This window comes from Cervus canadensis, chromosome 14, assembly GCF_019320065.1.
Source record: "Cervus canadensis isolate Bull #8, Minnesota chromosome 14, ASM1932006v1, whole genome shotgun sequence".
Lineage (NCBI taxonomy): Eukaryota > Metazoa > Chordata > Mammalia > Artiodactyla > Cervidae > Cervus > Cervus canadensis.
In genome coordinates this window covers 26,584,105-26,728,283 of record NC_057399.1, presented here as the reverse complement: position 1 = coordinate 26,728,283, position 144,179 = coordinate 26,584,105, and the positions used below count along the sequence as shown (strand labels likewise).

The 144,179-nt window shown below is 38.4% G+C and overlaps 2 protein-coding genes across 5 annotated transcripts in view; both read right to left on the bottom strand.

The window, feature by feature from the left end:
* The window catches only part of APBA1 (amyloid beta precursor protein binding family A member 1), a 230,763-nt gene extending 175,272 nt beyond the window's left edge, over positions 1-55,491 (bottom strand). For 2 of the 4 annotated variants that reach the window (XM_043486836.1, XM_043486841.1), the window contains exon 1: positions 55,249-55,490. The gene's annotated coding sequence lies outside the window, so the exon portion shown is untranslated. Of the gene's footprint in view, positions 1-55,248 lie in introns of all 4 variants that reach the window. The other 2 variants (XM_043486837.1, XM_043486840.1) reach the window with 2 other exon arrangements.
* A 24,653-nt stretch (positions 55,492-80,144) lies between these two features.
* PTAR1 (protein prenyltransferase alpha subunit repeat containing 1) lies at positions 80,145-129,256 on the bottom strand. Its single transcript, XM_043486698.1, has 7 exons — positions 129,080-129,256; positions 121,549-121,718; positions 110,175-110,241; positions 102,539-102,643; positions 100,506-100,719; positions 92,049-92,353; positions 80,145-89,657 (listed from the first exon to the last, which is right to left on the bottom strand). The coding sequence occupies exons 1-7, from the start codon at positions 129,163-129,165 to the stop codon at positions 89,315-89,317; spliced, it is 1,290 nt and encodes a 429-aa protein (XP_043342633.1). The 5' UTR covers positions 129,166-129,256; the 3' UTR covers positions 80,145-89,314.
* Between the last annotated feature and the right edge of the window lie 14,923 nt (positions 129,257-144,179).

Here is a 144,179-nt window from a genome sequence, read left to right as displayed (position 1 = left end):
CATCACACTGCAGTGCTCTTTGGTAGTGCTAGAATCAAACAGTCTCTGCAGACAGGCAGTTCTCTTATCTCAGACTCATAAACAAAACTACTTTCCCATAGACACTCTCCTACATTTTCCAAACTCCCTCTAATCCCAGCTGATGCTCAGGCACCACAGTAAGCCCTAAATCCAAGTGTTTTTAGCCAGATAACTACCAAGCCACGTGACATGTGACACAAACTTGCACACACACATACTATGCTTAGAGAGAAACATTTACATAGCCTATGTTGGCAGAGAAAAGCAGCCATTCATTCATCCAAAACATACATTTATTAAGCACCAACTATGAGTAAAGCATACAATTCATTCATTCACTCTTTTCTTTGCGATTAAAAAAACATATAATTGCTGTTGCTTAGTCACTAAGTCGTGTCCAGCTCTTTTGTGACCCCATGGACTGTAGCCCACCAGGTTCCTCTGTCCATGGGCTTTCCCATACAAGAATACTTGAGTGGGTTGCCATTTCCTTCTCCAGGGAATCTTCCCAATCCAGGGATCAAATCTGCATCTCCTGCATTGGCAGGTGGATTCCTTACCACTGAGCCACCAGGGAAGCCCTGAAATATAGTTAACATTCCATAAATGAAATCTCTTAAAAATGCACAGTTCAATGGTTTTTAGTACATTCAGAAGGTTGTGTAACCATCACCACTATCTAATTTCAGCAATTTTTCATCGCCTTCCAAAAAAACCATATATTCATTAGCAATCATTCTCATTTTTCTCTCCCTACCTCAGCCCCTGACGCAAGTTAATCTAATTTCTGTCTATGATTCATTCATTCATTCATTGCTATTTGTGAAATTTTATTTATTTTTAATTGAAGCATAGTTGCTTTACAGTATTGTGCTGGTCATTTGTTACTATTTTTGAGCACTTTCTCAGTACTTGGTGCTGTTTTAGGCACAGGGGGACAGACTGGTGAATAAACAGGCCACAAGTTTCCTCTAAATGGAGCTTTTCTTTTAGTGACTACATGCATTTCACCAAATTAAAAGCAATATATATTAGTGAGAAGGAAATACAGGCAGGAAAATAGTATATTCTCAGTCTGATAAAAAAGAGAACCCAAAAACACATATACACACATGCATACCATGAAAATACGCAAAAACAGATTCAAACATTTTTTTCTATCAATGACCTTTTTGAGAAAACTGATGTGTAGAAATTTCCCCTTCTTTCTTCCTCCTGGTCCTCTGAGAGGAAGAATCAAACTGCAAGAATCAAACTAAACAGCTCAAGAGTAAGAAGCAGGAGGTGAAGCACATTCTGAGCCACGGTCAGATTGGACAGTTGGCTCCAGAACACCCAGAGGTCTTTCCTCATCTTGTGTTCATGTGGCCTATACCACAAACCACCAACTAAACCCCAAAACTGGCTTAAGACCTTAAAACCTTCTGATAAAGGTAAGATTATCATCCTAAATAGCAGGTTCCAACCTTAATTTCTGAGCCCAACCCAGGCAATGAGATGCTTTTAAAGGCAGGACACAATGAAACAATTTCACTTTTAATTTTTGAGGAGTGTGTTTAGGTTCTAGAAGTTCACTATAATAGGATTTGTAGGATTTGACTTCCTGGATGTGAAAAGTCCTGATCAGTTCATATTTCACAAAGTTTTGCTGAAGCTCAGACAATCACTGTTCCAAACTGAACAATCCCCGCCATTTCTATGAAAAACTTGCTGTTATCCCTGAGAGATTTCCTACCAACCAGTACATGTATATTGTCGTATCTTTCTTCATAAACACTTCCCAATTGTGAAAACTCAAACATAGATCTATACTTAGGAGTAAGTGAAGAAAGAGAATTAGTGATTAAACTGAGTCTGTGAAGCAGTTTCTTTATTTGGATCTAGTAAGACCATAAAGCCAAAGTGTCCTGTGTAACTTGAATACCTTGCAATTTATTATCCAAATAAGATACTTCTGAGAGTGAAAGTGGACACCTTTAATAAGCTGAGACAGCAGACATAAGTCTGGACAATGGCAGACAAATGGGGGGACATGTCACCCTGTTTATGGGCACCCTGGAGCCTAGAACCTGGAAGGGGAGATCCGATACTCTATATTACATAGCAGAAAATGCTAATTACTATGAATATATAATCTCATGATTGCTCTTTAATGCTTCTTGGACAGGCTCAAGTCATCCTGAATACCAATACTTTGAAAACAAGTCTTGTAACCTTGCACAAGGAGTTCATAATGAGGACAGGTCCAGAATAAACAAGTGATGAGTTTAATTCAGTCAGAAGGTTATAGGTCGACACTCATGTGAGTGTGTATTCACACGAGTACAAACACGTGTACACATGTGGATAAGTGGACAGGCACGGCAAGAAAGAAAGAAGTTGGTGTAAATTTTTTCTTTTCTAAAAGAATTAATGAGAAATACTTACAATCATGACAACTCGGACATGAATAACATAAAAACAATAGCCTGCAGGATATGGGGGTACAAACAATAGGTACAACCTTTCCACAGAGCCCTTTTCTTATTTTTCTGTGAAAGCAAGGATATAACTAGTTCTTGCTAAACTGTCCATATTTCCAAAGACTTTTACCTATAGAGACACTTTCTCTGGAACATTTCTACACTTAAATAATGGTACTGGCTTCATTTACAACAAAATTGATCTCAGCAACCCCCATCCTTGAGCTAACTAAAAAAATTATAAAGCTGTAAATTCCTTATGTTTTGAGTTCTTATATAGCTATACAATCAGAACAAATTTATAACTGATAGTACAAACAAACCCACAAGGCCAATAAAATCCAAATGAATCACATTAGTTAATCTGATATGTAAAATACTGTTGAAATTAGATGTCCACACTGTGGCCTGGTTCTTTCAAGTTTGACTTCTTTTTCTATTGTATATGATGTGATAACTCAATGCACCAACCAATTTCTCCTGTTCAGGCTCCATGTGCAGCTTCCATTGTCACAAACACTGCCTCATATTGTCATCTGACCTTGCCTTAGTTGGAAGGCATCATTTGTGATCATACTCACCTCTGCCCCTTGAGCCACTATTAGAGAAAAACCATTTGATGCAAGAGCATTAGGACCACACATCACTGTGAACACTGAGATCTTGCAGCAGCATTTAGTTTCAAGGTGGTTATCCACCAAGTCTGGGACATGCTGCCATTAAATTTGTTTTTAAATTATCATCAACATGAATTTCATTACCCTTTGTAAGCTCCATGAGGTCAGGGATTTGGGTCTGCTTTCTTGACTGTGGTGTTACAGCACTTAGTAGAATGCCTAGCACAAACTATTAAGAGAAATGCAAATCAAAACAATAACAGGGTGTCACTTCACACAAGTCAGAATGACGATCATTAAAAAGGTCTACAAGTTACAAATGCTAGAAAGGATGTGAAGAAAACAGGACTCTCCTACACTGTTGGTAGGAATGTGACTTGGTACAGCCACTATGGAAAACAGTATAGAGGTTCCTTAAAAAGCTAAAAACAGAGTTGCCATATGACCCAGCAGCTCCACTCCTGGGCATGTATCCAGGCAAAACAATAATTCAGAAAGACACATGCCCATGATGTTCACAGCAGCACTATTCAGAATAGCCAAAACATGGAAACAATCTAAAAGCCCACGGACAGAGGAATGGATAAAGATGTGGTACAATATACAGTGGAATACTCCTCAGCCATAAAAAGAATAAAATAATGCCATTTGCAGCAACATGGATACAACTAGAGATCATCATACTAAGTGAAGTCAGAAAGAGAAAAATAAATACCATATGATATCACTGACATGTGGAATCTAAAATATAACACAAATGAACTTATCTTTGGAACAGAAATAGACTCACAGACATAGAGAACAGAATTGTGATTGGAAAGGAGGGTGTTGAGGGAGAGAGGAAGTGGGAGTTTGGGGTTATCAGATACAACAAATAAGGTCCTACTGTAAAGCAGAGGGAACTGTATTCAGCATCCTGTGATAAAACATGATGGAAAATAATATTCTTAAAAAGTGTTTAGATATGCACAAGTGAATCACATGGCTGTACAGTAGAAATTAACACTGCAAATCAACTATAATTCAATTTTTAAAAAATTAAAAAGACGAATACCCTAGTATATAGCTAGCACTCAATATATACTTATTCAATGAATGACTGAGTGAGTGAATGGAAAATTCTCAAAAAGAACTCATATAACCATAGGAAATATCCATGGTCCTCAGTCTCCTGGAATCCGAAGGAAGAATACAGGCAAAGGGTCCCGCCAACAGACTTCACAACTGTAAATATACACAGAAGATTTCACACATATACGTACTAGAGTTTATAGCCACACCTTGATAAAAAGCACTGGTGTGCAAGCAAATGAATTGGTCTTCCTCTAGAGTATTAGTGCATCAAAGAGAGCTCCTTGCCCTCTATTCATTAGCAGATAATTGCTTTTGATTAACAAAGCCCAGCCCTGGCAAACGGTGGTGTAGAGGAGCAGGGAGAGAAGGGGGAGAGAGGCAGGACCTAAAGTGTGCTGGATCAGGGCCCTGTAGTAGGCACTTACTATCCTTCACTTACTATAAACTTGGTAAGAACTCTACTCCTTAGGCTTTGTTATCATAGCAGTTGAACAAGGTTCACACAGCAAGTGAGTGGGAAGCTGGTTTTGAATCCAAGTCTGTCCAATTACAGTCCTTTCTCTATTTTCAGGCCATGCTGCTTCCTAAAAGAAGTGGCACATGGGAACTTCCCTGATGGTCCAGGGGTTAATTAAGACTTCACCTTCCAACACAGAGGGTGTGGGTTGGATCCCTGGTCAGGAAGCTAAGGTCCCACATGCTTTGGGGTTAAAAGCCTAAAACAGAAGCAATATTGTAACAAATTCAATTAAAAAAAATGTTCAAAATAGCCCATATTAAAGAAAAATCTTTAAAAAAAGAAATGATTCATGGCAATAATGGTGCAAGAAAGCAAGAGGTAAAAAATCTGGATGAAGGTACATGAATAGATTAAAAATAAAATGATACTGCCACAATTATTTCTAAGAAACACAGTAGATGCTCTTTAAAAGAAACCCTCACAGTCTCAACCAGAATTTAATTTGCCTCAAAAATGAGGAGTTCTGCCTTTAGTTGATTCTGTGATCATCTCCCTTGGAGTGAAAAAAGAAAAGCAGCAGCAGCATCCACATTTACCTCTAGAACCAGTGAATGGGTACATTTGTAGTTTTTACTTCAAGCTTCCTCTGACCTTCAAAGCTAAGCTTTATCATATATACTTTGAATAATACACTGTAGTACTTATCTCTAATAAAAGCACGTATTTTCCTTATGTTTCTCCAAAGTATTTTGTGTTAACTTTTGACTTATTAAATAAAGCATTAATGGGACCAAAACTGGTCAGGTTGTGCCAACCAACGGAGCATGGAAGGCAGTACTAACCAGTGATGAGACCTGTGCCTCCAGATTCAGGCTGAGTGGGTTAGAATTTTGGTGCTGTCTCTTATTGACTGACCTTGAATAAATATTTTAAATTGGTTAATCCTTAATTTCTCTATCTGTAAAATGGAGATATTACTAGTGGTTCTTTTATAAGATCTTTGTGAAGTCGTGCATGTAACATTACAACATAAAGCCATGTGTGTAACATAAGTCCTGCAAGAAGCCTTGCATGTAACATAAGAAAAGTGAAAGTCACTCAGTTGTGTCTGACTCTTTGCGACCCCATGGACTATACAGTCCATGGAATTCTCCAGGCCAGAATACTGGAGTGGATAGCCGTTCCCTTCTCCAGGGGCTTTTCCCAACCCAGGGATCAAACCCAGGTCTCCCGCATTGCAGGCAAATTCTTTATTATCTGAGCCACCAGGGAAGCCCAACATAATAACAACTAAATAAATATCAGTTATTATCATTAGATTATGCCTGGAAAATATTAGTGCTAACAAGATAGCACAGGGTAGAAACAAGTCACATCTATTTTCAGATTCCTCTGACCACAGGAGATCATCGCCTAATTGGAAGTACATCATACTGTAAACTACCCTACAATTCACCCTTTTTATATGCAATGGTAGTCCCTGAAGAACACTTAGTATCATATTTGGAAAAGAAATCACAAAATCTTTTTAATTATAATCATGAAAACTGTTGGCTGCAAACTCAGTAGTAAAAAATAGAAATGTTTTTACCAAGGTGGAAACTGCTGCAGTGATGAATTAACGCACCCACACACAAGATCAGGTACATCTTAATCCATCCCATTTCCTCTTTTATTTTTTAACTGAAAGGATTTTTATAAAAACTCTATACCATCATCCAATTACTCAAAAGGAAGTGGGGGAGGGTAGGTGGATCAGAGAGTGGAATTATAAACAGTACTCACAGTTAACTTCAAAATATCAAACGGGCTAACAAAAACCTCACAGGTAAAGAATAGTGACACTTTGGGAAGGGAAGACAGACCATTACATGCACAAGTCGTCTTTAAGGCACAGGCCTTCATAGAGATAGTGTTTCCAACATACTATTTCAACATACATGGGGAAAAGAGGTCACAAAGTAAAGTTTAAATACCATTATCTTCAAGAGGTCCTCTTTGATTTTCTCCTCCTTAAAAGCAGTGATATAGACCCAGTAGTAATTGACTGCAATTACTTAAAGCAAACAGAATTAAAGAGTATCCATGCTGAGAACCTAGTCCATTGGGTACCAAGAGTCGGACACAACTTAGCAACTAAACCACAACCACCATGCTGAGAACCTAGGTTTTGGTCATACTCCCATCAAGTATACCAACTTTGATTGCTAATTATGTGATGTTTCCATCATCTTCTGTTTCTCCTCTAAAGATATGACTTTTTTCCATCCTGTGCCACTTTGTTAGCTTTAATATTTTCTAGACATAATCTAATAACAACCACTAATATTTAGTTAGCCCTTCTTATGTGCTAGTAGGTGATATCCACTGTGGTATGGGATCGGCTTTCCATTTAAAATAGCAGTTTAACCTATAATACAAGTAAAGTGCTGCATGTGTGACAGATTATGCTAGGCATTGAAATGAACATAAAAACGAACCAGATGTCAATTCAATTCCTTCATTCAACATTTTTTTTAAATGCTCACACTTATTTCCTTCTGAGTCCTATCCTGGGGATTGGGAAAGAGAAATTATATTAAATAACAGTAATGACAGTTCAGGTCTTGGAGGGTTCATCTTCCAGTGGCTGGCTTATTTCCCGTCTGTAGAGAACCTAAAGCCAGATGGAGAAGACTTACATAGTACCAAGACAGCATAGCGCAGAAACTGACTGAGCAATTGTATTCATACTGGATAATCAGTGACAGAATCTAGTCTAGTGAGTATGTATGTATTCCACCTACATGTGGTCATTATCATCAACAAATATTTATTAACTATTCTCTATACACACAACCCCACTTTAAGAGCCAGAAATACGGTTTAATAATGAATGTACCCCAGATCATGATGCATATCTGCTCTAGGCTTAGAAAACTGCTGAGAATTGGGAGTCTGATGGAGAAGAAATAGGGATTACATCCCCCATGCCCCCCCTAAACTGTATTCACCCCTGGAGCTCAGACATGCAACTGTCAACATCAAATATCTGGAACTTGTACCTCTTTTTTTGAACTGTGGTAAAATAGACACAATATATAATTTATCATTTTAACCATTTCAGGGGTTTAGAATTCAGTAGCATTAAGTACATTCACAAGATTGTGAAACTATAGTTTCTTTTAGAGAAGAAAATAGCAACCGACTCTAGTATTCTTGCCTGGGAAACCCCATGGACAGAGGAGCCTGGCGGGCTACATCCATGGGTCACAAAAGAGTCAGACACGGGTTAGTGACTAAACAACAACAAATATTTCCTTTTCAATCCTGCTTTCTTGCCAATGAGAAGGTCAAATCTGAGTGTTTACTGACATACTTAAAACAGGCCATGTTAAAGTTCCAGCCTTTCAATGTTTTACTATAAAATCCAGGCGCGCGCACACACACACACACACACACACACACACACACACACACACACACCCCTAGGTAGACCAAAACAGGAGCAGCAACTACATTTTCTTAAATGTCAACTTTAATTGCTTGGTAATACTTGCTGGAATGCTGTGTGGGAGGTGGAATGGCAGCATGGATGCTCCATATTTGTCATCCTTGGACTAGTCATTTTAGTACAGGTTCAGAAAAATTGAACAGAGCTCAGTCTCTGACAAGCACACAGCCACAGACAATAGCTTTGTGCAGCACCCCCACCACTTCTCAACCTCCTCGATGACTGCAGATACAAGCAGCCAGCATGGCAGCAATTCTTTTCTAGGAATCACTCAGCTTCTTTTGATTCAATTTAATTTGCCCAACATTTAGTGTATTCTTGTTCTGTGTAAGAGACACTGCTCCCGATGCTACAATGAAAAGTAGGATAAATTCTAGTCCCCTAAAACTTACAAAGTGGAGGGAGGTTAAGGCAAGTACTAGGATAACTATTATGTTCGGAAAGATATGGGACTTTCCATGGAAAGAGACAAACAAAAAATGGAGGTATAAAGCAAGTCAATAACACCTGTTACATTCAGCTGAGATCGATCATGCTAAACAAAATCAGAGGGTTGTAACCTTGGGAGGATCAGTCAAAGGTGAGAGGTGGGGTGGATCCAGGTAGAAAGAGAAGTATGATCGATGGCTCAGGGCTTAGGCTGAAGCCAGATTCACTAACACAGAGAGAGGTGAGGGCTCAAGTGTCACAAGAAATTCTTAGCAAATATTTTTAGCCTTTATTTTCTTAATTTTTTAATTTATTTATATTTTAACACCAAAAACATTTTGTATTGGGGTATAGCCAATTAGCAATATTGTGACAGTTTCAGGCGAACAGTGAAGGGACTCACTCATACATATATATGTATTCTCATTCAGTCGTGTCCGACTCTTTGCGACCCTGTGGATGGTAGCCTACCAGGCTCTGGGTCCATGGGATTTTCCAGGCAAGAATACTGGAGTGGGCTGCCATTTCCTTCTCCAGGGGATCTTCCCAACCCAGGGATCGAACCCGTGTCTCCTGCACTGCAGACAGACGCTTTACCGTCTGAGCCACTAGGGAAGCCCCATATATGTGTCCATTCTGCCCCAAACCCTCCTCTTATCCAGGCCGGTATATAACATTGAACTGAGTTCCATGTGCTATACAATATATTTTTATTGGTTATCCATTTCAAATACAGCCGTGTGTACATGTACACACTGTTTTTAAAGATATATAGAGGAAAGGTACAAATATGTTGGACCCAGAAAAATCCTAAGCTGTCACCTATTAGACTTACTTGGGGGACCTCAGGTAAGTCTCCCAACTTCTCTGAATGTCATACCTACAAAGCAGGGACAATAATGTTTACCTTGATGGGCTGTGTGAAAGTTAATTGAGATGCAGTTTGTGCAGCAGCTAGCAAAGTATTCAGCACATGGCAGGTACTTAATAAACACTTCAGTTCCCTTTTATCCAGGGGACTTCTGAGGGCTGCACTGGACCACAGCACTACATGAGTCAACATTTATTGAAATAAGCACAGGATTTGTTGCTCTGAAGCAATTCAAAAGGGATTGAAGTCTTAGGTCCCACTCTCAAGGAATTCACCCAGTGGTGAAGAAAAAAATATATATCTTCAAGAGCCATCAGAAAAGAAATTACATTCATGGAAGGCAACCCATAATATGAACATTACTTTAGAAACATACTCTCTGAGTGATTACCCAATAGTCATTTGTGAAGGCTGAGAGGACCAGTGAAGCAACTGGAGAGATCTCTGTAGATTAGGGAAGGAAAATCTCTATAGATCAGGGAAGGAAAAATCTCTATAGATCAGGGAAGGAAATAGGAGACTCATAACAGGACAGTCATAAATACCACAAACATATTCACTATTTCAGTCCCTCTGTTTACTAACTGTGTGACCTTACACAAATTGCTTAACCTCTGAAGCTCTCCTCCTTCAACCATGAAAAGCAGATTGCATTGTCTCCTGTCTATCTCACATGGGTGTTGTGAGATTCAAAAATAATGTGTGGGGAGAGTCTGCCAACTGCCAAGAGCATATAAAGACAATCCATCATCATCATTATTACCATCACCTCGAAGGGCACACCAAAATCTCCCAGTTATTAAAATATAGGCCTCTCCCTGTGCTTAGATTAGGACAAACAGAAAAGCCAAGATGGAATTTTACCTGCTAGCAAAATAAAACCTGCTTTATGAGGAAGTTTGAGTCTGATGCACACTTATATCTTAAATTCTGGGTTTTAATAGATGTGTCCTGACCTAATGACATATGCTTAAGGACATAAACAGCAAATTTTCCATTCCTTGTTTGCACGGCCAACAGAATTCTCTGGTAAAAATACAAATTCTCATTCTGGCTTTCTCTGCAAAAAGTTGCCTGAAATCTCTCAAACACTGGGAAAAATAAAAAGTTTCCCAACACACTCAAGAACAGGCAATTAAATACTGAACTGGAAACAGTCTTCCCTTGATGTCTTGGTCTCAAAGCTCTGTCTGTCTTCTGGAAAACTAGGTCCCAGTGACTAGCACTGCCTCTTCCTCTCTCTCCCCGAATTAGATCTGGCAGTTAATATGGTGTCTTGCAACTTCTCCGGAGGATAGTCTAGGGTGTCTAAAAAAAGTTATTCTATAAGCCAGGGCAAAGCCTGGCATAAATGCTCGTCCCCCTTTCCCCTGCAAAGTCCTCAGGAAGGACAGGAGAGGCTGCAGGGGACATGCTAAGCTGAGGAAGTGGGTGAGATGAAGAGTCTGTCCCTAGACTGTTGGGAGGTGATATACTACCTCTTCATTCTGTGACACATCAGGGGGAACCCCACAGGTCAGAGAGTGGCCACAGGGCCCTGCCCGGGTTCTTTACACCCGCTCACTCCATGGAAAGGCCCAGGTGGGAGGGTGAAGGCCAGGCCAGTCTGGCCACACCTGTGCTCCAGAAAGGAGGAGGCAGCTGGACCAGCACAAGGCAAAGGCAGCAGAAGGAGGTGACGGTGCTGGGGGTGAGCGTGTGAGCTGGGCTTGAGTCTGAGCCCTGCCGTCTTCTAAGTGAGATGCAGGACAAGGTATATAAGATCTCCTGACCTGTAAATTGGGGATGGGTAGGACTTTTGCTAAGATCAGTGCTTGGCTTGGGGTAAGCATTCACTGACAGTTATTATCACAAACGACGTGAGCTTAACTACAGACGCTGAAACAAAAGGTGCTGACTGCCCCGTGAGCTGGTCATCTTGATGCAGGTGGGATTTTCTTCAAGTATTAACTCTGAAGGTATTACTTTGTAGAGTAATTAAGTTAAACACAGCACATCAACATGGTTCCTTGCTGTCTGGTACTTCAACACCCTAAATTCCCTTCTAAAAGTTACCATGAAGCCCTAGTTTTCTATTTGCTTGACACTGCTCCATCCAACACTGTTTCTCTCTCCTTAATTTGAGAAAATCTGTGTTCTCTTGGTTTTCTCACTCTGCAGTCCCATGGTTCTCCTGTTTCTTCTTTGTTCCTTTGCCCTTGGCCAGCTCCTTGTCCATCTGAGACAGAAGGGAGGCAATCCTCATGGGGTGGTTCTCTTTGGTTTTCCCAGAACTCTGTATCCTTCTCCTCACCTCCATCACCCATGTCCATTCTAGTATCGCCCCCATTCTTTTCTTCTACCCATGGCTCTACTTCAGAGTCAACTTCTTCCAGGGTCCATGATACATCTCAAACTCTACTTGCCAGATGGATCTTTCCCTGGCAAACCCATGGCCCCTCCACCGCCTCGTCTTGAGTTGTACCCGAGCATCCTTCTACTCAAGCAGCCTAGTAGTCCACAGTGAAAGCAGACAATCCAGAGACAAACTCTTATCCATGGAGAGACGGTACTAGCACAGAAGCTCAATGTATCATTCCTGAGTAGGCTGCTCAGGTGCAAATTCAAGTGAAAGTAAAAGTCACTCAGTCGTGTCCGACTCTGCGACCCCATGGACTACACAGTCCATGAAATTCTCCAGGCCAGAATACTGGAGTGGGTAGCCATTCCCTTCTCCAGGGCATGTGCAACTCCAGGCATCACTACTAATTAGCTAGAGGAAGTTATATATTCTGTGTCTCAGTTTCCACATCTACAAAATAGGTACCATAATAAGTCCCACAATGTAGAGTGGAATATGAATATACAGTGGAGGTGACAAATAGATTCAAGGGATTAGATCTAGTAAACAATGTGCCTGAAGAACTACGGATGAAGGTCCCTAATACTGTACAGGAGGCAATGAACAAAACCAGCCCAAAGAAAAAGAAAAGCAAGAAGGCAAAGTGGTTATCTGAGGAGGCATTACAAACACATGAAGAAAGAAGTGAAAAGAAAGAGAGAAAGGGAAAGGTACACCCAACTAAATGCAGAGTTCCAAAGAATAGCAAGGAGAGACAAGAGGGCCTTCTTCAATGAAGAAGAAGCATTTTAAAATAGAGGAAGACAACAGAAGAGGAAAGACTAGAGATCTCTTCAAGAAAATTGGAAATATCAAGGAGACATTTTTCCCAAAGATGGGCACAAAAAAGACAGAAATGGTAGAGACCTAGTAGAAACTGAAGAGATCAAGAGGAGATGGAAAGAATACACAGAAGAACTGTACAAAAAAGATCTTAATGAACCGGATAACCATGATGGTGTGATCAGTCACCCAGAGCCAGACATTATGGAGTGTGAAGTCAGGTGGGCCTTAGGAAGCACTGCTTTCAATAAAGCTAGGAGATACGATGGAATTCCAGTAGAAGGAATTCTACTCCAAATTCTACTACTCCAGTAGAATACCATTCCAAAAACAATAAAAGATGTGTGACACTCAATATGTCAGCAAATCTGGAAGACCCAGTAGTGGCCACAGGACTGGAAAAGGTCAATCTTCATCCCAGTTCCCAAGGAGCAGTACTAAAGAATCAGACAATTGCACTCATCTCCCATGCTAGTAAGGTTATGCTCAAAATCTTGCATGCTAGGCTTCAGCGTTATGTGAACCAAGAACTTCCAGATGTCTAAGCTGCATTTAGAAAAGGCAGAGGAATCAGAGATCAAATTGCCAACATTCACTGGATCATAGAGAAAGCACGGGAATTCCAGAAAAGCATCTACCTCTGTTTCATCAACTACACTAAAGCCTTTGACTGTGTGGATCATAACTGTGGAAAGCTCTTAAGGAGATGGGAATACTAGACCATCTTACCTGCCTCCTGAGAAACATGTATGCAGGTCAAGAAACAATAGTCAGAGCCCTGCATGGAACAACTTATTGGTTTAGGATTGAGAAAGGGGTACAACAGGGCTGTCCATTGTCACCCTGTCTGTCTAACTTACATGCTGAGCACATCATGAGAAATACTGATGCACTGATGACATGAGTGCATCAAACTCTGGGAGAAGGTCAGAGACAGAGTGGTTATGAGGATCAAATGAGTACTTGTAGTATCTCAAGTACTTGTATGTATCTCAAATACTTAGAAGAACACCTGGCCCCCAACACTGGGTACTGGTTATCACTACAACTATGCTTTATGAATATGATAGGAAAATAGGAGTGAGTCAGGCTTAGCACGCTTTGTAGGCAAATGTTTTGTGATCTTTAACCAGATATCTACTAGCAAATAAACTACAGCATTTGGCAGAAACAAAGCAATTAATTGGAACCCTATGTTGGCTGTGATAAGCAACAAACCATGTCCTCCTGTCCCAAATGGCAACCCAATAAACAGGATCGGTGTTGCCTAGTCCATCTGAGCCAGAGGGTTCTGAAAGATCACCTGATGCAGTGACCACCCAGCTTGAAGAGCACCCACAACACCCGGAGAGTGTGGATTCCCAGGGCCCAGACTCTGCAATTCTGTTTCAGGAGGTCTGGGACGGGTTCCAGGAATCTGGGGTATCTTCCATGTTTGGGATCTGCTGATTCACTCCATTCTCTTTCTGTCAAAGATGATGAAACTAAGGCTGAGCAGAATTAGCCCACCTCCCCCAAGATTTAGAGTCAGTAAAAGACAGACCAAGGCTCACACATGTCACAGATGTCTCCTCCAACAAACCCATCTCTAGAAAGTGAAACAAAGAAATGAATCATACACTGGGGGCTTAATCTCCAAAGGTGACTAGACATGAGTACATTTGTGTCAAGTTCATTACAAGAAGAGGGAGGTTCTGGCTAGGTTTCGTGGGTTCTTTCATTTGCATAGAGAAATGCTGTTGACAAAGGTTTCTGGCCTGTGAAATCATTCAGTACCAATAGCATTTAAGACCAGTGTGATGAAACCAAGGCCTGTTTTTATACGTCTTTATACCAAGCAGCCTTTGGGGATCTTCTTGCAATTACATGCTCTTCTGTATGTCCTATAAAAGCCTATTCGGAGCTCAGGAACTTAATTCCTGCTCAAGCTAAAGATATCTCCCTGGAGGTGTCGGTAACGATGGGGAATATGATTTTCCAACCACTCACTACGAACTCCTCTAATGTTTGCAGAGCAGCTCATGGTCAACTGTGGTTTTGGCAATCACAGCCCACAGAAACAGCATGTGTTGTCTTCGTGATTAACACAGGCAGCTACAGAATCTGCAACAATGACCTCATGACTCAAGTGTCCACACCAGTGGCACAGCCAGGGGTCATCTCCAAAGACTTAGGAGAGTCCCAAAGTGGGTCTCTAAGGGGGTCCCACTAGAAAGAGAAGAATCAGGCTTTGTTATGAAAGCACCAGTGTCTGATATGATCTTTGGCTCAAACAGCCAAGCCTTATTTGAAAAGTCAAATTAGAATTTCATGGAAGTCTCTAGGCAAGATTACTGGAGTGGGTAAGCCATTCCCTTCTCCAGGGGATCTTCCCAACTCAGGGATCAAACCCAGGTCTCCTGCATTGCAGGCAGATTCTTTATCATCTGCACCACCAGGGAAGTCCACTTGAAAAGTCTGGGAACCAGCAAGTTCAAGATAGGCTCATAGGCACGCTACCCCCAAAACCTACATTATCATTCTGCTGTTGTTTGGAAATGTGCATCTTGTGGGTGAGTGCTATACCCAGAACTGACTGGAGATGGCAACAGAATAGGTGACATGAGGGTGATGCCAGAGGTTCAAGGAGGACCTCATTCTCCTTTATTCCTACATGCTTTCTCCATTTCTCCAAAAGATTTTCTTCTTTCTTTTCCTTTTTTTAAAAACTTAGGTCAATGACTCTGTGTTACAAGGCAGAAATCCTATGGAGTGGTACTTTAGGTCTTGCACACCCTCGTCTCAGATGGGGTCTGATAAAAGAAAGTGGTGAGTAAGATTAATGGCTCAAAGGGAAGTACAACATTTGGAGTAGGAAGTGGATGGGTCACAGAAAATCATTCTCAAGTTCATGATTTTGCCAAGGGCTGACTGACTAGACCTGTTAACTGTTCTCAATTTTACCACACACAAAAGTGAGCTAGGCCATGGTGCTTGAAAAATACAGATTCTAGCTCCAAACCCCAATCACTAGAGAAAGTGATTCAGGTTTGATGTGGAGACCCAAACCTGCATTCTGACAGGCTCCATGTCCATCTGAAAGCACGTGGTTGACCCTGACACTGGAGAACATAGCCCAATCCCCTTCACAATGTGAGAAACATAACTTGTGGGCAGTTCTGTTGTTTTGGGCTTTGTGACCTTGAGTAGATCACCTTAATGCGTCTGAGTCTCCCTTCTAATAGCTCTCTCATGTGGGTATCTTGAGAATTATATAAGGTAGGTGTGAATGTAGTTTTAGGAATGTAAAGCAACATAAAATGTAAAACATAAATTATCATAATCCTTTTTTTTTTTTCATTTACTCATTTGTAACCTGTATTTAGAACATGCTGGCAAACTGCTTCTGAGGGATTGTGGATCTGAAACATAAAGTTCTGGGGGCCCAAATTAGGATACTGTATAGTCTGAGCCAGTTTCTGGTGAAAATCAAACAGCCTCTAAATTTAATAAAGAGAAGCATGAATTTATGATGAAGTGAATTTTAAAAGAGTAACCATACTGTGTAAGATCAACATAAAGATGGATGAGGTACACTTCAGATGAAAACATCCTACACACTTACAGACAAATAATGCTTATTCTCACTGTACCACACAATATTCTCAGACTGAGAAGAACCCAAATGAAAACACTGAATTTTGAAATAATTTTAATAGTTCTAATAATTTCTTTAATTCTCCTCTCTGATTAACTATTAATGAAAGTATCCACAAAATGGTATTCTTCTTTGAGAGTAGGAGGGTCCATGTTCAATTCCTGCTGCTGGCCTCTTGGAAGTTGAACAGAGCACCCCATCCCAACCTGCAGAGCTCAGGTGAGGTGACTAGCAGGTTACAGACCTGGTTTTACGCTCTTACTTAAGCCAGACCTTCCTCCTTCAGTGGAAGGTGAAACATGTTCTTAATTCTAGAAGACAATCCACCAAAGTCAAACTTCCAAGAAATTACATCAGTCTTCACAACAAAATTAAAAGGGTGTGCCCACAACTCTGTTCATGAGCGAGGGTTTTAAAACAAAGCATGATTTACAGTTTAGGACTTCATAAAGGCAGAGAAATCCAGATGTGAAATTGAGTTTACGTAGATGTCAACAATAAATATAAAATGTCTTAAATTCTTTCTCCATTGTCAGAGCAGGACATGTTTTTCCAGGTTTTTCTTTTTGTCTTTCAAAGCAAAAAGTAGGTCATGGCCAGCCTTTGTTAGAAATATATAATTGCTGACAACCAAAGCACAGCAATAGTCTGAGGAGGAGCATGGAGGTCCCTTGCCTCCACACTTGCCTCATGGAGCTTCCATTCCAGGGATCTTTGGGCTCTCTCTGTGTTTAATATAAATGCAAGCTCCTTTCCCTACCACACAGGGCTCTGTACAATCTGGCCCTGACTCTGGGCCACCTTTCTCTCTCCTAGTGCATACTGCCCACAAAGGCAAAGGCCTTCTCCCTGGCTTTAAACACCCTGGGCTTGCACTAGCTGTCCCTTCCACCTGGAATGCTTTCTCCCCTCATCTTTCCCAGGACTGCTCCTTTGTGATACTGAGCTCTCCATTTAAAGTCTGTATTTCTCACTGAGACCTTCCCTTTCCAGCCTATTTGAAGTAGCTGCCTGATCAGTCTTCATCATGAGGCCTTATTTAATTCTCTGCATAGGACTTATCTCTGGCTGATACTTCTCTTGAACATTTCTATTTTTGCTTGTTGTCTTCTTCTTCAGAGAGAATGTAATCTCCATAAGACCAGGGATCTTTTCTCAATTGACCACTGCAGTAAGCCCGGTACCTGGAACCATCCCTGGCGCAGTCAACCTACCAATATTTACTGGACATGGGAATGGGGGAAACAGGGAGGCTACATTAACTGGGCTTAGAGATATGTCACCCATAGACCAATCAGTTTAAATTGCTATCCTCTGCTGGGGCTAGTTTAGTTAAAACATAATTCAAACTTTTTGTTTACTCTTTGTAAAATTTAACATTCATCATATTATTATTAGAGAAGTGCTACTAAAGTCTGAAACATATCCCAACAATTATAAGAGGTTCTGCCTCAATGCAAGGCCATGAAGTTGAATATATAAGAGAGCAACATATGTCACTGGGCTTGAGTTCCATCACTGCATAAATTACTCTCGGAATAAATTCAGCAGCTTAATTCTTAAGCACATTATACGGGCAGTATATCCAGTGCTACCCTGATCATCTGAAAAGGTTTTATCTGAGTTATTTGGTAAGGGGATTAACTTGGATACTGGGGGAAACTCAAACATTAACTACCATTTATATATCATTCTAGGTCTAGAAAAAGCAATTTGTTAAGTACAGGTTATGTCAAATTTCCATTCAAGCCTTTAAATGAAGTTGCTATTTTTCCAGGACCAATTGGTAGATTGTAAATATTGTTCACAAGCTTATAAGGTCAGTGAAGGGCAACAGACATACCAGTGATGTGTGCGGCTATGCTGATGACAAGCTGAGCTTCAGCCATAAGCATCTACCAAAACGTGAAGAGCATCTGTGCTGGCTCAGATCTTGACCACAGAGGTCTTCCTAATGCACAGGAATAAACTATTTTTTGACAAACATACATTAGGAGCTGTTAGTACTTTAAAAGAATAATATAAAAGCCAACAGTGGTGATCCAATGAATCCAATTCAAATCCATATTTCTCTATATTAATATGTTATCATGCTTCCCATTAAGGACCAGGAGTCACAGGTTTTATGACAATGCACAAGAAAGTAAGAAGTGCTGTAAGCTACACTGGATAAATCAACATCTCCTCAAACCTGGAACAGGAAAAATGAGATGTGCTGCTCTCTATCTATCAACCGATTTCTGAGACCTTTGGCTGTTGATATACATTCTCTTTAAGACTTGGCCAAACCTCCCTGAGAGAATGGAATAGGAACATAAGCTTTCAAAGCCTAAGAAAAGAAAGAAATATTATGATTTTCTGTTCATGTCCTAAGGCACACCAATATCCATAAAAGCCAATGGCATCTCTTCTCTTATTTACTTACCTACCAATGCCAGCCATTAAGTCTGCAAAGTTTATAATCCTGAGGCCAGTGGGAGAAAAGCAGCACTTACACGGGGAAAAAAGAAAACTTGGATAATTCAGAAGTATTATTTTCAATAATGCTTCTTTTGCAGATTTCTACCTCACTAATTCTGGTTGTCAGTGCTTAAAAGTGCCTTCCAAAAAAAAAAAAAGTGCCTTCCAGTCACTATTCAAAACCCTCCACACAATGGTGCACACAGCTGATCTATTCTTTATTCTGAATAAAGCTAAAGCACTCTGAGGGCATTTCTTAAAGCACTCCAAAAGCAAGTCATTAGTAAGAATGTAAACACAAATATACTTCATCATATTTGCCACAAATATGAGCGCTTTCAACGTGACAGAATTTTTTAAATGTCTCAAAATTATGTTTTTAAACTGTGAAGGGTCCTTTTTTGTGTTGGTTTGGTTTAGGTTTTTTTGGTTATCAAATAACACTGGTTTTGGCTTCATTATAGCTCAGTGCAGTTAACAGTCACCCTAGGGTTTTTATTTTTCCTTCTCTCTCTGTCAGTCTGAAAAACAGCTCTTCCGTTAACTAGATCTCTGGGGAATATATCCTTCCTTAACTGGCCTGCATGGGAGGGCAGACGTTCTAATTTTACGGCAAATGCAGAATCTCTGTGGGTGGGATGTGCTTGTTGAGTCCATTTGAACGGGCTCCCACCCCGACTGCAGAATTCCTCTGACAGTGTGTGTGCCACCTGGGTGTCAACTCGCTGTTGTAACCCAGAGGACTTCTTTCCTCGGTGACGTAATGAGAAGCCAGTGGAAGCTGTGTTCACGCCACATGAAGCGCAGACAACAGCTACCTCAACGCTCTGGAGCCAAACTTCTTCCCGAAGAACAACGTCTCTGATTTTCTTCCATTTCCCTCAAGGGGGCTTCCCTGGTGGCTCAGCTGGTAAAGAATCTTCCTGCAGTGTGGGAGACCCGGGTTCAATTCCTGGGTTGGGAAGATCCCCTGGAAAAGGGAATGGCTATCCACTGTAGTATTCTGGCCTAGAGAATTCCATGAACTGTACAGCCCGTGGGGTGGCAAAGAGGTGGGTATGACTGAGCGGTTTCCACTTTCACTTTCACCCTCCAGGACTCTTTCTCACCCCCAAAGTAACCAAGAAAGACCCCAGAACATAGAAAGAAGCTGGGGAAACAACATGAATTAGTCTCACAATTAGAAAAAAATTAAGATCCAAATTCCTCCATTTTATGCGACCACTCACTTTAGCAAAAGCCATGACTCACTGAGGCAAAAGCATCAGTGTGGGAAAGAGATATTAGAGCATGGCAGACAGATCCTAACATGAGCCTAGTGATGTTGCCTCCTCCTGTTCACACTTTTGTGTGATCCTCTCCCCATGAATGCAAGCATGACCTGTCGACTTGCTCCTAACCAACAGAACACAGCAAGGGTGAGAGGATGTTACTCCTATGACCATGATATAGTGAGAGATTTTCTTTGCTGGCCTGATGAAGTCAGCTCCCGTGTTGAGAAGTCCGCATGGTAAAGAGCTGTAGGTGGACTCCTGTTCAAGGCTAGCAAAGGCTGGGCCCTCAGTCATACAGCCCCAAGGGCATAAATTCTACCAGTGACCTGAGTGAGCATGGAAGTGAATTCTTCCCCAGTCAAGCCTCCAGATGCAAACCTAGGCTGGTGGTCACCTTGAGTGAAGTCTTGTGAGTCTCTGAACAGAGGACTGAGCAAAGTTTGGCTCAACTCTTGACCCATGGGAACTGTGAGATAAGAAACATATGTTGTTTCAAGCTGTCAAGGTTGTGGTAATCAGTTTGGCAGAAACAGAAATCTAATTCACTGAGAGAAGAAATGAAACAAGTCCCTCTGTGCCCACCCTGAAAAGGAATTGAGGTCGTTCTAAGTCTGGGTACACAGCTGTTTGCTAACCCCCCTCCGTACAGATAATCCCAGGAAGAAACATTCAGACAGAGCTGGACAGAGCCAGCTGAGTGCTGTGTCAACCTTTCCAAAGGATGCCTATTAGCTTCTTAGATGTTCTGGGTCCCACGGTGGAAAGCTTATTAACCAGAGAGGAGCTTCTTAAGCAGACAATGAAAAATAATGGGCACAGTGACAAGTTCTAAAATCTTATTATACTATACAGGGAACTTCTAAGTAGCTTTACTTAAAATTCCTGGAAATGCACAACAATGAGACAACCGGTTTTTCTTCATCTGCTTATAGCTCAAGGTTTTGCAAATAGGTTTCCATTAAATTTCTATACCTGTGAGTTTGCATCATAGTTCTGGAATAAAAGTGAATTCTATATATAAAAAAAAGAATACCTAATGTGGCCTTCTGCTTTGAAGGTGTTTTTACAGGGACATAAAACTTCACGTGTTAATCTCTATCTATGTTAAATCTTAATTACATTTCTTAGACTTTCAATAATTTTTTATACCTTTTTTTATAGGATGGCAACTTTAAAAATTAATCACATAAGATTGCTTATATGAAACTATACAAAAGGTAACTTTAGAATATGTAGCCTGTGTAATAAGTGGAGCATAAATGCAAAAAGGACAACTAAAGTCTGAACTGAAACCAATTATAACTCTTAAATATATCCATTATATGTTCAGAATGCTAGCAGGATTTTTCTCCTTCACTTATTTTATGTCTGTGTCAAGTATCTGGTTAATAACAAGGTTATATAACATCTAGAATATTTAATTCTTAGTTGAGTTTTTACTACACATTTTAATTAGACAGCTGAGGTTAATGTTAGCCCAGTTCCTGATATCAGTCATTATACATGATATAGATTTAGATAACCTCTAAGAATAATTCTAGCACTAATAGTTCATGATTAATTTTACCTTCTGAGTCATATTTATTCAGCATATACAGGTATTAAGAAGCAAAAACAGATATAATATCATCCATATAATGATGACAACAAGTTGCATTAAATGGAGCCAGAATTTATATTTTGTGTTACTGCAGATGTTGAAGTTCCAGAAATTTCCAGAGGGACAGAGCATGGCAAACAAGAGTCCAGGTTGAGAATCTCGATTCAGTAATACTTAAGGCAAATCAAAAGTCAAGTCTGGGAGTTCAATCAGTTTAGGGAATGTAATCATCAATCACTCAACAAATATTAATTGAGCACCTGTTATATATTGGCACAGTTCTAGTGCTGGGGTTATCAAAACAAGTAAGACTGACAAGGTCCCTGCTTGCATTCCAGTTGTGGGACAAATAATAAACAAGCCGGCCAAAAACTGATCAAATATCCTACAGTGGAAAGTTAATTCAAGTGAAAATATATTAGGGAGGTCCAATTTCTTGCCAGGCAGTGCTCCACCACTAGAGATGCATCAGTGAACAAAACATAGATTTCTACCCTCATGGAGATCACACTCTACCAGGGGAGAGAAAGAAAAACACAGGTAATTTAGGCACTGTGTTAAGAGGTGATATGTGCTATGTTAAAGAGAGAGAAAGAATAGGATAAAGGTAATTGGAAGTGTGTATGTCGAGGGGCAGTGGGTCACAATTCTAACTGGGGCAATCAGAGTGGGCACCAATAAGGTGCTGGCTTCTGAGCAGACCTGAAGAGGAAATGTGCTATGAAGGAGGTGCGTGCACCCTGTCGCTTCAGTCGTATTCGACTCTTTGCGAACCTATGGACTGTGGCCTACCAGGCTCCTCTGTCCATGGGATTCTCCAGGCAAGAATACTGGAGTGGGTAGCTGTTCCCTTCTCCAGGGGATCTTCCTGACCTAGGGATTAAACCCCACATCCCTTATGTCTCCTGCATTGGCAGGCGGGTTCTTTACCATTAGCGCCACCTGAGAATCCCAGGAAAGAGGTAACACAGGGTTATGATCACGTAAATGTTATTCCCTCTGACAAGTTGCAGGATAAGAGGACTTGTTGATACACCATCTCTCAAATGATTCAAGTTTCCTCTCCATCTGCATACAATCCACCAAGGCATTTGCTACCATGTCCTTAAGAACAAGTTCAAATGCAAGTTTCTCTAACGCTAACTCACCTTTTCCATGCTGGCCTTGAAAAACAGGAGTTGAAAAATACTTCCTGGAGCTCTCCCTATCAAGGCAGCAGTAATACTGAATGCCCCGAGGCTGCAGCTCTTAATTATAACCAGGAGCTTAAGTTTAGAAGGTGACACCAGCAGCGGTTACCAGCTTCACCATATGAATTAATCATTAGTTGCATCTTTAGGTCATACTCTATAGGAGAAAATGACTCAATAAAAGTTTGTGGGCTGCTTAGTGATAAACCATTGGCCCAAGTAAATAAAATGGGTAAAGTACATTTCAATACCCTGGAGCAGCAGAGGCAGTTCTAACATGGAGAATTTCTCATGCAGAGAAGCTGTTTGTTGTGTATAACACTTTGTATCCATTTAATATAGACCTAAGAGCAAAGGTGATATAAAATATTAAGATCTTCGATGTTGACACTGTATTAAAAATTATGATTAATGAACAATAATACTGAAATGACATCTGATTAGGAAAAATGGGTAATGGGTCTAAGAATGGAGCTAAAGAAGAAGTATTTAATATAAGAAAAAGAGAGCCAAGACACATGAGATACAGAAAATTCAGGAAAATCAGTCTGACTGCATTGGCTAAAACATGTCCAAGACTGGCACATGTTTTACAAATTATCAGGTTACCATGAATCCCTTTTTGCAAAATCCACAACTGAGTAGCATTAGCAGCCTCTGAAAATTGTGTCGTTTCTTCCAAAACACAGCGCAGCTGATAAGCTATAATTTTATTGACTCAAGAGAGATGCTGCTGAAGAGCTGCGTACAAATCAGATTTTTGTACAGAGAATCATATTTCAAATGCACTAGGGGATCCAGCTTCATGGACAAAACACTCAAGTGAATACTCTGTAAAGAGAATAATAAAGCCCTTGCCCCCAGCCCTCTCTTCATTTATGTGTATGAGATTAAGCAGTTGGTTTGTGTGGGGATGCATGTGGGTATGCATGAATATGGGTTAAACAGTGTAAAGAATCTCTGGTTCAGGTCAGCAAAGGACTCTGAAGTGGTTAAAAATCACATCAAATATTTATTAAGAAAAGACTATCTTGGAGTCAGTCTGGGGCTTCCCAGGTGGTGCTAGTGGTAAAGAATCCACCTGCCAATTCAGGAGACGTAAGAGACACAGGTTGGATCCCTGCATCGGGAAGATCCCCTGGTGGAGGGCATGGCAACCCACTCCAGTATTCTTGCCTGGAGAATCCCATGGACAGAGGAGCCTGGAGGGCTACAGTCCACAGGATTGCACAGAGTCGGACATGACTGAGCATCTGAGAATACGTGCGCTAGAGTCAGTCTAAGCAAAGATATGGAAAATCTTTTATATGTCAGATGCATCCAGGCCTGTTCAGAAAGTTCACACACACAAAAAAAGATAAAACGTTTAACCTTTAATGAAGTCACAAGAGAATAATGTAGAGATTTAGCCTAGGACAGGGCTTCTCAAACATGTGAGTCCATGCTCTGTGCTAGAACTATAGATTTACAAAGGTTTTCATTTCTATAATAATCCAATCTTCTGCTCCCACCACTTGCACTAAATCATCTTATTATTTATAAACGCAAAAAAACCACCCTCTACTTTGTAGGGACAGTTTGTAATTGAAAGACATTTTTATAGTATTATTTTCATCTATTCTTAACTGAGGTCCAAAGCTCATAGAAGCTAAATGGTTCTATGCAAATTTTTCTCTTTTAAAAGGTAGTTATAATCCTGTAGTGTTAAATCTGAATGGGAAGGATCAGTATGAACTTATGATGTGTTTTATCTTTTTAAAAAAATATGCACTTCCCAACTCTGCCAATTATACTAGCCTGGAAATAATGAGCAACCCAGTAGCAATGAGTAGCCCCAGTAGACCGCAGTCTTCACCATTTCTCACTAAAAGGAACCAGTGTTCTTAGGAGAAATGGTTGAATCCTGGTATGGAGCAGGAAACGTGAGAGAGATGAATCTGGGATATGTTATCACACCAGAAGAAAGAGAGACATCAAAGACTAGTAACACTATGTCCAAAGAATACAGGCCAAACTGTAGTGAATGAAAACACAACAAATGTGTTTAAATTCATGGCACTAAAGTCAACAATGGGCTTCCCAGGTGGCACAGTGGTAAAGAATCCACCTGCTAATGCAGAAGACGCAGGAGATATGGGTTTGATCCCTGGGTTGGGAAGATCCTCTAGAGTAGGAAATAACAACCCCTTCCAGCATTCTTGCCTGGAAAATTCCATGTACAGAGGAATTTGGCAGGCTATAGTCCATGGGGTTGCGAAGAGTTGGCTATGACTGAGCACACACGCACCACACAAAATCAACAATAACAATACAAATTTCTCCTCTGGCTACCTCTGGAGGGTGCAAGCAAACCAACTCCTTACTCTGAAAACTGATAAACAAAGAAAAAGAATCAAGCAATTAGCCTGCCTTGTCAGTGTGAACTGTACTTCACAGTAACCACATAGCTGACAGGTAAAATTTCTCTTTGTAGAAGACATGCATCTATTAATGAGAAAATTATAAAATTAGAATGTCACCATTTTGTAATGCCCAATAAATTAATAGGTTTAGAAAAACCATTTATGAAATGGTCTTGCAAAAATATCAAAACTGAATCTGATGAAGCTACCAATTTATATAAAATGCAAACACCACAGAGCATGTTAAATGACATCACAGGAGATGGTCAACAAAATACAAACTCTGGGACTACTTACAGGAGAATCGACCTGTTTGTTTTTTCAACAAACAAATTATAAAGGGAAGAAAGAGAACAGAAAATGTGAATGAGAACAAGATTTATTCAGGTTTCATACCAGTCTATTGTTGCACAGTATATATACATGTAACTTTTGCACAGTATGTATATGTACAACACAGTATGTATATATGTATGTACAATGCATATATACACAGTATGTATAAGTACAGTCTATTGTTGCACAGTATGTATATGTACAACTTAAATCCATTACACACACACACATAGAAACAAAGATGTCCTACATGCATATGTAAACCAAAAATTGCTTTAAAATTACTCAAAGTTATTACAATTTTAGAATATCATATTTTTGACTGGGAAATCATAGAACATACTGTGAGCCCTCACACTTGGGAAATAAAGAAAGTTTGGAAAACTTATGACAGTTATCCTCAAATAAGGCACAGCACCCTTTAGGGGAAGTTTAGGGTGGTTGGGAGTTATATAATTTTCAAAAGTTTGCAAATTATATTAAAATATGTTTATACTTGGAAAATTGAAAAATATTTAATGTATATAATACTATTATGAAGAGTCAGCATTTATTGATTTCTTACCAAATGCCAGGTTCTATGCTGAATATTTTTTATATATTACATAACAACCATAGGAACAAGCATTATTATCTCTCTTTCTGACAAGAAAGGGAGTAATTTCCCCAATGCTATATAGGTAGTAAGTGGTGAATCCAGTACATGATTCCAGAAATTTTGTGATTTTGTTTTACCACCTCATCATTCTGCTTCAAGAAAAGCTGGATCAACTCATCTGGGATTCTAGATATATGTGGAACATATGTGGCTTTTAACCAGGATTTGATGTAGAGTATCTGATGGAAGAAAGAAAATCCTTCAGAAGCATTCTGGGAATTTCCTAGGGAACATGAGATTTTATATTGATCATATTATGGCACAGAACTTGAGATGAGGAAAGCCTAACAGATACAGAAAAATCCATTAAACCAAATGTTAGTTCTTTAAAAAGAGCAATAGAATAACAACTGATACAGCAGAAATATAAAAAGTCATAAGAAAATACTATGAACAGTTAATATGATGACAAATTGGACAACCCAGAAGAAAAATCCAAGTTTCTAGACATACAGCCTGCCAAAACTGAGTCAAGAAGAAACAGATAATTTAAGCAGACCAATCACTATAAGTCAAACTGCTAAAATCAAACCTGAGGAAAAAGTACAAAGCTGGAGGCACAGCCCTCTATAAACCAAACTTCAGACAATACTACAAAGCTATAGTAATCAAAACCGTGTGATTAAAAAAAAAAGTGTGATATTGGCACAAAAATGGACATCATATAGATCAGTGGAAAAGAATAGAGAGCCTAGAAATAAATTCAGACATCTGTAGTCAATTAATCTTTTTTTCAATCAATTAATCTTTGACAAAGGAGGACAATGGAGAAAAGATAGTCTCTTTAGCAAACAGTACTGGGAAAGCTGGACAGCCTCATGTAAATCAATGAAGCTAGGACACTCCTTCATATTATATACTAAAATAAACTCAAAATGGTTTAAAGACCTACATATAAGACATGATATCATAAAATTCCTAGAGGAGGACATAACAAAACATTCTGACATAAACAACAGCAATATTTTCTTTCATCAGTCTCCCAAGACAAAATAAATAAAAGCAAAAATAAGCAAATGGGAACTAATCAAACTTACAGTCTTTTGTACAGCAAAGGAAACCATAAACAAAATGAAAAGACAACCTACAGTCCAGGAGAAAATGTTTGCAAATGATGTGATCGACAGGGATTAATTTCCAAAACATACAAACAGTTCATACAGCTCAACAATGAAAAAATCAAACAACCCAATTAAAAAATGGGCAGAAGACCTGAATAGACATTTCTCTAAAGAATATATACAGATGCATGCGTGCTAAATTGCTTCAGTCATGTCCAACTCTGTGACCCTGTGAACTGCAGCCCACCAGGTTCCTCTGTCCACCGGATTCTCCAGGCAAGAATACTGGAGTGGGTTACTATGCCCTCCTCCAGGGTACTTTTTTGACCCAGGGATCAAACCTGTGTCTCTTACATCTCTTACATCTACCCACTGGGTAGGTTCTTTACCACTAGCACCACTTGCGAGGCCAACAGGCAAATAAAAAGAGCTCCATATCAGTAGCTATTAGAGAAATGCAAGTCAAAACTACAGTGGTGTATCACCTCACATTGATCAAAATGGCTATCAGCAATAAGTCTACAATGGAAAAAGGGAGCCTTTCTACACTGTTGGTAGGAGTGTAAACTGGTGCAGCCACTGTGGAAGACAGTAGGGAGGTTCCTTAAAAAACTAAAAATAGAGCTACCATATGATCCAGCAATACCAATCCTAGGCATATAACTAAAAAGATAAAAAAATCTTAATTCTAAAATATACATGCACCCCAATGCTCATAGCTGTATTATTTACAATAATCAAGACCAAGAATGCTCACAGAAGTACTATTTACAAATGCCCATCAACAAATGATTGGTGTAAGAAGATGTGGTTGTGTGTATATATATATATATATATATATATATATGGAAAAAGGAGAAGGGGGCAGCAGAGGATGAGATGGTTAGATAGCATCACTGACTCAATGGACATGAATCTGCGCAAACTCCAGGAGATAGTGGAGGACACAGAAGTCTGGCAAGCTGCAGCCCATGGGGGGTCACAAAAAGTTAGACACTACTTAGCAGCTCAACAACAACATGTGTGTGTGTGTGTGTTGTGTGTGTATATAAAATGGAATATTACTTGGCCATAAATGAAATATTGCCATTTGCAGCAAAAAAAAAAAAAAAGCTGAAATTCCAAGTGTTGGCAAGGAAGGATGCAAAGCAACTGGAACTTTCATCCGTTGCTGATGGGAAAATCACTATGGTATAGCCATTTTGGTAAACAGTTTGGCAGTATGATGGTTAATTTTATGTGTCAAACTGGCTAGGCCACAGTATCCAGATATTCGGTTAAATACTATTCTCAATGTTTCTGCAGAAATGTTTTTCAGATGAGATTAACACTTAAATTAGTGTTCAGTTTTTTTTTAAGTAAAGCAGATCACCCTCCATAACATGGGTGTGCCTTTTCCAACCAATCAAAGTCTTTAATAGAACAAAAACTGACCTCCCCTGAGCAAGAAAGTTTTATCAGCAGATTGCCTTTTCACTCAAACTCTTCCCCAGTTCTCCAGGCTGCTTGCCTACCCTGCAGATTTTAGATTTACTAAGACTCCACAGTCACATGAATGAAGTCTTTAAAATAAATCTGTCATTCTCTATATATACATATACTGTTGGTTCCATTTCTCTGGAGAACTCTAGTATAAGAAGTTTCTTATCAAATTACACATATACTTACATATGATCCAGCAATCCCATTCCTAAGGATTTACCCTTCTTAAAAAAACCAAATATCTACATAAAGACCTTATATGTGAGTATTCTTAATAGTTTTATTCACAATAGTAAAAAATGGGAAAAAGCCAAAATGCACATAAAGTGATAAATTGATAAACAAATTGATATGTCTAAATAATAGGACAAAAATAAGATGACAAAAAAGGAACTACTAATTTATGCAACAATACTGATTAATCCCAAATGTATTAGGTGAAAGAAGACATAAAAGATTATATACTACTAATAAAATATTCCATTTATATGACATTCTTTAAAATAGCAAAACAATAGGGACAGAAAACAGACTGTGGTTGCCAGGGGCTGAGAGGGAGGGGAGGGGATTGACTACAAAGGGGCACAAGAAAACTTTTTCAGGTGGCATAAATGTTCTGTATCTTGACTGTGGTGAAGGTTACAAAACTGCATATACTAGTTAAAACTTGTCAAACTGTATACTTTACAAATATGAATTTTATTTGTATGCATATTATATCTCAGTTTTTATAATAAGCCTAAGTCAGCTGTGCAGTAAGGATCATAAACACTGAAAGTACTTCCAAAAGTGCCTATAATATTTCCATTTTTGAGGCCCATGAGGTCTTTCTTCATCTGCCCAGACCTGATGACCTTGCCCTCCTCAATGTCAACAGCCCCCTTTACATACCACGCATGTGCCATAGAATGGTGTCTGCCTTAATGCCCACTGGGTTGAAAGAAATAGTATCTGACTCAAGCGAGCTTAAGTATATGTGAATTTACTAATGAGGACATGGACATTTTATGGAATTTGAATGCAGAAAGTACATGGAGGTTTGAGACCAGGAACTGGCACATCTCTCCTCAAGACCCAGGGTTCTCTCATATCTGTTTCTCCCCAGTCATATCTACCTCATGCTTCTTCTATCTTGTTCCAGAAACAGGAGCCAAACATTGCCATCCTGATCCTTTCTGGTCTCCTATCACTTTACATAGTTTCGCATCCAAATTCTCAGGAGAAAGAACTGAGTCGATTCATCTTGAGTTCTATTCAGCTAAGGATACAGAGCTCATATTCCAAGTTCCAATGTTTGGTGAGCAGGGGCTGGCCTAGGAGACAACTCTTGGGGAAGGGGGTCAGCTATCTGATTTGTGAGGTCCTACTTGAGCTCATGCTGACCACCATTTTTCACACCACTGTCCTTTAGTCTCTTGTTATTCCCAAGGACTCCCGTCATGCCTGGCCTCAGTGTCTCTGCATTTACTGTCTCTTTGTGTTGAAGGCTCTTCCCACAGATATTCCCAAAGGTGACTCCCTCATTTCATCAGGCCTCTCTGCTCAAATGTTCAAGTTTTCCCTGGCTGCCATATCTAATATCTAAAACAACAACCTGTATGCCAAATTCTTTGCCATTACTCTGTTTCTCTCTCCTCAGAGCACTGTTAAAATCACACACACACACACACACACACACACACACGTGAATCTATTTTTCTCCATCAGAATGTAAGCTTCACAAGAGTGAGAACTGTTATGTTCTCTGCTGTATCAATATAACTCTTGGCATCAGACACAGAGTAAACATTTTATAACTATGTTTGATAAAGTATTAATTCATTTTTACATACCCAGTTTAATTCAGTGACCACCATCATAGTCCATTTATCCCCACTGATAAGCTCCCATGGTGGGTGGGGTATTTCCTACTGTGTCTATGCCAACATTTTCTACTCTTTCAATGTTGATCTACTTCTTGTCCATCCCCCCAAAGTCTGCTGTTAGTTCTCAATAAGAGGTGCAAATCAATTCCTCTTTATCATTTCGTCACATCCTGGCAGCTTCAGTTGGGCTTTATCCATAAGACTCAAATGCTCACACTAGGGAGTTCTGTTTCCACAGGTCCAGCAGCCCTGTTCTTCTTTCCAACTTGGCCATGTCTTAGATGGGACCTCAAGAACTGAAGCTTCTTTAGACTCACCCAAAGGACTGTGCATAGTAACTTGTAAACAAAATATGCTTAGCAAGTGCTCGTAGACGGAGAGTTACTGATTGATCATTCAGTACACAATAACTAAAAATAAAAACCTTTGTTCTAGACAATTTAATAATAGTGAGCACATACTATTGTTGCACTGTAGTGGGGGCTGGAGCCAGAAGAGATGAACAATACACAGTCCTTAGACACTGCCAAGGGACAGACTGTTCAGTGCAGGAATTAAAGCATCCATATAAATAACTATTAAGGCAAGATTATAAGGCGGGTACTGAGAGCGGGGAAAAGGCTCAAAGTCAAGGAGAGTAGAGTAAAACAGATTCTGGATGTGTGATGAGGGAGGTGTCAGAAAGGACGAAGCATGTAAAAAAACCTTCGAGAATGGAGAAGAGAAATATTTAGAACTGAATTAAAAGGCAGATAAACATTACATGTGAAAAATATGGAGTTGCGGCTAAAACAGTACTCAGAGGAAAATTTATAGTTTTTAAATATAAGAATCAGGAAACAAGGAAAGCTTTTTTTTTTTTTTTTTTAAGGAAAGCTTTTTATACAAATAAACTAAGCACTCAAAAAAAGTTGGAGAAAAAAAATCCAAGAGCAAACCCAAAGTAACAAAAAGAAGGAAATATTTAAGGTAGAAATCAATAACTTAGAAAACTACAAAAACAAAATTTAAAAATTAGTAAGACCAAAAGATAGTTATTTTTAAAAGTTTGATAAGATAGACAGCTGCCAAGACTGCCAAGAAAAAAGGAGTAAAGATTCAAGTAAAACAGAATATGAAAGCAGAAATGAGAACAGACACAACTGAGGTTTAGAAATAAAAGAGTGGAGAATGTCTTAACAGAAGGAGATGAGGCAGGACACTCCAGGTGTAGGACATGATGTGAACAAAACCTGGGGGTGGGCATATTTGGGAGACGACAAGTAATCAGTCTGAGTAGAGGAAGTTGGGGATATCTGTTTATACTGTGAAATAATTCTGGCTGGAGAGTCCGGGTCCTAATGGTGAAGTCCCTTGGAAGGTGATTTTATTCTGAGTAGGGCCTGAATAGGGTTGTCAAAATGGAACTCTAGAAAAGAACAGTGGGGAAAGAATATATCTAGACTGGAAAGTGACTAGAAGTGTGTCTGGGGATGGGAGAGGTGTCAGACTGCTGCCAGAGAGTGAAGTCAGAAGTCACTGGATTGTCTATTAGGAGATGCACAGTAATCATCAAAGTTAACAGTTTCAGATGGTGATTAGACTGCAAAGGAGATATAAAGAAACTGGTTGAAGGGTTGAGTAATTGTAACTTATTTCTTTACTGTTTCCAAAGCATTTTTCACCTTATTTTTTACATAGGCAGGTAAGAAAGACTGAAACTTGTCTAAGCCACATGAGCCAAAAGAACTGAAGTCAATTTCTCTCAAGACAGAAATTCAGTCAGTTATTTGAAAACATCAGTTAAGTAAGGACTCAAAACAACGTGACTCATGTAAAAGATTTTTTTTTCATTGGGCTATCCCTGCCTGGATTTCATTCTGTATTTGGTGAGTTCACTATTTTACGAGTCCAGGTTAAGCGAAGAACATGAGAGAAAAAAACCAGATACTGGCTTGCCCAGTTTCTCTTGTAGCTTGAGAAAAGGCACATGACCTGGGCTCTGTCAACCAGGCAAACAAGCACAGAGGCAGACTCAGAGCTCCTGATACAAAAGGGGAAGAAGGGAGCTCACTTTCTCTTCAGTGGTGGCAACAGAGTTCATGGCCACTTGGCTGAGTACCTAACACACAGATAGCTTCAGTGATTGTGGGCCCAGCTACTGAGAGAAAGTTATAGTCCTGCGTGATCATTTTCTGATACACCTGGAACTAGCGTAGTGCTGTAGGTCAATTATAGTTAAAAAAAGAAAAAAAAAAACAAAAAAAAAACCAAAGAGTAAAAAAAAAAAGAAAAAGTTAAGGTCCTGGCAAAGAAGTCATGTGTCATGAAGCACTCAGAAGAGTTAGCATTTTCTCGTCAGACCAGTTCTGAGGCTTGATAGTGACGGCCGTTCAGGAAACTCAACCTTCATCCCAGCCCTGTAGGTCACCCAACAATTTTGCAAGCTATCCTGTAACTTTCCCGCTTGGTCAGCCAATCACTGTCTATTCCTGTCTTAAGAACCCTGACTGATAAACATTAATACTATACATGTCACATATTTTGCTCTAAATCCTACATGTATATATCCATTCACTAATCTTACAACCAGTTAAAGCACTTCCTCCAACATATAAACAAGCTGAAAATAGGAAACGTTTTAGTTTGATAAGCTCCTAGGCATCATCTTCTAGATTTATTAAAATTTATGATATTGTTAAGTGAAAAGAGGCAGGATACTAAATAGCATACATGCTGGATTTTTGTCACACACACAGGAAGAGATTACACCAAAATGTGAACAGTCATTGCCTTGGGCTAGCGGGATAAAGAGTGATGCTGATTTCCTTCATTTTGCTTATACACAGTTTATACATTTTCTAACTTGTGTGTGTAACTCTCAGATGATAAATGGTCACTGTAGAACACCTAGAAACACGTCTGATTTTTGTCTGCAGGTATGCCAACCATGACTTTTCTTCATTTTAAGAGCAACTGGTCTAATATTCCCACAAGGGATTTTTGAGGGAGGAACCCTCTGGCCCCACCCTACTCTTCAACCTTCATTCCCCTACACAAGAAAGGGTGCGTCCCGTGGGAGGTGGGAGAGTGGGGAGAAAGCCCTGAGCACGCCCAGCTTCAACTCTTCCTCTGTCTCACCTCTGCCTGCCCACAGTGGGGTGCACTGCCGTCTGCTCTCTGCCCTGAGTGAGGGTACCTGCTGTGGCAGGGTGGAGGGCATGACTGAGATGGGCCTCAGGCAGTGCTAGGTGGCTACAAACCTAAGGCACAGCTCTTAACTGGCTTTGTCAGTAACGGAGCTTCATTTGCCTTCTGCCTTTTGTTCTTATCTGATTCCAGTTGGGAGGGGAATCGTGGATTGTGATTAAGGGGTTCCAGGCACCCAGGGACCTGTGATGAGCACTGTTTATCTAGGCTTTTCGGTGCCCTCCATGTGCAAGTCCTGGGACACAGGGAACACAGGGTGGTGGACAGTTCCACTGAATCCCCTGTCCCTGGGGAGAAGACAGGCACTCCAGAGGCACTGCCGACCTGGCCAGCTTCTCTCCTGGTGCTTCATGGGGAAATATATCATTACTTGATATTCAGAAACCACCCTCTCCCAAATAGGACTCAAGGCCTAGCTACAGCAATACATAACCTGTGCTATCAAAATATCTGAAGCCAGGCCCTGAGGTTTCATTAGCAGCCAGACATTTTAAAGGGATTACAGCTCTTTTTGTTCAGAAAGCACTATTCAAGCCCATAAAGCTTATCCATTGATCTTAACCTTTTCCTTCACAAAGTATATGAAAAGGAAGCAAATTATAGAATCTCAAATCTGCTGTTCTACCCTGGCTATTTTATTGTTCCTCGCCTCCCTCAGATAAAACATCTAAGTTTCACAAATCATGACCCTTTAAATCAAGCCATATAAAACACACCCATCTTCCCAAGAGTTTATCAGTATTTTGCAAAGTAGCTGGATGTGGCAAGTGCTTTAAAAACCACAGAAAAGGAGCCAGCCAAATTCCAAATATTACATGTAATCTCTATCTGACAGCTTTCGGGGTAGACAATAACTTCTTTCTCAGGTTTTCTGACAATATTTTTCTCAAATTTATTCTTCAGTTATAACTCAAGGTCATGAAAGCAACAATTTAAGATATGCATGTTATTAAATAGAAAAACAAACCTCAAAACACTCAAGCTTTAAAAGTTGCTTCTTTAATGCACCAGAATGTACACTATTAACATATTATGACCCAAGCACACAAAAATACACAGAAAGGAAATAATACTATTGAATATCTAAAAATCTTTAGATAAAATGTTTCTGACAGCATTGTTTTCTAAGAAATCAGGCAAAAGGTGCCAAATGACCAATGAAGCTCATGATAAGTTTATTTTAATAACAAGAGCACACGGTTGAGTAGGGTACTGGTGCGGCTGCTCTGGAAGTAGGAACATGGGGGTGACCAAGGTAGGGCTTGAAGGCTGGGCCACACTGCTTGGACCCGAATCCTGTCCCAGTCCCCTGTGAGTCTGGGTCCGAGCTCGAAGGCACTCAGATGTCCTTATTTACAGTGTCTTGATGGGTGAAGGGCTAGTAATCTTCCAGGAAGATCAGACCACAGGTAAAAGTTGTCTGTGCTGGCTTCCCACAGTCTGGCCACAAGACCTTTGGCCTCACCATTTCTCACTAGAGTGATGCCCTTGGGTCAAGTCTAAAGGATTGTTGTTGCTCAGCCACTGTCGTGTCTGACTCTTTGTGACTGCGTGGACTGAAGGACATCAGGCTTCCCTGTCCTTCATCATCTCCCAGAGTTTGCACAAACTCATGTCCATTGAGTCGGTGATGCCATCCAACCATCTCATCTTCTGACACTCCCTTCTCCTCCTGCCCTCAATCTTTCCCAGTATCAGGGTTTTTTCCAATGAGTCAGTTCTTTGCAAAAGTATTGGAGCTTCAGTTTCAGCATCAGTCCTTTCAATGAATATTCAGGGTTGATTTCCTTTAGGATTGACCTGTTTGATCTCCTTGCTGTCCAAGGGACTCTCAAGAGTCTTCTCCAGCACCACAGTTCGAAGATGAAAACAAAGTTAGGAACAAAACTACACCAGAATCTGTGTCAGAAAACATAGATGGGTTTAACTTCACAACAAAGTTACAAGGAGCACTTGAATAAGCAGCTCTAAAATACCTAAAGCCCAGGACATAGAAGTAATCTTTCCAGTTAATCAGCAATTGATGCTATAAACTTTACTATTAGCAAGTTTACATGTAAACAGGTTTATAAACATTTACACAAACCATGCACCTATTTTAAAAACAAATCAATCAAATACTTTAACAGATTTTCAGTTGAAGAGCAACTGAAAAGCTTGGACCACTCATGCTCTGATAGAGTGCCATGGTTTTAGGACTCCAGGTGCAGTTTAGAGGAGTGAAGCTTTGAGAGAGGGCAATTCAACTAGCCTAACTCCTGGTTCTCTGCTCTAGCCCTCATTCACACTTTTTCTCCCCAAACTCAAGGCATCCCTATGGGTAAGAATCTCATTTCTAAAGCTTGATTAGCATGATCTCTAGTCTGGATCTCTTGTTAGGTTCTAGACATCCATATCCAAGCACCCACATTTTGCCCGTCCTTGCAGACCTCACAAGACACCTTACGGTCAGTGTCCTCTTGGCTCCCTGCCCACTCTCCCAATGAGTCACTTTTCATTTTTCCATCTCTTATTTCAGTAACTGGAGACCCCATCCCTCTAGAAGCACAAAACAGAACCTAGGAGCAGGCTGTGATGCCCTTGCCTCCATCCCCAGGTCCTGATGACTTTACCTGCTCACTATCTTTCCTGTCTGTCCATCTCCTAGCTCTTCTGCCAGCATTTCCCAAACCACCACCTCCCCCTTTAGAATCTGTGATGAGCTCTAATGGGAATCACCTTCCCTTTTGCAAAATGTTTACAAATGGGCTTTCCCTTGAGCTCTCTTCCCAATCTACTGTCTCAGAAAAGCACACATCTGACCATGCCTTTCCTTTATTTGGAACATTTAGACGACTTCCTATTGTCCTCAGTGTCCAGGCAGCTGTCCATTCCCCTTCCCAGGACCCTGGTGCACCCTCTCCCTTCTGCCTGGGATTACTTCCCCTACTCCACCTCAGTTACCTCTGCACATAGAGAAGCCCTTCTTGAGAGACCCCACCAGGGCTGGCTCCCTGTCACACACAAGCACTCTTACCTGTCCTTCACAGCACACATCAGGTGCAAGAACAGCAATGGCATTTCTATGGTTTGTGTAAGTACCTGTCTCCTGTGCTCAACTTTAAATTAGCTCCCTAAAGAACAGGGCTCCACTCCAATAAACCCCTGGAACCTGCACAGGGTTGGCACACTGTCTGTGCCCACCAAATATGTGTAGGATGAATGTGATGGAGAGGGAACGTGAGAAAGGAGTTAGTGCTCACATCACGGGGGTTAAGACCTCTCTTGCTGAGCATCATTCTCCAGCCTTACGGAGGTCAGTCTTTGAGGGCTGCGGAGGATCTGCAGGAACATCCAGGCTCTTCCCTTGACAGATTTCCCCAATATAACCCAAGGGCTTAAAGTGTGGGAAGGAGGGAGAGAGGTATTCTTTTTTTAAAATTTTTATTGGAGTAAAGTTGATTTACAGTGTCATGTCAGTTCCAGGTGTGTGTGTGTGTATATATATATATATATATATATTTTTTTTTTTCCCACTCATATAGACCATTACAGAGTACTAAGTAGAGTTCCCTGTGCTATACAGTAGGTCCTTATTAGTTATCTGTTTAAAATATAGTAGTTTGGATGTGTCAATTCCAGTCTCTCAATTTATCCCTCCCCCACTTACACCCTAGTAACCATAGGTTTGCTTTCTAAACCTGCAACTCTATTTCTGGGCTTCCCCGGTTGCTCAGTGGTAAAGACTCTGCCTGCAATGTAGGAGATGCAGGAGATGCGGGTTCGATCTCTGGGTCAGGAGATCCCCTAGAGGAGGTCATGGCAACCCATTCCAGTATTCTTGCCTGGAGAATCCCACGGACTGAGGAGCCTGAAGGGCTACAGTCTATATGGTCACAAAGAGTCAGACATGACTGAAGTGACTGAGCATGCATGCATAACTCTATTTCTGTTGGTATTCTTTTAATGTGATTTTTTTCCAAGACAGTGAGAGCAGGCTGGCATCCTTTAGGCATCCAGTTAATGGAATCTGTTCAATAATAAAGATTTTAACTGCAACAGCTTTAATCCAAACTGAGAAAACTTCTAAGAACTGAAAAAGCAGGAATGCTGTTTCCCACAGCCCCCTCCACCATGTATAAACAGAAAGATGAAAAAATGAGTTAAAAGGCAGTGTGGTATAGTGGTTATATATGTACATACTCTGGATCCTGGCTACCTGCTGGCTGTGTGATCTTAGGCAAGTCACTTGACCTCTCTGGGCCTCGGTGTCCTCATCTATAAAATGTATATAATAATAGCATAGTGTTGTTGTGAGAATTAAATGAATTAATGTACATCAAGTGTTTTGAGCAGTATTTTAGGTTACTTATCATATTATATGGCTTAATATATAAATGTTTTCCCTTTTATTATTACTGTTTTTTTTAAAGCTGTTTTACAGTATTCTAGTGAAAATAAATATACTTTGATTAGAATGGGGCTCAATTAATGTTTAAACCTGAGATGCTAAAAACGAAAATATGCACTGGCTTGTTCTGTTGTACATAAAACTATTTTTAATGAAAGTATTCTGAATATATAACCTTGTTGATTCAGATAAAGCAAACAAAATGTGTCAGTGGATGGCTGTTGACTTCTTAACAGAGTGTGACAAAAACACTCTTCAAATATGCATGAATAACCTGTTCAGTATCCAGTGAATTCACAAGCATATGCCTCATTTACCTTTGATATATAAAATAACAAAATCACATTCTGTTAACTGAGGTAGACAATAAAATTAATCAGAAAAGAATCAACAAAACACATCTCAGCCTTAAAGCAGAATAGTATACCTATATCTATCCTTGAGTTGTGAAGAGGATATGTTAAGATTACATCAAACAGAAAGGTATTCACAAAAACAACTGATTAAAATGTTTCTAATTAGACACACACCTATCCTTGTGATCAAGGAATTCTGTTCCTAAATACATACTTAAATAATAAGGAAAAAGGTAGAAAGATATACACAAGAATGTTCATAGCAGCATTGTTCATATAGTCAAAAAACTGAAAACTCAAATGTCCATCAACAGGCAGAGATTAACAAATCATATGTATTTATACAACTGAATACCATATAGCAATGAGAAAAATGACCACTGTTACACATAATAACAACCATGTATCTCATAGATATTATGCCAAGTAAACTAATCTGTACAAAAAAGTAGTACATAAGTGATTCTTTTTAGATGAAGTTCAAGAATCGTCAAATCTGATAAATGATGACAGAAGTCACAACAGTGTTTTCCTCTGGGGAGATGGGAACAGGTATAGACTGGGGGGAATCTATGGGGTGCTGGCAGTGTTCTACATCCTGATTTGGGGGCTGGTTACTCAGATTTATGGAAAACTCCTCAAACTGTACACTAAAGATGTATGTACTTTATGTACTTCACTGTATGTGTTTTACTCCCATTATTAAAAAAAAAATCTTCCTAATAGTTTAAATCATGACTAACTGTACACTGGTTTAAGGAAACTGACCACCATTTGAGGTCTTCACGCATTGCTGCAGAGTTGGCAGACAGCTCTTTCCACGAACACACCAAACTAAGTGTTACAGAGTGAATTGTGTGCCCCTAGCCCTTCACGTGTTGATGCTCCAACCCCCAGCGTGACTCTATTTGGAAACAGGACTGTTAAAGAGGTAATTAAAGTTAAATATGATCATAAGATTGGAGACATAATAGAACATGACTGGGGTCCTTTTAAGAAGAGGAAGTGATATCTCATGTGCCCACATGAGTAAAACCCATGTGAGGACAAGGCGACTAGGTGGCTGTCTGCAAGCTGAGGAGAAAGGCCTGCTGATACCTTGATCTTCAGCTTTCAGCCTCTAGAACTGTGAGAAACTGAATTTCTGTTGGCCAAGCTGCTCAGTCTATGGTAGTCTGTTATGACAGCCCTAGTAGACTAACACACCAAGTAAAGAGGCTTCAAGGAAAGCTCTGGGAGCTTGATGTGGGCTCTCTGGAGTTTGTGGGACCCAGGATGTTGTTGTCTGATTCTTGCTGTGAGAAATCAAGAAGGTAGTCAAAACCAGCAGGGCAAAGAGAGAGGGGGCTGTCTTTGCAGCAAAAGGCACATAAACTGCCACTGCAACAGGGCTCTGTGTTTCCTGTGGGCTCCATGGAAGCAGCCAGCTTGAGCTGGAGGAGAAGTTTTAACACTAGACTTATTTAACACCACTCCACACCTGAAAGGTCACTTTCCATTCCAATCCCAAAGAAGGGCAGCGCTAAAGAATGTTCTAACTACCAGGCAATTGCACTCATTTTCCATGCTAGTAAGGTTATGCTCAAAATCCTTCAAGGTAGGCTTCAGCAGTACTTGAATTGAGAACTTCCAGATGTACAAGCTGGGGTTAGAAAAGGCAGAGGAACCAACATTTGCTGGATCGTAAAGAAAGCAAGGGAATTCCAGAAAAGATGCTGAAGCTGAAGCTCTGATACTTGGAACACCTGATGAGAACAGCTGACTCATTGAGAAAGACCCTGATGCTGGGAAAGACTGAAGGCAAAAGGAGAAGAGGGTGGCAGAGGATGAGATGGTTGGACAGCATAACCAACTCAAGGGATAGAAACCTGGGCAAACTCTGGGAGACAGTGAGGGACAGGGAGGCCTGGCATGCTATAGTTCATGGTGTTGCAAAGAGTCACACATGACTTAGAAACTCAACAACAACAACACACCTACCAGAATGGCTGGAGCTAAATGAATGAGACCAGGTGCTGATGAGGATGGGGACTAACCACAGCTCTCATAAGCTGCTGTTGGGGGTGTAAATTGGTCCACCACTTTGTAAAACCTTTGGGCCATATCTCAAAACCTAAACATATACCTGTTCCATGACTCAGCCATTTCACTCCTACAGAACTGAGTGCCTATGTGCACCAAAATGTTCAAGAATCTTCAGTGAGACAACCTAACTGTCCAATAGAAGAACAGAGAATAAGTATATTCACACAATAGATGCATGCTCATGCTCTGTCGTGTCTGACTCTTCGTGACCCCATGGACTGTAGCCCACCAGGCTCCTTGGTCCATGCGATTTTCCAGACAAGGATACAGGAGTGGGTTGCCATGCCCTCTTCCAAGGGATCTTCCTAACCCAGGGATCGAACTGCATCTCCCATACTGCAGGAGGATTCTTTACTGCTGAGTAACTGGGGAAACCCCACACAATGGATTGTCAAACCACAACAGAAAGGAATGAACTACTGATACATACAACAACATGGATGAATCTCTAAAAAATATTGAACAAAAAAGTCAGATACAAAAGGTTACATACTCAAGGATTCCATGTGTATGAAGTTAAAAGCAAGCAAAATACTCCATGGTGATAGAGGTCTGACAGAGCAGTGGTTACCTTTGGGCTGCAGGTGATATTAACTAGAAAGGGCCATGAGGGAGCTTGGAGGAAGTGGAGGAGGGGCAGGATGTGTTCTGTATCTCATCTAGGTGCCAATTATATGGGTTTTCAGATACACAAAAATTCAACAAATTGCACACTTGAGATTTCTGTACTGTGTTCAGGTTTCACTGCAATTTTTAAAAGTCAAGAATGAGGCAGGAGTTTGGAATTTTTATTATTACACTGGACTGTATTATGTGATTAATAAACTGGTTTTGACTTTTCACCACTCAAGAGAGGGAAATCTAAAGGACCTGTGCAGGACTGTATTCCAATGGGGAAGAGAAAACAGATACGTTTTTTCAGTCCACAATTCTGCTTTAGCTTTTATTTTGAGTAGCTCTGGTTAAAGGTGGCAACTTGACCACATACATTTTTATTAAGAGAAAGAGAGAGAATAGCCACAAACAAGAGATTTTTAACACATTTCTTTGGGAGTAACTGGACTGTAGAGTCCCTGGCCAGGCATACAGGCCTGGCAAGAGATGGAGGTACAGAAGGCTCTGGAAACAGGCGATCCCTGTAACCAGACAGTTGGATCCTGGACCTCTGCTTCATGTGACACACACATATCACCAGAAGCCAGCAGTCACTTCTCAGGAAAAAGAGTGGCATATGGGGATTCCCAGGGAAGTGCTGAACTGGCTCCTTGGTTGACCACTGTAAAGAGAAGCTACTGGTCTGGTGGTGGACAATGTTGGTATCACATCCAAATACTTACCCGGTCAATAGCCAGCATCCATCACTAATTGACCAGCTTTGCCTTTCCATATAAAGAACCAGAAATACCTGAGGATGTATGTTCCCCTCCTTGCAGTCCCCTCTTAATGCCCAAGACCCTTACCCAGTGACTGACAGGTATGCAGTGCGTACCACCAAAGCCACTGACTCTGGTAGGGACAGTCCTGAGACCACATCATACCAGAGCTTCCCCACCCTCAAGCCTTTGAGATCACGCCCTTGTCTGACTGACACCCTCCCCGCCCCTGCACCCCACTTCTCATCCCGGAGCATCTCCTTAATAAAGCACTGCCTGAACATACCAACCCTCTTCTTAGTTTCTGCTCTGGGGGACCCAACCTAAGACCTTTACAAACCCTGCCAACTAATACAGACGCCTGGCCATCTCCCATGTCACAGCCCTAATATGAATGGACAATCCATGATGAACAGACATTAGCTGAAAAACCTCTGGCATGGAAGGGAGCCATCCAAATAAGACACGAGATATAAACAAGCCCACTGTAATTCCCTGAATGGAAAAAAGAAGGAGGGGGTGGTAAGAGAGGAAAAAATTTAACTCAGGAAAAGAAGAAAAAGTAAGACTCACTGTGCAGATAATATAATGAACAAAACCTTAATCATCCACCTTCATAAGTACAGTCTCTTTACTTCGTCAAGAGGAGCCTCATTCCATACAAGAAGCTGCAGACAGATGGTTAATTACACCCCTTCCACACCTTGCAGTTCTCAGGTAAGCCTGTCCCCCCGACCCTGACCCTTGTGCCTTCATCCACTGAGAACAGTTTTGAAATCAGTCTTTGCACTGCCGGTAAGTGGCATGCTGTGTCTTACCGGGAGCAGCTCAGACATAATAGCAAACAACATCCTGAGCCTCTCAGCCTCCATTCTTCCCCAGGCAGGCTTCGGATACCTCACACAACTTAAATGTAATATGCACTTCTACCACTGGCTTAACATTCTGTCTTCAAGGCTAGACAGCATCTACCAGAGCAGTACCAATTTATACCAAGCTGAAAGCACACTTAATAATTTCTTTTCCACCAGCCACGGATCTTTTCTCCAGGTTAACACATTTTGGCAGACTAAAAAAGGTAAGGGCTTATTTGAAAGCTAACCTAACTGTTCTTTTCCTTAACAAATTTTAATAAGGGGTATAGACTATTAATGATTTTGGTTTCTAGCACATTCCTTTCTTTTCACCCCTTACACACACATATACACACACATATATAGTTTCTTCATGACAGAACACAGAGTAACAGACTATTTGGAAAAATAACACACACGCATACTGTAATTTCACCATCCAGTTTCTGTCCATCTCATTTTGAGAACAAAATTCTAGATTTATATATTGCCTAATGCTTCCACTCCTGAGCCTATATACCTACTAAGAAATAAAATGGGAGTTGTGTTCAAGGCTTTGCTCTTAAAGAGACATGACTCCTTGATACGTGCTGAGAAAATACAGATGAAAAGACACAGTACATTCTATCATTCTATCTTCATTCATGCCTAATGCAGAGTTCTGACCCCTGAGTTAAATTTTGGGTAAAGCACAGCAAAAAGCCGGCTGCTGGCAGCTGAGGCTCAAAGCACTCAGCCTCCAGAGCTCCGACAGTGACAGAAAGCCTCAGGGACCAAAGCGAAATGTTTAGCCACTTCAGTTATTCTCTAATAAGCCCTTTTCATGTTGAAATGTTGGCTTTGTTTGCTTTTCTCTTCTTTCTTCCCTGACATTCTTTTCCTTTTTTGGTTAATAGTGGGGGAGGGGGGAACATGATTGCCAAAGCCCTTAAATTTAATTACAAAATGTTAACTTAACCATTCCTAAAGGTTCACTAGAGAACAGACAGAATTCCTTTTAAAGATGGAAAAATAAGATACACAGAAAAGCAACATATTTTCTTATCATATATACCATATATTCAACAAATATGTATTCAGCATATACTATATATGCATATCTCTGTGTGCAGAGTATCCATACACTATCGTTAGCTCTCCCAGTGCTAAAGAAGATGAGAAAAAGCTCAGTGGGTGGGTGTACACTGTGGAAGGACAAGAGAGGGATGGAATAAGGTAAGCACACAATGCTGCAGCCCAAAGTGAACGGCAGCTGCTCTCTAACCAGTGGGACCCAGGGCTGTGAGCATTTACACCAGAAGTCAGCGAGCTCAGTTCCAGGAAACAGGGGTCTGGCCTAGTGCCTGGGAGTTGGGAATGGTTTTACATTTTTAGATGGCTGGAAAAAAATCAAGGGAGGAATCAAAATTTTGTGACAAGTGAAAGTGATACGAAATTCAAATTTCAGCATCCAGAAATAAAGTTTTATTGGAGCACTGCCCTGCTCGCTGCCTTACACGCTGCCCACGGCATTTGTCCCACCACAGCGGAGCTGAGAAGTTGTGACAGGCGACAGAGACTGTGTGGCCCCGTGGAACCTTTTTTACTATCTGGCCCTTTGCAGAAAGAATGTGCTGACCCCTGGTTTGGAGTGGGGAGATGTCACTTCTGCCCAAGGTCATCATGAGGGGAGTGACACATCTCCCTTACTTTCCTAGAGCTCTTGAGAGCCCAGTGGCCCTGTGTGGGAAGAGAAGGGAAGGGTAGGTTTCATCATCCCTCCTTTTACTGCTGGGGAAGCTGAGGCTCAGCTCAGTCGAGAGAGACTTGATCGATGTTGGCAGCTAATGAACGGTGGCACCAACACTCCATCCATCTTGAGGCTTTCCATCACAGCAGGTAGAGACTGGAGAGATGCTGGTGCAACAGCTGCCCACACGCAGACATCCCAGGTGGGACAGCGCATCACAAACAAGGGGTCCTGCTGGGCAGTGGGGGTGGGGGGCTTTTGCTGGGCCCCAGGACAGAGGGGACAGGAGCCCTCAGGGCCTGCTCCCATCCCTGGACTCAGGGTGAGGCCCTCTTGCCCTGTCCTTTAGTCACTGCTAGAACCTCTGAGAGCCTCAAGTCCCATCTGAAACTTAAGTCTTCTCCTGATACTGTTATGAAGACTAGGTGAGGTCCGAATGAGAATCAAGTGAGTTAACTGTTTAGTGCTCAGCACAACACCTGGCACTCTGTAGCTATGATGTTAACCTGCTTTCATTTACTGGATGGGGAACCTATTGAGGTTTTTTCCTTCATTATTGCAGTAAAAATGCTTTGTAATGTTGTGTGAGTTTCTGCCATACAACAACGTGAGTCAGCTGTAAGTACACATACATCCCCTCCCTCTGAAGCCTCCCTCCCATGGCACTCTCCCATCCGCCGCCCCAGGTCTTCACAGAGCACGGAGCTGAGTTCCCTGCGCTACATGGGAGCTTCCCACTAGCTGTCTGTTTCACATGTGGTGGTGTGCACATGCCAATGCTACTCTCCCAATGTGTCCCACACTCCCCTTCCCTCCCTGCTCCCCATGTACAGAAGTCTGTTCTCTGCGTCTGCGTCTCTATTCCTGCCTATTAGGCTTTGAAAATAGGAACTGACATGTCCTTCTACTAGAAAACAGGAGAGCCATAAAGAGTGTAATCACACCTCAACACCAGACTAGATTAGACTTTCATACCACCTAAGACCATGGAAACATTCCACCTGTGGAACAAATTCTCGCTTCTTTAGGATCCCCTCCCCACCCTGCCCACCCCCGCCACACACACACATGCCAGGCTTGAGCTCAGGGGAAAAAGATTCCTGTACTTTCACGTTATTTGGAAGAGAAGTGGGTGTAAAAAGGAGTTTCACATCTAGGAAGAAATATATTAGGTTGAAATTGAGAAGGAAGTAATTGAACTGAATATCTAGCACTCCTGAGGTTTGGGGGCGGTGGCTTGGGAAAGAAGCAGGGAAGGAGGGGCAGGAAAGAACTGTGAGGAGAGATGAGCCAGACTGGGAATGCCGGCCAGTCCAGCCATGCAGTCAGGACCCAGGAGCTGAGCATGGTTCATACAGCCCAGGAAGCCACTAGATCTAAGAACCAATCCAGTTGTCTGACTCCACTTTCCACACTAACAGTTTCTTTTGGAAATAAAACATCTACTCAAAAACAAATTTCCCTTTAGTATTCTTGTGACCTCCTACACTCATACTACCCAATATACAGATGTGCTAATAATTTGAAACAAATTTAAAAAATCCTCTGATGTGAAATTATTTCATGCTATAAGGAAACAAGCACTCTTCTGATGGATGTAATATAATAAAACAGTGTTTCTTCAACCGCATGTCAGGAACCATTAGAACTGAAATAAGTTTAGTGAACTGACAATCATATAGAATAGAATGGAACAGAACAGAAAATATGCAAGGGCTTCACACATAATAAAGGACCAGTATTGCCACGTAAAATTTTTGTTTCAGTGATATGTTTGTGTGTGTGTGTGTGTGTTTATACACACTCATCTATATTGTTAGGCTATGATATAAACTATATTCTCACGAGGGGTCTTGGTTGAACAAGTTTAAAGGCACTGAAATAGAGTGTGATCCACATAGTAAGTCCAGTATAAAAATCCTAATTCATTGACTAGCTGCATAAGAGGGTAATTATTGCTAATAAGTGGAATTTCTTTCAATGATCAGCTCTTCCTCTGAATTTAAGATATGCTACCATTTACAAGAAAAAGTATTTATGCACATCTTGTCAAGTACACCTCTTCTCTAAAATAAAGCGTATCTGTCAATCAATATGGAATTGAACATGAGATACAAAATTTATCAGAAGTCGGAAATGTAAATGGTCACATTGTTCAGAACAATGGTTAATCACCTGCTCAGTGAAATGAAATCATTACTGTATTTTTCACACTAATTAATCCACTATGGAGCAGAAGAGGAGGAGGTTGGAGAGGAAACTTACTAGGCAAGGATCACCACACCTCAACAACCTCCCATGATGACACGGCATATACAAAATGAGATTCCTAATCCCCCCAAAAAATGAGATTTCAGAAAAGAGAAAGTCATCTTGTGTTTAACTCCATATAAAGTCTCCCTTACTAAGAGCCATTCTCTCAGTTACTCTCTTCTGAATGCCAAAAAGCTTATTATCTCCAAGATAACAGGAATTAAAATCAAGCAATTCATTAATGTTGGATGTGATGGCCACTGATTTTAAAGGGAAAAGCCATGTCAAAAAATTTACTTGGTAAGACTGAAGGTTTTATGAAAAGATGTAAGTTTCAGAGGTCACCTGAGAACTGTTTGGAGAAGACAGCCAGAAACAACTGCAATCAAAACTAGATAGGCATGCCTATAGAGGTCATGGGATTGAAACAGAATAGGTGAATGAATGAAGGGAGTCAAGATTTTAACACCAATTTAAGTAACTACTCCTTCACAATTGCCTGTATTGGATGACTTTACACAAATCATGCAGAAGTGCTGGGTTGTGGAGGGCATGAATATATACCTCTAGGAAGACAGCAAAAAAACTACTGTCTTTACACTGTGTGAATAGGCATACAGGGCTCAGAATTAAGGGTGGCATCACATGGAAGGACAGCATCACATGGAAATTCAAATGTACTCTATAACATACAAGTTAGATAGATGTGAATATGCCAAAAACGGTGTTTAACGATGAACAGTGTGTGAAACATTTGAATAAATGATTTTGTAAAATGTAAGTGTAGAAGAATGTCATATTTTAAAATGACTAATTTTATATAAGGTGATTTAAAATATATGCAAGTATATTAATATAGATTATTATTATTATAGTATAAACATTTACAGTAAATTAAATATAACAATAAAATATTATTTATTAAATATAAAAAATATCCTTTACCTATATCACTACAATGTGCATAATCAAGTTGATGTAGAGACTTTTTAAAAACTACCTCGCTGGAAAACAGGGGACTACCTTATAATTCAGGATACCTTATAAATGGGCATACATGGTAATGTGCATCCCAGATAACTGAGGACTGTCAACAGTTGGCTTGTGAGTAAACTTGAACAGTAGGAAGCTGCTGCAATATATCAAAACCCCTAAAATAAAATAACAGTAACTGCTATCCCACAGATCCTTACTATTAAAAATTCCCTGTGCTATCCCTGTGCCAATGTGCATAAGAAGATGTTGTTGTGCTGCCCCCATGCCCCTTTGGAGAAGGCATGGCAACCCACTCCAGTACTCTCGCCTGGAAAATCCCATGGACGGAGGAGCCTGGTGGGCTGCAGTCCGTGGGGTCACTAAGAGTCAGACACGACTGAGTGACTTCACTTTCACTTTTCAGTTTCATGCATGGGAGAAGGAAATGGCAACCCACTCCAGTGTTCTTGCCTGGAGAATCCCAGGGACGGGGGAACCTGGTGGGCTGCCGTCTATGGGGTCGCACAGAGTCGGACATGACTGAGGCAGTTTAGCAGCAGCAGCAGCAGCAGCATGCCCCTTTAGCCCACCTGTGAGGTCACGGGTGGCTCTGATGGACAGCTCCCCACACACTGATGGCTTCTTACCTCCACCCTCTCAGCCTCTCTGCTTAGCTACCAAGAGTTTTCTCTAGTGCCTACAAAGTTTGCAGCATTACAGTGCTTGGGACTTGATGCCCCCAGGATTAAATGGGGGATAAAGTCCCACCTTCCCCACTGCTTGGTAGACAATCATAAAGAATAGCGCCTCTACTGCCCACAGTGGTAATCTGCTAACTTGCCTCTTCTTACTTCCCTGTTTTCCTTCCTTCCCTGTCTCATTTTTTTCCCATTCCTCATTTGTGCTTCTTGGAATCACCTCCCAAACAGACTATTTGTACCCAAGTCTTCATCTCAGGCCATGAGTGCATAAACTACTTAGCACCAAGGGGAAATTGTGTGTCTTCTTTTAAAAACAGGTGTCTGCAGGGATCAAGGTCAAAGAGCTTTAGCCCCATTCTTTATACCTGGAAATGTCTCATCCATTCCTTGCAATGAGTATTTAATGATCACTTACTAAGGCAAAGAGTTTTTCTATGGGTTGTAGGGTTTTTCTATGCCCAGGTGAATAAAACAGAGCTCTAGTTTCAAAGACCTTAGACCTAAGAATGAGATATGAAATATGGAAGAAAAGGAACCCTATTGCTGAAAACGGTTCAGTCCAGAGAAGAAGTTTCAAGAAAGGGACCACTTCCAGCTGACTAGTATTTCAGCACTACTCAGACACAGCTACTCTCCAAGTTTTCTAACTCAAATATGTGATTCAGGACATATTCTCTTTTTAAAAACCCAGCACCGACTCACCCACAGGTCAGCTCGAACATGGTAGTGTGATACAGCCTTACAGGTGACTGATTCAATATTGAAAGGCAAAGCATCACACTGCAGGGCCCCTAAGTGACTGCTCCGTGTATCCTGTGTGACACTACACGGCCAGGTGAAGCAAGGAAACCAGCATGGTTTACTTGATTACGCCAAGCATGTTCCTGTCTCAGGCCCTTTGACATTCTCTACCTAGAAGGCCCTGCTCTTAAGTATTGGGTTGGCCAAAAAGTCTGTTTGGGTCTTACCGCCCCATCAGTCAGAAAAACTCAAATGGACTTTTCGGTCAACCAAACACTCGCATGGCTCAACTCTTCAAGCTCTGAGCTCAAGGCATTCCCTGACCACCCAGTATAAAGTAACAGCCACCCCTACACTCCACACTCTATTCCTTCCTTGCTTTCTTCTTCATAGCACTCACTGCCACCTGAAATATATGTGCTTATTTATTTTTAAATCCCTTCTTCTAAAAGGTCGGTGGTAATAGGGACCTTCTTGCCCCTGTTCTATCTTTTGTACCAATAATAGTGAGTAGCGGAGAGAAGATACTCACAGAACATTTGTTGAAGGAATGAATAAGTGATTTCAACATTAGAACCTCAAAATCACCACTCACCACAGTCAGATTTCTATAAATTTGTCTGGAATCACAAATGACCCTGTAGACCCCCTCTGAGGGTCTAAAGCATACAGAATTATTTCGTGAAAAAAAAAATTTTTGTAAAGCTTCAGTATATGTAGCAGGTATGAATCAACAAGTTTTAATGCTGTCATGAACTTGAACAGGCCATGGAACGCAACTTATTCAATGTCCATGATGTAAATAGGAAAGAAATCTTGAAATCTTAGATCTTAGATACTATACCTATCTTCACTAAAAAATTAATTTATTCATGTATTCATGCAAAAAAAATTTACTGAGCACTTACAATAGGCATGGTGTTGGGTGAAGAGCTATATTTGATTTTTCTTTTGCCATATGTTGGCATTGCAGATAGGGAAAGCTCATCTTTTCAAAAACATTTATATTTTCCTCCATTATTTACTGAAGTGAGCAATCCTTGAGAGAAAATCTTCACAGGAAATACTTCAGGTAGGGTCTTTTATTTAGCTAATTTTAAAGGCAAACATTTTTCTCTTTTCATTGAATTTATGGAAAGGAGCTACTGTATTTAACAACAGTTAATGTTATTAATTTTAATAACAAAAAATATATAAGTGGTTTTCAAACTTTAATTATATAGGACTAATTGGTTCTACCACAAATTTATGCTCTCCAAACACAGGAGGCCCTCGTAGTCAGGTGATAATCTTTTATTTACCCCTAACTAACTCACCACTACATTCCCACAACACTTGGTCCAAGTCTATTATTCTACCCATGGCTTCAACCCTGCCCAGCTCTCTCTGACTTGACTTAGAAGACCATGGCCAAATTCCTTTCTTTTCCTCTCAAACTTCCCATGCTTCTGCCTCAAAAGAGCCCTTCCCTTGAAGAGTCCTATCTTAAAGATTATTTTCCCATCAGTTTAGCCTCTCCCTTACATTTTCGATCTCTCTCTATCCTTCACTGGTTTCTTCTCCTCCACTTATAAAGTAGGTTCAGGTGTCCCTATACTAAGACATTACTTTCCCTATACCATGCCCTACCTCTGATGTAGCAAACTCTCTCTCTCCCTCCTTCATCCTACTTATTAAAAAGGAAGTCTGTCCTTGCTGCTTTACATATGCATCACCCTCCTCCATATTCAATCCCTCACAGCCTGGATGCACTTCCACCTGCCTCAGGATCATCAAGGAAAGCCAAGTCAAACCCAACAGCTCTTCCTTCCCTGCACCTCCAGCCCCTTGGGGCGTGATGGAGGAAGGGTGGTACTCCCTCACCTTCCCCAGCCTCCATGACACCACACTACTGCCACCGCATTCCTCCAACAGCCCCTTCTTTGATGCTCATAACCTCTTTTTTCTCTTTTCCCCTCCGACCCAGATGTCCTTTGAGGAGCCTACCCTTAGCCTTTGCCTCTTCTTGCTCCACTACTGGTCATTCATTCCTGAGACATAAGTGAGTGAGTGAAGTCGCTCAGTCATGCCCGACCCTGTGGACTGTAGCCCAGCAGGCTCCTCTGTCCATGGGATTCTCCAGGCAAGAATACTGGAGTGGGTTGCCAGCTCCTTCTCCAGGGGATCTTCCCGACTAGGGATCGAACCCGGGTCTCCCGCATTGCAGACAGACGTTGTAACCTCTGAGCCACCAGGGAAGCCCCCCTGAGACATTAAAACTGCTCCTAAATAAATGACTTACAAATCTCTCTTTGTTGCGTTAACCTCTCTCCAAAACCTATACCTGTACTGGAGTCCCTTCATTTGGACAAACCTGTCAGGCTCAAAATGAAACTTCTTTACAAAGAAGTTTCCTCATCCTCCTCTGAAGCTTTCTTGACAATGACCCAATCATTCTCACAGCTGAGCCTGACAATGACCTTTGATCTCCCTGGTCAGTGTTCAGATTATTCTTGTAGCCTGTCTCTTGAGTTTGCTCTCTCCCTTCACTCCCACTCTCTCATTTCCTCTGACCCTTAATTTAACAACAGAGCTTATCTTGTCTCCCTACTGCCGTTCTTTCCTCATTTCATTACATCCAACACAATTCCAGATTGTCACTGTGAAGCTCAGTTATAGTTCTGTCAACCTTCCTCCTCAAAAACCTTCCAAGGCTCCCTGGCAGTAACTGAATAAATCCACATAGAAGTTGCTCCACAACCTTGAATGACTGTCTCTATCTTATCTCTCACTTCATCTCTGGGCATCTCCTATGCTCCAGCACCTGCCATTCTTTTGTTCCCCCCAGTTTAATTGAGAAAGAATTTTAAGCACACCATTTGGAGGAGCCTGGTAGGCTACAGTCCATGGGATCGCAGAGTCGAACATGACTGAGCGACTTCACTTTCATTCTGTTCCCTGAATGGGCACACACTTCCCACCACCAGGCCTTTGCTATGCTGTTCCTCCCCCAAATATGCCCTTGCTTCCCTGCCAGCCCAAAACCCACCTACGTAAATCTCAGCTCAAAAGCTCATTCTTCCAAATCTTTCTTGATCCTTCCTTCTGAAGTCACTGTTGTATCATGTGAACTCCTATAGCTCTACAGGCATATAGCTTTTTCAGCACTTTGCCACTTTCCACCATTCTTACATGCATGACCTGTCTCTCCTTCCTGGCCATGAACTTCCTCTGGGTAGGATCTAGGTCTCCTTATTTTTCAAATCTCCAGCCGTCATAACATTTCCCAAACTCTATCCAAAGGTATACACTGCCTAAGATGTTGTAGGCAACTAACAAATATTTGTAAATTAATTATTGTAACCTAAAGGGTTAACTGTGGATTTTAGTGCTTGAAAGTCTCTCAATTTTAACAACAATTACTTTTTCTTTATAGGATGTAAGTCCAACCTCGCCCACAGTACCACAGTTTATTCCTTTTGGCCCCACTGGTCAATTTTCAGATGTCTTTTATTCCCAAATCTTCTAAAAAGCAAACTTCTTTAAGAGACCCAATAGTGGAAAAGAACAGAATTAATGCTCCTTTAAGAAAGAAAATGCATCCATGCAAAACAAATGACTTGCTTCAGGCTACAGCAAAAGGTACAACTGTTTACAGACTGAATTACAGGATTCAAGCTGTATCATTAACCTTAATAGTGCAATCTTTAGAAAGCCAGGCATTGAATTTTAAAAATTATCACAGGTTAGAAAGGAAATCACTTATTCCTGAGTCATCAATTGTGCTGTTGTATAATTATTCTTTTTCTAAACAGTTTATTTACCTTGATAATTCCTAATATTCTTAAACTTTATGGTAAGACATTTATATCTCTGGATTTTACTTGCACTATAAACTTTTCTTTAAAAAAAATAGCAAAAACCTCTCAGAATGCCTTTTACGTTCCAAAGTACTTTTCTCAGAAAGAAATTGGCAGAACTAATAAGAGAGTTAAGAACTAAGATTCCAAATTCATTTTTATAAATCTATCGTAAAACTTTGGATGCAATCCAACAACCTCACATTAAAATTTTAGAAGGCTTGACTTGAAGGACATGAGGAAATTTATTTTAATGTTCACAGCTCCAAGAAAACCTGGTCTACAGATCATCATTAATTAAGAGAAGACAAATGGGAAGACAAAAAGCATATGTGGACAGCCCTGGTTCTATTATTTTCAATGCAACCTCTGCAAAACAAAACAAAAATTTTTTAAAAGAGAAAGAAACATTTGATGCCAACATGTTGTATACCTACTTGTGTAGCTATGACTGCTATAGGCTTTTCAAGAGAACCGGGGCAGCCAGTTTGGATTCTGACAGCAATGCAGTAGAATTTAAGGTGTTATGATTCAAATATGTTCTAAGCAGGTTAATCTAGTTCCACAACATTTTAATAAAGAAGTATCAAGATATAAAGTGTAAAGATGCATCATTCTTATAAATACTGCAGGAGAAAAACAGGAGCTGGGGAGTCAAACTGCAGTGGATGCACATATGAATACAATATCTCCCTTCCTGTCTCTCTCTACCCAACCCCACATAAGTGGATCTTTATCACGCAGAGACAATTAAACAGCTATAGACCCTGGATGCAATTCCATGTCCTGGCTCCCACTGGGTGACTTATTGCCAGCCTGACATTTTCCAAATTTTCTACTTGCAGGCTACATTGGCTAGGAAAGCAGACTCACTAACCTGGGACCCCATCACTATGAACCTTGGAGGATTTCAGTTCCCCAGTAATACATGGTACCACCTAGCCATTGTGAAAGCTGGAAGAGTGGATGCCACTAGCATTAGAAATAAAGTATCCCTTTTCCTAAGGAAAACGCCCTGCTTGTGATTGCTGACCAAAGGGTGGGTGGGAGACCAGTTTCTCAATGATTTTTTTTTTCTTTTAAAATACTACCCCTTCATCTCTCATACACACCTTCAGAGTTCATTCTACAAGATCCAACATAAAGACAATATTCTTCAACCATAAGATTTCCAGTGTTTAAATGTGGACAGAGAAGGTATAGTTGACATTCAAAGTTGCGGGCACAGAGAGAAGGATGTGGCCATTAAAGACCCTTCTCCTTCAGGTCAGACAAGAGAAAAACAATAGAAATTGCAGAGTCAGGGCATCTAGGACCCTTACAGACTAGGAGCTGAGGAACCGAGAAGTGTCACAGGACGGAAGCTCCCTTCAAAACCTGAATGCCAGCAAGCCCAGGAACGGTAACCATTATACTGTTTCCCTGCCATGTGCCCAAAGCACACTTCCACATCCCCATCTCAAACGACATGTGAAAAAAAGGGGGAAACGAGGGGACACGAAGGGGAAGTGAGAACCCCTACAGCCGGCCATCCCCAGGCGGGAGCAGAACAGAGACTGTGAACAGAGTTTCAGGGAAGAAATAACACTGTCCCACAGTCAGCGGGTGACAGCAAGTCAGGGCACCCGCAGATCTCTGGGTCTGGAGAGCAGTTTGCAGTCACACGAGTACACACACACACATACACACATAGATTCACACACATGGGATTTTACAAATCCGCACCCACGCCCCTGCCTCCCTCCACACTCACACACCAAGTGCATCCTGCTCACTTCACCGTTGTCATCACCACGCTCTTTCTCCCGGAGAGTCAGCCGAGAGCTGAGGGATCCTAGCGGGGATTCCTGGAAATGTCATCCCGCAACACCTTCGGTCCGCCACCCCCATCCCTTCGACTCTACCTTTTACACACACACACAGACTCCTGCCATGACTGTCATCAGACTCACCGCTGCCCCAAAAGCACAGCATGTCAGCGCGCACAGGACACCAGGCGTCCGTATCCTCAACGCCCCCTTCCCCCGCCCCGTTAGCTCGATGGCTCTAGGCATTGCTTCCCTGGATGTCGCCGGCTGTCCCCTCTCATCCGCACTATTGTTCCTTGCAGGCACCCGGGGGCGCCCTTCGGCGAGGACGGGGGCCCCGTCCGGGGCAGCATCAGCGCCGGGGACCCCCCATTCACCCAACCCTCCGTGGAGGTGGTACCTTGCCTGACAGCTGGGTCCGCGGGCCCGCAGGAGCAGGCGGCGCTAACGACAGCGTTGGTGCCAAGTCTGGGAATAAAGCTCCTCTCCAGCCGCTCCTACCTCCAGCGCCACCATCTTCTCCCGCCGCCGCCGCCGCGACCGCAGCCGCCCTCGCCCAGCTCCGGCTGGGGCTTCGCAGCAGCCGCTCAGGCCCCTCCGGTCCTGCGGCCCCACCCCCTTCTCCCCACCCTCCCGCCCGCCCCTCGTGACGCGCGCCGGGGCCGAGCCGGCAGGCGGGCGAGGGAGGGCGCCGCTGGGGGGAGCGCGCGCGCACGCCGCGAGCTCGGAGCGCCCTTGCCTCCCACGCCCACCCGCGCGCACGCGCGGCGCGCGAGCACGAAGCAGCCGGGCGGCGTCCTCCACGCGCAGCCTCTGAAGCGCCGCAGCCGAAGGGCTGGTGGGCGTGAGGGGCTCTACAGCCTTTCGCTGCCTGTCGCGCCTCAGCTCGGGCAGGCACGTCCTGGCGTGCGCGGGCTCCGTCGGAGCTCCCGGGACATCCCTCCGGCTCTCGGGTCGCCGCACGGAGTGGGCAATGCGGCTGTCTCCTCGAGGAGACTGACAGGGATCTCCACCCTCTTCGGTGGAAGCCCAGAGGGTCCCCGGTTCCTCAGCAGCAGCAGCTGCGGCCAACGTCTGCGCGCAGAAACAGGCCGCGCTGCCAGACCTCGAATCCCGGCCGCCGCGTCGGCTCCTGAGGGGTGTTCCCTTAACTGAGTTACTGCGGAGCTTTCCCGCTCCCCCGGCCCCTAAAATGACGCCTGTACTGCACTGCCTGGCAGGTACACACGGCCCCCCATGGAAAGAGGGTTGCCGGTATGTCTGGAGCGGGCTGCAGGCCTGCGTTTTCTCCGCTTGGGAGTGAGCCACTCGGGTTCGGGCCGGAGCGGCGCTGACCGCGTGTGCAGCCCTTGAGGGGAACTGCCCAGTCCTGCGGGAAGAGAAGAAAGCCTCTGGATGATGATGCCGGGAGTGTAGTTGAGCCTGGCTTAGGGCATCAGCCCCAGATGTGCCTGGGGAGGAGTAAGGCGGGGACCTTGGCAGCAGGGACCAGGTGGCAGGTGCTGTGCATTAATGTAAAGCCGTGGGATGGACAGGCCTCAGGAGACCTGGCTTCTGGCGCCTGCCTCCCCTGTAATTGGCAGTGTAATATGAGTGAAATCATTTCCTTTCTTCACAGAATACTCAGTAATAATAAGAGATGATATTTGCACAAAGCCTTATAGTTTTGCAAGGCCATCTTCATACATATGTTCTTATCTGGTAAAATGAAGATAAGCTTTGGTTATCCAGATTTCTTGGGAAAGGGTTCTTTTATCACACTGTGTTTCCATATTATTTTAAGCCGAATGCCTCCAGAAACGCATTATCAAAGTCTTGTGTTTTAGCTTTAAAATTCACATGTTTCCATTCTATTCCATAAATCTCTTTTTCGCTTTAATAAAATTAAAAAATAGCTTCTCCCCCCCCCCTAAAAAAAAAAGATCTTTTAGAAAAATTGAAATACTATGTACTAGGAAGGGGGCTTCCCTGGTGGTTAAGTAGTGAAGAATCTGCCTGTAGTGCAGGAGACCTGGGTTCGATCCCTCGGTTGGGAAGATCCCCGGAAGAAGGGCATGGCAACCCACTCCAGTATTCTTGCCTGGAGAATCCTATGGACAGAGGAACCAGGGAGGCTGCAGCGCATAGGGTTGCAGAGTCTGATAAAACTGAAGCACCAAACAGCACATACTAGGAAGATATATCTCTTCATCCTGTACTCTTACATATTCATTTTTTGCCCCAGCAACTATTGGATATTTATGCCAGACAAGGTCCTTGTTCTCCCAGAGCTCACAGAACAATGGAGGAAACAGGTTTTAAAACAATCAGATGAGTTAAGTGCAACTGTGATTTGTTCTCAAATGCAAAGGTTTACAAGGAAACCTAATGTGAACTGTAAGATTGGCTCTTACAGGGAAATGTAAGGCTCTACAGGGAAATGACCTTTCAGGTTGCCCAGGAGAGGCACTTCCAGGTAGACAGAAGGAAATGTGCAGAAGCCCACCCAGGTGTGCCTGAAGTGAGAAGGAATGAGGGATGGGCAGTTGCAGCCAGAACCTTGGGGGCCTTTTTGAATAAGGATTTTATTCTGTGTGCCTTGGAAGGTCACTACAAGACTAAGAGTTGGGAGTGAGTGATCATGATCACATTTTAGTTCCTTAAAAATGGGTGAGGGAACTATGTGAAGAAGTGTTTCATGGAGGGTTGAAACATCCATGCCTGTGTATTTGGTAAGTATTTAGGGTTTTCAGTTTTTACACAGACTGTTCTTCTGTTTTAGTTATTGCCTCTGCTTCCAATCATACTAGTTTTGCAGTCTTTCTGTAGTAGTGCCTACTTTGTTACTTTTAATCTGCTGTGTTTTAGGAAAGAAATGAACTAATCTTGTTAGAATTTCAGGTTCAGAGGCTTTTTCTGTGCATACACTTGGTGTCATTTGGTTTGTTATACTTTACTTTTCTGTTGTGCTTACATTGAGGCAAAGTTCCTTGATGCATGAATAAGAGATACATTATTGCTTTAATAATGTAATATCTTTTCCTCAATCTTGCATCACAGGATTTCTGTGCAGATTAAAGAAACTGTGTGAAATGACTCTGTAAAGTATTAAGTGCCATATAAAAGAAAGTAATGGCAGCTTAGAGACCTCCAAACTAACCACTTACCAAATAGTCACATCTTGGAAACTCCCTCCCTTCTCCTCCCCTGACCCTTCCACAAAAAAAAGAGATGCCTGTTTTCTTTCAGTGAGCACAAACGTTGTCTGAAGTGCTCAAGTTACTCTTTGTGCCTTGGCTGACAGGAAACTCAAGCCTAATTTGCAGGTCATTGTAGGAAATGTGTAAATTCATATGGCATTCTTATCTATGTCATAGCTCTTCCTTTGGTCTTGTTTTTCTGTCCTATCTACAGTTTTCCTGTGCCTGCTTTAATTGGTATTTTCTATTTTATTATAGGTATTCTTGTAAGCCATTTAAAATATTTGTACCCACCTAATTTTAACAAGGGTCAGAACTGCACTTCAAGGTTTCAGAAGCCAGTATAGAAAACACTGGCACCCTGCCAGCCATTGTAGCAGGTACAATACTATAGACACTGTGCCAAATGATTTGGGTTTAAATTAGGCCTTGTCCAGGATTGCATGTGGATATGAAGTCTTTGCGCATGCCAGTCTTGAGCCTCCTTTTATAAGCAAACCAAGTTTGTCTCCCACTGGCTTATAATTTCATAATTTTCTTTAGTGTGATCTCCATGTTCACAAACTCCATCACCCTGCTCTGTACTTACAAGTATATCTTAGTGGCACAGACACTGTTTGTCACTGGTAAGAGGGCAGGGATCCATGAACTGTTACTCATTTAGGTTTCTTTTTGTCAGCAAAGACCTGAAGATTCTAGGATTCACTAAATTCATTCACATTTTAAAAGAGTGTGACCATGTCTTTCATCCTCTGTTATGATTCTGGACAGCCCAAACTGGACATGTCTCTTTGGATAATTTATTGTTGTTCACTCGCTAAGACCTGTCCGACTCTTTGTGACCCCATGGGCTGCAGCACACCAGGCTTCCCTGTCCTTCACTATCTCCCAGAGTTTGCTCAAACTCATGTCCATTGAGTTGGTGATGCCATCCAACCATCTCATTCTCTGCTGCCCCCTTTTCTCCTGCCCTTTCACAGCATCAGTTCTTTTACATTGAGTTGGCTCTTCCCATTAGGTGGCCAAAGTATTGGAGCTTCAGCTTCAGCATCAGTCCTTTCAATGAATATCAGGGTTGATTTCCTTTAGGATTGACTGGTTTGATCTCCTTGTAGTCCCAGGGACTCTCAAGAGTCTTATCTAGCACTACAATTTGAAAGCATCAATTCTTCAGCTCTCAGGCTTCTTTATGGTCCAGCTCTCACATCCATATATGACTACTGGAAAAACCATAGCTTTCATTATACAGATCTTTGTCGGCAAAGTGATGTCTCTGCTGTCTAATATGCTGTCTAGGTTTGTCATAGCTTTTCTTGCAAGGCTCAAGCAACATTTACTTTGGTAATGGTAGATTGTTTTCCTGGATTTCAAGTCCTTATCAACTGCATTTTATCTCAGGCCTTGAGTTTAAGTCTTATGAGCTGAATCTGTGTGTAGAACAAATAATCAGCAACCTTCAGGTAGTGAGGTTTTTCTTGAGGATTTCAGCTTTGTTAGCATTTGATAATCTAGCAACCTTTCCAATCTACTGTATAGTTACTTTTGTCACAGAATTTTAAGTATATGGACAAAATAAACAATTATGAAATGTGTATCTCCTAAACTTCCATGAATCTTTTACATGTTGATTCTTATTTCACCAGCTTTTCCTCTAGATATACATTCTGTTCTGGTTTCAGCCAGATCCTTGTCTTTTCTATTCCTCAAATAGGTCAGGTTCCCTCTCTCTCTCTTCTTTGAGTCACATTCACTGTGCCTTTTAATGGTTCCTACCAGAATTTTGTATTGTAGCTATGTGTATCTGACGCACTGGAAGATATTCTGGTTCCACACATAGTAAGTCTACCACTGAAAATGAAGTTTCTGAATGAGGAGTGTCATGGGATCATATTATCTTGTTTAAATGGTTATGTGCCCATTCCTGAATCAACCTCCATGGCTAGCAGCAAGGCCCCCACCCCTGTAGCTGGGTCAGTTCTCCCCAAACCACGTGGTTAATGATAGAAAAAGATCTAAATACTACTACAAAGAGGGGGAAATGGACAGAAGCAAAGGAAAACAACTATCTTGTTCATCTCAGGCTTATACTAGAGAAAAATAAGAAAATTTACCCCAACTGTATAATAATAAGGGAATTAGTACATAGGTGAATATGTCTTTACAGTGTTATATAATGCAGCCATTAAAAATGTTATGTCCATAGATTTTTTTAATAATATGGAAGAAATACAAGCTTATGTTCTCATCATAGTTTTTAAAAATTGGGATACCATATTGGGTAGAGAGTTGATCATAACTTTTAAAAACCACATAGAAAAAAAAAAGGTACATCAAAATGTTGGCAGTAGTCCTCTTGAGTAGTACTGTTCTTTTCCTCTTTCTATGTTGTAGTAGTTTAAAAAAATTTTACACTGTACACATGACCTTAACAATTTGAAAAAATAAGGTTACTAAAAATGTGGTTGTAAAATTTAACATTACCACCAGATGCCTAGTGATGTCCCAAAATAACTGTTGGGTCACTTTGCATTTCTAAAGCATTTTTCCAAATTTGATTTATCCTTCAGGCTTATTTCAAATACCACATACTTGAAGAAAATGTTTTCAGACTGTGTTGCTATCATTGATGTACCTTGCTGTCTGAGCATTTGTTTGAAGCACTGGGAGCCTTACAGCATCTCTGAAATGTCAGGATAAAAGTAGACAAAAATTGATCAAATTGTTTGCTCATTCTGTTTAACATCTGCTTATGCACTTGGTTGTTTCCCATGTTATTTCAGTAGTAAGACAGCTGAATATTATGATCATCTGGTTGGAGCAGCATAAAATATTGATATATTTAATTCATCATACACACTGGGAACAATTTTACTGGAAGAAAATATGACCATGTGTTCTAGATAAAATATAACAATGCAACCAGGAGTGTATTTATTTAAAAATAAGAAGTTGGGAAATTAAGTGCTCAGCAATTTCAGAAAAATTTTCTCTTAATATGTGTTTGCTACAGATTTATATCTTTTTGCCACTTCACTAATTTTAATAATAAGATTGAGAAAATTCTGATAACCAGTTCTTTCATCAGTTTAAGAAATAGGCAACCATTATTCATTTCAGGCAGGAGATCCCCTCAGTACTGCTTTTACAATAACACCGACACATGAAAGTGTAATTTAAAAATCACTGTTCTAGTCCTATTTTCTGTTAGGTATTTTGTTCTGGGTTTGATGTATCACCTCCCCAAATTAGTTCCTGAACACTTAAAGATTAGTGACTAAATGTCAGTTATATTCCCTTTGTGTTCCTTCTACCAAACACCTAGCATATTAATAAAGTATCTAGAAAGTACTCATCAAATATTTGTTGGCTGGTTGCTTTATTCACTCTCATTCCAGTGACTACAGTTGGGTTGTTCAAGAATACTATTGAAGTGATTTGCCTTTAAAATAATTTCCTTTTCCTTCGTTACTATTTTTATTAGAATTCACATGGCCTTAACAATTTGAAAAAATAAGGTTACTAAAAATGTGGCTGTAGGTCTCTCTATTGACTCAAAAATAAAGAGTTCAGGTAAGGCTTTAATAGTAGACAAAACCAGGGTCAGCAGTTTTATCAGAATTTCATGCCCTTTGCCAGCCAAGAGGGGTAATGTTTTCTCCCCTTCTCTCTCCCTCCCACTCTCTCCTACCCCTCATATTCAGGATGAGTGGTTAACAATATAAGGGCTTCCCTGGTGGCTCAGCAGTAAAGAATCTGCCTGCAGTGTAGGAGATGCAGGAGATACGGGTTCTATCCCTGGGTCAGGAGCATCCCCTGGAGGAGGAAATGGCAACCCGCTCCAGTAATCTTGCCCAGAAAATCTCCTGGACAGAGGAGCCTGACAGGCTACAGTCCATGGAGTGACAAAATAGTCAGACATAACTGAGCGACTAAACAACAAATAACACTATAACTAACAATTATGGCCCTACTGACAATTTTCAGTAGGTTATACTATCAAAAAGTCACTAAATACTGCATTTTCATTCCTCAATCTGCATATGCTAGTCACTGTGGTAGGCAATTGTGAGACCAAGTCAAATACCACAATCTCTCTACCCTTGAGGACTTTTGTACCTTAAAAAAGGCAGACAGATGTACTGGCTGTGATAAAAAGAGGTGCAAAGGAGAACCTGGCAAATTTTTTTTGTTGTTACTATCACTTTGTTTCGCTAAATACTATGTGTTTAGTGAATTAAATAAATTCTCTAGAAGTCAGGTCTGTCATTAAATGAGCAGGACTTTTTTTCCTTAAAAGAAATTTTGTTTCCTAATTTAAAAAAATACTATAATAAACCAGAAGCCTTGTGGGTTTCTCCAAGATGAGAAATACATCTATTTTTAAAGCACCTATGGGCCGACCAATGTGTCTGCTTCCAGAAAAATAATTGAGATCATCTTCCTAATGAACAAACCTTCTGAAAGCTGAAAAAAAGGACTTAAAGTCTCTGACTTTTTCTGTCAAACAGAAAACTGACTCTTAAAAAAGGACATTAAAAAAAAAACCAACCACTTTCTACTTTTATTTCTCAGAGAAATTTATCCTTTCTCTGCCTTCCATCTCAATCTCATATCTTTTTATTAAATCTAACTGTGGAGATGCTTCTAAGTTAGGTCAGTTTTGCTGTGGATTGAATTTTGAAAGCACATTTTAATTTCAGCATTCATGCAGCTGAGCACTGCTAAATTGAATAGGCTGTGGTTATGGGAACTGCAGGAACTGAGATGGAACCAAGAAATCTGTTACTGGAGAAACCTTTTGAGGGCTGACAGATTTTAAGTCACTCTTAATAAGGTCTGATGGGTTAAGGAATAACATGTTCTGGAATTTAGGAAAGCAGCTTTTCACCCTTCCTTGCCATTTGGGAATTATTTTCATCCTCACGCTACTGCAAGCCTATCAAGAAAACTGAAATGGGTCTCAGTGAGCTGTGTAGCATAAATCTAAAACATGCAACTATAAAATTCTCTTGCCAAGTGAATAGGTAGGCTGTGTTGCTAGCATGCTCTCAAAGAGAATCAGGTATACATTTTAATTCTGTTTGTATAGAATATAGAGTAATCCTTTAGGTGTCTGATACATATACATATATACAGTTGAGAGATTTCATCTACAGACTCTTGATCAATGTTGAATCTTAATGTAATAGAAAGTTAAGTATTTCCCAAATTCTTCTATGGATCACTAGTTCTGCGGGAAGATGGTAGTTATTCAGTTCAGTTCAGTTCAGTTGCTCAATCGTGTCCAACTCTTTGCAACCCCATGGACTGCAGCATGCCAGGCCTCCCTGTCCATCAGCAACTCCCAGAGTTTACTCAAGCTCATGTCCATTGAATCGGTGATGCCATCCAACCATCTCATCCTCTGTCATCCCCTTCTCCTTCTGCCTTCAGTCCTTCCCGGCATCAGGGTATTTTCAAATGAGTCAGTTTTTTGCATCAGGTGGACAAAGTACTGGAGTTTCAGCTTCAGTATCAGTCCTTCCAATGAATATTCAGGACTGATTTCCTTTAGGATGGACTGGTTGGATATCCTTGCAGTCCAAGGGACTCTCAAGAGTGTTCTACAACACCACAGTTCAAAAGCATCAATTCTTCAGCACTCAGCTTTCTTTATGGTCCAACTCTCACATCTATACATGACTACACAAGAGAAAACTCTACACATGGACATCACCAGATGGTCAATGCAAAAATCAGATTGATTATATTCTTTGCAGCCAAAGATTGAGAAGCTCTATACAGTCAGCAAAAACAAGGGAGCTGACTGTGGCTCAGATCATGAACTCCTTATTGCCAAATTCAGACTTAAATTGAAGAAAGTAGGGAAAACCACTAGACCATTCAGGGATGACCTAAATCAAATCCCTTACAATTATACAGTGGAAGTGAAAATAGTAGTTATTATGTGGGAGTAAAAAAGTTCCAGGATCACATAAATCTGAAGAACCTAGAGTAAAGTAAAATTTACAGTTTGTTGTTGCTTTGTTTTTTAATTTATTGCAGGACTTCTACAAGCCTTTAATTGTGAATTTCCAGGAGAGTAGAGATGAAAGATCTAAAATATTTGGTATTCCCTTTGCAGGACATCTTTTAAGAGACAGACAAGGCTATATTATGACTTTTGCTGGCCCCTTCCTTCATAAAAAATAGTAAAGGATACATTTTATAACTATATTTTTACAAAGATGAATATATTAATATTATATAACAAAACATTTTCTTGGACTTAAAAGTTCTTTTTCAACTCTGATTTTAAAAGAAATTAAGACATCTTTATGGGTTCCTTAAAATATTATGGGCCTTAGGCATTGTACCTGCTCTAATAGGTAAGTTGGCCATAGAGATAGGTGCTACATAGGAGGAGTCAATCACTGCACAAAACCCACACAATGGAATTGAGAGGCATAACATGGCATTCAGTCTGAGGTACTAAGATGGGGGGTCCCAGGGTCATTCCTTTCCTTCATGTTATGGGACCTGAAGAAACAAAAGGAGACACACTATGGCAGGACTGTGGCAAATCTCTATCATTGATTCTTTGTGAACTCTACCCATTCAGAAGTGTTCCCTTAAACTGAAATACTGTATCTGTTTTTATGTGGTCAGTGTAAATCCACACAGCGTTAGGTACAATAGCTGGAAAAGGAGATTCTTAGTTTCTCACCTATGCATATGAATATAAACAGCCCCAATGGTCATACTCAAGTTCCATAGCTTAAATTTACATCACCAACCTTTACTATATACAGTTCTTTCAATTTGTGATTCTATTATTTAGCCACAGTGAACTGTCTGTTTATAGACATAAGAAATAAACGGTACTGATCCTTACTTGACAAAGTAAGGGTAAGAAGCTGTGGATGAGGCCCAAGGTGACTTGGGCATCATACCAAATTTGACCTTTTTAGCCATGTTGACCATATTGCCCAAGACTGATGATTTATCTTGAAAGATAAATTAGTAAGAAAATTTTCTATACAGTCTAAAGAGGTTCAACTCCAGAACAATAGTATTTTTTCTATTAAAAGTGTGTTTACTCAAAGATAAATTGCCCCTTTATGGCTCAGGAGCAAAGGTAAATGGATCCCAGAGATACACAAGGTCTACATCATAAATGTGGCATTTCAAGTTAGTGCAGAAAGATGGATTATTTAATAACTGTTATTAGGCCAGCTGACTAGCCATTTGTGACAAAATAAACTGCATCTCCATCCTACTGTTTGCACCACTTGGCCTGTAGGATCATAGTTTCTGGACCAGGGATCCAAAGGCATTCCCTTGCAGTAGAAGTGTGGAGTCTTAACCATTGGACCACCAGGGAAGTCCTTATCCCACTCTTTATATAAAAAAAAGTGAAAGTGGGTTCACTCAGTCGTGTCTGACTCTTTGCAACCCCATGGACTGTAGCCTCTCAGGCTCCTCCGTCCATGGGATTCTCCAGGCAAGAGTACTGGAGTGGGTTGCCGTTTCCTTCTCCAGGGGATCTTCCCGACCCAGGGATCGAACCCAGGTCTCCCACATTGCAGGCAGACGCTTTACCATCTGAGCCACCAGGGAAGCCCCATAGCAAAATAAATTCTACATATTTAAAAAATAAACATGAAAAGATTAAAATACTTGAAGAAAACACAGTGGATATTGTTTACCATCTTGGAGTGGAAAGGACCTTTCTAAGCATGTCACAAACCCAGAATTAGAACATTCCAATAAATATAACTACATTAAAATTAAAGAATTTCTGCACCAAAAATTGAAAACAAAGCACCAAAAGAAAACCTTAGAAAATTATGAAAATAACATAATGAAGGGCTACTTTGCCTGATCTAAAATCAGCTTTCACAGTTCTATAAGAAAAGATAAACAAATAGAAATACAAAGGACAATAATGGCCAATTCCTAGAAGAAAAACAAGTGACCAACAGATTGATGAAAAGGTGTTCAACTTCTGTAATAATTAAAGAAATACAAAAGATGATAATATTTTACACCTATTAGGTTGGCTAAAACAAAACTTGATAATAAACTACATTATTAAAAATGTAAGAAAACAGGTATTTTCATTATACAGTATTACTGTATAATATGAGTATAAACATTTGTAAATGCCTGCTTAGCTAATAAGCTTTGACCCTAAAATTCCATTCCTGGGAATTTATGACACAGAAATACTTGTCATGGATAATTATTGTAAAATAGTCACACAATTCAGATATTTTTTCATTGTACAAGTGTACAAAGACACGTACATATTCAGTGTAGCATTGTTTATAATAGATTTGGTAACCAAAATGACTCTCAAATGGGAACTGGTTAAATCTATTATACCAAAAATGGAACATTTTAAATCATTAAAACAAAGGAGGGGGCCCATGAATTCTTTCAAGGAAAATTGTCTGCAATATATGGTTAACAAAGTAGAAAAACAGTGTGTTTAGAATGATCCCATTATTATTTTTTAAGTGTTAGATATTCATAAAAATTTGGAGTAACATACACCAAACTATAGTAGAATTAGTCATTCTATCATAAATACCTATAACACTTGAAATGTTTATAACAAGGATTTATTATTCTTACATTCAGAACAAGTAGTTTAGCAAACGAACAAGCAAAAAACTACCATTAGGAAATTTTGATAGAGTTTTAGTTTTTCTAAAAGATGCTTTTTCCTCCTCAGCCACAACTAATCATCAGATGTCTTATAGCACTGAAGCACCAACCAAGTCAAACTTTTTTTTACATACTCAACTTCTGATGGCTTTTATTAATAGTTCTAGAAGGAATTGGCAAAACCATCGCCATTGGCTCAAAAGTTTGTATTGAATTTCATTAAACTCAGAAAACTGGAAATCTATAATAAGCACATACTGTGAGATTTCCCTACTGCCCCAGACATAACAGTGATTGTTTATGAGTCCTATTATATATTACAAAATATAAGCTAATATATTCTTCTCATAGAAAATGTGACCCATGGACTGTAGCCCACCAGGCTCCTACGACCATGGGATTCTCCAGGCAAGAATACTGGAGTGGGCAGCCTTTCCTTTCTCCAGGGAATCTTCCCGACCCAAGGATCAAAACCTTGTCTCCTGCATCTCCTGCATTGGCAGGCAGATTCTTTACCATCTGATCCACCAGAGAAACCCAGTATATTCTGCTCATAGAGAATGCAGTAAATACAAGAATTGAAAGAACAAAATTCGTTACAGCTTCTCCACTCAAAGCTACTATAGTTAGCACCTACTTTTAAAAATCATTTTTCCCGTCTTCTTTTTTACAGGTATGTGATCATATTGTATAAACAATTCTCCATCTTACTCTCTTCACTTAGCACATTTTGTCACATTATTTTAAAAGCTCTTTTGTAAACATTTATATGGCTATATGATATTTTACTATTTATCTAATAATCCCCTATACAGCTTGACATTTAAGTTTTTTTTTTCAAATTTTCATTAATATAAATAATTCTTAGTGAACATTTATATATATAAAGCTTTTTCTTTTGTTCACGATTTCTCTTTAGGGTGATTCCTGGAAGTGGGATATCTGTATTCAAGGATGTCAGGATTCTTTATACAAATGACTAAATTTATTATTCTTATTTACACTCCCAACAGTAAAGAGAGAGGATGCACCTTTTATTATACTCTTGCAAACATCTGATGCTATTACTGAAAACAAAACCAAAAACCTTTGCTAATTTGATAGGTATTGAAGTCTTATTTTAATCTGCATTTCTTTGCTACAAAGACGTTATTTTTCTGCTTTGTCTGTTAACCGCCTCTTTGTCTTTTGTGAGTGTGTGTGTGCTTGTGGATGTACTATCAGTTTATATTCTTCACCCATTCATCTACTGGGCTTTTCATGTTTTTCTTATCAAATTGCAGGAATTCTTATATCAAGGGTGTTTATAATTTTTTAAAATAACCCTAAGCTTACAAAAAAGTTGCAAATAGAGTGTAAAGAGCAACATTCATTTTTGGCATTCTTGCAAGTATTACTTTTCCGTTGTTTATCACTCCATTGTTAGGATTTTGTTTTAATTTTATATTTAAAATTTGAGTTTACTGGGTATTTTGGGGGGGGGTTGGCCAATTCTTTTTCTAATTGAAAGATAGTTAATTTACAATATTCGTTTTAGGTGTACAATATAGTAATTTGGTATTTTTATAGATTATACTTCATTTAATATTATGATAAAATATTGACTATATTCCCTATGCTATACATTACAATCTTATATCTTATTTAATTTATATCTAGTAGTTTGTACCTCTTAATACGCTTCCCCTGCCTTGCCCTTCCCCTCTCCCCACTGGTAACCACTAGTTTGTTCTTTGTTTCTGTCAGTTTCTGTTATATTCGTTTTATTTTTTAGATTACACATACAGATAAAAACATAGAGTATTTTTCTCTGACTTATTTCAGTAAGCATAATAACCTCCAGGTCCATCCACATTATTGCATGTTGCAAAGTTTTGTTCTTTTTAATGGCTGAGTAATAATCCACTGTAGATATGTACCACATCTTTATCCATCCCTCTGTTGATGGACACTTAGGCTACTTCCATATCTTGGTTATTATAAATAGTGCTGCCATGAACACTGGGTACATGTATCTTTTCAAATTAGTGTTTTCATTTTCTTCAGATATATTCCCAGTGGTGGACTTGCTAGATCATATAGTAGTTCTACTTTTAAGTTTTTGAGGAAAGCCCCTACTGTTTTGCATAGTGGCTGTACCAATTTACATTCTTACCAACAGTGTACCGAGTTCCCTTTCCTCCACATTTTTGCCAACATTTACTATTTGTTGTCTTTTTGATGACATCCATTATGACAATTATGAAGTGATATTTCATTGTGGTTTTGATTTGCTTGTCCTTTATGATTAGCAATGTTGAACATCTTTTCACATGTCTGTTGGTCATCCATATGTCTTCTTGGGGTAATGTCTACTCAGGTTTCCTGCTCATTAAAAAGCTTCTTTTGATGCTGAGTTGTAGAGCTCTTTATATATTTTGGATATTAACCCCTTATCAGACATATCATTTACAAATATCTTCTTCCATTTAGTAGGTTACTTTTTTGTTAATGGTTTTCTTTGCTGTCAAAAGCTTTTAAGTTGAATTCAGTCCCATATGTTTATTTTTGCTTTTGTTTCCCTTGCCTGAGGAGATAGGTTCAAAAAAATATTGCTGAGACTTATGTCAAAGAGTGTACTGCCTAGTTTTTCTTCTAGGAGTTTTCTGGATTTTTCGTCTTTACACTTATGTCTTTAATCCATTTTTAGTTTATTTTTGTATATGGTATCAGAAAATGTCCTAATTTTATTCTTTTATATGTAGCTATCCATTTTTCCCAATACCACTTATTGAAAAGACAGTCTTTTCACCACTGTATATTTTTACTGTACTCCTTTGATTAATTGACCATATGCATATGGGTTTGTTACTGGGTTCTTTATCCAAATTATTTAATCATTTCTAAGGTAAATAATTTTCCCCACTTGATAAATTCAATATTCACTTCTATTTTTGTCAAGACCTTTTAAATAGTTTGACTTATTTTACATTTGTTTTTATGTATATCTAAAAATATGAGTATCTGAATTGATTTTTCCCAAAATATTTAATGAGTGTTTCCCAAGCAATTTACTGAATAATTTTTCCTGTTCTTACTGGTTTACAATGCTCCATTGATCACATATTAAATTCTCATCAACAATAGAGCCTGTTTTATAGGTGTGTCTGCCTACTCCTATATCTATATATGTGTTAAATTACTATAGCTTTAGATATGGCTATTCTTCCATTGAACAGTCATATTTATTTTTCCAAACTTTATGGTCATTTTATAAAGAAAATTGTGAGTTTTATTGGCATTCGGTTAGATGTATTAAATATGATAAACAAATTTACAAAATGCGTTTTCTCCATCAAAGAATGTGATCTCTCTTTTATATCTTTCAGGAGTTTTGTGAGTTACTTCATATAGGTCATTCATATTTCTTAGTCTGTTAGAATACATGGTGAATAGAATCTTTTTCCATATTTTATTATGTTTGATAACTGATTTCTGCTGCTGTGTTGAGAAATAGCAAAAATGTCTTCCAATAACAAAGAACCAATTGCATACTTATTTTATGTCTAGCACCTTATTGAGCTTTGAATCTAGAAATTTCATTTTTTATCATGGTTCTTCTAGTATATAATAACATTCATAAGTAATGATAATTATGTTTCCTCTTTTCCAAAATTTAGACCTCATTTCTGTGCCATGTATGGTTTGCACTGGCATAATTCCAACTCAGTATTAAACAATAATGGTAGAAGTTATATACCTGAATTTTGTTTCTAATTTTAATGAATATGTTTCTGTGAAGAATTACGTGGCTTTTGGTTTCAGACAGATGTTTTTTTTTGGTGTGAATTATATTAACTTATTTTTTTAACCTTAGAATATTTCTTTATTATGAAAATAATACATGTCCATTAGGAGAAAAATTGGAAGTACAAATAAGCAAGAAGAAAAAGATGAAAAGAAATCATTAACAGCAAAACCATCACTAACACTTAGGCATTTCACTCTTCAGGTCTTGTTCTGAGCATGTTAATGCAAATAAACAAATATACATTTTATAAAAGTGAGGATGTAGTATACATAGTTTATAACCTGTTTTACGACTTAAAAACATACAGCTAGTATATTTCCATGTTATTTAATATCAGTGTCCCCAGATATCAATATTCATGACAACTCCTTAGGAATTATCACGTAGCTTTCTAAATAATCTTTTCTTTTAAATATTTAAAACTATTTACAAATTTTAACTGGAAAACATTTCTTTAAATAGCTTCATGCATACATTAGAATACCTAACCACATTCATCATTAGAATAAATTATTTTAAATGGAGATGTCAAGTCAAAGTTTTAAAGGTCTCTGAGTCTTGCTAAATTGCTGTCCCAACGATGTGTGGGCTCCACCACCATCAGGAAAGGGAAATGACTGTGTCTGGATGAACTCTGCATGTTGTCATTGTCTTTTTAAAAAAAATTAATTAATTTAATTGGAGGCTAATTATAATATTGTGGTGGTAGGTTTTTTAGACATTAAAATAATAATCTTTAAGTCCTGGGTTATTAAGAGCATTTAAAAAAAAAACATGGTTAATCTTGATTTCATTTTGTGCCTTTCAGCATCAATTAAAATGATCTAGGTTTTTTTTTCTTCCTTAGTTGGGCTACTTAGTTATATATTAATATATTTAAAATTATTAAACAATCTTTAAGTTCCTAAGAAATGTAAGCTTCTCTTCTTATATTATAATGTATTGTCAATTAAATTATATATGTTTATCTATAAGAAATCATTTCCTCCACTTTATCTCAGTGAATTGAAGGTTGCTTTTAAGAGTATGTGAAATAATAGGACAGTAAAAATTCAAAATGGGAAATGATACATAGGCAAGACCAGAGAGAGGTTAAGTGACTTGCCCATGTTCTCACAGCTTATTAAGTGATAAAGCCAAGTTCAAACTCAAAACATATGCTCTTTACTACCACACTTGCTCCAGGAGTACTTGGCTTTCTGATATCTTTCTAGCTTGATCTTGGAGTACAGGTTTTAAAGGTGCATGGACCTTTGTAGCCTTCTGAAATGCTCCACTAATACTGTATTTCTCAGCTGGAATTTTATTAATGTTGGGCAACAATGAATTTGCACTCCTTAATGAGTTCCCAGACTTACTTTATATTCCCAGCTAAACAGAAACACGTCTTCCATAACAGATAATTCAACTGAGGATAGACCTATATTATCTTATGGAAACAAAGGAGCTGAAAAAGTTCTAGAGCTGTAAATAAAATGCCCTGCCTGATGGAATGAGCAAGGGAGGGTTCCCAGAGGCAGGGTCAAGCTTTTCCTTACAAAGAGCTTTGGACCCCCTCTAACATAGGTATAAAAGGGTGGCGTTTGGTGCCAGGTTTTGTTTATTATATCATGGGTATGATATTTTTAGTCAGAATATATTTAAGGCAGTAAAACCAGATGCCTGCTTTAGGCATGAAACATATATTAAAAATCATAGATCACTTAAAAAATAGAATAACTTCTTAAAGTTATGTTACTTCTAGGAGCACTATTCAAGGTAAATGTGTATAACATACCTCTGCTGCTGCTAAGTCACTTCAGTCGTGTCCGACTCTGTGCGACCCCATAGATGGCAGCCCACCAGGCTCCCCTGTCCCTGGGATTCTCCAGGCAAGAACACTGGAGTGGGTTGCCATTTCCTTCTCCAATGCATGAAAGTGAAAAGTGAAAGTGAAGTCGCTTAGTCGTGTCCAACTCTTCATGACCCCATGGACTGCAGCCTACCAGGCTCCTCCATCCATGGGATTTTCCAGGCAAGAGCACTGGAGTGGGGTGCCATCGCCTTCTTCTAACATGTTCTTCTATGTTCCTGAAAAGTTAACTGTGTGGGATTATTATTTTAAATTTGTTGAGTACTGCAGAAGAGTTCCATAATTATGAACTTTGCTTCAGAACAATTCATCTATAGTAATTCTGTTATGGCAATAATTAGGGAGCAGTGTCAGTTGTCTTTTAAAGTCACTCTCGGCTTGATATAAAATTATAGTTATAGTATCTGCACATAAAAGAATGATTTTCTTTCATCTGTTACATTCAGGTAAATCCCCAAATGACAGACTCATTAAAAACATGTTAAACAGCAATCCTGTTTTATCCTGTTGGAAAAATTTAACCATTTATGAAGGGGCTATTTCTTCTGAAAGTGTGTCATTCTGTGTAAGACAAGTCTAAGTGACTCTTAATCAACAGAGGGTAGATTCTTCAATGTGACTAGGCTATGTGAATGCGGATGGCTTAGAACAAATTCCTATCTGTGGATTCATAAACCAGGGCATGGAAATAAATGTCCTAATCTAACATTGTTCCTGGAGATTTCTCAAGGTAGTAAAGAATATAACAAAGATTTGAGGAAAAACATTTTGATTTCTGTATGTTGGATCATACAAAAGCCCTTCATTCTTAGGATAAATCCTGCTTGAGAGTGAAAGTCCCTCAGTCGTGTCTGACTCTTTGTGACCCCATGGACTTATACAGTCCATGAAATTCTCCAGGCCAGAATACTAGAGTGGGTAGCCTTTCCCTTCTCCAGGGGATCTTCCCCACCCATGAATGGAACTGGGGTCTCCCGCATTGCAGGTGGATTCTTTTCCACATGAGCTAGCTTGGTTGTGGTATATAATCATTTCTATATTTTGCTGGATTTAGATTGCTTCTATTTTTTTTTTTTAAAGGATTTTTGTGTCTATATTCATAAGGGATATTGGTCTTATTTTTTTCAGGTGTGTGTGTCTGGTTTGGGGCTTCCCAGGTGGCGCTAGTGGTAAAGAAGCCACCTGTCAATGCAGGAGGTCATAAGAGATGTGGGTTCAATCCCTGGATTGGAAAGATCCCCTGGAGGAGGGCATGACAACTCACTCCAGTATTCTTGCCTGGAGAAGTGAAGTGAAGTCGCTCAGTCATGTCTGACTCTTTGCGACCCCATGGACTGTAGCCTATCAGGCTCCTCCGTCCGTGGGATTTTCCAGGCAAGAGTACTGGAGTGAGTTGCCATTTCCTTCTCTAGGGATCTTCCCCTCCCAGGGATCAAAGCCGGGTCTCCCACATTGTCGGCAGACACTTTTACTGTCTGAGCCACCAGGGAAGCCTGGAGAATCCATGGACAAAGAAGCCTGGCAGGCTATAGTCCATAGAGTCGCAGAGAGTCAGACATGACTGAAGCAACTTTGCACGCATTCACGAGTCTGCTTTTGGCATCAGGGCAATATTGACCTTTTAGAATGGGTTCCTTCCTTTTCTGTTTTTCGAAATATTTTCTGATGGATTTTTATTTCTCCCTTAAACATTTGGCAGTGTTCACCAATGAAGTCATCGGATTACTGGTGTTTGTGAGAAAAAATTTATTACCGAATCAATCTTTGTTAGAAGTCTGTTTAGACTTTCTATTTCATCCTGAGTCAGTCTGAGTAGTTTGTGTCTTTTGGCCATTTTGTATAGGTCATCTAATTTATTGTTCATAAGTACTGTTTATAAGTATTTCTTATTATAATCCTTTTTATTTCTGTTGTTAGTAATGCCTCTCTTTCATTTCTGAGCTTAGTAATTTGTCCTCCTTTTTAAAAAAATGATCAGTCTAGGTTCTTTACTTACATTGATCTTTCCAAAGAATGAACTTTGCTTCATTTGCTCTACTGTTTTTTTCTATTCTCTATTTCCATGGTTAATTTTATTATTTTCTTCCCCCTGCTTATTTTAGTTTACCCTGCTCCTCCCACTTTTTTAGTTTAGTAAGCTGAAAGTTTAAGCTACTGGTATGACACTTTTTTAGCAAAACAAATGGGTTATTATTGTACAGCTGCAAGTGGGGGGGGGCGGCTGGGAGTGGTGGTCCCGGGGTGGGGCCAGGGTGCTCAGCATCTGTGGGGGATGGGGGCTGTCTGTCGTCTTCTGAATGGGCTCCAGGAACTCTGGTTCCAGGATGCTGGCTGCCCTGTGAGCACCGGCCCCCTCCTCCCCTCACGGCCTTTGACATCTTTCATTTTTTTAAACACTGGCATTTACAGCTATAAATCTTCCTCTGAGCACTTTTTTTTTGATGCATCCCATAAGTTTTGGTATGTTGTGTTTTTGTTTGCATTTGCCTCAAAGTATTTCATATTTTAAATTATGATTTTTGTCTTTTACCCACTTATTTATGAGTGTATTGTTTAATTTCCATATATTTGTGAGTTCCCAAAATTTTTTCTCCTGTTACTGATGTCTGAATCATTCCATGGGGGTCAGAGAATAGACTTCGCATGATTTGACCCTTTTAAATCTAGTAACTTATTTTATGGCTTACCACATGGTCTATTTTGGGAAATGTCCCATCACACTTGAGAAAAATGTGTATTTTGCTGTTGGGTGAAGTATTCTACAGATGTTAGATTTAGCTGGTTTAGTGTTGCTAAAGAACTTTTATGTCCTTGCTAGTATTCTGTCCAGTTGTTCTATTCATTATTGAAAGTGGCGTACTATGGTATGCAATGATTTTTGTTGAATTGTATATTTCCCTTTAATTCTATTAATATTGCTTCATATAGTTTGGGGCTGTTGTCAGGTGCATATGTAATTGGTAGCTCTCTTGATGGACAGAACATTTTATTTTTAGAAAATATCCTTCTTTGTCTCTAGTAACAAATTTTGTCTTAAAATCTATTTTGTCTGAGCACTACCTGCAGTTCTCTTTTGCATAGTATATCTTCCTACATCTTTTCACTTTCAACTTACTTGTATCTGTTTTCAAATCTGAAGTATGAGTCTTGCAGACAGTTTATAGTTGGACCTTGTGTTTTTTAAAAACAATATTTATATGTCCAAATATTACCCAGAAACATACATTTATGTTTTTAAACCACCTTTAAAAATTAAAGCGTCAAATATCTTGAGACTTGTTTCCAAATTTCCATGCCTTCAATAAAAAGCTCAAATTTGAAGTACTAAAATTACATTGCCACTGTGAGACTTTTTTTTAAACAGATTTTATTTTTTTAGAGTGGTTCTAAGCTCACAACAAAACTGAGACTTCCCATATAAGCTCTGTCCCTATACATGCATGGCCTTTGCCATTATCAACATCCCCCAACAAAGTGGTACACTTTTGCTGGGCCTGCATTGATACCTCATTAAAATATTTTTCTATTATTGTGATAGTAACAATGAGCAAAGTGCATAAAACAAGTGTCCATGATCCAGTTCAAGACAAGTCTCTACTCAGTAACACAGTGGTCAGCTAATGACTGGACAGAGATTTCCGTGATTCACATCTCCCAGTTACTGATAGGACTATGTGTGCTTGTTGGGGCATGCCTTCCATATTACCCAGGCAATCGAAACTGTCTTAGCCTTCACATCCTGCTTTTGCTGTGCGAGGTGAGGCTTATGACCTTCTCAGGTCTTTCCTGAACATGCACACACTCCTACCCATTTTATGGCCTTCTAGCTTCAAATTTTTTACTGATCAGATTGAGACCTTTTTGTATCCAGTTCAATAAACTGTTTCTACCTTAGGGCTGGAAAACTATTCTCCTGTTTTCTAGAAATATTATGGGTTATTAGTTTTACATTCTGTTCTATGATCTATTTTTAATTAACTTCTATAAATTACAAGAGGTTAAGTGTTGAGGTTCATTTCTTTCCATATAGGTATCTTGTTGTTCCCGCACTATTTATTAGATTTCCCCATTGAAACGACTTTAGTACCTTGGTCAAAATTCAGTTGACTGTACATAAGTGAAGTGAAGTCACTCAGTTGTGTCCGACTCTTTGCGACCCCATGAACTGTAGCCTACCAGGTTCCTCCATCCATGGGATTTTCCAGGAAAGAGTACTGGAGTGGGTTGCCATTTCCTTCTCCAGTGGATCTTCCCGACCTAGGGATCGAACCCCGGTCTGGGAATAAACCTATTCTGTTCTACTGATCTGTCTATTCTTATGTCAAAAATCAGACTTAATTACTATAGCTTTATAGTAAGCCATCTTTTCAAAATCATTTGGTTATTTTAAATCCTTTTCATTTCCATATAAAGTAATTCATTAATTTCACTGAAAAAACCCACTGGAATTTTGATAGACTGTTGAATCTACAGATCAATTTGGGAGGGATATTTTATATGCTGTCGAGTTCATAAATATCATACTTTAACTTAAAAATAACGTTGTACTCTGATTTTAAAATATTTTTCTATTATTGTGATGGCAACAATGAGCAAAGTGCATAAAACATGTGTCCATGATCCAGTTCAAGACAAAACCCCACCAGCATCCCAGAAGTTACCCATCTTGATGCAATCCTTGATCATGGTTCCATTATTCCCCAACTAGAAACAACCATTACCTTGACCTTTACAACAATTTTTCTTTTGTTTTTTCCATAGGTTTAACCATTTATTTTAAAGATCTTACATGAAAGGAATTATATATGTATATATGTAAAATTCCTCAAATACAATTTATATACAGAATTTCATATATAACTTTAGTAATTAAATTTATATAAAATATAATTATTTTACATAATATATAATATTGGATTGGCAAAAAAAAATTTGTTTGGGTTTTCCCATAGTAGCTTATGGAAAAACCCAAACAAACCTTTTGGCCAACCCAATATATATAATTCCTCAAATAGCTTTTTTCTGTATATAGAATTCTATAATGGCAGTTACATCATTCCAGCACATTGAACTTACCATTCCCACTGTCTTTTGACTTTAAATGTTGCTAATGAGAAGTCAGCTATTGGTATAATGTCTTATCTTCAGTTACTTTTAAGGTTCTATTACTGCTGTGTCCTGCAGTTTCAGTATGATTGAATTTCTTTTTATTTATCCTGCTTTGAAGAAAAATTTTGGTATTTTTTCCCAAAAGTTTTAGTTGTGTCCAGTTGGAGAAGGCAATGGTGACCCACTCCAGTACTCTTGCCTGGAAAATCCCATGGATGGAGGAGCCTGGTAGGCTGCAGTCCATGGGGCTGCGAAGAGTTGGACACAACTGAGCAACTTCACTTTCACTTTTCACTTTCATGCATTGGAGAAGGAAACGGCAACCCACTCGTGTTCTTGCCTGGAGAATCCCAGGGATGGAGGAGCATTGCAGGCTGCTGTCTATGGGGTCGCACAGAGTCGGACATGACCGAAGTGACTTAGCAGCAGCAGCAGTAGGAGTGTTGGTCCTGCCACTACTGGAAATGGGAATTAATCTTAATTTTTAAATAAAATTACAATCTTATATACTTCTTTATAACTTATTTTTTCGATATGAGTTGTTTTTTTTTTTCCACATAATTACATATTGGGGTTTTTTGTTAAGGTATGTATTATACCACTGTAGGAAAATGCCAATTTACTGAATCTCTTACTGTTGTGTATTCAAGTTGTTTCTCATTTTACTATAGTAAATACTACATAAAATGCTTTAAAAATTTCTTCACATGGAATAACTAACATTAAGACTTATATGAGATCAATGTCACAAATTAGATGTGTCACCCCTTAATGACAGACAAGAGAGAACTAGTGATTATTTTTGCTCCAGGGGCCCTTAGTAGGCAAGTGAGTGTGTGAGTGAAAGTTGCTCAGTTGTGTCCAAGTCTTTGCGACCCCAGGGACTATAAAGTCCACGGAATTCTTGAGGCCAGAATATTGGAGTGAGTAGCCTTTCTCTTCTCCAGGGGATCTTCCCAACCCAGGGATTGAAATCAGGTCTCCAGCCTTGCAGGCAGATTCTTTACCAACTGAGCTATGGTGGTGAGACTACAGAACTTCCTTGGAAATAAAATAAATGGGGTGTCTAATGTGGCAACAATCCCACTTACTCACTCACTTTCCAGTATTCTCTCAACAGTGTGTCTAGGGAGATCACTAGCAATTTAAGAAATATTAGAATACAGAAATATGATGGAGGGCCACTTCAGCCCATTTCTCCCCTACACAGAAAGTTGACCTTGCATCAGTCACTTGTAATTACTGTGAGAGGTACATGAGGAATCTAATATAAGAGATTTATATATCTTCAGAGGATTTATACATATTCAGAGGACTCCAATAATGAAAGTGTAAATTCAAAAGTATTATCTGTCTGTTCATATAATTAAGGAGTGGTAAGGGAATTCCTCCTAGCAACCAGGATTATTCTAAAAATCTTTCTTTGAAAGAGAAGACAATATAAAAATTATTGCATCTATTTTCAACTTCTGCTGTAACATGGGACACATATAATAATATTGTACTTCTTATAAGAAAGTACTTACTATAACTTGTTAAATACAGTTGATGCCAGTCTAGCCATTCTGGAGTTGAGTGAAAAGATAGAAGCCATGCCATTTAATTTAAAAAGAAAAAAAAAAAAAACCCACCAAAAGCAAAAAATTGAGCTTCCAGCATGAGGAAAGTGATACTGCCAAATACAGACAAATGATGAAAGGTATTTAAAAGTTGTAACTGGCTAGTGTATTATCCTGCCTCTGTTATTGTTCAAGGAGCACCCTATTAAGTGAAGCGCTTTGGTAATACTAACTGTTGTCAGATTTCTTATGTAATCTGATTACTCATTGAAATCAAGACAGTCTTTAGTAAACTACTTCCCTTCCCTAGGACATCAGATCAAAAACAATACTGTGGACTAAACATTGTTCATGGTACTTGACCCAATGCAAAGTAAATTCTGTATCTTGCTGTGTGCGCTTAGTTGCTAGGTCATGTCTGACTCTTTGTGACCCCATGGACTGTAGCCCACCAGGCTCCTCTGTCTATGGGATTCTCTAGGCAAGAACACTGGAGTGGGTTGCCACTCCCTCCTCTAGGAGTTCTTGCCAAGGAGGGATGGAACCCGCGTCTCCTGCACTGCAGGCAGGCACTTTACCGCCTGAGCCACCAGGCGAGCCTGTATCTGTATCTACGTATCTACATCCTATTTCCAACCAAAAACAGATGCAGATAATAGGAGTGCATTATTTAAAGTATAATCCTTAGTAGTCATGGGACAAAGTAACAAAGGCCTTTTCCCACAAAACATCTTTTTGAAACAAATATATATATATATATTTTGGTCACACACATGTGGCATGTGGGATCTTAGTTCCTTAATCAGGGATTGAACCTGTGCCTCATGCAGTGGGAGTACAGAGCCTTAACCATTGAACCATGGAGGAAGTCCCTGAAATATTTAAAATCTGAAGTAAAAAAAAAAGTGTCCATTTCATCAAATACTTTTTGGAGCTTATGTATGTTTTATCTTTTAAGTAGCTCTAACTCTAAATGCTCTGTCTTATATAGAAGTGAGACTCAAGATTAAGAAAACATGGGATGCAACACTGAAATAATCAAGTAATTCCCTGTTCTATACCTTTATTTGAAATATATAGGAAGAAGTATATCTAGTCATATTGATGATTTTGCTAAGTCAACTACTCATTATTAATGCAGTCTAGAGACAACTATGACAATTTCATTTGTTTCTGTCTTTTTGTTTTAATATTCTAGACACAAATGATATTTTAAAACTGTTTACAAATGTAATCAGATCATTGGTTTCACACAGACAACAGCTCACACCTCCACCCAACTACCACCATCATAGCAATTAAATAAGACAGGCTGGGTGACTGAAGTTGAATTTTAAAACACTACAAGTAAAAATAAAGTCATAATTAACACTCATTTTAGGAGATGAAAAATTTACTTTAAAATTGCAAACATTTAGCAAAGATAAGACATAAACACTATTTTCCATATTCTACAGAAATATAGTAATTTATAGCTGGCTTGGTACATGGTCACATGATAAAAACAAATCTAATGGAAAAAAAAGAATAGTTTCATTCTACTTTTTTGCAACTTATTATAATTTAATAAGTGTACCAATAAGTACTGGAGGACAGCTGCATGGGAAGATTAGAATCCTAGGGCTATTTGCTAAATACACATTATTATATTATAATGATAAGAACAAAATAGGTACAGATATACAATTAACATGCAATTTAAGCTATTATTTTGAAGAAACAGGACAGAATTTAGTGAACACATTGAAAAATGTATTTTTAATAATGTGTGGTTATAATCAGTATATTATGGTATTTTACAAGGCATGGAATAACTTCCTCAAATAAAGCTTGGCAAAATGAAACAGGTTGAGCCAAATTCTAAAGAAAATTTAAAACGAAGGAAAAGAAAAACAAGTGGATAATTCTGTTCGATTCTCTTCTAAGTATAATAAATAATTTTTAAAGTACCATAATTTCATGCCTACCTCAGCATCTCTAAATTAAAACAAAGCCATACTTTGTCCTCTATGAATCTGCTTTGTCCAATAGAGCAGCCCCCAGCCATAAGTGGCTTTTTGAGCATTTGAAATGTAGCTAGTCAGAATTGAGATGCTCATGAGTGCAAAATACAAGCTGAATGTTGAGGACTTTCTATGGGGAAAAAGGGCAAAACACCTCAATTCTGTATATAGGTTACACATGTAAAAGATAATATTATTAATATATTGGGTTAATTAAAATATATTATTAAAGCTAATTTTATGTATTTCTTTTTTTAACGTGGCTACTAGCTTTAAAGTTTTAAATTACGTTATGTGGCTTGCATTTGTTTTTACTGGACAGTGCTGATACAGAAAATCTATAGTCATTATATAAGCCTTAGAATTTAGTTATCACTCTTAAAGCACTCTGGAGTATTAGCTCCCAGAACACCATAAGCACATATTGTAAATACATTATTACAAAATTTATTTTTATCCCTCTGCAAGGTACACGTTTTAAGTGTAAAAAAAATTCACAAAATATTTAATCCTTAAAAAACATCAACTAGAATATGGTAAATGCTAAATGAAATTCAATGCCGACTGTAATACCGGGGGAAAATAGTTTAAGAAAAACAGCAGCGCAATCAGAGTGAAGGCAATTAGTATCTTCAGTAAAATAAGTTAGCCAAACTTATCTTTAATACCCAGGATCTGACCTTGCACCACAGATCATACATGTAACTTGTCCCATTTAATCATAATCTACATTGTTCATTTAATCTTAACACTGACTGCAACTTAACTACTCCATTTTCTGGAAAATCTTTAAGCATGTAAAATTAACAGACCTGGTGAAATCTAATAGCAGAATATAGTGTCTGAGAACTATACTTTAAAGTCCCTCAGTGTTAAAGTAAGCAATTGCCTAGTGTCCAAGAGACTTGAGGTGAAAAAAAATTTTTTTAGAAGCTATGAAGAAAAAATAAGATCACTGCTCTTTTAGCATTTTCTTCTTTTTAGTTTCTTTGTAGCAGGGTGTATAAATATTTGGCGTATTTATAAATACCTCATCTTCTATTTTGTCCAATTCAAAAACAAGTTAACCTAGTACATACTCCATATATACACCATTATTCTCCTAGGAACAACAAATACCAATATACAATACCGACAGTGGTCACCTCAGTCAGAAGCCAGTGTTAGTCATGCATCAACAATCTCATCAGGAGGCCCTGCCTAACGCTGCCTGTGCTGCATATTCCGCTTGTCACATCTCAGGCTGGAATGCTTGTTTTTAAACTGTTTAAATCTGTTTGTATTAGGTAAACTCTGTCAAAAATGCTCTGAAAGTCACAAATTAACAGACTCAAACTAAGGTTATTCATACAAATTTCTCCCTCATTTTGCTATGACTACTTTTAAGACACTGGAAAGTAACCAAGACTTAGGGAGAAATAAACAGAACTTATACCAGAAAACAGAGATTCCCAGGTGGTGCGTGCCAATACAGGAGACAAAGAAACGTGGGTTTGATCCCTGGGTCAGGAAGATCCCCTGGAGTAGGAAATGGCAACCCACTCCAGTATTCTTGCCTGGGAAATCCCATGAACAGAGAAGCCTGGTGGACTATAGCCCCATGGGGTTGCAAAGAGTCAGACACAACTGGGCATGCATGCAGAGAGAGAGAGATACTAGAAAATACTAGACAGACCAACAGAGAATCTGATTGCAGAAGACTATAGCAATTCTCTCTAGAGTTCAGCAGCCTATTAAGACATTTAATCACATTCATCAATGTGCCTTGCACAGAGATACTACTTAAACTTTTCATATCTATCTTCAGACCATTTCTACATAAACAATTAAAAATTTTTTATTACATGTTACTAACTCCAACCTAAATAAGCCTAATTCATGTCAAATGAGAAAAATTTCCAGTTTCAAACATATATTTCTATAAAAATAAACTCTTCAATGAAAAGATGACAACAGTCTCTTTTCTGAAAGCTGTTACACTGATGTTAGATCAATAATCCACCAATATTTACTGAGCACCTACTATGAGTGCATTCAGCCTATACTCGTTCTTTAACTAATAGGAAAAAAAAGTCTGCTCCAAATGCAAGATGACATTTGTGAGGGAGGATAAAGTATTAGCATTTCTAACAGACTGCTGTATGAATCAATATCTGAACGTGTGAAACTATTCATCCCTATGACATTGAAAAATCTCAAATTTATTATTGATCGCTTTATAAAGATAAGCATTTGAAGTATGCTGCATAGTACTTTGAGGAAAGTGACCACCATACATAAAATTAAGGCTGATTCCCTATAGGTATGGAAGAAGAGTCAAAATGTCATGGTTCATAAGCAACCAAAGATTTACTATGAATAGTTTACACCAATATCTGGTTCATTCAAGCAAACGGGCACTTGTGTTAGGTTTCCAATTTTGCTTGAGGGGGGCTGGTGTAATAAAGAAAACTGCTTTTAAACAGGAGCACTTCAAGCAAGTACGAAAATAAAAGTCCCTTGGATAAAAATCTTTGTAAAACCACTATATAAGTTGAAATTCCAAACCTCAATTAAATATATATACATATATATGTGAATACACACACATATGTATGCCTTAAAAGTATCTAAATTTCACTTACAATGTTACACAGCTGTATATCATTGCTTTGTATGTTTGAACCTGATTATGTATCTTAATACTGTATTTCTCCTTAAGCTAAGGATATGGACAGTGATAAGATAAACAAGCTAGTTTTAACTTTCTAGCCTTTAACAATTCTGACCCGTTGAGTTCCTACAAGATGCAAGGCATTATGCAGTGTACTGAACATGTATACAAGGCCTCCACCCAAAACACTCTCTCAGGGAAACTGAAGTTTTAAGAAGCAGAAGAGTTATCAGTTTGAAAACCAACAGTAATCATTTTTTCAACAGGATTTCCAAAAACTGAGACTTAGGTCAACTAAAACACCCCTACCTCTGCTAAACATGGAAAATAATACAAAGTCACTTCTGTAGAAGACATGTGTAAGAGAACATTCATAAGAGAGCCATAGGGACTAAAGCAGTGAGATGAACAAGGAGGCAGTCACTGAGCGTCTATGAGCTACTGCAATGGTAGTAGTTTATAAAAAATACTATCTATACTAAAATTTTTAAGAGCTAGTAATATATTAGCATATTTTCATCTTTTTTTTGCCACTGAATATAAAGTTTTGTCCTAAATTTACTAAATTTTCTACACCCTGAGGAATAACAACAGATTAATAAAAGAAGTGCCAGGGTTAAGCTTTGTCAGCCATATTATTGCGCAGAAAGCACAAACTATATATAGCTGATATGCTTGGAAGCACAAAATTTCATCAACAGAGTAAGCTACCGCTATTTTTTTCTTCTTTCTTTTTTTTAAGTAAACAGTTTGGTTTTATAGTGTTAACATGGCCTGGTTATAGTGTTAACATGGCCTGAGAATACAGAAGTCAAAGTTGGGAACCTGAGGTCCCTAACCCCCAGACCCACAACTGACACAATAGTTTTCTGTTTCTACCATAAACATGACCCATTGCTGTCCTTTAGGAATACATATTCAACAGTTCTCTGAAAAGCACTTTGGAATCTTAAGTTATATGTTTTAATGAAATTATAATTAACAGTTATTTGCTATCTGGAAATATGGAATTCTGATCCTTCCCCTCTTCACACCCAAATACATAAAAAGCCACATTTTAAATTTCATCTCATTATTTACTTCTGTTCCTCCAATATTTGAAAAGATTAAACTTCCTTTTTTTTCCCCCTCTCAACTATCATCCATAAGCCTGAATTTCGGAAGGAGTTCTTAAAAGTCCTTAAAATGAGGCAAAGGATTCACTTAGGACAACCATATGGCATTTCTGTTAGGACAGAGAGCCACTGCTTCCCTTTAAATATGGGCGGCACAGGTTTCAGGCTGATCTTTAGTTATGAATATGCCATCCTCTTAAACGTGATGCCTCCAATCCCGAAAAAGTTAGCTGTTTCTGAGAAAGAACTAATTCTTCATGGTAGGGTGCTTGAAAATGCTAACTAGTGAAATGCAAACCAAAGCATCCTTCTTGCTCATATCAGTAACTCACTTAAGGATAAAATATTCCACTAGACCATGCCTAGCAGTTGGAATAAATAAAATAACTAATCAATCAACTGTTTAATAAAATTTTCACCCTTTGATTTTTACCTAAATGTTAATTAAACATAATCTTGCTTCAGCAAAAAGTAAGAAAGGCACTCAAATAAACACAGTATGCACAGTTATTTTTTAAAAGACACTATGTGATGGTAAGTGGAATTCTCAGGGTGGACTTTCCCTGCTCACTGCCTTCGTAACACTGATCTTGCCTAAGCCTTCCTCCGCTTTCACGTACTTCTCTAGTGAACAGGAGCACATCACAGAGTATACCCAAGCACAGGAGGCTGGCAGCATGTAAAGTGCTAGGGGCTGTATAGCTCTATTTGAGAAATTTATTTAGAAGACAAAAAGTTCAGTTGTTACAATGCTGTTCAAATTTTCTCGCATACTTTAAATATTTAAAAGTTTTAAAATGTAATTTTCTAGTAAGAAAATAATTAAGCTTACAAAAGCTTTTTGCAAAAAAAAAAAGTGTTTTCTAACTTCCTTTGATAAACTAAATCTTTAGCATCTTCTGTAATACAGGGGAACTAAGGTAGAAATTAGATTGTTGCATAGCAAGTGGTAGCATTCCTAATTTATATTTAGCCCTCATGTCAGATATCATCTTGTGCTATTAAGAGAAAAATACTAGACTGACAATTTGTTCTCAAAAATATTAAGTTTTACACACACATACATGTATATACCTAGACAAGCATAAATTCACATGACCTGAATATATCTAAATGATAGTGTATCACCATATATATGCATTCCTACAAAAAAGCCACATAAAAATCCAAGAACTTCTATTGGCATGTCTTGTGTTACTAAGTCCTTATCTGAAGACTTAAGTGGCTTTGTGTGACATCTTGTATATTTAATCTGATAAATAATGAAGCCTTGAATTTAAATTAGAATTGTACCACTGGAATAAGAAATATGATTCAAAGTCTGGGCCCAGAGGTAATAAAATGCTAAAACATAGAAAAGAAAAAGGGGACACTAAAAGGTATCAAATCCTGATGTTTAAAAAATGACTCACAGGTTTAAGAAATATCAAAAATGTTCAAGTTGTGGAGGGGAAAAGGAGAAGCATAAAATGACTACTTATGCATAGATACAGATCAACAAATCTTTGAAATCAGTTTCCTCAGATACCCCAAAGTGGCTCTGGCTCTATGGGCAAGATCTGTCCTCCAAAATCATAAATGAATAGGAAGTAGTGTTCTTAATGAAAATGGTCTTCATTCTTCTATGAATTTTTAAAATATATTAAAGTACAGTTAATTGATATCATACAGCTGCATTTCTTGGCTGAGATTTAACAAGCATAAACAAAGTAGTTTAATGAAGAAAAAAATCTAAATTAACTTATTCTATATGCAATAGCTGCTCCTAAGTATCATGAAGGCAGAATACATCATTCATTGACAATTCAGTGCTCTGTTCCATCAATTTCTCAATCATAACTCACTCTATGCATCCTTCATGATTAATTTTCCCATGTTCAGTTAATCAATCATAAATTTAATAAATATTTAATAAGTCCTTACAATATGCAAGGCAGACAGAATCTGGGAACAATGACCAAAATAGGTACACTTAAAAAAGAAAAAGATTGGGGAGGAGTGAGTGTAGAGATATTGTATCTGTAAGATATTTACAGATCTTATTGCTTTTTTTTTTACTTGTCAGTAGTATTCTTGACCCAGGATGGTCTACAATTCTTCCAGTGAAAGTTGGATGAAATGTGCGTTAATCTAAATCATCTTTTCCTTTAACAGTGACATACTTATTGAAAAGTAAGTGAAGACTAATGAATCTCTAAAAATAGATACATCCTTTCCACTGCATGAGCTCATTCAGTCCAAAAGATATTATCACACTATAGCTAGTGAGTCGGATGTCAACCACTCAAAGTAAAGCACACAACTATACAGGGCAATATTATGTTCTTCTGTGAATGAACACTTGAAAACTACAAATTTTAGAAATAAAGTAGCACACAAGAGTCAGATACAAACTGTATCCTTTGGATATTTGTATTTTTACTTGGTACTTAAAACTATTAGGAAGACAGGAGACCAAGATATATTAAAGGACTGCATGGCTTTGTGCAGGGGTGAGTTAAGAGACTTACAACACAAGAAGACAGTTAACATCAAAGAAGGGCAAGAAACTTTGTGGAAGATATAAAAAAGTGTGGAACATTATAAAATTTAGTTGATGTTTCACAGGAGATTGTCTATACTCATGTCTTGACACTCTCACACTCGCACATCAAAGCATAAGAAGCCCTATTAGTCGGGATACTTAAAACGATCCATGGAAGAAAAGTAACAGTGAGGCCAAAATCTAGCAACATACATTAGTGGAACTGACTGGATCTCCATGGCATCTGTGTGTAGTTTGCCCCGCAAGCCCTGCAGCTGCTAAAAATCATAAAGTAATAGCTTTATCCAGAGGTCTAGGTAGACCTTGAGGTATTTGATTCAAAATATGCTTTGTAAATAAAAGGTTATAAAATTATGCTCATAATGCCAATCATTTTCTCACCTAAATACTACAAAAAGTTATAAAAGGGTAATTTTTGCCCTAGGAGAGAAGAGCAGCTTCTGTCTACAAGTACCAGCCTAGACAAGCTTTTTGGTATTCTTAAGTCTCACTTGATAGTTTGCCACTCAACAAAATCATGATACACAAGAAAAGGACCTATTCTTTTCCCTTAAGGCAATGTTCCTCACTCAAGTCTAGAGTCTCCGTAACAGTGAGATAGGAGAGGTCTGCTTTTCCCTACACGTCTTTCTTACCCTACAAGTAGCCTAGGATAAAAAGAGGAAAACAGGCAAAGCATAGTGGTCACACTGTTTCAGCCACCACTACATTTTATACACATAGGATAATAGACAGCATCATTAGGGTAACTTTTAAGGGGGCAATTTATATTCATATTTTGTGTGTTTAATGGGGTATGGAATTAACTGGAAACAGGAGAATATCTTTAGTTTACATCCATGAAATATAATAGACATGGAAAAAACCATGGATGGGGAAAATAAAGAGAAAGGTAGGTGGAAAGAAGAAATGCAAAGCATTGCTTCATATCAATAAATCAGATATTACCTGGTACTTTTACCACATCTGTCTCACCTATCTGAAAAATGCAGCCCTTATTATTGAAAAGATAAGATGGATACTTTGGTATCTCATCCCTGATAAATTCAGTATCAAAGTTTCTAAATTGTTTTATTTTTTAAAATAGACTGAAGAACTAACCTTCAAAACTATTCTTTCCCCCTGGTTTTTGCCAGTAAACTTAATAATCCCTTCATAAAAATTTTGTACTTTATCCAGTGTATCCTCAGTAACTTAAAAACTTTACAAAGGAAGGTTTTTAATGGATACATTTCTATGCATAAGCCTGCCATATTGCATGGTGAATTTGGAGGAAAATAAGTAGTAATAACTAAAAATGGCATTCTAGGTTTTTTTAAAATTGATTTTAATTGAGGTAAAAAAACTTATCAAAGCTAGTGGTAAAAATAAGTTTCCACTACAATTGCATAAACTCATAAAATTAGTTTTTTAAAATAATTAGTTTAAAAATGGATTATATTAGAACTATGTTGTTCATATAAATTCCAATATTTCTGATTTCAGTTATGTTGGCCTATGACTTGAGTATAACATGCTAGTGAAAGAGAAATGGTGTGTATTTTCACAAATTCATCCACCTGGCCATCTGATTCTCAAAACAGCAATTAGATAAGTAATTCTGAAATTGTTTTCTTAAGCTAAACTACAGCATAACTTTTTGATTACCAAAAAAAAAAAAAATGCCTATACAGCAACTGCACTGAGGTGGGCTGAGGTGTGTGTGAACCAATCTGGAGAATCAAATGAGAAAAGTCTCAAAGATAAGAATATACAGGATGAGAAGTTAAAAAGAAAAAAGTTAAGACTCACTGTTCAGCAAGAAGGAACTACACAATTATTTTATCGCCAAAGGAATGCCAGTTCTTAACAAAATAAATAAAATGAAAGATTTACTAGGGACTTTTAGCCTAAAGATGAAGAATATATAGTTAGCCAATAGTAGCAAACAGTTCATGCAATTATGTAAATAAGAAAGAAAAGCGATATTGCACTAAAAAGGGGAACTTTGCAGGACTAATTCACCTCTTTCATTGATTCAATGTAACCAGCCATTTTCTGTATGCATTGGCAAACCTGGCTTGTTCCACGTTCCGACAGGTGGACAGTACTTGATCGATGAACCTGTGCTCCATTTCCAGGCCCAGGGAGTCTGGAGCTGGAGTCCGCTTCAGGCGTTTGATTTCCTGGGAATAGCCTTGCTTGCTAAAGTCACTAAGTCTATCCACCTCCATTGCCTGAGATGTGTGGGGGCCTGCTGGGATACTGTGCAAGTCACTCAAAGTTCCCCCAGGACTGTCGGCAGGTGGCAACTGGATCATGCTGTGAGGAAACCTACCATTTAAGTGATGCTGAAGGTAGAAAATATGCCGCCTGTGAAAGAAGAGGAGGAGGAATAGAACAGAAAAAGAAAAATCACATCACAAAGTCAAGCTTTTCAGAAAAAAACAGAAAAGTAAGTTGACAATTTCAAAACACACAGTATTCAGTTTCACTGCCTTCGGTAACCCAAAGCTATCTGGGGGAAGGAGAATAGTTAAGATGTAGTCTCTGGTATTTGGACAGAGCTTCACAAGTCCAGATTACTGGTTTGTTGAAATACTACCCCAAAGGTTTTTTTTTTTTTTTTTTTCCAAAGGTTTTTTAAAAAACATTGACTGAGATGATGACAATCACTTGGTGCTGTTACTATAATAACTATAATATGAAACTGTAATATGAAACCAGAAATGGGTTTTTGCCCAATCTCTGCTATAAATTAAAATATAAAACAAAACCAAAAATTAACCTCATTGACAGCCTAAAAGACAAGTGATTTTCAGCAACAAGAGGATTAAATAGCTCCTCTAGAAGATTAGTCTATGGCCTCTATCCAATACTTTCTTTAATAAGAACAGAACTGCTGCAACTGGACTTACTATTTTAGAAACCCTCTGAATCTGCCCCTAATCCAGCACTATAGTCTCATTAAACATCCACATGTGCTAGAATGTGCTGGGCTCTGAGAAAAGTATGTTAAAACACACAGTTCCTGTTCTTCCTCTAAGGAGAGTTTTCCTGCTCTTAGAATCATCTGTAGTTATTTGTTAAAAATGAAGATCCATATGCCTAATTTCCAAAAATTGTGAGAAAGTGGGGTTCACATCTTTGTACAAAATAAGGTAAACTACATAGATTTCAGGTTGTTATATCTCATCATTTATATTAACAATTCTAAGCCTTTAAAAGAGAATTCTATTCATTTTCCTAGCTTATTCTGGAACAGACAAAGGAGCACATAACAGACTCATTTTACAGATAAATCTTAAAGGACAGAGAAGCGGCTTAAGGGCACTGAATCAGTAGCAAACTGGTCTGTATGATATATAGGTCTTCCCAACTGTCTCTTCTCCCCATTCCAAACTCCCATTAATCTTATGAAAAAGAAAGTTTCTGTTCTAACAATCTAGCTATCTTCCAAAAACAAATATAATTTTTAATATTCTCTGAGCCTGGCTATTATGTGTCTAAATATGAAACAGCAACAAAAATCTAACACCAAAACATGCAAGTCAAGATCTATCTCCTCTTCTAAAAATGTGGAATAAGACTGTCTTGTTTTTAAGAGAAAAAGACAATTTTGTATTTACAAAGGTGCCAAAGAGGGGAGATTGTCTTTCATCTTCTCATATATCTTCCAAATATATTTAGTCTGGAAAAAGGGAACAAATTTCAATTAACTTAAAAAAATACACAATTTAAATATGCAATTTAAAATGCCTACCTCTTGCCTAACACAGGCAAGTCATTTGTCTATAAGCATAATCTTGTAACTTGAAGTAAAATCTGTATATTTAATGCCAGAGATGCCTCCAACTAAATGATAATCCAAAATAAACCAATCAGGGGATTTCCATACTTGGATTTCATTTCAACATGAGAAGTACTGTCAAAGGTACTTAAAACTCAAGTTATGAGGTTGCTAACCCTCTTTCACACCTTCATAATAATCCTGAATAGTAAAATTAAACAAATATTAATAAAATATATTTTACCTTAAAAAATAAAAAAATGTCAAGAGATTATACTCAAAGTAAATTAATCTGCAGGCCATAATGGTTGGGAAGAATAGTAAAGCTTAACCATCTGTGTGTGCTCAGACGTGTATGACTCTTTGTGACCCCATGGACTGTAGCCCGCCAGGCTCCTCTGTTATGTAATTCTCCAGGAAAGAATACTAGAGTGGGTTTGCCATTTCCTTCTCCAGGGGGATCTTCCAGACCCAGGGATCAAACCCACGTCTCCTGCATTGGCAGGCAGATTCATTACCACTGAGACATTTGGGAAGCCAAAGCTTAACTATTCACAGGGTCTAATCATTGGTCTTAACCCTGACTGTACATCAAATTTACCTGTTAGGGTTTTTTCTTTATTTTTTTAAAAGACAGATGGCAGCACTCTATCGCAGAAATGCTAAGTATCAGGATCTCCAAAGAGGGAGTCCAGAAACGTTTTTTAGTTTGGAAGTAATATATGTATTCTGTTTCACAGTCAAGGATGACCACCACCATCTTGAGCCATTGGCAAAGGTCTGTGCGAAGAACCTCATGTTGATGAAGACTGTGAAGAGGCTATGGTAATACAAACTCCTCTGAATCACTCAGGCAAAGTTCCACAGTCAAATTACCATATTTACCCAAAGAGGCTCGAGTCAGATGTAAGACCTTCTGTAACTCTCATAAGGACACACAATTTCATGCAGGAAATACATCTTCCTTCTCTTACCTATGACACCAAAGGGTTTCATGTCCTGGGTAGGCATCAATAAGATCAGTGGTGAATTCAACTTCTTCTTCTAGAAGATGGGGAAGATTTATCCTTGATTCCTCTGCTGAAGCCACTGCTTCTTCATCTTTTGGGAGAACTACAGTTGACTCACTTCTCAAAGGACTTTGCTCCAATACAGAACCGTCAGTCACAGTTCGGCTAATCAAAGACTTTAATAAAAATTGGCGGTAGTGAAATCCACTGTGGTCTGAAACATGCATGGATGCCCAGTGTTTAGTAGAAGATAGTTCATCAAGAAGAATCTTGTAGGAAGGAAAAAGGGAAGTGAAATGAGGAATTGCTAAAGGTTTTCTTTTTTCCGTTAATGCTTTGAATTTCTTTCATTCATTCCTTGTTTTGATAATGCCATTCCTACCAATATTTTGTATATAACATCCAACACAGTGTTGTTGCTTAATAAATACTCATGTTCCATTTCTTTTAGAAAATAATAATTTTTTTTAATACTACTGAATTTAAGGAACTTTCTAATTGGCATACACATAGAACAGCCAGATTCTAAAATAAGGAGAGACACTGGGTATTCATTTTTAATTTAATGCTTATACTGAAGGGAAAATATAAACTCAGAGGTCACTTTAATGGAAACTTTTTTTGCATTTAATGAATCTGTACTGTATCTAACTATGTGTTCAACAATAGACTCAGTGTAATTATTTCTCTGGCACTATTAAATGTCATCAGGGCAGAAACCACGTCTATTTCGTTCACTACTTAATTCTAAGGGCTTAGTACAAAAACATGATGCATGACTAACAGGAATTTTCAAGTGCTCATGACTTTCACTACTTGTCTCAAACTTACCACCAATGATAAAAGACTTTTTTAAATAGGTAAGACAAAATTCAGCAGTGAACTGTTTAAATCTGCAAACTAAAGAATTTCAAATGGAGATAAAAAGCAGCATTTATGAAAAAATAAATTATTTGGCAGTGTCTCAGTCAGGTTAGCAAACAAATAAGTTTTGATCAGAAAAAGGTGTATTGAGGGCTTATCACACCTGTCAGAGGATTTTCAGACCAGTTAAGGAAAAATGACATGTACTTATCAGTAGTGAACCATACACCCCACACAATGCCAAAGGCTCTTTTACCTGCTCTTCAAGGAGCTCAGGCAAATGCCTTCTTCTTAAGCAAGATCCCTCTCTACTTTTCAAAGAGAAAACTAGAAGTCTTCCCTCTTCTCAGCCTCCATAGTTCTTGTATGTTCCATCATATATATTATAGAAATTCCTGTATACCTTTTCATCCCCACTAAACTATACAAGTTTTTTAAGATACTTATTCATTTCTAATTAATGTTCCCATCACCCTATACCCTATATATAAATGTTTAATGAATGAATGAACGAATGAACAATTTAATAAACAAAGTGACTGGTAAAGAGGGATATGATTACTCCCAGCTAGGATGGTCAAGTTTTATCAGTGAAATGTTTTAAACATCTCCTTTAAATTATAATAAGTTAATTCACAGCCACATAAATTTATTTCAGAGGCTATTGCCAGTGAGTCTCTGAGAAATGGAAAACAAATTGCTTATTTGATTTAAAAGGTGGGCAAAATAAATCCACCAGATAAACTTCTACCTGCAAGACAAAAACTAATCTTAAGGTTTTTTTTTTTTTTAAGAATTATATTTTTGAAGAATTAACCTGCAGGAAATTCAGACTATAATACAGCAGCATTTTAATTATGGTACAGCTTCTTACTATGCATTGAAAAGAATATAAAACTTGTTTAAAATGAATTTATATAATGTGAAAAACATTTAGATTATTTCTATTATATATTTTCTACATGTAAAAATTAAAAATTTATTGTAATTTTGAGGCAAAAATAGCATATATTTAAAAGGTTTTCAGCAAAACTAATTCAATTCCTAATAACTCTTTTCTGAGACTATTTAAGAGAAAATTCACTATATTCTTTTCCCTAAGATATAAAATGCCTACTAACTAAAGAAGAAATCTTTTAACAGGAATTTCAGGGTGTTTTCTTAGTAGAATAAAAGGCAGTGATTTTTTTTTTTAAAAAGACAGCAATTATTTTTAAGTGATCTTAAAGATACTGCACAAAGATACAGCTTAACTGGAAGGCACTGACAGAACAAAAGACCTTTGTATAATTATTCTTTTCCAACATTCCACATAAAAATGAGTAAGTGAATAAATAAATTATAAGGAAACTATGGAAGCAGGGCTATGAAACGGAAGATAACAGGTTTAAAATGAAAGACTACTAGAAATGCTAGTTCTTATATACACATACACCATGAATTCCATGAATTTTTTAAAAAACATTTGGTTTTTCCTCTGATTATACAAGATGATTATTATAGAAAAATGTAAAAATACAGAATATAAAGAAGCAAAAAAATCCCCACTTCATTCATTATCCTACTGACCAACAATGACTACTTTTAATATTCTACCATACAACCAATCTCTCAGCTTTTTGCAATAATGCATCTGTTTAATTTACTTAACACAAATTTAGGATAGCTTTTATATCGAAATTTTATTTCATTTAAAGTATAAATTCCAATTTCACTAAGTATTACTCTACAACATAATTTTAAACTTTTGCATAATACTTCATCCTAAAGATTATCACAATTTAAACCATTCCGTCATTTTGTTTCCACTTTGCGTTAAGTAACACGCCTATGTATACACACATATAAATCTATGTACATGTCTTATTTTTATTTAGGAGAAATTTCTAGAAGTATACTAATTGAAACAGTGAGAAAAATTCTGTAAAGTTCTTGATGTGTATTTCAAACTGCCCTCCCGGAAGGCTGTATAATTTATGCCCCTATTGGAAGAAGATCTTAATGTTTGTTTCCTAAATTCCTCATCAATACTTTAGTTTTAGCTAACTTAGTAAGTGGAAGTCAAAGTTAAAGTTGCTCAGTTATGTCTGACTCTTTGCAACCCCATGGACTATACAGTCCATGGAATTCTCCAGGCCAGAATACTGGAGTGGGTAGCCGTTCCCTTCTCCAGAGGGTCTTCTCAACCCAGGGGACTGAACCCAGGTCTCCTGCACTGCAGGCGGATTCTTTACTGGCTGAGCCAACCAGGGAAGCCCAGTAAATGGAAAATCATGTTTAATTTACATTTCCTTAATTATGATTAAAGCTAAATATTTTTCCTATTCACTTATCTTTGTTTCTTTTACAAACTGCCTGTTTGTCTAATTCTCTTTTATAATTGCTCAACTTATTCTTTGTGAAAGTCATTACTGTTCTTATGAGTTTGCAAGTATTAAGTATCTGTGTTGTAAATATTTTTCTTATATATTACTGCAACTGATTTTTTAAATTCCTTTTTTCTTCACATGTTTTTATTTCACTTAAGAGTTCAGGTTGGTATGTGAGATTAAAATCTAACCATCATTTTCTAAAAACTCAATCTTATTAGCATCACAAATTGAGCAAAGAATCCCTTCTCCAATCATGTGAAATGCCATATTTATCATCAATGAAATTTGTACATACTGTGCACTGGAATTAGTTTCTAGGCTTTTATACTCTATTTCTATAAACATTTAAATATATAAACATACAGCGACATACAGAGTTCCTTATTTTTCCTTTTTTTCCAACAATTTCTTAGCTATTCTTGAAGCTTTATTAGGATGAATTTTTGAAGTTGAAAAAACTCCTGATTTTTGGTAGAGTCGCAGAGTTGCACAGCCCCTGCTGCCGCCGAGTCGCCTCAGCCGTGTCCGACTCCGTGCGGCCCCACAGACGGCAGCCCACCGGGCTCCCTCGTCCCACTGCCGTCATCTAATTCGCATACACTTTCTTTTTTCTTTTTTATTGACATATAATTGACTTACGATATTATATTAGTTTCAGAGGTACAACATAGTGATTCAATATTTTTATAGACTATACTCCATTTAAAATTACTATAAAATGGCTGTATTTCCCTGTGCCACAGTCCATCCCTGCAGCTTACTCATTTCACACACAGTAACTTTAACTGCCTAAATCTCCTACTCCCATCTTGCTCCTCATCCCTCCCCTGTCCCTATGGTAACCACTAGTTTGTTCTCTGTATCTGAGAATGTTTCTGTTAAATTCATTTGTTTACTTCATAGAGTCCACATATAAGTGATAACATACAGTGTTTCTTTATCTCTGCCTGGCTTATTTCACTACGCGTAATACCCTCTAAGGCCGTCCATGTTGCTGCAAATGCCAGAGTTTCATTCTTTTTTATCGCTGAGTAATATTTCATCATGTATATTAATATATACACACATACGTATCAATCACATTTTCTTTGTCCATTCATCTGTTGATGGACACTTAGGAAGGTTTTGTAGCTTGGCTTCTGTAAATAATGCTGCTATGAACACTGGGGTACATGTATCTTTTCAAATTAGTATTTCTGTTTTCTTCATATATGTACCCAAGGGTGGAACTGCTAGATCATATGGTAGTTCTATTTTTAATTTTCTGAGGAAACTTCATACTGTTTTCATTACTGTCTGTACCAATTTACATCCTTATCAACAGTGTACAAGGGTTTCCCTTTTCACTACATCTTTGCCAACATTTATTACTTTTGATGATAAATATTTTGATGACAGCCATTCTGAAAGGAGTGAGGTGATATCTCATTGCAGTTTTGATTTGCCTCTGTCATGATTATAATTTCAAAACATTTTCATCACCTCCAAAACAACCCCTATTCCCATTAGGAGTCCTCTAATTCCCCATTCCCCCCAGTCTCTGGCACCTGCTAATCCACTTTGCTTGTTCTGAATATGTCTCATAAATGGAATACTACGTCTAACAGTGTTTTCAACTGCGACTGTTTCCTTCCACCCCACCCTGAAAAAATAGATTATTTTAAAATTTACTTTAATATATGTCCACTGAAAAACACAAACATCACAGGAAACAAAAAATAGAAAATTAAAACCTCTCATAATTCTACCCCATAGCACTAGTAAGTATTCTTTATTCTGTAACCTATTTTTTTTCCTGACTAGAAAACACATGCTTATAGAAAATATAACAAAATATATCCATAATGGCACTGTGTTGGTGTGTATAAATATCTGTTGCACACTTATAATATGCCAGATACTATTCAAAATACATTAAATACTATTCAATGCTAATAACATAAAAGATTATTAGGCCCATTTCATATTTAGTTTATATCCTTAACTTATAATTAACATTTTTCTTTAAATAATCTTAAAAATATAATTTCTAGTAGCAACAAAATATTCTACTTTGTGATGAACTGCAGTGAAATGCATTGTTATTAAATTAGACTGTTCCCAGTTTTTCACTATTATATACAGTATTTTTATATATCAAACTTCCATATTTAATATAATATCCAGTGTTTACTGATCACTTAGTATGAGCACTAGGGACAGCCACTTTATGTGGATTCTCCCACTTAATTTACATCACTCGAGGAGGTAGGAATTGTCATCATCTCCAATTTACAGATGAGGAAACTGAGGTTAGAGAGGCTAAGAGCCCTTTTTAAGGCCACACAGCAAACTGCTGGTAGAGTCAGCATTCATATTGTGTTTGTATGATCACTGAGTGAAGCCTTTAATCACTATACCATAGTGCATCTCCCATTTTTTCTTTAGGATGAATGCCTAGAAGCAGAATTGCTACATTAGAGATAATACCCATCTTAAAGTCTGGTAAATGCTGCCATGTTGCCCTTTGGTAAGATTTTTATCAATTTCTATAATGCTTGCCTTTACACCCTTCCTTTGTGGTTCAGCTGGTAAAGAATCTGCCTGCAATGTAGGTGACCTGGGTTCGATCCCTGGGTTGGGAAGATTCACTGGAGAAGGAAAAAGCTACCCACTCCAGTATTCTGGCCTAGAGAATTCCATGGACTGTAGAGTTCATGGAGTCGCAAAGAGACACAACTGAGTGACTTTCACTTTCACTTTACACCCTTACCAAGCTAAATATGAGCACTTCAAAAAATCATTTTCAATTTTCTAAGTAAAAAAATGCCACTCATTTTATATGTATTTTTAAGCTGTGCTAGACAACTAAAACTTTTGCGATTACTTCCTCTAACAGACAAAGCACTGTAGGACATGATCTCCCTGTTGTTCAGTTGCTCAGTTGTGTCTGACTCTCTGTGACCCCATGGACTGCAGCACACCAGGCTTCCCTGTCCTTCACCATCTCCTGGAGCTTACTCAAACTCATGTTCATTGAGACAGTGATGCCATTCAACCATCTCATCCTCTGCTGTCCCCTTCTCCTCCTGCCGTCAATCTTTCCCAGCATCAGGGTCTTTTCCCATCATCTTGATCTCCTAGCTGGGCCCAATAGCTTATAAGAACAGAAAGCGGATTTTGTAAATTCAGCACCCTTCACTGAGAGTGAGAGACAGTGGCAGTGGTGACAGGAAAAGTGCCAAGACCCCCAAGGGCAGAGGAGGGCAGGCTGACAACATGTAAGCCTAGCAGTGGGCCAGGGCAGATGAGTTCATACATGACTTATGCGCTGTCATCTTTAACAACAGATGGTCTTGAGGAACCAAGAATTTCACCTTGGCCCTGTGTTTCTGATTTATGGACTGCTACTTTAAAAGGTCCACATCAAGGCAAGAAAGCTTCCAAAGAGCTCTCAGCTCACCTGAACTCTGCCTTCCTTTATCCACAACCTTCCCCTTCCCTCTCCCTACCTATCACAGGACACCAAGTTGTGTAGCTGAGATGACTGACTTTAAAGCACTCCATATCCACTATACCCACCAGATAACTTGAATTCACTGCTCCAGGCCCCTGAGAATGTAGCATCGCTCCCTCTGGCAGCTGCTGTCTACGAGCCTGGTCAGGATGAGGAGACATTTCTGCGCTCCCGCTGTGCCTGGAAATTCCCTCAGTTTCTCCAAGTGCCACCCTGCTTTGTAACTGTCAGTATCTGTTTCAACTAGATTTTTCAATTTGTTGATAGTAAGCTTTTTGTTTTTATGCCATATCCAACGTATAGGACAGTGTCTGGTAACGATAAAGTTTCACTACTTTTTTCATGAACGAATTGCACTGAGTTGACCTAGCAAGCTGGTAGTCAAGTTTCACCTAAGTTTTCTATCTATGGGGAGCAGAGAAACGAACTAAAAATCTGTGAGCCTCTACTAGGTGCCCAGTACTTTATACACATTAACACAAGTAATTTTCACCACAATCCACTGAGGCAGGCAGCAGAGCCCCTATCTTATAGATGAAAACATTAAAGCCTTACTTTACACAAAAAGCTAATAGGGCCAGAATCTGAACCCGGGTTAATGTAATTCTGTTGTTTCTTTTTCCATTCCATTAGGTGGCCACCCCTCCTGAAATGCAAAGCCATGTAATTTGCAAAGAATGCCTTCTCTTTCAGAATTGTTGGCTTAAAATCCCTCAGAAGTGAATGCTCTCCTATTTATTCTGGAGGAGTCTCTGGCTAGCACACAGAGAGAGGAGAGGGGGCCTGAAAGGAGATACAGGAAGGGATGAAGCAAAAATGGAGAATGCGTCCTCAATAATCTGAAAGCACCATGTGAGACATTCTGACCCCTTTAAATTGTCTTAAGCCTGGGAAGCTTTTGGAAGAGTACTCTAGTTTCTAAAGCCCTGATACCATAAGAAGTGAAGAAACAATGGAGAAGCTGTAGTACGTAAGAAGGAGTACAAGGATACCTGGCTTTCATTCTGATGAATAATAAATGATACAACTGTGGCTGAGTCCAAGCCATTAAAATTCTCTGGAAACTTCTATCTCCTCATTTCTAAACTAAAAGGATTAGGCAGTGACAGTTCCCAACCTGGTTCTGCATCCAAATAATCCCCTGAACCTGTGAAAAATACTGATCTTTAAATCCTACCTTCATTTTGATTCAGTAGACGTGGGGTAGGACGTAAGAATCATCAGGTAATTTACAGACTCGGCCAAGTGTGGGAACACCTGTGTGAGATCTTCTGCTCCCTCCGCAGGAGAAGAGATTGTGAAAAGGCAGCCAGCTGATCTAGCACATTAACTCACATAACAAAAGGCTACCAAGAAAGAACAATTTCAACTGTATAAAGTTTAATAATCTCTTCCTGTTTCAGGGCAAAACGAGCTATACTCAGTATTCCTTACTGCTTAAACCTTCTTTGTTCTACCAGTACACTAGCCTAAAAGAGTGCCAAAGCCGTGCGGGTGAGGAATGCAAACTTTTTTTAAATTGCCAGTTTCCCTGGAGGTATCAGTTGTTGCAATCCTCTCTGGGCTACTGGGCCATTAGTTCCTCTACTTCTCTCTTTAAAAGCTCCTCTTAGAAGGAACTACTACATACTACCAGATGATTTAAATGGCAGACAGAAGTGTGCCTAGGGACACAAAACAACACCCTACCTTGGTGTCTAGCTTAGCCAGGTGCTGTAAAACCCAGATGCGATGAGACCAGGCATTATAGTTGCTTGGGTATCTCCCTGCTGCTTCACCACAGACCTCCATCTCTTCTCGTATTAGTTGCTGTGTCCTTTCTGCAGGAATTATTCCCAAGTTTCCTTTGGTCATAAAGGAAGGCAAGGAGGTTTCCTGAATTAGCTGTTGTAGCACCCATCGCCTGTTAAAGTAACATGTTGGCAAGAAATGAGTAAAGAAAATAAACCAGAGAGGAAAACAACCAGAGTTCTCTATGCAAAGTAATGCCCAGTATTCAAGGTTTTTTTTTTTTTGTGGGGGAAGAGTTGTTTTTGTTTTTAATGATAATAATTTTAGCACCATGGATGTAGGCGGGGGTGGGGGGGGTGGGGGTGGTGAGGATAAAGGACAAAGATTATAGAATAAGCGTTCTAAAATGTTAACATCTGTCAAAAAGAGAAATGTCATCAATTTGGAAATGACAACTCCAAAACTTCATTTGGCCAGGAAAGGTAAAGGCAACAAGAATGTTTGTGTGTGTGTGTCTGATTGGTGGTACTGTGTGTATGGGAAGGGGTGATATTAATTAATGGCTGGTAAATACTCAAAAGCAGCACAGTTCACTTTTAATTATATGTGCATGCCTCATCCTTTGTGTGTTTGCAAAGAAGAAGCTGCATTAAGCTTTTATGAAGCAAAATTTCTATATTATAGCATAGAATCTGGAAGGAAAAAAAATCAATATAATTAGTGAAACCATCAGGGAGATTTTAAAATGTCTTCATCTGTAATTTTCCCCTTATCTATTTAAGGTTTTTATCAGCATACATTTAAATGAAAAGCACTCAAAAGTGCCTCTAGCCACTTACTGTCTTTAGTTTTTACAGACATTTTCTCCTAAGAAAGCATTCTTTATAGATTAAAAATTTTCAAGCCAGGATACAGGAAATTGAGTAACAAAATTCATTTTTGTCATTTTCAAATAATGTTATTTTTAACAGCCAAAACTTGCTTTATAAAATATTAGACAAGTCAATAAATCGATGGATGCATCTATGTTAATAATAACTCCCTTCCTCTACCATCACCCCTTTCCTAGTCTCCATACACATAATCAAACACCTCTCTGTAGTCTGCTGTCCCAGTTTCTAATAGGGAGAAAGTATAACCAACTGTATCATTTGGAAGCAGCTGCTCTGCAATGCTAGCCAAAGGCAAGGTTACAGTTAAGATACCTTAAACTGACTTTAAGATCCTAAAAATGCTCAGGATTAAAAAAAAAGTAAAAGTGGCTTAATAAACTAAGAACAGATTTCTTCAGAGAATGTCCCCACTGACCCCATCCAGTAAGCCCAGACCATCTCATTTTAGTCAAAGATGTTATATGGGATCCAAGAGTAAAATGCTTCCAGATAGCTAGGATTTTGAAAAGAGTTCTTACATGCACTTTGATCATCTGCCTCAGCTTTTAACCTAAAAATATCCTTTGCATTTAAGGTCTTAGCAACTTTAATTCAGTCTATACCCCATTCACCTCAGTTGCCTTTATTTGGTTAATTTTAATAACCATAACAACCACCACCACCATTTTTACCAGGAACATACCTGACTGAATTAAATCCAAATTTAATTAAAACTCAAGTTGCTCATTATAGTTGAATATCTAAGTGCAATTTCCATAACTGCTTCAGATAGACAGTAATAACATAAAATTTACCGAGTATTTAACATATGCCGAGCACTGTGCTTGTGTTTACATGCATTACCTCAAGTAAAACTCAACCACTCTGAGATAGATGTAATAATTATTCTCATTTTACAAATGATAAAACCAAAGCTTGAAGAGATTAAATAATCTCTAGATATCACTTAAGTAGAAAGTGATGGCATCTAGGCTTGAATGTAGATATAATTTGATTTCAGAATTCAGTAATCAGTATGTGACCTGCTTCATATTCTGTGTTTTTTTTCCCTCCAGCCATTCTAAGCCCTAAGAATTCTGTGGTGTAAATTAACCACACCTGTGGATCCATGTTTCTGGACTCTTCGGAAATTTAGTTAAGGCCAGTTTTCCCAGATGTAAGTCCTTAATTGGATTTAAAGTACCTGAGAGGATCAGCTCTTTTCTGTAAAAGAAAAATAAAAAGAACTATTACTTTATCTTTCTACACAAACAAACTGCATGACTATTAATATAATTTCATTGTGAAGTAAATTTCCAAGAATTAAAAAAAATAAAACTCTCTTAAAGGTTATACATAGTAATCAAGAATGTATTCTCATAATCTTGAAGTAAATTAAAAAACAGAAACGGAAGCTCCTAAATCAGCAGTGGAACTTTAGTTGTCTATTTGGTAGAGGGCAAAGGAGTTTTCCGGCTTGTATCATTTCCAAAACTTATAAAGCCTGACATCAGTATATGTAGGGCAGATCCAATACTAATCAAGAATTATTCTAGCTTCCTAAGTCAGACTCGATATGATCTACTTCATTACCAAAAACCACACATACAACAACAAACACATTGGATTGAGATGTAAGTAAAAAAAATCATTCAATAGCCATCATAACAAACAGGTTATTTTTTAATTTTTCCCTTCTACCTTTCATATGCATCTATATTTTAACATGTAATTTTATATTCTGCTCTTATATCTTGAGAATTATTTCCACAGTTCTTTATAATCTTTAAAATAAACATTTTAAATGGTCACATAGTTTTTGTTCAGTAGCTATCCATTAATTTAACAACCCTGCCCCCTATAATTAGACATTTCAGGTTGCTTTCAAGTTTTTGCCATTCTAAAGGCATTCTGAAACAAAAACCTCTGTGCTTATAACTTCATTTGTACTACTACTTAGGATAAGTTTCCAAAAGACATTACCAGGAGAAATACTTGAATGGCTCCTGATACACTAGACCATTCCTTTTTGAAATATAAACAAAAGTAAAAGGAATATTAACTTTGCTATTTTAAAACTGTTCAAAGCTTCAATGCAATTATAAAGTATGTCATGCAACAGAGCTTCACCTATTTCTCAGGTTAATATAAGTTTAGATTGAATTTCTCAGGTAAGTTTTTGATCATAAGCTCTGATATTACTGATTACTCTCTGATTTTTCAATTTACCTATTGTTTTATATTAAAATTAGGTCATTTGCTAGTTTCTATTAATCTTAAAATGTCTTTCCTGTGGTAGGGGCTCATCATTTATTTCAGAGATGTTAATCTCAACAAAACCAGAGCCTAGACCATATATCTCACCTACTTAGATGGACTTGGTTCCTAAATACCACAATGCATTTCCTTCCCAACAGATTCTTATTTGATAAGGAAAAGAACTTCCTTTTTAATGAAAATACTAAATAATGATAATAAATACTTGCATTTTATAATCAATTTTATTTCAGGTCAGTAACTTAACTCTGTAAGACAGTCTGAAGTGATACCAAGGTTTATGGCTACTTTAAAAAATGATTTATGATTTATTGACTATTTTTCTTTCAATGTACAGGAAATCTATGTCATCAAAGGAATATTTGTCGCAACAGCCAGTTATAGTTCTAGATCCTTTTTCTTTTGAAATATGTAATGTTTTGTTCAAAGGCAGAATACTACTCTATGTAACTTAAACTCTTCAATATTTTGTAGGTGCAATGTTTCTCAAAATAGGGTCCCTAACTGCAATATCATCATCATTTGGAACCTAAGCCTCACGCCAAGCACACTGAATCAAAAAGTCCAGTGGGGCAAAGCAATGTGTGTTAAACACTCCTCCAGGGCACGCTAGCGTTTAAAAACCACTGCTGCTGCTGCTGCGTGGCTACTGTAGACAATTTACTACATTAAGCCAAATTTCCATTTACTACATTTAAAGCTCTCCTTACTTACAGCTGCCTACCTATATTCCCGCATATATCTATCTGTGTTTGCGTTAGTCACTCAATCATGTCCGACCCTGTGACTCCATGGGATTCTCCAGGCAAGAATACTGGAGTGGGTAGCCATTCCTTTCTCCAGGGGATATTCCCAAGCAAGGGATCGAACCTGGGTCTCCTGTATTGCAGGCAGATTCTTTACCTTTACCATCTGAGCTACCAGGGAAGCCCATATGTAGCTATACACAAGAGGAAATAAAATTTTCTTCAGAAAAGAGGAAGTTACCCTACAACTGAATCTTTATAGTTTCTTAAATAAGGGCCATCTCTTAATCTCTTTATTTTGAACAACAAAGTTATACTTGTAAAGATATCTTAGTCTGAAACAACCTCAATCAATGGTATAGATGGATGCTTAAAAAGACTGCCTGGTAGAATCATTTAAAAAGGAAGCAAAATTTTACCATCAATTTAAGAAATATTCCTAGAAGAAGGACTGAACATTGTAGGTGCTGGATCGTTATAAACAAGTTTTTAAAAGATCACATGAAAAAGAAATATTGTAATCGGTTTAAGTTATAGCTATCAGCAATCACATAACCTAGAGATCCAACAAAAAACATGTACTTTAATGTATTCAAGTAGGAATATAGCTTGAGATAAAATTTCCAGTCACATGTGAATTTGGAAAGTGTTGTATCTGGAACAACTTAAATGTAAGTAAACACAATATGCTCTGGAAAACTGTGCTGTGTTGTGCTTAGTCGCTCAGTCGTGTCCAACTCTTTGCGACCCCGTGGACTGTAGCCCCCCAGGCTCTTCTGTCTGTGGGGATACTCCAGGCAAGAATACTGGAGTGTGCTGCCATGCCCTCCTCCGGGGGATCTTCCCAACCCAGGATCAAACCCAGGTCTCCTGCATTGCAGGCGGGTTCTTTACCATCTGAGCCACCAGGGAAGCCCAGAAAACTGTGCTAGATAACTCAAAAAATTAGTTCTTGTGATGACAAAGTCACTGATGTTAATAAGCCATGTGAGAAGCTTGAATTAAACTGTCTAATGAGATATGTAAATAGGAAAATGAAGAATTTACAAATTAAAATATTTCATGTTAACATGATAAAGGTGTGTAATTAAATTGAAAAATTAAATGTCCTAAGAAGTTAGTTATTCCAGGTACTTACACCTTAAAGTTTACAAATTGCCATTAGCATATTTCTGCAAAGTTTATCTTATTCTATAGAGTTTTTATATTTTCTCTCCCTGCTCAAACTATTAGGGGTTCTCTCTGCTGTCACTCTAATCAGAATTTGTAGGAAACCAGGGGCCATGTGTATTCTGTCCATGGCAAAATCTCCACTGGTTAGCCCAGTACTTGGTATACAGTAAATATGTAGACTAAACATATGCCACCTTTTTTTCACTCTTTAATCTTAAGTTATTGTGTGAAATAATAATGATGATAATAATAAAAGTCATCCACATAAAAACCACCACTTACTGAACACTTCTCCTGAATCAGGCACAGTGTTAAGTGATTTACATATATTTTCTACTTTAATTCTCACGAAAATCCCGTATTATGTTGAATAATATGAATCGCCAACTTCAGTTTTTCTAAAAAATAAACCTTTTATTTAGAATTGCTTTAAATTTATAGAGAAGTTTTTAAGAATGATAAAGAGAATTCCTGTATGTCTTGTACCCAGTTTCTATTATTAACATTTTATATTATTATTGTACAACTGTCACAACTTATGAACCATTACTTATAGATTAGTATTGGAAATCCATGCTTTAATCAGAATTGCTTCATTTTTACCAAATATCTTTTTTTTTTTCTTAATTCTAGAGTCCCATTAGGATATCACATTATATTTGGTTGTTATATCTCTGTAGGCTCCTCTTGGTCCCTTAGATACACCTTGTTTTTGATGGCCTTGACAATTTTGAAGAATACTCATCAGGTATTTTATATATTTTTTTCAGGGTTAGACTACGGTTATGGGTTTTGAGGGGACCACAGAGGTATAAAGTGCTATCTTCATCATATTGTATCAGAGGTATGTAACATCAGCATGACTTGTCACTGTTGATGTTGACCTTGAATATCTGGCTTAGGTAGTATATGCTAGATTTTTCCACTCTACTTTTTGGGAAAAGGTTACACTTTAAGGAGTAGGGAGATATGCTCCATTTCCTTGAGGGAAGTTATCTAGATAAATTATTTGGAATTCTTTGGTACTGAAAAGTTGTCCATTGTCTCTGTTTATTCAAGCATTTATTTATACCAGCATGGACTTATGGATATTGATTTTATACTTTGTAATAATCCATTATTACATTATTTTATTGCTCAAATTGTTTCAGCTTTGGACAACGAAAGCACTGACTTACTTTCTGGCTCTCTTAAGATGTCCCAGATTCATCTGGTACATTACCTGACCTGGTCCTAGAATCAGTCAGTCCTCTAAGAAGCCCAGTTCCTTTTATTAGAGAATGGTGTTAGAAACCAAGATCTGGACATTTGGACTTAATCATTTCTGACCTACAAAAAGGATGATTTCATATGGTGCAGCCCAAAGTTACCTCAGTTTTATAGATAAGGAGACTGAAGCTGGGGGAGATTCAGTAACCTGCTCAAGGTCTCCAAATTGCAAATGTCTGAACAAAACATCAAATCTGCACAAAGCTACCAATTTAAATAGGCTGAAGAAAGACTATGAATCACTGGAGCCTGGACACCAGCTCTTCTAGTTGCTCAAGGATGTTTTGCTTATTCTATGTTCACAGACTGAAGGAAGAATAGGACATTATTATGAAGTCAACCTCTTTCGTCAATTAATTCACCAATTTTCAAAGCAAAGTCAAAGCAAAAAGAAAAAGTACTAGTCATTTTTTTCTAGCACCAGCCAGATTTTTAAACTATATACATCATATACCATAATTACAGATCAACTCAAAAACTTATTCTTGCCTGTATTTTTTCCGAGACTGCAACAACTACTGATGTGTTATACAATCTTTTAGCTGTTTATAAAATACAGCCAAAAATCATTCAATGCTTCTGAAAGTTACGTCAGAAGAAATGTACCAACAATCAGACATAAAATGTTGAGTATTTGATCTGTGAGACCTTATAGGGTTACATCAGTTTACTTTCAAAGTTTGTTTTTTGCTCAAAATGTATTCATGATTCTATGTCTTTGTACATCAATCTTACTAATATAAACTAAAATTTACTAGAAAACATATCTACAATGGATTTTTTAAAAATCAAGATTTCCTTCCTACTCATCTAGCACAAAACTTACTAAATCGCCTTACTAGAAAAGCTTCAAGATTAACAGATATTAACATCATTAAAGATAGATTTATGGAGCAACTTCCCTTCATAAGACTAAACCACACACAATCAAAACATAGACCAAAAGAATCATACCAAAAAAAAAAATAATAATAACACCTTATTCAGATCTTTTATTTCAAAGATATGAAAACTAAAACTCCTGAGAAGTTAAAAGTCTTGTCAAAAGTCAACTGCTAGTTAACTGATGAACTAGGACTAAGATCCATATATCTAAGAACTAGGTTCTTCACCACTAAACTGCCCTATGAATATACAATGAATTATGTGTTTGTGTATATATATGTTAATAAAAATCCTTTCTTGTGGAAGGATTTTTCAATTCCTCTGTAATGATGAGGAATATGTGAACATAAAAATGGTACTTCCAGTTCTCTATTACACTCATTCTTTTTCACTGAATTTAATTATTTTCAGTGCCAAGTCTGCAAACTGAGTATCTGTTATATACCAGGCACTGGAGTGTTAGATGTTAGGGAAATAAAAAAAAAAAAAGAAGACATCGTCTGTACCCTTAAGAAAACTCTCAGTTTTAAGTTTATAGTACCTTCCTAAAAGTCTCCTTTGTTGATTCTTCCTCATCTCGCAAACTCTAGAACAGGGCTGTCCAACAGAAATATAATGTGAGTCATACATATCAGCCATATATGTGCTTTAAAATTTTCTAACAGCTACATTAAAAACAAGTATAAAGTAAAATTTTAGTTTATCACTATATTTAAAATATTATAATTTCAACATGTGATCAATATAAAATTATTAATAAGAAAGATATTTTACTTTGAGGGGTTACTTGGTCTTCAAAATCTGATGTGTAGTTTACACTTACAGGACTTCTCAATGGAGACTAGTCATATCTCAAAGGCTCAATAGCTACACGTGGCTAGAGGCTACTATACTGAACTGTGCTGCTCTAGAAACCCGTAGTGTCCCAGTGTTTAAGTCTTCGGACTGGTTCTTTTCTAATATCTATACCCACTACTGGTATCTCAAACAACTTCAAGGCTTAAACTATGATACATTGTCCAGTGATTCCCAAATTTTATCTGGCCTAGAACTCTCACCTGACATTTACAGTCACACACAGCTACTTGAACAGAAACCTAACATATCCCACAATGAACTCTTGACTTCCAACCAGCACATACCCCTCTGCTCTTCTCCCAAACATCCCCATTCCAGTAAATAACAACTTCAACCTTTCAGTTGCTCAGGCCAAAAACCAGAGTCAAGACTGACCCTCTTCATTCTCTCATATTAAATGTATCATCTGGGTCTAGGACCTAGCATATAGTAGTTAATCAATAAATATTTGATGAAAAAATGTTGTCCAGTATTGTGTGGATTAAATGAGATAACATATAAAGTTGTAGTATGGTCCCTGGAATAGAGTAGCCATTCATAAACATTTAGTCTACTCCCTAACCACTTGGAGTTTCCCATAAAAGAAAATGAGAATTCTAAAATTTGTAAATTTTTAAAACCTTCTAACACATTCCATCCTTGCTTACTCTTTAAATATCTGATTATTAATTAGTCAGAAGAAAATTTTAAAAAAATTAAGAGGTTACCTAAATTTAATAAAACCAGCTACAATTACAAAATTAAGTAGGTATTATAAAACACTAACTTGGAATTAAAATTCACAGAAAATTAAAGCATTCTTTAAGTCATCTTTAAAGATAAAGAGCTATAATCTACAGCTCTTTCCAAGAAAATTTTAAATGAATTCACAATGTTCAACAGGACTTTACCTTTATTTATCTATAATTTATATCCTGCTTTCTTGTAAGAAAACTTGTGTTAGTCTAAAGAACCACCAATTTTTAAAAACCATACACACTGTTTAACTGAAAATTTGAATGTTAATATTTCTATAATGTATTTTGTGTTTAAAGCTACAACAATCAGAATTAAAGAACTTAAGACACTCATAAAATGTGGTCCCTCTCCAAAATACTGAGTGACGAGATGTCAAATGATCTGCCCACAGGGGGCACAATGGGACTAACCTAAGAGTCTGTGACCTTTAACGCTTACCTTTTACACATTCCACTGCACTGCTGTGCTCCTCAAATACACTAACCAACACTTTATAATCCAAACAATTATACTGAGTCCCTCTACCTCCACTAAAAAAAAGGAAGTTAAATGCATGTATCAAATGGTATACTGTAATTCAACATGAAAATTTGTATTTTCATGAATTTGAGGGAGAATAGACATAAACATGCAAAAAGGAGCAAAGTGTGTATTAGAATTGTCATGGAGATATTATAAAGAAGAAATAAGTGTAAGATGCCATGAACACTTGATTTATATTTCACTTTTCAAAAAGCTAACAATTCCTGGTCTTATATGTCTTCAGAAATTTCAACAATTTCATTTTATCACTGATGAGAATGACGTACCTTACGTTCCACGCAGTGGTAAAGTCTGGATTTAGAAGTAGCAGGGTGCATGTGACATCTATCAATTCTAAAATAAAGAGAAGTCATATTAAAAACAAACAGTCCTATCCTTGAGGATGTGGCTTCTCTTTCTTTTAAAGTCCTCTTTATTTTATATATATATATGTCTCACATTATACTTATATTTCATGTCACAGTAATTTTAATGATAACCTTTTTCTAAGCTGTCAGAGATATGAAGATTATCCTCAGGTACAAAGATGTGAAGATTTTCTTCTACTTATAAGTGTAACTCTTTAAAAGTTGACAATGAAACAACTTTACAATTATGTCTACAAAGAATAATCAAACTAACCTATTCATTCTGTTAGTAGTTTTGGGCACAAAAAAGAAACAGAATTTCTATACCACTATTCATTTAACTTCACAAATATTTCAAGAATTAACTGTGCAAATTTTTAAAAGGGAAAAAGAATCACATGTAATTCAACTTAGTTAACAGTTCATTTACATTCCCCTGCAAAATTATTCTTTTTTATACACATTTTTACACAGTTATAGCAATGATAAATTCACAATTTGTTCTACATTTTTCACTCAACATTATTACTTATGCATTCTCCTATGTTGCGACAGTATACATTTTTAACTGCATAACAATTTTTTTTATCATTTATCTTATTCTTTTAGGCTGTTTCCTGTTTTCTTTTTACTATTATGGATAGTATTACCACAAACATTTTAAGCACACTTTCTGTCTCACAGATTCATTTCTTTGGATATATTTCCAGGAGTAGAACTGCTATGTCAAATAATATAAATATCAATATGGCTCCTAATAAGCATTTCCAAATTGTCCTCCAAATGAACGATATCTATCGCCAAGAGTAACATTAGTATACCTGTGTCCCTATGACTCTGATTTATACAATTATATTTTAAAAAATGAATGTGGCAGGTAAAAAAGACTACGTTTTTGTTTTAATCTAATCTTTAATTATAATTATTATGAACATCTTTTCATTTTCTATTTTCTATTTTCATTGTGTAAACAGTCTATTCATATTCATTATGGATCTATCATGATCTCAAATAACCTTCACAAGCCTATATTTAATAACACAAAGTCAATAATATTTAGACATATCATCTTCATTTTAGTAAAACTGAAAAAGAGAATTTTAGGATAAGATGATCAAGCTAGGCATAATACTAAATACAATAACCTCTAGCAAGTTCATATTAAATGCTAAGTAAATAAAACAATAAAAACTGTTATAATTATTTAGAATTATTGTATACCAAGTAAATTATTATTTATTTACATTATTTCATTTAATTCTCACAATCATAATCCAAGATACCTTTATTTCACCTTACAGATAGGGAAACTGACATTTAGAGAGTTTAAGCAATTTCCCCAGTCACCCAATTAGTATGTGGCAATGTCTGTATCTGACTGCTTTTAATAACTGCAACTGAAATGTTTGTCTACAATAAGTAACTGGGACATCCTCAGTGTTTGAATAAAAGAGAAAATTTAAAAATCTAAGAGTAAATACACATGAACACATTCCTACTGTCATTTAAAAATATTTTAGTGAGCACTAAAATCAATTATTCTATTCTCAATCATCTTAGTAAATGATTAACATTTATTGTTAGCAATGTGGGAGACCTGGGTTCGATCCCTGGGTTGGGAAGATCTCCAAAGGCTACCCACTCCAGTATTCTGGCTTGGAGAATTCCTTGGACTACAGTCCATAGGATCACAAAGAGTTGGACATGACTGAGCAACGTTCATTTTCACTTTCACAATGTACTATAACATTTACTAAATGAGCAACAAAAGGTAGGATTAGCACACATTTTACTTTTGGCCTTTACCTTCCTCATTGTAAGTATCATGGAATGTCTATACTAATACTTACTATATAATATTAATGTATATACTATATAATGTCAGTATGTCCATAAAGAATAATCTAATAAAATTCTTCCTTCTTTCACTTTTATGCACTAATTTAGTATTTACCAGGGAAATTAAATACAATTTTCTATGCCATTATTCCTTTAATTCCAAAATATTTCAAGTATTAACTATGTGCAAAGATTCAACTGGGCCACAAGACTGAGAGAATGGTTATTATGAGAAATGGAAGACCTGATCTTGCCTTGCAGAACACTAACCTTTAGCTGGAGAGAAAGTATAAACTGTTAGAAGGCAAACTAAAATAACTGTGAAATAAAAACATACCACATTGTGAGGACCACCAAAGCAGCCGCAATAATTCTCACTGGAGTACCCAGGAAAGACTATAAATGGGTCAAGACAGTAAAGGGAACTGCAGACTGTGCTTTGAAAAAGTATGAGCAAAGGTGAAGAGGGACCTTCACACACAGGATGCTCTTAAAAGATTATGGCTTCCACATGGTGACTAAAGCTCAGGATGCTGGAGAAATATACCTGGAAACTAGAATCTGGTCTGGATCTCCTTATCAGCCTGGTGTTCCATTACTTTCCATTCGTGTGCTATGCTCCAAACCCCTTCATTCCCTAAACATACCGCCCACCTGCCTACCTTTTCTTCTTTGGCTATTAACTCAGATTTATCTGCTTGCTATTCTCTCTGCCAAAAATGTCCTCTCATCCCTGAACTTAAAAAAAAAAAAAAAGCACCTTTCTTTATAAAGGCCTTCCTCAGACTTCTCTCGTGGCATAGTGGGTAAGAATCTGTCTGCCAATGCAAAAGACAAGGGTTCGATTCCTGGTCTGGAAAGATTCCACATGCCATGGAGCAACAAAGTACGTGTGCCACAACCACTGGGCCCTCAAGCCACAACTACTGAAGCCTGCATGCCTAGACCCTGTGCTCTGCAACAAGAAAAGCCACTGCAACGAGAAGGCCATGCACAACGAAGCGCTGCCCCTGTTCACTGCAACTAGAGAAAGCCCACACAAAGCAACGAAGACCCAGCACAGCCAAAAATAAATAAAAATTATTCTTTAAAAAAAAAGAAGGCTTGCTGACCTCCTCAGCTGAAAGCAACCTTTCATCTCTATGTTTTGTGTATATCTTACCTGGTGGTTTAGTTACTAAGTCGTGTCCGACTCTTGCGACCCCATGGACTCTAGCCTGCCAGGCTCCTCTGTCCATGGGATTCGCCAGGCAAGAATATTGGAGTGGGTTGCCATTTCCTTCTCCACATCTTACCTAGCTAACTTCGTATAAATATTGTTCTCTTAATGAGGCTGTACATTTTTTGGATGCAGGTCCTCTTTAATACATCTTCAAATTAGCCATTCAATCATCAAACATGAAAAAAATTATGGTCTCTGCCCAAAAGAAATTCCATGTCTGCCCACAGCAAAGGCCTTAAAGCCATTTTGCCTGGGCTCAAAACTCAACTTCTCTACTTACTGCCCATGTAACTTAATGTCTTTGAATTTCAGTTTTCTTACCTGTGAAATGGGGATCCTAACATTAACCTTAGTGTTGTAAGCAATGAGATTCATCCCATTTCTCCCGAGCGGTTTGACACATAGTTTGACTCAATAAATACCTGTTCAACTAACCACCGTTGCTACTTACAAAGAAATGAGTATTTTAAGCATCAATTAATCAAAGAAGTAAAAAGAAAAAAAAATGAGGCAGTTGTTCTCATGATGAAACATCTAAATTTCTAAACCTGTATGATAAGCAATAACCAAAAACCAGTTGGTTATTAATTGACTATATGAAAATGTTTATACATGATGGGAAGGCCTCTGGAATTTTTTTTCAAGTCCACAGTTTTTCAAAATCTACTACACTACCCCAGATAATATGATAAACTGGTATTTAGTTTATTTAGTTTCTGGGACTCTCCTTTTCTGCATTAAAAAATATGTGTACGTGATCAATCGTAGTTGCTATTTGTTCATATTTCTAATGCAACTCTCTCCCTCACCAATAAATGAAGACGAGTTCATCCTCCACAAGATACTTCCCACAGCAGCACAGGCAAAAACTAACACAGAAAATACCCACGTCCCCACTTCTCAATTCGTGGCTGTGTGGAGAGAGAGGAAGGCTAATCAAAGTAACATTTCTTTTACTGGAGGGCAACAGCAGCTGCTGGTTCAGAGCTCAGGTCTACTAGTAGCTGGGAAGTTCCTAGGCACATCACTTAATCTTTCTGTGCCTTAGTGCGCTCCTCATATATAAAACTGAGCTAATAATAGAGCTATCTCATAGGGGTATTAGATGATTCATGCCCATGATGTGCTAGAGCAGTACCTGACAGAGGGAAAGCACTCAATGAGAACTCCTGTTACAAAGCCTGTATCTAGCCCAGTCATAAATGATACTGGGATGGGATGCCACCAGAGGGACAAAAAGAATCTCTTGAGCTGGCTGAGCAGTGAATGCTGAGCACTCTCTCAAACCACCACCCCACTGTCCCAATTCTCTAAACATACTTATTCTCTAAATACAATACAAACTGCTAACTCTTCCTGATTTAGGACTCAAGTTCAGATGGGACTGCTTTTAGAAAGCACTCCAGTCAGATCCAAGAGGTGTGGGTGAAATATTGATAGGATATCTGAAATAGAAAAGGGCCAAGGAAGGAGAAATAACTAGGTTATAAATACTGGACATAATTAAGAATCCTTCCTGTATTACATGTATTCTTCTACTCCTCTCTTCTACTGGCTCTGGATAAATAAGAGAAAGGAAATCTTTTTCTTGAGTCTATGGCATGCCGGTCTCTGTGCTGGGTGCTTTAATTCACATGTGATTCTCACAACAGCCCCCTGAGATCTGTTAGAATTCTCTTCTTTTGTTGTGGAAGTAGGAGGTTAAGTAACTTGCCTAAAGTCACTGCTGAATGACTTCAGTGTGCTAATAAATTGAGTCTAAATCCAGATATGTTTTCTTGTAAAGAAGATGCTCCTTAGCAACCTAGCACACTGTCTACCATTACTTTGTTGTCTTCCAGTAAGGGCTGAATCAAAGATCTAAAGATAAACATGTAAAAATCAACAGTTGACTCTATATTTCATCAATTATATACCATTTCTTTGTGGTTTTACCAAGATGTGAGCTACTGATATCCCTATAGTCCCTTGAAATTAAACAGATCTCTCTCTAAACACCAGAACATATACCAGCAAATAACTATTCCGTGTTACACTCACTCCAATATATGACTGGCTCATCATCACATCACAAGGAAAAAATGAATCAGGGTACAGTATACACAGGAAATGAAGTAGCTAGATTTCACCTGTAACAAGAAGATGCAAGGTTGCTATAGAACAATCAGCAAAAAATCAATATGCTTTCTTGGCTTCAATGCATTTCAGAAAATGCCCAAGGTGAGCAGTCACCTGGTATGGGTCACTGGGTTTGACAACTGTTTCTGAGAGAGATACGTTTTCATGCACCTAAAAATAAATCCAAGATCAACTTGGACTGATTAATCTTTCCTCTAAAATACATGCAGGTTACCACAACAAGAGAGGCTTGAGGTAAGGTTACAAGGTAAACACCAGAAAGACCCTTTTATTATTATAGACTACGTCACTGAATCAATAGCCAGACTAAGCTAAAACCTCTTGCTTACCAAATTCTTGTTATTTATCTGACAAATGTCTACTGAACACATTCAGTTCAGTTGCTCAGTTGTGTCCGACTCTTTATGACCCCAGCACGCCAGGCCGTGCATGCCAGGCCTCCCTGTCCATCACATTCCCGGAGTCCACCCAAACCCATGTCCATTGAGTCGGTGATGCCATCCAACCATCTCATCCTCTGTCATCCTCTTCTCCTCCTCCCCTCAATCTTTCCCAGCATCAGAGTCTTTTCAAATGAGTCAGCTCTTCACATCAGGTGACCAAAGTATTGGAGTTTCAGCTTCAGCATCAGTCCTTCCAATGAATATTCAAGACTGATTTCCTTTGGGATGGACTGGTTGGATCTCCATGCAGTCCAAGGGACTCTCAAGAGTCTTCTCCAACACCACAGTTCAAAAGCATCAATTCTTCGGTGCTCAGCTTTCCTTATAGTCCAACTCTCACATCCATACATGACTACTTGAAAAACCATAGGCTTGACTAGACGGACCTTTGTTGACAAAGTAATGTCTCTGCTTTTCAATATGCTGTCTAGGTTGGTCATAACTTTGCTTCCAAGGAGTAAGCATCTCTTAATTTCATGGCTGCAATCACCTTCTGCAGTGATTTTGGAGCCCAGAAAAATGAAGCCAGCCACTGTTTCCACTGTTTCCCATGAAGTGATGGGACCAGATGCCATGATCTTAGTTTTCTGAATGTTGAGCTTTAAGCCAACTTTTTCACTCTCTGCTTTCACTTTCATCAAGAGGCTCTTTAGTTCTTCTTCACTTTCTGCCATAAGGGTGGTGTCATCTGCATAGCTGAGGTTATCGATATTTCTCCCAGCAATCTTGATTCCAGCAACATTAACAGTGCTGAATAAATAAAGACAAGCCATAACCCTTCTTTCTAACAAACTCACAACCTAGCTGGGAAAAATACTGTTTAAATAACCAACTACAATAGAGTGTGACACGTTCTACTATGAATTCCTTATGAATAAGGACTCCCAGAGGAGTGCAGAGGAGTAATTATTATTTCCTAGAGTAGTCAAGATGCTTCACATGTGTGTGTATTAGCAAACACAACAATAATAACAACATTAGACCTGAACCTGACCTCTGCAAAGGCATGGAGTTAAGGCAGTGGTACACAGCAAAGTCCAAGAATGGAAGAGTGTTTGGTATGGCTGAAATGTGTATCAAATAGCTGAAAACTCAAATGTTTCTAGGGTTCAAATAAATGGCAAAAAAGAGGCAAAGCAAACCTAGTAAGTAGTAATGATACTGCCTCAGTATCTGAGGGACATGGGAGGTTGTGGTCAACTGGAATAGGCTTGTCTTGTCAAGAAAAGCAGAGGCCATGATGCCGACAAAGGTCCGTATAGTCACGGCTATGGTCCTTCCCGTGGTCACATACGGTTGTGAGAGCTGGACTGTAAAGAAAGCAGACTGCTGAAGAATTGATGCCTTTGAACTGTGGTGCTGGAGAAGACTCCCGAGAGCCCTCTGGACAGCAAGGAGATCAAACCAGTCAATCTTAAGGAAAATAAAACCTGAATACTCGTTGGAAGGACTGATGCTGAAGCTGAAACTTCAGTATTTTGGTCATCTGGTTGAAACAGCTGACTCATTGGAAAAGTCCCTGATGCTGTGAAAGATTGAGGGCTGAAGGAGAAGAGGGCGTGAGAGGAGATGGCTGGATGGCATCACCAATGCAATGGACATGAACTTGGGCAAACTTCGGGAGATGGTGAGGGACAGGGAGGCCTGGCATGCTGCAGTCCATGGGCTTGCAAAACGTCGGACACAACTGGGTGACTGAACAACAAATGATTCCCAACCAACCGCTGCTATGCAGAAATGGACACACCCAACGCTTCTGATGTTTCAAGTGAAAAGACAAATCCAGATTTCCATCCTAATTTTAAAAGTTCATCATAATTTAGAATGTTTATCCAATTAATTTTTTAAAATTTAGTAACATTATATAAGCTGAAACTAAATAAACATGTGGGCTAGCTTCAGCCTGGGCTGTTGAGAGCCTACAACCTCTGATGCTAACTATAAAGTAGAGGAAAAAGCTGGGGATGTAGCCTGCAGACAGTTCGTGAAGGCCCTTGAATACTATGCCACAGAGAATGACTCAACCTTAACCCTGCAGACATCAAGAAATAAGAAGATAGATATTTCAGTAAAGAATCTTTCAAACTGTGTCTCTAAGAACTGTTGTTTAAAATGACTCATTAGTGGTATGATGAACATGGATTAAAGAGAGACTAAAAATGGGGTAGACTAGCCATGAGGTGATAATATTTGTCCAGATGAGAAATAAGTGAAGGGATGAAACGCATGCTCTGTGACAACCTATAGGGGTGGGATGTGGTGGGAGGTAGGTTCAAGAGAGAAGGGACATATGTATACCTATGGCTGATTCATGTTCATATATAGCAGACACCAACACAATATTGTAAAGCAATTATCCTTCAATTAAAAATAAATTGAAAAAAAAAAAAAAGAAGTGAAGGGCTAAGAGAGAGCTCAATGATGAACTGACAGCAGGCATTGTGAGAAAGAGGAAAGAGCAAAAGGCGACAGAAGGGGTGACTTGGGGACAGAGTATGGGACTACCAGGTCAGAACTCCAATGCTATCGGACTGCTCCCTTGCTTTCTGTTTCTGTCATGGATTTTTCATTCATTAGAATTACAGCATCTCACCTCTCCCAAACCAAACATGGCTATTACTGCAGCAGACTTTTAAAAAATATTAGTTTCTAAGTTATTAATCAGGGAGGCTGTGATGGTTAGTTTTGGTTAAACTACGGTTAAATGTGACTGGGGTGCACAGATGAAAGATTATTAAACATGATTTCTGAATGCATCAGTATGAGGGTGTTTCTAGATGAGATTAACATTTGAATCGGCAGACTCAGTAGACAGCCCTCCCACTGTGGGTGAACATCAATCTGTTGGGGTTTCTGAATAGAACAAAAGGAGGAAAACAGAAGAATTCAGCCCTGTTTTGCTTCTTCTCTGTCTGCTTGAGAAAGGACACCTCATCTTATCTTCTCCAGCTGTCAGACTAAGATTTAAACCACTGGATTCCCTGCTTCTCAGTCCTTCAGGCTCAAAGAATTAAATCACCAGCTGTTCTGGGTCTCTAGCTTGCAGAAAGCTGAGTGTGGAACTTCTCAGCCTCCATAATCACGTGAGCCAATCTGTCATAACGAATCCTGTTTCTTGTACATATAAAACTTTACATATATGTAAAAACTTTTCTATTGGTTGTTGCTATGGAGAATCCTGAACTAATACAGATGATTTCCAAACATCTAAGGAATTCAGCACATTAATGAGAACATGAATTCAGTTTGGATAAAAGGAAAAACTTATATCTCCAGAATAAAGGTCACCTGCAGTTAAAGATTACATTCTTAGGGGAATGCCTAGGATTTTGGCATGATCAATCACACAGACACTGACATTTCGGAAACTTTTTAAATTGTCAGCTTTCTTCACGTGGCTCTTAAACATGTATTTCTACAAAAACAGTTTTAAAAGTATAGCATTTTCATGAAACAACTGCTTTTTCCTAATACTTTTAACTTTTTTCCTTAGTAAAATTCACTACTGTGATCTTCAGTTCCCAAGTTTAGCAGAGTATTTCTATGTTAGTTTGCATTTTCAGGTATCTTTTCTGGTCAATCAGAAACTCACTTCCATATTTTTACCAATACACTATACAACCTAAGTAGTATATGACACCTCACTGAACCATGTGTCCCTGCTCCCCCAAAAGTGAAACTGAAAACTACTTCCATGAGGATACCGGTTAGGATAAAATCAGACTGCTCCTGTATACACACACAGTTGCATCAGAATTCAAAGCTTAGATGTCAGCTATTCATGTGAGTGAGCTTAACCATCTGATCTTCTACCTGGGTTCTCCTGGGTCGATCAAGATAAAATTACATGATGAGACGATTTAGCAAAGCCTACAGAGCATTGCCCAGAAAGACAAGAAACAGGGAAATAGAGACAAGAACTTGGAAGACTACAGGAAGAAGGCAGGTTCGGCTAGCAAACGTCAAGGAGCAAAAGCTAATGATCTGAAACAACAGCCTTTGACACTAAAAATTCATACTGTTTCTTCTATACAAGATCATCATTTGTCTTCCCCACACAGAATTAGTTATATATTGGCTCAATTATACATTTCTGTGTGCCAGAATATATACAATATAGCTCTGTTAGGCAAAATAATAACTTTATGGATTCACATGGTGCTACTTTGTAACTTAATGTCACTAAAAACTACAATAGGGTAATGGAGAATGAAAAGGGATCTACCAACAGATCAATGTCTTACCTTTAAATTTATGCCTGACCTATGCCTTTAAATTTTTGCCATAAACTTAATAAAATTAGACATAGCCTTATAATTAATAAATAAATATCAGTGGACTAATTGATCGAAACACAGGAAGTAGAAAATATTTCACATTAAATCTTCAAATCAGATTCTTTTTTCTACTGGTCTAAACAGGGGAAAGTGCTATTAACCTGTAATGACAATACATTAAGGACAATGCCAAGAGGAACACAAGGAAATCAATATGTCACTTTAGGCAACACTATTCTCTACAAAGAGATTGTTTTTGACTCAACTGGAAGCTTTCTGAGTAAAGGAAACATGTATTATGCATCTTTTTATCCTCCACAGTACTTAGAGCAGCTTCTGGTATGAGTAGGCTCATAGTAATGGCTACTGAACTTATAATTAAAATTCTCTAAGAAACACAGTTCTTACTCAAAATTAGCCACCAGGCATACCGAGACATTTAAGGTACTGGTGTATGTGGGAAGGGAAAGGAGCTTTATAGAAATCGTCAAGAATATTATCTCAGATAAGTATTCTCCAAAAAGTGAGAACTCAGGTCTCTCTTTTACCTAAAATATAAACAGAATTTGTGTACATGGAGACTTAGCAGCCTCTGGAGAAGGAAATGGCATCCCACTCCAGTATTCGTGCCTGGAGAATACCATGGACAGAGGAGCCTGGTGGGCTACAGTTCACAGCGTCGCAGAGTCAGACACGACTGAAGCGACTTATCAGACACAGGGGGAAAACAAGGAAAAGACACGAGGTGGGATGAACAGGAATTGTCTGATGCAGCAAATAAGTTTCTCTGCAGAGAAGCAGAAAAAAAGAAGGCTGGGATGGTTTTCTTTTGCTCATTTCAGCACAGAACAGAACACAGAGGGCCAGAACTTAGCTGGGATCACAGTACAACAGCACCACCATAAACCACTGAGCTGCTTCACAGTGTTACCACCACCATCAAACCTTGGTTATCTCATATGAGCTGTTACTAAATGAGCTTTATTGCTCATAACTTACTAAAGGATTAGAAATCAAAGAAACAGAGCTTGTAGGGACTAGAGTGCACATCACAATTTTTTAAACCTTTTTTAGTCCTAAGATATTTTCTTCAAATACCTTACAAATGACTCTAGTACATTAAAAAAAATATCAGAAGTAGGCAACCTGGCACCATGGTTGAAGCACCTTCCAGAGAATCACAATGGATGCAAAATTAGAAAATGAGGGATGAGCTCAAACTCATTTGCCAGAGAAGTTAAGGGCCTGCCCAGTCAATGCATGCAAAAGCCAGAACTAGAATCCAGGAATGTCAATATCACAGAGGGTTCTTCCTACTATACTTATGCTGCTTATGAAAAAAATCAAAGAAAAAGGACCGTCTCCATACTCACCATCTTTGTTCAGCCACTGCTTTCTCGTTCTGTACAAAAGGAGCTTGTTGTGGACATATGGTAAAAGGAACTTGACACACCAGCTCTCCACACCAAGTTTGTTTTCAACCAGGACTATGGGACTCCGGTTATACCTAGCTTCAGGACATGGGATCAGGCCAATTTCATCTCTTAATATGTAAAACATAAAAAGAATTAAAGGTAAGAATACTAGCTTAAAAAAATTTTTCAAATCCTAGAGGGTATTAAAAAAACATACATATTTCCTTTTCTTACAAATATTCAGCTAACCCACTGTATTGGTAGAATTTAAAAGTTTTCTAAGACTGACAAGAACATGGAAAAAATAGTATTTGTACTTGTGGTGACAGGAATGAAAGCTGGTTTTATCTTGAATAGAGATTTGAAAATGTCTGTCAACTTTTTAAGTACATATACACTTTGACACAGCAATTCTACCGGTCAGAAATTATCCTATGCCAAGATATAGGAATTCATTGGATATTCATGGCAACATTGCAATAAAACTGTTAATACTCTAAACGTGTATCAAACAATATAAGACTGGTAAAACAAATGTGGGCCATCCACGTGATACAGCTGTTAAAAAAAAAAAAAGAGGTAAATCTGCATATGCTGGTATGGAAAGGGTGCCAAGATACATGAAACAAAAAAAGCAAAACGCCAAACACAGTGTATAGCACAAAGCCCTTTTAAAAAGACACAGAGTTGCATTAAAATTTTTCCTTTGTATAATCTTTTAAAAAGATACAGAGTTGCATTAAAAATTTTCTTGGAAGGATACCAAGAATCTTTGGGGAAGAGGGTTTTATTTTTATACAGTTTAAATTTTCTAACTATTTGTACATATTAGCTTTGTTTTTTAAAAAATGTCAAAATGTATTTATGCTTGCCTGCTAATAAATATATGTAGACCAAATTACTAATAAAATTATATTACCAGTGAGACTGTGAGCCATTTTTTGTCTCCTTTATAATCCTTTATACATCTCTAAAATAAAAAAAAAATCCTAATAAATGTTGTTAAAACACAAAACACATTTCAAGATTTCATTATTTTCATCTATGGTGGCCTCTAAATCCCTTAATTCACCTCAACTTAAGCTGAAAATTTACATTATAGGCAGAGATTTAACAAACAAGAGGGAGGGGACATAAGTATACCTTTGGCTGATTCATGTTGATGTTTAGCAGAAAACAACAAATTCTGTAAAGTAATTATCCTTCAGCTAAAAAATAAATAAATTTTTTAAAATTTGATAAAAGTGGGGAAAAAAAAAAACCAATACATAGGGCAGTTGACTTACACAGTAAATGAAGCAACAAACACCAAAATGTTTTTCTAAAACTTGTACACATGCCTTTCAACTATACAGAATTTACAGTTCTCATCTATGTGAAACATCCTTTCTCAAACAGTATGTTTTTCCCTTAATTAATGAATAACTGAATAACAAGAAGTCTTTTAACAAAAGCAGTTGACATAAATATTTTTACAGTGTCTAAGCAAATTTTTTTTTAATGTGTTTTTAAAAAAACAGAATAAAGAACTTGTGTTTTCAGAGCTTGTGTGTGACATTATCTATCATGCTCTTGGCTTCCTCTGCCAAAAGTGTGTTGGCTGATAGATGCAAAGAGGAAACTTGTTTGATTACAGATTATAAGACTCCTTTTTTTTTTGGTTAGGTCACCATCACAAGCTGGTGGGAAGCTGTGGAACTAAAATAAAATCCGTCCTGGAAACTCTTAACTGCATAGCTCAGAAGTAACCTACTTTCTACTGATCACTTCTTTAGTGACGCAGGGATATATCAATAAAAGAGGGCGTGCTAGGGGTTGCAAGTCACTAACTATTCTTTGAAGCTGATCTAACTCCCAAGAAAACTTTGGGACCTAAGGCTTTTTGTCCTGACAACTGACTCAGCTGATTCAGGGTGTTTTGGTACACCATGCCAATATTACCTAAACATCTTCTGAATACTACAATGAATTGTATACCGCATTAGGTTCTGAAAATGCAAAAAATGGATTAAAATAAGGTGGTCCCAGACTATACAAAGCTGATGGTTTTGCTGGGGAGTTGTGTCAATATCTGTAATAAAACACACTTTGCCATTCCAGTAATATAGATAAGGTTCTTAGGAAGAATGGGACAATAATACTGAGGGCATCTAAGGTCAATGTCCAGTATTCTAAATATATTTTTGTATTTGGTGATATGAAATCTAAGCTAACTCACTATTAGGATAACTAGCCACATGATCTATAACTGACTAAATACATGTATGAATTGCTGACATTTTCTAGGGTTCAGGTGTTACTATGTAAAATATTTTTTTAAAAAACAACTAGAATTACAGTAAAGAAAATAATAAACTCAGTGTAATTATTTCAAGAAGTCTGTTTTCTGAGATCTAACAACCACCTACAACACTTGAAAAGCTGCAAAAGTCAATATGAGATGTTAGAGTAACAAGAATAAAAGAACTCTAGCTTCTGGGTCCAGTCCATTTTGGGGGAGTGTTTTTTACTTAAATTCACAATGTAAAAACCTGCCTTGTTCACGACACCAAACATAAAATGCGCAACTAATAATCTGGTACCTAAATGAAGGACAGAACCATTTGCACAAATAAAAAACACATTTCTTTAGTTTGGCTACTATTCTTCCAAGAAATAATTTTACAAAACAAGAATGCCTTGGATATAGCAGGTGGCCAATAACTGCTAGTGAAATGCTGATTATCAGTACACTTCAGTGTTATCTTCGAATACACAGTTTTCAAAGACTATTGCTTCTTGAGTCTCCAAAAGAACACTACCTCTGACTTCCTTCTAATGCAGGTCCGAATCCTAGCTCTGTCAATATGAGATAAATACATCTCTCTCTGTATATCATTATCTCTATCTCCTATCATTTGGCCCCAGAAGACCTTCATTTTTTTATTTTTCATTTGTAAAATGGAAGGATTACATTATATTTCTAAATAAGGAAAACGGGCTGCTAGGTTTCATCCAGCTTTCAAATTTTATAACCTAGAAACCCAAAAACTATTCTCATGCAAAGAGAATGAAAATGGTTGTATCAGGGAATACAAAGCACTAGGGCGGGGGTTGGGGGACGGGGATAAAAACATTGAAAGAGAGGTAGTAGGATGCATAGACAAAAGCACTCAATCTTCTAAGGTCCAGGATTCTAGTTAGTCTCCATTCTACCTCCGATCAATGCAGACTTGACTAGGCACTTGCCATCAGTATCCGCATCTGAAATACAGGAATGACAACCCTTTCCCTGCCACTTATGAAAAGCAAGTAATACAATGTAAAGGATGTGGTAAGCTACAAAGTATCAGGCAAAGATGAAGTATATTATCATTAATTCAGTTAAGAGCCTGAAGTCAACCAGAAAAGTTCATTGGTTAGCAGATAATAGGAAGCTAAAGCAAAGAAAACTAATAAGCCTTTGTCAAGTTATTTGATCCTAAGATACAGTGCTATGCTGCTTCCTAAAAATATAACATGCACTTTATAAGGATAGGTAGGTCAGTAAGATTCCAAATAACACTGCGTTTGACTTCAGACTTCTCCTATGTCTAGTCCCTTAGGTCACAGTCCACTTTTTTTCAGACACTTTAGAATTCCAGAATCATTCTGAAATTGGAAGGGGTTTCATTCCTCCAGTCTCTCATTTTGTCAGATGAGGAAACAGATCCACTAAGGTAGGTGACTGATTACCAAAGGTCACAGTGCTTGTGGCTTAATTCAAAATCTTAGTCACTCCACATTATATGGTCCAGTTTTAATATTTGGGGACTAACCTTCCCTCCCCAATAGGAAGCTGGTAATTACTACTTTTATAAATAATTGAACCTATTCCAGCTTAACTGATGTTTCTGAAAAGTAGAGAAAAGAGAAGCTGTCTAAACATGAGGAACAAGGTCTTAGGTCTCCATCTAGACCTGCACTGTGCAATACAGTAGTCACCAGGTATGTGCCCATTATATATGAATCAATCAAAATTAAATAAAACATAAATTTTAGTTCTTCTTTCACACTAGCCACATTTCAAGCACTCAACAGCTATATATGGCTAGTGGCTACGATTTGGACAGGACAGATTAAGAACATTTCCACCATCATAGATATTTCTGTAAGTTCCTTGAGTGTAAGAACTGTATTTTATACTTCCTATTTTTTTTTTTATTTTAGTTGGAGGCTATTTACAATATTGTAGTGGTTTTTGCCATACATTGATATGAATCAGCCATGGGTTTACATGTGTTCCCCATCCTGAACCCCCCACCCACCTCCCTCCCCATCCCATCCCTCTGGGTCATCCCAGTGCACCAGCCCTGAGCACCCTGTATCATGCATCGACAGAAAAGACGGTAGCTCATAAACAATAAGAGTTCAACCAGTATTACAGTAATAAAAATTAGTAACTTTCTGGATAAAAGAACTTTGACATGACTCTAACTGCACTGTGAAAAGCTGCCCTTCACATTACCACAGTGCCTGTCGGTTCAGTTTAGCCGCTCAGTTATGTCCAACTCCTTGCGACCCCATGGACTTCAGCATACCAGGCTTCCCCGTCCATCACCAACTCCCGGAGTCTACTTAAAACTCACATCCATCGCATCGGTGATGCCATCCAACAATCTCATCCTCTGTCATTCCCTTCTCCTCCCAACTTCAATCTTTCCCAGGATCAGGGTCTTTTTCAATGAGTTGGTTCTTTGCATCTGAGAGCCAAAGTCTGCACATTAAGGTAATACCTGTGTTCTGGGCCAAGCCGTCAGTTGTTTTTCCAAAGTATTCTCTAGGAGTCAACTATACAAACATTTGCATGGTATTTTTCAGTTTATAAAGTGTTTCACATTTATCATTCAGTTGGCCAATATATTTTCTAAGAAACACAGGGATTCAGGTTAAGTCTAATATTTACCTAGTGGCAACTAAGGGCAAGACACTGTGTGAGGTAATTTTCCTATGTTTTCAGGCTGAGAAAGGGTAACCTATCCATACCCACCAGTAATAAAATCCACATTTCACCTGCTGCATCTTCAACTCCTACTGGTTAGAAATTTTCAGAGACAAAGTCAATATGTTTACTACAGTAAATGTTGTCTAAAATTACATCTATCTTGTATTTGTAGGAAAGAGGAAAACAAAAAGAATGAAAACTTTCTTTTATAATACTGAACAGTATAATTAGGTACTAATTTTGACATTAACTAGTGCTTTTTTCTTTTAACTAGAAATACAGCCTTTGTATTTTGGAAGTAAAAAGGTTAGTTAGATGAGGGGAAGAAGTACGAACAATTCTGAGAAGTCCCAATGTCCAAACGCATTTTTAAAGTTACACTGTAATACGAAGACATTGTTACTGTGGGGAATATGCACTAAAATATAGCTGAATATTAAATAACAAGTTAAGCTATTTACATTTTTCAGTTCTACATCATTATTTTATATTATTTCTAATGCCCAACTTATTTCAAACTTTAAAATATTGTATGACCCAAATGTTTAGTAACAATTTTAAGTTATGCATTGACAGCACATCGATGAGATCTCATCATAAAAATGCAACTGGGAGGGGGCAATTAAAATCATTTATGAGTTTTAATAAAAGCGCTTCCCAGGTAGCTCAATCCTAAAGAATGCCTGCCTCCCAATACATGAGACTCGGGTTCAATCCCAGGGTCACGAAGATTCCCAGGAGAAGGAAATGGCAACCCACTCCAGTATTCTTGCCTGGGAAATCCCAGGAACAGAGGAGCCTGCCAGGCTCCAGTCTATGGGGTCGCAAAGAGTCCGAAACAACTTAGCAACTAAAACAACAACAAGCTTCAATAAATATGATTCAGAAGAATTGGGATGTGTTCCAAACTGCATTGTGTCAACCTGCCAGGCCAAGGAACACTCAATCTCAGGTCTTTCAAACTAAGATGAATACTGTACATTAGACTTCTTTCTAACCTCCTCCTTTATTTAAGAAATTAATTTTTTACGAAAAATAATCCCAAATGATAAGAAAACAGGCCCTTCATCTGTCCAACTTTTTTTTCTTGAGGATGTCTCCTCTTATTTGCAATAAAGCGCTCATTCTCAAAAAGGAACTGAAAGACTAATATACAACAAGGCATCAAAGCATTCTTTAGAAGGCCCAGTACCCACTATGGTTACTGCCAGGAAATCATTCCAAACACTCTCATTCTGAAAAAGGCAGCAGTCACAAGGGGAAAGGAAGTGGATGCTGTCAGAGGTGGCAGGTGTGTTTTGAGGCCAGCAGTGTCCTGTTTTTAATGAGGCACAGCTGCACGTCTCCAACTGTGTGCCCCAAGGGAACAAGACATCTGAGAGCATCACCTTGAAGGAAAAGAACATTTCATTTAGATGAAGGTTTGGTATCTCTTTTTAAGCAGAGAAGCTTAAGGAGTTAGAATGCTTAAAAAGAATAATTCATGCGATCTAGTTTAAAGAACAAAATATAAAAAAAAATAAACTCCACAAGCAATTAGATAAAGTGAAAATAATGTATTAATAAAACTGGACTCCCTGTTTCTTTCTTTTGAGGGGAGAAAACGAAGGACAAGAAAAGAGCTACACTCTTGGTTCTTCCTTATTCTTCTGTATAATGTAGATCTATCTCTCCTTTAATACTTTCCTTTTTACTGGTTACATAAAAGCAGAAGTATCAGAGCGAATACAGTCTCTTCTGGGATCTTCCCGGAGAACTCTAAGTAAAATGGAAAGGAAGGAGGGAAAAGATGCATGTGCCAGTTTCTGTGGTGTCCTACTTAAAGAGGGCAGCAGCGTTTGAATAATAAAAAAGAATGAGTATGCTCCCTGCAACTATGAATCAACTAATGCTAAAAAGTGTCAAGGTTTCTTTCATCTACTTTACACCACTCAACCTGCGCCTACTGAAGCCACACTCCTGAGAATGCCCTGTTCACCTGCGAAACAAAACGCTTCATCGAAATCCCTCTATAATCTTAGGACAGGTGAGGCCAAAGTCAAAAGCAGCCTCAAACTACCCTGAGCTAGTAAACTGAGGGGTTTCTGCCCCATAGAGAAGATGATCGGTAACCCCTTCTTACCAAGGTCCGGGATGAACATCAAGAGCTGTGTTAACAAAGCACAGAACAGACCACACCGAGTGCCTGAAACGGATGTAGGACGTGGACACACGGGTGAAATCTTTCGAGTTTCGTGAACTCCTGGGAAAGGGGTGGCAGGGAGGAGAACCAAACAAAGTCACTACGATTTGATTTTCCGAGGTCACTTCTAAGGATTCGCCCGCGAGCGCGTTCCGATAGCGGAAAGCTGGCCCCGCGGCGGCCGACAACGGTCGGGGACCGACCAGGTTCCATCCGCTCTAGCGAGGAGGGCGCGGGCCAGGACCCGCCATCCGAGGTCAGCTCCAGGCTTGACCCCGCCCCCGCCCGTCCCCGACGACCCCCGCAAGCGGCGGAGGCGGGGGCATCGTCGGCGCGCGACTCACATGTGCGGGTTCCTCCTGAAGGCATTGGTGATGTCCTTCACCACCCGCTGCACCAGCACCGCCACCTCCTCGCTCGTCTCGGCCATGTTGGCGGCGGCCGCGGCGGCTCGGGCGCGCCTCCGGGAGAGAGCCGAGCAGCCCGCGGGAGTTCCGCGGGGAGCGCGCGCGTGTGCGCCGGTTTGGGCCGCGCCCCGCCCCCACCGCCGAGGCCGCCGCAGAGCACTTCCGGGTCAGGCCGCCGGCGATAAGGGTGTGGTCGTTAACCGGGCTGAGTAGCCTGTTTGTCGCCGAGTTCCTCTAGTCAGTGAGTTTCACAGTGTCCGATGTTATGCCGCAGATTCATTTGCAGAGTTACCTCAGGTCGCTGTTTTACACATTTTATTTTAATTTCTAGTCCACTCGGGGCCGTGGAGTGAGGGGTCACTAAGGTCACTTCCAGAGCGGGAGTCTGGCCTGAGCAACCTGCCCAGACCACCCGTCCGCAGCCTCCTCAGCCGTTGAGGAAAGGAGCCGGGTCCCCGAATGCTCATGGAGAAAAATTTAACGGAGAGTGAAGGTTCTCTTAAGCTGTTAGTCCCTTGACGTTCTGAGAGTTCCTTCCCTTTACGGAATAAGTTGGAGGGATGAGGCCGTTCAGAGACGCTCTTGGTGAGATGAGTCCCAGTAAGACTATATTGGTGACCTTTTGTAACTCCATGCCAATTTCGGCCACTGAACAGCCGTTTTCAAAAAGTTAATTTTAAAAAGTTAATAAATGGATTAAAGGAAGAAGAAAAGTAAAGGGAAGTTATTTGCTCTCTCCGTATAGGGAGTTGAAGTACAGAGCTATTTTTTTAGATTTTTTACTTTGAATGTACTTCGTGTTGCACATCCTTTGGTGTCCTTTGAACACTCATTTTAATTTTGGAGTTAAAAACAAAGTCCCTGGCAAAGTTTGCTCTTAATAGCTATTTGCCTTCCTACAAATAATTTGTATAAGAAAAACTGTTGCAGGAAGGGGGACCCTCTTCTAGGGCCTGAGAGTGGGCTCTTGTCTAACATGCCGAAATTAATTGTTAGAGGACACATACATGATGAGGAAGCAAGAGACTTCCTTGGGAAGGGGCGCCCTGGGTGGAGAACAGCAGTGTAAGGGAATCCAGGAGGGTTGTGTTGCCACAGTCTGGGGTTTTATGGTGATAGGATTAATTTCAGGGTCTTCTCTGGCCAACCATTGTCACTCAAGGTCCTTCCTGGTGACGCAGGCATTACTCAGACAAGAAGGATTCCAGCATGGAGGATTCTGAGATGTTGGTAGGACATGTGGACTCTTTGTCTCCTTTTGACCTTTCCTGAATTCTAGTTGGTGGTGGCTTGTTAGTTCCATGTTTATTATACTCATGCAAATGGTTACTGTGGTCCCTGGCCAGGATGGGCATTTTTCATAGTCAGTGTTGCCCCTAACAAAACTGGATTTTTAGTCCATTTGGATTTTGAAATGCTGTAATTCAAATTTTCATATATCAGATTTTCTTTCAATCTTTGTGTTGGAAAAATCCACCTGCTTTTGGTTCAGTTATTTTTGCTTAAACCTTGAAATCTTGTCTGTTAGAAACTTTTGTTTTTAAAGCAAATTCACAATCTGTTATGTGGAGCATTTGAAGCAGGTTTGAGGATTTCAAAAGTAAAATTGTATATTGGATGCAAAATTATAAAGCAATGAATGAGAAATAGGTATTAATCATATTGATTTGTATCCCTGAGTATGTTTAAAAAGGCTAGACTTGCTGTATAGACAATGGCCTTTTGGTTTTAAAAGAAATAATAGACAAATTTCATAAAATTGTAGAAAAGCAAGATGGACAGGTTTGATTTAGTAAAGTCAAACAAACCTTAACCTATTGACAGGTTCTCAAATGAGGGAGTGAAGTGAATATGTGTTTAGATTCCAAGGTCAAAGACAACTTCAAATGTCCTAATTACTCTTAAAATGTAATACCGATGTTGAAATGGTTTGAGTTCACTGGTAAGTTTTCTTCATATTCAATTAATCAGAGCCCTGCATCCTTTCCTAATAAAAGTGGGAATAAATCCTGACTTCTGGGGCAGAGCTTAATGGAACACACTCATAAATATGACATTTTTTGAAATAATTTGTTTTTATCTTAAATATTAGTGTGATTTTTGTATTTCATTATAATCCATTTAAGAGGAAAAACCAACAAACTTTGTCCCTAAATTCTGAAGGGAAATTGATATTCCAAAAAGATAATTCCTCTGAATGATCTGTGTGTCCCCTTCCCACATGCACAACACATGCACATAAACACACTATTTGTACTCATTTGAAAGGTATGAATTATAAGTCTCATGTGAAAACTAAGATCATGGCATCTGGTCCCATCACTTCATGGGAAATACATGGGGAAACAGTGGAAACAGTAGCTGACTTTATTTTTGGGGCTCCAAAATCACTGCAGCTGGTGACTGCAGCCATGAAATTAAAAGATGTTTACTCCTTGGAAGGAAAGTTATGACCAACCTGGATAGCATATTTAAAAGCAGAGACATTACTTTGCCAACAAAGGTCCGTCTAGTCAAGGCTATGGTTTGTCCAGTAGTCATGTATGGATGTGAGAGTTGGACTGTGAAGAAAGCTGAGCACCAAAGAATTGATGCTTTTGAACTGTGGTGTTGGAGAAGACTCTTGAGAGTCCCTTGGACTGCTAGGAGATCCAACCAGTCCATCCTAAAGGAGACCAGTCCTGGGTATTCATTGGAAGGACTGATGCTGAAGCTGAAACTCCAATACGTTGGCCATTTTATGAGAAGAGTTGACTCATTGGAAACGACCCTAATGCTGGGAAGGATTCGGGGCAGGAGGAGAAGGAGACGACAGAGGATGAGATGGCTGGATGGCATCACTGACTCGATAGACATGGGTTTGGATAGACTCCGGGAGTTGGTGATGGACAGGGAGGCCTGGCGTGCTGCAATTCATGGGGTCGAAGAGTTGGACAAAACTGAGCAACTGGACTGAACTGTTTCTTCTAAGAGTTCACAAGTTGTTTCAACCAATTATTAAAGATATGCTATGTTTAGAACTTGAATTTTTATAGTTAGAACATACTAGAGCTCTGTCCAAGCCCCCCTTTTTTTTGCAGGTAAAGAAGCTGAGGTTCAAATAAGAATTGAAATTCATGTGACTTCAATAAGAATATGTTTATCAGACTGTGTGTGTGTGCATGTTAAGTTGCTTCAGTCATGTCTGACTCTTTGCAAACCTGTAGACCATAGCCCACCAGGCTTCTCAGTCCATGGGATTCTCCAGGCATGACTACTGGGGTGGGTTGCCTTGCCTTCCTCCAAGCAATCTTCCTAATCCAGGAACAAGAAACTTCCTAGTCCTGGGACAAGAAATTTCCTAAGCCAGGGACAAGAAACTGCATTGGTAGATGGGTTCTTTACCACTAGTGCTATGTGGGAAACCCAAGGATATGATAAATTTAGCATGATTTTGATGAAGGAGTCAAAGATTTATGTTTAAGAATCTGCAAAATACACTTACTAATATTGAAATATTGTAAATAGCTTAAATGCTCAATATTGGAGATTGATTAAATTACAGTAAATCTATGTGATAAAATAGTTTTGTCATTTAAAAGCTCATTGTAACTAGGACAATATATACCAAACTCTTAGGCAAAGTAAATTTAAAGAAGAATTTTACTTTTCTAAGTAACACAAAGAATAAAATTTTTGTAATTTAAGAAAACTTTTTTAAAAGTATAAGAAGAGGTGGCAAAAATACACAGAAGAACTGTACAAAAAAGATCTTCATGACCCAGATAATCACAATGGTGTGGTCACTCACCTAGAGCCAGACATCCCAGAATATGAAGTCAAGTGGGGCTTAGGAAGCATCACTATGAACAAAGCTAGTGGAGGTGACGGAATTCCAGTTGAGCTATTTCAAATCCTAAAAGATGATGCTGTGAAAGTGCTGCACTCAATATGCCAGCAGATTTGGAAAACTTGGCAGTGGCCACAGAACTGGAAAAGGTCAGTTTTCATTCCAATCCCAAAGAAAGGCAATCCCAAAGAATGTTCAAACTACCACACAATTGCACTCATCTCACATGCTAGCAAAGTAATGCGCAAAATTCTCCAAGCCAGGCTTCAGCAGTATGTGAACCGTGAACTTCCAGATGTTCAAGCTGGTTTTAGAAAAGGCAGAAGAACCAGAGATCAAATTGCCAACGTCCACTGGATCATCGAAAAAGCAAGAGAGTTCCAGAAAAACATCTATTTTTGCTTTATTGACTATGCCAAAGCCTTTGACTGTGTGGATCAGAATAAACTGTGGAAAATTCTGGAAGAGATGGGCATACCAGAACACCTGACCTGCCTCTTGAGAATCCTGTATGCAGGTCAGGAAGCAACAGTTAGACCTGGACATGGAACAACAGACTGGTGCCAAATAGGAAAAGGAGTACGTCAAGGCTGTATATTGTCACCCTGCTTATTTAACTTCTATGCAGAGTACATCATGAGAAACGCTGGGCTGGAAGAAGCACAAACTGGAATCAAGATTGCTGGGAGAAATATCAATACCCTCAGATATGCAGATGACACCACCCTTATGGCAGAGAGTGAAGAGGAACTAAAAAGCCTCTTGATGAAAGTGAAAGAGGAGAGTGAAAACGTTGGCTTAAAGCTCAAAATTCAGAAAACTAGGATCATGGCATCTGGTCCCATCACCTCATCGGAAACAGATGGGGAAACAGTGGAAACAGTGGCTGGCTTTATTTTTCTGGGCTCCAAAATCACTGCAGATAGTGATTGCAGCCATGAAATTAAAAGACGCTTACTCCTTGGAAGGAAAGTTATGACCAACCTAGATCGCATATTAAAAAGCAGAGGCATTATTTTGTCAACAAAGGTCCGGCTAGTCAAGGCTATGGTTTTTCCAGTGGTCATGTGTGGATGTGAGAGTTGGACTGTGAAGAAAGCTGAGCACCGAAGAATCGATGCTTTTGAACTGTGGTGTTGGAGAAGACTCTTGAGAGTTCCTTGGACTGCAAGGAGATCCAACCAGTCCATCCTAAAGGAGACCAGTCCTGGGTGTTCATTGGAAGGACTGATGCTGAAGCTGAAACTCCGGCTACCTCATGCGAAGAGTTGACTCATTGGAAAAGACCCTGATGCTGGGAGGGATTGGGGGCAGGAGGAGAAGGGGACAACAGAAGATGAGATGGCTGGATGGCATCACCAACTCGATGGACATGAGTTTGAGTAAACGCTGGGAGTTGGTGATGGATAGAGAGGCCTGGCATGCTGTGATTCATGGGGTTGCAAGGAGTCGGACATGACTGAGCGACTGAACTGAACTGAACTGATGTTATTAAAAACATGGGTATATTTGTTAGTCAACAATCTCTTATTATGCTTATTAATTTTCTTAGAGATTGATTTTTAAGTGACCACGACGCTTGTAACTCCCTCATACCGCCCCCAAGTATGCCTTTCATAGTTTAGAAGACTATCTGACAATCCTATGAATGTATTTGACAATCCTTCCATACCCCACCAAAATCATTCTTTTTGTATTTTAGAAGAATATTTGATGATACGGAAAGGTGTGTGTATGTATGTGTGTGTATAAAATAAATGACAAGTACCAAAACAGCATACAAGACAATTATAAACAATAATTATGCAATAGTTGATCTAAGAAAAAAACGGAAAATTTTATTCAAGCCAACCTGAGGATTATAACCCAGGAAATGGTCCTTCAGGAAACTCTGAGAATTGTTCTGCTTATTAGAATGACTGAGCACACACACACACACACACACACACACACACACACACAAACACACAGACATATTACATGTTGAATGATTTATCATTGACAGTTTACATAATCCAGTTCTGTACATACAAAGTGAGTAGTGAGTCATGGGTCATTATGGCCCCTCACAAGATTAAGAAGGAAGGTTATTTCTTAAGAAGTTGTGATTCTGTGAAATTAATAAGTAACATCTCCTAAGGAGGTCTGGCTAACACAAATTCACAGCACATGCTAAAGGAGAGGGAGGAAGCCCAAACAGGCAAAGAAAAATTTTATGTTTAAGTATTTCTCATCTTGCCTTAAAAATGAATTTTATTTCATCATGTATGAAACAAATTGTACATCATATGTATATGTATTAGATTGGGATGTTATAAACTAAAATGTTAACAATGGTTATCTCCATATGATAGCACTACTATAGATGATTAGGACCTATAAATATAGATTCTTTATATTACTCTGGATGTTCCAAACTGTCTACAGTAAAAATCTAATGTGAAGCACTATACAAATTATTACTTATTTCTATGAGTAGACACATCAGTATTAAAACACAATAATAAAGCTAATACTAATTTTCAAAAAGGAACTCTATTGTTTAATACTCTAAAGAGAATTATACCATTATTACAGTTAGTGTCCTAGTGAAAATATGAACTTTTTAAACATATCAGAAAGTAGATAAATGTTCTAAAGATGCTAATCTTGTTGATGACTTTAAATGATCAGTTAATGCTGATGTTAGAATCCATGATGATAGAGAAATGAAGATACTAGTTGCATAATGTGGTTTTTGTTGCTGAGTGAAGTGCTGTTTGATATTTAATAGTTCCAAAATGTTATCTTTTATTTTCTTCCTACCTAGAGGCACAGGAAACCCATGATGTAATCTTCAGAAAAGAGAAAATATCTGGAGAGAAAAAGAGCCAATCCAGGCTTTGCATACGGAAATGGCTAGGGAGATGGGTATGTCTCCATGATGGATTCAGTGTTTCTCATGTACAGAAAATATCAAAATTTTTGTAGAGATTTCTTATGCTGTTTAATGGATTACTGAAGAAAAGAAGTGTCCAAATATGAGTACATTCTTAAGGAGTTATTTTTTGCTTTATGTTTTTCTTATTCTTCAGTGTAAATATGGCGATAATGTAAACCATAGACTTGGGTTTAAAAAATCATAACTGAAAATTTAGGAAAGTAGTAAAAGCTTTATTTTTACTACAGAAGAGGTTTACTCTGAGACTTCTTCAGTAACTTCCTAAAAGTAAGACAGGGCTATATTTCCTCTTCTTTCATCTCACTTCTTTTTTGATATCTTTTTTCCTTTTTCTGGCTGTGTGTCATGTGGGATCTTAGTTCCCAGACCAGGGATCGAACCCTTGTCCCATGCATTGGCAGGCAGATTCTTAACCACTGGACCACCAGGGAAGTCCCCATCTTACTTCTTAAGCTAATTTTTCAACTCAAATTTTACAATCAAAAATATACTTTATTTCTCAGTTTCTTCCTGTTTCCATGTTTTAAGCCACTTCTGAGACTTACCAAAATTAACAACAGGCCAAAATCACCCATAGGAAATGATGAAATTTCTTTATTAAATGACGAATTATGCTCTAACTTATATTAATAGTATGGTATTTATAGAAACTGACAGTCTTGAATGTTAGGAGAGAATGCCAAACAGTTATCCCCAATTAACATCTTCTGGCTTTACGCACTTGAATTTCTATGAAGAGTCCTCAAGAAAATTGGAGATGTAAAGGGAACATTTCCTGCAAGGATGGGCATAAGAACAGAAATGGTAAGGACATAACAGAAGCAAAAGAGATTAAGACGAGGTAGCAAGAATACACAGAAGAACTTTACAAAAAAGGTCTTAATGACCCAGATAACCATGATGGTGTTGTCACTCACCTAGATCCAGACATCCTGGAGTGCTGCCCTCAGTATGTCAGCAAATTTGGAAAACTCAACAGTGTCCAAAGGACTGGAAAAGGTCATCTTTCATTCCAAATTCCAAAGAAGGGCAATGCCAAAGAATGTTTAAACTACTGTACAGTTGCACTCATTCAACGTGCTTCAAAATCTTTCAATCTAGGCCTCAGCAGTACATGAACTGAGAACTCCCAGATGTACAAGCTGGATTTAGAAAGGGCAGAGGAACCAGAGATCAAATTGTCAACATTCGTTGGCTCATGGAGAAAGCAATGGAATTCCAGAAAAACATCTACTTCTGCTTCATCGACTATGCTAAAGCCTTTGACTGTGTGGATCACAACAAACTTTAGAAAATTCTTCAAGAGATGCGAATACCAGACCACCTTACCTGTCTTCTGAGAAACCTCTATGCAGGTCAAGAAGCAACAGTTAGAACTGGACATGGAACAACGGACTGGTTCAAAATTGGGAAAGGAATACAACAAGGCTGTATATTGTCACCCTGCTTATTTAACTTACATGCAGAGGACTTCATGAGAAATGTTGGGTTAGATGAATCACAGGCTAGAATCAAGATTGGTGGGAGAAATAGCAGCAACCTCAGGTATGTAGATGATACCACTCTAATAACAGAAAGTGAAGAGTATCTAAAGAGCCCCTTGATGAAGGTGAAAGAGGAGAGTGAAAAAATCTGGCTTGAAACTCCACATTCAAAATCTAAAATCATGCCATCTGACCCCAAGACTTTATGGCAAATAGAAGGGGAAAACTAGAAGCAGTGACAGATTTTCTTTTCTTGGGCTCCAAAATCACTGTGGATGGTAACTGCAACCATGAAATTAAAAGACGCTTGCTCCTTGGAAGAAAAGCTTTGACAAACCTAGATAGTGTATTTAAAAGCAGAGACATCACTTTGCTGACAAAGGTCCGAATAGTCAAAGCTATAATTTTTACAGTAGTCATGTACAGATGTGAAAGTTGGACCTTAAGGAAGAAAGGCTGAATGCCAAAGAATTGATGCTTTGAAACTGAGGTGCTGGAGAGTCCCTTGGACTGCAAAGAAATCAAACCAGTCAATCCAAAAGGAAATCAACCCTGAATTTTCACTGGAAAGACTGTTTCTGAAGCTCCAATACTTTGGCAACCTGAGGCAGAACTGACTCATTGGAAAAGACCCTGATGCTGGTAAAGACTGAAGGCAAAAGGAGAAAGGGGTGTCAGAGGATAAGATAGATAGCATCACCATACTAAATGGACATTGATTTGAGCAAACTCTGAGAGGGGAAGACAGAGGATCCTGGTACATTATAGTCCTTGAGGTTGCAAAGAATCAGACATGAGTTAGAGAGTGAACAACAACAAAAAACAGTTCTAACCATATTGTTCCTCAGGGCCCCCAAAAGTCCAATCTACTTATGTCTGTGTCTGAGTGAGTGGGTTTTTAATTGTCATTGATGACATATATTTGAGCCAACAGACCATACTATAATAATAGAACCATCTTTAATAGAAGCTATCTTTTAATCATTTTTTTCATTTTTAAAATCCTTAGGTAAGTCCCTGAAATAGTGCCAACTCAATACCAGTATCAAGAAAGGGTTGGCTCGTTATTACTGGCTCTAACAGAGCTGACAATTCTCTTTAATTTCAATAAGAAAAGTTTATTTCATTAATTTTTTTCAAGAAGAGAGGGTGAAGCCATTTTAAAAATTAATTTTATACTCTTCTTTAAAACTTAAAGAAATGATTAAGTAGGGTCTAGTGATAAACCTAAATTGTATAACTTTAATGCAATTTTTCATAGCTAGAACTATTAAGTAATTACTTCTAACTTGATGTAATAAAAAGAGGTGATTTGTTTATGGTTAGCAGCATCCATCTTCACAGAAAACATTCTATATAACGAAGTATTTCAATTGAGCAAACATTTGCTGGGTGTCTGCTATATGTATGGAATGTCCACAAAGGTGACATTGATGACCAAAACTAGACCTTGCTTCTCTAAAACAGATTATCTTATTCACCTATAGTTTTATTTAGACGCAAAACTACTTTGCATACCAAGACTTCCTTTTGAAATAGTGCAAATGAAAACTTCTGAATATCCAAACTTTAACTATTCTCATCTTTCTGATTGAAAGACCAGTAACTCTCAAAACAGTATGGTTCTAATAAAGGACATATAATTTATGAAAGCAAAATATATTCAGGCTTTTATTTCAAAACTTATATTTGGAAAAATCTAAACTGCTGCCTAATACCTTTTTGAATATGTAAATAAGACTTTTTCACTTTAAATAATAAACCAGAATTGAAACTCGATGTCATACAATTTAATTTCTTTGTTTTTAAGAGGGAGTTAATTATATGTTATTAGCAATCAAGTGTAGATTTTAAAACCAAGATGGCTTTTAACAAACCTAGGTTTATCTTTTTAAACTCTAGGACAGGATTTTACAAGCAAGCTCTCAGTTCATTACTATATATATGTTGGCTTTAAAACTAGAACTTAGATCTCTAGGATAAGTAATTTTCTGGCCTAGGATATTTTTAAGCTTTTGAGAATTCCTAGAGGAGAATTTACATTATTTTTGATAGCTATTTGCTAGTAGATATGATATGGAAATCCATGAATTATCTGAATGGGGAAAACTGATTTACTTTAATTCCTAGATTTTCCCCCCCCTTTTCTGCTAACATATAGATTGACTCTGCTGCATGAAGTAGACTGGAACTATAAAGCTCCAAAAGTTGCATTTTGAGGCATCACTGTTGACTCTGTGTGTGAGTGAGTGTGTGTATGTGTGCATGCATGTGTGCATTCTAAGATCACTCATTTAGAATGGTCTGTTTCATGCCACGGGCCCCCACTCCATATATTTGAACTTAATTAAATTGATATGTTAAGAATATTGATGGAAATATTTTAAAGATTATTTTCAATACTTGCCTTCCCTATTAGGCAGAATTCTTAGCTTATTTCTTCTTCTCTTGATGGTATTGATTGTGTAGGTCGTATCTCCAGGCCAAGCCTCTTGCTAACCCCTACAGAACTCTCAAAGTGATTTTTCTAATACTCTTTACCAACCACCAAAGATAAACCCAGATTTTTTGCTAATGATACAAAAAGCTTCCACAGTCTGACCCAATCTACCATTTCTGGACTTAATTCTCAATGTTAGACTCTGTGGTAGGATTGAAAAGACAAATGAGAAGTGGATCTTTAACCTTTAAGAGTTCATAGATTGTAAACTGGTGCTGCTACTCAGTAGCTGTAATGGCCTGTTTAATGCATAAAGCAGGAATCCTCATGTGATTTTGTCCAGTAAACAAGCCTATATTGGTCATAATAAGGATGCCTGGAATTGCCCTGGCAAAAGAAGACGGGTGTCAGGAAGATGAGCCTTAAAAAATTATAGTAATAGAAAAAGTATAGTAACAGTAATAGGAGGAGGCTCTGCTGATAGTATTACCACTCATATGTCTGCAGGTAGAGTAAATAATTATAACCCATGTTTTATGCAAAAATACCATTTCTTAATCCTCTATTTTATGTAGTCCTCAAAAATACAATCTTATCAGTATCCTCAATTCATAAGTAAGGAATGAGATGAAATTACTGTTTAAAGATTAAACAGCAAATTAAGTTAAGACTTCCCTCTGTCTCCAAATTGTATGATCATCATGGATAAAACATCAAGGTTTACTCTCTGATCCAAGACCAAGGAAGTAGAAAGGAACTGTATTACAGTTTCTGGACCTGAGCCTTTCCTGAGTCATCATGAAGCAGCCTCATGGAACTATCTGTACTCTTCATCGTGACAAAATCAAAACAAGAGACCATCACTGTGTTTACTTTGTGCCTGGCGCTGTGTTAAATTAGCTTTACATATATTGGATTTAATCATCAGCAACCCTCTAAGGTGACTGCTTTGTTTTTCTCCGTTGTCTAGATGAGGAAAGTAGGGCTTAGAAAAGTGGCTTAACCCAAAGACACATATGAGTTAGTGGCTGAGCTGGATCTGGAACCCAGATTAGCTTTGTGACAGAGCCCATGTTCTTCTGTTAAGCCTCACAACCCAGTGCATGCCTTCCTCTAGAGAATGATAAGAAATTTGGTGGGTTTGTTTTTTTTTTGTTTTTTTCTTTTTAACATTGAGGATAGCAAATTCTAGAATTCTGAATCACACACAGGATCCCTTCTGTTTTCTCTTTAGCTCAAAGCCATACTGATTAAATGAAAGGGTATGATGACAACTTGTTTCTTCTTTCATTCTTCTCATATCCCCAAACTTACCTTAGTGTTCCAATGTTACTAACCCATTAGAATTGCTGAAAATCCGATTATTATTGCCTTTGTGTAAAATTTCTAGAAAATAAGGATTTTATTGTATAGTAAAAGTAGCATAGAATAGAAAAAACACCCAAATTAGAATCTGAAAACCTGATTTTCAGTCCTGATTCTGCCCTTTTCTAGCTAGGTGTCTTTAGTCCAGCCTTTTGAAATTTTTTGAGGTGTCTGTTTTCTTAAGTTTAAATTGTCAATAACTGTTTCCCCTGCACCTCCCTCACAAACACATAGAATATTAATCCAATCAGCTTAGTCCATAATTCAGTAAAAACAAACAAAACAACCTTAAACATCTGTATCCTGAATTCTGTCACTTTTAAATTAATTTCTAAGAAAACCCTTGGAGTACCATGTAAGAACACTTTAAAAATTTCATTGATTCATCTCTGGGAAGCTAAGCCTAACTGATCACTCTGTTTTTGATTTGGAGGTTTTAAGTTAGAATAGAAAATAGTTTTTTAAATAGTGGCAGTGTACCAATCACTTTATGTTGAAAATTGATGTTTAAGACATATACTCAGAGGGAAAAGGCTCTTGAACACCTTTTTCCTCCCTTTCAGTTCATGAATTGCAATTATAACAGTTAAGTAGGTGTGTAAAAAAGTGAAAGTTTTAGTCATTCACTCGTGTCCAACTCTATGGGACCCCATGGACTATAGCCCACCAGCCTCCTCTGTCCATGGAATTCTCAAGGCAACAATACTGGAGTGGGTAGCCATTTCCTTCTCCTCCAGGGGTTACTCCTGATCCAGGGATTGAACCTGGGTCTCCTGCATTGCAGGCACATTCTTTACCATCTGAGCCACCAGGAAAGCCCAAGTAAGTGTGTATTCTATAGTTATTATGAGAGTCCTGATGGTTTCCCCACCAATGCACATTATAAGAAAAAGTTGTGAATAATACTTCCTTCTTCAGCCTCCCCACAATTCTTTATTTTCTGATTCTAAATAGTATCCTTTTTTTTTCTTGCCATGGCAGATTAGCTGGAATCAGTTTGACCTTGGCCAGAGCAAATAGAAGATTAATGAGATAGAGCTGACCCTTTGCTTCTGAATGACAGAGCTAGCTCAACATTCACAACATTCACCTTTTTTTCAGTCCTTTTGCCCATGAGTCTCAATTCTTTCCTTCTGACCCTAATGTTCTCCTACTTTTCATGAGCAAGGGGAATTCCTTTATACGTTGACCTGGAAATCTGAATTTCAGTGGTCATTTTGGTGTGGATATAGTACTTGTAGGAGCAAATGAATGTGAAAGAAAAGAACAGTGTCAACAGGATAATGCTGTGCATGGAAGATCTCATTTATTATGTCAATTTAAATGTATCACACCAAATAATTTTCTTGTTGGTATTTGAGAGATTTTCATAGCTAATTATATAATTACACACATACATGAAGTCTGACATTTACTGCAAAATCTAAAGGCTTAAGACCTTTAAAAAGAATGAATGGATATACTTGATCTCAGAGTAAGAAGTCTTCTTCTAAATATCCAATGAACATGTTATTATTGTTCAAAGGGAAATCTGTTAAAAAGAAGGAAATGTAAATTATTAAATTACTAAATTATTAATTTACTAAGGTAAATAACTAAATTATTATTTAGTTATAACTAAAATGTATTTAGTAATAACATGGAAGTGTTTGCAGAAAATGGGTTAAGATAAGGAGGAGACATTGCAGAGCATTTATTGTTGCAAAGGAGTTCAAATTAATGGAGCTGATAGTCTCATTAGAATATGTTGTGTGGGTTCCACTATCAGTGGCATCCAGGTATTCCTAAGTTAATGATATTGCAGTAGAAAACCCATAAGAAAATAAACCAAAGGGTAACTGGAGTTGAAGCTATGATTTATCTAACTTGTTCTATCTTAAGGAAAATTCTGGGGACAAGTCTGGGAGAGAAATAGAACACATTATAATATGAAATTACAAGGGGTAATAGTGAGCTGTCAGCAAAACTTAAGAAACTCCTGCCAATGAAAATATCGTTAGTGCACATAATGTTTTCTGGATTCATATTGCCTCACCTGTTCTACTGAGCAGCCATCAGTGCTTGGGTGAAATTCATGGATTTGGCAACTATAAAGAGATTTCTGACATAGTAGCTTTTGTAAACTACCTTGAGAGTTTAGTATTGATGTCAGCTTGCAAATTGGATTCCTTTCCTTTTTCTCTTCTTTTTGTATGCCACCAAGGATGGCTGTGCCCCACTAAAGCAGTTTAAAAAGAGAATAGAGAGCAGAACATGAGAAAATGTTAATGCAAACTAGTAGTCAAATGCAATTTTAAATAATAACTTCATCAAATAAATTTTCAAAGATTTTTTAAATGTTAATACTCCGTATTGTCATATACTAAGGGTTTTATCCCAAGATTCACCCCACCTCAACTCTTTTTTTTTCACTGACAGAATCCTCATGTTTACTCTCGGAGAGACTCCAGACATGTGTAAGGGTTAACTGTAAAGTCTTTCTGGTGGTCCCATTCTCCTTATCAGTGACTGGCTTAGAAGAGGGCATGTCACCCACTGCCATCCAGTGAGACCTGAGGGAAGTTTGCTATTTGGTTCCTGGAAAGTATTTCCTCCTAGGAAGGAGACACAAGGAGATATGATCCATTTTTATATCTGATTCTGGTTTTCCTGGGATGTTCAGCCCAGAACTGCTTTAGCTATCTTGTAATCTTGAGGGGACTCAGCCTGAGGGCAATGTAGAGAGAAGAAGAATGACTTTATTGAGCCATTTAATCAAGCAGTACTGAAAACTGCTCTATCATTGGTCCTTTTTAATTGAGATATTTTTCCTTATTAACCAGTTTTCACCGGGGCTTTCTTTTCTGTTTAGCTGAATGCAACCTAGTATATCAAATGACCACAAGAACTTTAGTTTACTGCTAGTAGAGAGTTGATTTAATATTTTAATATTTTCAGAAGGAAATTTGATGAAGCCTATAAAAAGATTTTGATCCAGC

Coding starts and splice junctions, on each gene's coding strand:
- PTAR1 (XM_043486698.1), bottom strand. CDS start 129,165: ATGGCCGAGACGAGCGAGGAGGTGGCGGTGCTGGTGCAGCGGGTGGTG. Junction 121,719..129,079: donor TTCAGGAGGAACCCGCACAT/GTGAGTCGCGCG, acceptor TTACATATTAAG/AGATGAAATTGGCCTGATCC. Junction 110,242..121,548: donor GCAGTGGCTGAACAAAGATG/GTGAGTATGGAG, acceptor TCTTTATTTTAG/AATTGATAGATGTCACATGC.